Below are 144,179 nucleotides of genomic sequence, written 5' to 3' on the forward strand. Positions count from 1 at the left end.
GCCCTATCTCACATATGACATCATGGCAACAAAAAAATGGGCTGATTGTGTGTGTGTGTGTGTGTGTGTGTGTGTGTGTGTGTGTGTGTGTCAGCAGCTTACTAGGAAAAGGGTCTATGAAAAGGAAAAGCACTGCTAAGAGCCTGTCAGCTGTGCTCTCACTATAAAAATAGCCCAGAGAAGTTAAGCAGTTAGCCCAAGTACACACAGCAAACCAGATTTGGGGCCCTCTCTTCATTCGGAAGCAGCATACAGTCTAGATTCCTGTGCTGTCCTTCTTCATATTGTTCCTGGACATAGCCCCATGGTGCTGTGATCTCTGTGAAACCTGCAGAGGGAAGGGGAAAGGAAATCAATGAGAATGGCGGGAAAGGCCCTGTGGAGGAGGCCAGTGGAAGACCGAGACCCAGCAAAGACCAGGAGAGCAGGACTGGATGAACCAGGAGAGAGAAAGTATGCAGGTGCAGAAGTCAGAGTGGCCATGCACCTAGTCACTGTGCAATGAGAGTGAGCATGCACCTAGTCACCATGCAGTGAGAGTGAACATGCACCTAGTCACCGTGCAGTGAGAGTGAACATGCACCTAGTCACTGTGCAGTGAGAGTGAACATGCACCTAGTCACTGTGCAGTGAGAGTGAACATGCACCTAGTCACTGTGCAGTGAGAGTGAACATGCACCTAGTCACAGTGCAGTGAGAGTGAACATGCACCTAGTCACCATGCAGTGAGAGTGAACATGCACCTAGTCACCGTGCAGTGAGAGTGAACATGCACCTAGTCACCGTGCAGGGAGAGTGAACATGCACCTAGTCACCGTGCAGTGAGAGTGAACATGCACCTAGTCACTGTGCAGTGAGAGTGAACATGCACCTAGTCACTGTGCAGGGAGAGTGAACATGCACCTAGTCACCATGCAGTGAGAGTGAACATGCACCTAGTCACCATGCAGTGAGAGTGAACATGCACCTAGTCACTGTGCAGTGAGAGTGAACATGCACCTAGTCACTGCGCAGTGAGAGTAAACATGTACCTAGTCACTGTGCAGTGAGAGTAAACATGCACCTAGTCACTGTGCAGTGAGAGTGAACATGCACCTAGTCACTATGCAGTGAGAGTGAACATGCACCTAGTCACTGTGCAGTGAGAGTGAACATGCACCTAGTCACTGTGCAGTGAGAGTAAACATGCACCTAGTCACTGTGCAGTGAGAGTGAACATGCACCTAGTCACCATGCAGTGAGAGTGAACATGCACCTAGTCACTATGCAGTGAGAGTGAACATGCACCTAGTCACTATGCAGTGAGAGTGAACATGCACCTAGTCACCATGCAGTGAGAGTGAACATGCACCTAGTCACCGTGTAGTGAGAGTGAACATGCACCTAGTCACTGTGCAGTGAGAGTGAATATGCACCTAGTCACAGTGCAGTGTGAGTGAACATTCAGCCTAGTCACCGTGCAGTGAGAGTGAACATGAACCTAGTCACCATGCAGTGAGAGTGAACATGCACCTAGTCACTGTGCAGTAAGGAAAGGCCACAGCTGGGGACTCTACAACTACCCCTGAGGGACCCTGGAGGGCAGGAGGGAGGGAAGGTTTGTAACATCAAAGCACAGCCTAGATGTCAGCCAAGACAAGTCCGGAATGCACCCGTTATCTGCAGCCACGTGGAGAGACAGGAAATAGGGACAGCCATGCAGTTTTAGGGAAGGTGGGAGCAGAGTTTAAATGAAGAATATTGGGGAGCCAGCGTGGTTCAGGGAACAGCCATTCTCTTCAGGTACAAGGAGGGAAGGGAGGAAGAAAATAGGGGCAATAATTTTCCTTCCCCCACCCTCACCTCCTCTCTTCTCTTTCTTTTTCTTTCTGAGACAAGGTCTCACTGTGTAGCTGTGTATCTCAGGCTGTCCTGAAACTCATTATGTAGACTAGGCTGGCCCTGAACTCAAAAAGATATGCCTGCTTCTGCCTTCCAAGTCCTGGGATTGAAGCCATGCACCACCAAACCCCGCTTTCTTTTACACAATCCATTGTATATGATGTGAAAATGGATGTCTAAATGTGGCTATTTGTATGTTTTTATTTATTAAATTTATTGTCTATTTCCTCCCTCTACATTGAGCCCTTACATGAGATAACCCATAATAATGTACCATACATCTCTGCTATTTTCCCCTGTGTTCATAAAATTAAACCAAAAGACTGAGTAGAACTAGCATTTCACATCACAAGTGATGTTCATGGCTCATAAGGATAATGAAATACTGTGTTGTGGGTTGGTGAAAAAGTTCTTGCCTAGCAGGTGCAAGGTTCTGGGTTCTACTGCTAGCACCACTAAAAATAAATAGATAATGCATAGATAGATAGATAGATAGATAGATAGATAGATAGATAGATAGATAGATAGATGAGAGATCAATAATTGATATTTAAGTGGTAGATAAATTAATGTTGATGATAAACAAATGGATAACAGATGACACCTAGGTGGCTGATATACAATAGATAAATAGACAAATGATAAATAGGTAGAGAGAAGATAGGTAATAGATGATAGATTGGTAGATAGACAAGTGATTAATAGATAGATGGAAAGTGATAGATGATTGATAGATGGGTGATAAATAGATGTTATATTGTAGATAGATGATAGATAGATAGATAGATAGATAGATAGATAGATAGATAGATAGATAGATAGATAGATAGATAGATAGATAGATAGGATAGACAGATGATTGTTAAATAGATAGTAGAAGATATATAGACAGATAAATGATAGATAAAAGAATCCCACAACTGTTAGTAAGTTTACAGTTCCTCAGACCTGTCAGATCTTCCCTCTAATTGGTGCTAGCCTCATCCAGTTCTCACAGTCATGGTTGTCTTATACTGTGACAGTCACATGCACACATGGCTCCGGGGATAGTGCTTTATTAACCCTTATTAACAGAGAGTTGTACTATATGTATGTTTTTCTGACCCTGACTTTCCAACACTCAAACATGTCTCATGGGCATCCTTCCAAGACCCCAGCCATGGTATTTCCTCTTCTTCACAGCTACACACAAAGCCTTGGATGAACTGCCAAGTGTTCAGCCCCACCTGTGTTGAAGATTCTGTAGACTGACCAGCTAGAGCATTGTCACTATGAAGAGCTGGAATGCTGCAGGTTGAGAGATAGAATCACATTGGTCATTAGGTAGCATAAGACCTATAGCAGAGATCGCTCTGGTTAGCCATAGCCCATCTACTTGATGTTTCCACCACTGTGTTTGGGAAATGACATGATTTATGAGTTTCTCCCCTTCTGTTACTATAGAAAGTTCATGTAGCCACTTCCCTGGTGGAACCTGTCATGTCGAGCATCCCAAGTCTGTGTTCCCAGAGCCATGGTACCTGTATTTGGCTCAGAATAAACTCTAACACTATCTGAGGTGACCGCCATGCTTTGCACGGACACGCAGTCACTGGTTTTGCTCTCCTGAGTGACTTTGTAATGTGGAGGTGTGACCCCAGTGAGAAAGAAAGGAGCAAGTGAAGATGCAGAAGAGATAAAGCAGAAGCTGTTGGGACCCTTGCCATGACAGGAATGAAGGGAGAGAGAAGTGCTGTGGCCAGGAGGAAGGCAGCTTTCACAGTGCACCTGTGCAGCCGAGGGGACGATGCAGGGTGAATGCAGGCTGATACCCACTGGCACTCTCTCCTGCCCATAGCCTGGGTAAGCTCTCAACAGTGACAGGACTTGATTGGGACATGCTGCCCCCTTGCCCAATGCCAACACTGCACTCTCAACCCCAGCTATTCTGCTTCCTTTTATCTTAAATTCACCACATTCCTCCTGCATCCGGGGCCTTTGCACATGCTGCTCTTGCTATCGGGAATGCTTCAGCTGTTTCCTCTTCACCTAATTTCTTAGGAGAGTGTGGGGGAGGGAAAAAAAAAAGCTTAAAAATCTCTCTAGAGACTCCCTTAAGACCACACTGCAATGGTATTTACGTGCTACACGAGGTTGATAAATTCCAGCTCTGTGCTAAATAAAACAACTAAAACCTTTTGTCTGCTTCTAATAAGAAGGTTGCTGCTAAAGGCCACTGCAGTGACAGCTCCTGGCTTTTCTGACATGTGCATAACCAAAATGCCTCTACAAACAAATGAGAGAAGACCCTGCTGGGTCACAACACACACCGAGAAGAAAGGCTGAGGGGAGCAGTATGGGAGGAGGTCCGCTCCCCATGGCCTTTATACCTACATCATCCCTGGGCCCGATGGCAAGGTGTCTCGGTGTGGGACCCCATTTTAACACGGGCACCTTATAATGAATCTCATCACAGCCGAAAGAAAGGAAGAAAAATAAACGACAGGTTCTCTCAGTCATCTCTTCTGGTTGCTGATCGCCAGGAACTTACCAGGGGAAAAGCTTCTGCCCAGAGATGCTGCCAGCCACAGGCCTTGGCTCTGAACTGATTACTCCTGGAGCCCTCCCCAGATAGTCTACACCATCCCCACCCCTACTCCCTCATCTCACCCCATCCCCACCTCCACTCCTACCCCTATCCTCAGCTCACCTCACCCCACCCCATCTCTCCCCACCCTGATCCTTACTCAATGCAGGCTCCCTATCAGGCTCCCTGGCAGTTCCCACTGTCTCTCACAGTTCTTTGGAGGATTTAGTTTGTGTATTTCCAGAGAGAACAGGTAGCCCTCCACCTCCATGGGCTCTTCACTCATGTATTCAACCAACCGTAGATAGAAAATTTGGGTGAGTATTATACCTGTAGTGAGTGTGTACATTTTTTCTTGTCATTATGCTCCTCACAATGTAGTCTAGCAGCTACGTCCATTACTCACATTGCACTAAGTATTATGAAACCAGGTTTCAATAAAGAGTACGATGTGCAGGTTATATGCAATCACTATGGCATTTTATAGGAGGGACTTGGGCATCTGCAAACTGTGACACTGGGGATCCAGGAACTATGCTCCAAAGAACACAGAGCAAGCACCCAGCCTACCTCAATCTAAGACAGCCAAAGGACCACTGCTTGCTGCTGCTGCAGGGTCAAGGACTGTCTGTTACCCACAAAAGCAATCATAAAGAAATAGGCATAGCCCTGTTCAAATAAAACTTTATTAAAAAAAATAATAGCCACAGATTCCCTTGTTCTCCCTCCTCCCACTCCTCAGTCCCCCCTCCCCATTCACCCCCATTCCCACCTCCTTCAAGGCAAGGTCTCCCCTGGGAAGTCAGCCAAGCCTGGTAGACTCAGCCAAGGCAGGTCCAGTCCCTTCCTCCCTATACCAAGGCTTAGCAAAGTGTCCCAGCATAGGCCTCAGGCTCCAAAAAGCCAGCCCATGCACCAAGGACAGGTCCTGGCTCCACTGCATGGAGGCCTTCCAAACAGTTCAAGCTAATCAACTGTCTCACTTATCCAGAGGGCCTGGTCCAGTTCCATGGGGGCTCCTCAGCGACTGGTTCACAGTTCATGTGTTTCCACTAGTTTGGCTATTTGTCCCTGTGTTTTTCCCAATCATGGTCTCAATATCTCTCGCTCATACAATCCCTCCTCTCCTACCGATTGGGCTCCTGGAGCTCCACCTGGGGTTTGGCCATGGATCTCTGCATCTGCTTCCATCAGACACTGGATGAGAGTTCTATCATGACACCCAGAGTGTTTGGCTATCCAATCATCAGAGCAGGTCAGCTCAGGCACTCTCTCAACCATTGTTCTACAGTGGAGGTATCTTTGTGGATTTTGAGGAACCTCTCTAGCACTCCGCTTCTTCCTATTCCCCTAGGGTCTTCATTCATCATGGTATCTCCCTCCTCATTTTCCCACTCATGTGGAGATGGGAAACACACAGGAGTCTGGATCCTGTATGTTGCTGTATTGACCTTGAATTTTTTTTGATTGCTGATAAGCAAATGACAGCTCCTAAAAGACATGGGATTGAAAGAAGGAGTGCTGAAGCAAACTAGCCTAGATATTTTAAGAATTCCTTAACTTTAAAAAAGAAGTCGCGCACGCCTGTAATCCCAGCACTCGGGAGGCAGAGCCAGGCGGATCTCTGTGAGTTCGAGGCCAGCCTGGGCTACCAAGTGAGCTCCAGGAAAGGCGCAAAGCTATGCAGAGAAACCCTGTCTCGAAAAACCAAAAAAAAAAAAAAAGAAGTCAAAAATATGTTACTCCGGGGAAAAGGTTTTGCTTGTGTTTCCATAGGAAACAGGAGGCTCTGGATTCCTTCAAGGTTAAAATGGATCAGGTTTGATCAAAAGAGACTTCCTGAATCTTGGTAGGTGATATACACCAACAAAGGTTACTGTAATAGGACAGGCATAGGGTCAAGGAAATTGGCTCAGATTAGTAGCCAAGGCAAGCATATACTGTACTCTTTAAGAGCCAACCTGGAGTCTGCCTGAGAGCCTAGCAACAGGAGCTGTCAGAGTTCCTGATCATGCTGAGTCTTCCTGAGGACCTAGCAACAGTCATTGTCAGAGTTCCTGATCATGCCCAGCCAGTGAGGGATGACCACACAGACTAGGTGCTGGGAGGAGGATATATAAGGCCAACCCTACTATTGAATAAAGGAGTTTGTTATTTGCTTTCAATGGAATAAAATAAAAATTAAATTAAATTTAAAAAATAGACTCAGAGCCAGATATGGTCTGTGGGCCCTGGTTTGCTATACCCTGACCCTAGGTGAGCACCTTCTGGCTGTGTCTCCTGCAGATTGCATGTCACAGTGTGGGGACCAGCACTCGCAGCACGGCAGCCACTCAGCCCGGCCCTTGAAGTGGCCCAGTCAGCAAGACTCTGTAGTAATTACAGCAAAGGCACAGTCCATAAACTTTATTGTTCAGCAGTACTGTGGTCCCCAACCTTGCTTTCTGCTGATTTGTTGGAGAGTGGTAAGGTGGGCCCAGGTCCCTGATTGCTGATGCATTGGGGAAAGCAAAGTCTGCATGTTTAATTAAATATTATTCAAGAAATAAAATCCAGGTCCTCGGCTGACAATGCGGAATATTAAAGCATCAATTCCCTGAAGGAAACCTGCCTTAATGAGATTCTCCAAGTAACTGGGAGGAGGAAAATCCCATATTAATCCCAGATGTTAACATCTGCCCATCAGTCCAGAGATGTCTTGATCAACGAAGGCTGGTACTACTGGTTTCTGAGGGAAGTTGGCTGAGACACTGAACCCTATGTATTCCAGAGGCAGCCAGAGCCCATTCATGAAAACCTGAGAATGAAGGGGGGACATAATGATTTGCTCCTTCATGGCCAAAGAGGCTAATAACTGATTAGAACAAATAGTGTGGAGATCTACAGTGGAGAACTACAGTGCTCTACCCATGCTCCTGTCCCAGGCAAAAGTTCTTCCTGAATTATAGATACAAAGAACACAGGTAGTTAGTGGCCTCATTTGTTTGTAGAATTTACCTCACTGCATTCTACTAACTTATGCAAGATGACTGAAGCTCTTAGAAAGATATCTCAGGAATGGTTCCAGCCTATGTGGTTTGGTTTAGTTTGGTTAGGTTGGGTTTGATTGGGTTGGTTTGGTTGCGATTGGTTGAGTTTGGTTGGGTTAGGTTGGCTTTAATTGGGTTGGGTTGGGTTGGGTTAGGTTTTATGGTGCTGGAAACTGAACCCAAAGCTTCACCCATGCTCAGCAATGGCTCTACCGTTGAACTCTATCCTTAGACTTCTTTTTCCTATTTTTTTGTGGGGGGGATCTCACTAAGTTGCTCAGATGCACTTATCTATCAATCATCCTGCCTCGGTCTCCTGAAAATCTGAAATTGCAGGCCTGCTCCACCATGACCAACTGAACATGCTCTTTTCTTGTCTCCCTTGCCCACAAAGCAATGTAAGATCTGTTTACTCAACTAAATGCCATCTTTATGAATTTTGCTATTCATATATTTCCTTTCTGTATTATTGGGAGCCCACCAGAGAAGTCTAGTCAGAAACAGTCTATAGCCAATTGCAAGTCTTTATTCCAGCTGGCTGGGACTACAATCAGGTATTCAGGACCCAAGTGTAGCACTGAGCACTTATGGTAAAGGTCTTTTAAAAGCAAAATCCACATCCTATTATCTTGTTTGGCAGCTACAAGGGAAGGTTTGCACAAGCAGGCAGTTTAACAGGAGTCAAGATAAGTTAGCTATGACATCTTGACCTCAGGTTTCTAGAATAGAGTTGGATAGTTTTCCATTGAGGAGATCAAACTCTGGTCAAACCTCAACTGGCTTCAGGAAGACTACAAGCTGGAGGGACTTCTACACTGTCTTGCCCTACACACCAGTATTAATTTACTATTTTTAATTTAATTCTTTCTGTGAATGAAATTTTGTTGTTACTTGCCTCCAGTGAAAAGTAGCCATCAAAACAGATACAATGTGTGTGGATTCTAAATGCAAACATATATATACACCCACACATGCATATATGACATAAAAATAGAAGGGAGAGTGAGTATTTGGGGGAAGACTAGGAAGAGGAAGGGGGAACAAGTCAGGTAGACAGACAGTGCATGTTTCTCTAGTATTAGCAAGGGGAAATAAGTACAAGGAGAAAGGGACCAGTGGGGTAGGGGGAAGGGAGAACAAAAAGGGAGGAGAGGCAAAAATGAGCCAAGTTGAATTGTATATGTGTGAGAACGTCATAATGAGGCCATTCTTTCATATGATGATTCAAAATACATCTTAAGAAAATTAAAATGAAGTATTAGAAAAAAGACCAACAGGATGAAAACTACCTGAATATCACTGGGTAATCACTGAGAGTTCAGTGCATGGAATGCCACTGTGCAGCATGAGGACCTGAGATCAGATCCTGGCACAGCTGCATCTCTAACCCTTGTTTTAGGGAATAGAGACAGGAGAATTCACAGAGCTAGCTGGGCAGCCAACCTTGTCTAATTGGCAGCTCCATGTGCAATGAGAGACACTGTTTCAGAAAATAAGGTAGAGAACTCGAGAGGAGAACACCTGACTTAGGATCGCGACATGAGTGTGCACACACAGAGCCAAGGGGGCTGAGACTGGCATTCTCTCTGTTGGTGGAAATAGATACGCTAAAGTAAGATGATTAGCAATACAGAGGGGCCTGATGATGCTCCAGCATGCACTTCCATGCCCACTCCAGGTCAGGGATAAGGGGATCTGTGCTGAGTCCAGCCTGAGCCTGGCCTGCATAAGTTTCCATTTCCAGTGCTCCTGACACAGTCCTGGCTCAGGCTCAGCCCTGACCATCCCTAAGTCAGAGATGGCTAGACATCCAGGGTACCTCTGTCCCCCGCCCCCAGGCATGGGTTCTGGTCCTTGGTGGGCATCACATGAGATAATACAACACATGACAAGAGCTGGAGCCTTGAAGGACCCCTGGTGCTGGTCAAGAAAGTTTCAGCATATGTCTGCCCCCATCTGATTCAGCTCCAAGAGCCTAGAGCCAATTTCCCAGCATTATTGCAGAGAGTGTCAATCTTTATTACGAGTGGGATGTATCCAGTTTGGGTGATTTTGATTGAATGCCCAGTAGTCACGATTAGTCTTCATTGAATACTAAATATAAATATGAAAAATCAGAAAAGATAACCAGATTGTGAAAAATCTCCCAAATTTATTTTTGCAATTCTGTTAAATCCATTTCTGATTAAAATAATTCATCACTTATCTATAACAAGCAATGCTGGATGCTTATCCATATGTGAATCTATCTTGAAAATAGGCACCAACTTAAAATAGTTTTTAATAAAAGTACATTATTTTGAGGCAGCAATTTGGTTCTGAGGGCCGGCTGTCCCTGTTCTAAGTCACAGAATGTTTCCCAGAAAATAAATTAAGGAGAAAACAGCAGAAGCAGCTAGCCGGTCATGAGGCACAGAGATGCAGACTCGAAGCACCTCCCTCTGCTGGGAGTTCATCTTTCTTCATCGTTGGTGGGGCACAAAACTGGGGGCAGCTCTTGCTCTGTTTTTAGTGAGGCCAGTCACACAGCTCTGGGCGTGAAGTTCCCTTGGAAGTATAGTGACTTAGAGATGATTTGAGAAATGACTTAAAATATGCTCAGTTGTCAGGAGGTCCTAGGTGTGTCATCCAATGCCCCCCAAACGCCCCGCACGACCTAACCCCAGCCCTCTGCTTCCCCTATCCCTAGACCTCAGCTGCCCCTGCATCGAACTCTCAAGGTTTTTCAGAACAACGAACTTAGTGTGATGTTCATGTACACAGATGTTTGCACAAAGAATGTAAAGAACACCTGGAAGGGAGCTAGGAAGACTGAGGAAGAGTGTGGAAGGGGCCAGGACAAGGAAGGAGGGAGAAGGGGAGGGAGGAAAGGGGGGGCAGAAGGTACTATTCCTTATGCACTTCGTCTTGCCTCAGGAATTTCGAACTGTGTAAATGTATCACCCATTCAGTAAGGGAAACAGACACAAGAGGACCACAGAGAGGGGAGGAAAGGATGAGGGTGGGAGGGAAACCAGACTGTGAGAGGATTGAGCACCCAGTCACAATCCTGTGGAGAATGGCCATGCATATCAGAGGAAGACGATGGAGCAGGCAGAGAGACAGTGACTAAGACAGAAACATGGCCAAGGCTGACTTGCGTGGGGAGCCCCTGGCACTTCTGGGTGGCTGGTAGCAGAGAGCACCTCAGGCAGATACAACATCTCTGATCCACCCGGAGTTCGAACACAGCTGTGAAACCTGAGTTAGAACTTGGGCTAAGTGGTGTTTCGCACACAAGATGAGGAAAGGCAAGGGGTGCGCCCACATCCACTGGAGGACAGACTCCTCTCCTCTCTTCCTTCTACTCAGCTTGGTCCCCAGAGCTGCCTTTGTGACCTTGGCCGCTGTCTCCTCTGGGATGGAGACTGTCTGTGCCTCTGAAGTAGACAGGCATGTGCTAAGGTCCCCAGCATGCTCAAGCAGCTTGGCAGGTGATGCGCCCTTTCCTGACTCTGACAGATCCCTGGGCGGCTCATCGACCGGCTGGCTGGCCTACGCCCACACACTGTGGTTAGCCAGGGTGCGGTGACAGCAGAGTGACATTAATTATCTGTGAGTTAGATTATCTGAAAGCACAAACAGAGGGCTGTCAGCGCTGCAGAAAGTGATGTGCCTTACAGCCCAGACCAGGGCAGGGACAGGTCTCTGGGACCAAGGGGTGGTGGGTGAGGCCAGCAGCCCTTCCCCACCCTGCCCAAAAAAGAGTGTTCATAAACAGTGTTTGAGCCAGGCTCCCAGTGGTGAGAAATCCATTGCCCATGACCCATCCCAGGGCCCAGTTTATCCTCACAGATCGAAGGCTCAGCCTCCTGAATAGTTCACAGATGCATCCTATTCCCTGCACACACAACAGTGTGGCTGCACACACGCACCGTGGCAACCGCAAGAGCCCAAGGCTCAACCCTACTTCTGCCTTCTGTTCTCCTAGCGCATTCTCTTAATCCGTTTCCCAGCTGTGGCCTGCTGCCAGGTGGCTTTGCATTCCTGCCCACACACTGCAGAATTCCTCAAATGCCATGCTAGTGTTCCTACCCCCACCACAAAGCTTCCTAAACCCCACCAAGAGCAGCAAGGCTCACAGAGAGACGATATGGCCAAGTGGCCAAAGGATAAGTTCAAACAACCCCGGTTCAAATCCCTGTGCAGCCCCTTCCTAGCTGTGTGATTCTAAGCAAGGTATTTGCCCTCTCTGTGCCTCAGTTCCCTCCTGCCTAAGTGGATGCTGGCAACCCACAGGCTTGTTTAAAGGGCTGAGTTGGGAGAAGGAGCAGGCACTGCAAAGCCTGGCTGCTGCCTTGATTCATTTTCTTCTGCTTCTGGTAGCTCGTCCCCATTCACAACTTTAGCCCCTTGGCTAAAATGGGTGTGGCCATTGGATCAGTGGTGCGCAAGGCTGCTTGGCTTCAGTGCTGTTAGTGTTGGGAGATCATAGGGTGGTGTTCCGCTCACCACAGCACAACCCCACCCTAGTGCCAGAGTTCCCTGCCCCGCTGTGACAACCTCCTTGTGTTCTTTGCAGACTTTGCCCACCTCTTGACAAAGAACTCTGTTCTAGGCCCTGTGGCAGCCGAGCACATGCACAGCCCCAGGCACAAGCCCCAGGGGATGCTCACTGACTTATATACTGAATTAGTGAATGAATGAGTGAGTGGAGTGAGTGAGTGAGTGGAGTGAGTGAGTGAGTGACTGAGTGACTGAGTGAGTGAGTGAGTGAGTGAGTGAGTGAGTGAGTGAGTGAGTGAATGTGTGAATGCCCAGCAAACTCGACTGCAATATAGAGCTCTCAAAGGATTTGCAGTCAGAAGCTCTGAGTTCCAGTCCTGCCTCCACCAGCCCTGGAAGAAGGGCTGAGAGCAAGCATGGCCCTCCTCGATTTCCTTACCTGATGGGGGTGGTGACAGTGCCAGCCCCTCCCACCACAGAAGTGGTCTGGCTGGCAAGCAAACGCTGGGTGTTAAGCTGCTTTTCCTACCCTGTGCTAAACCGCCCTGTCAAAAGCAGCTTTGGGGGTCAGGGTTCATTCTGGCTCACAGCTCAATATCAAGGTATAGCCCAGATATGGGAAACCAAGGCAGCAGGAGCCTGAACTTCTGGTCACATTGCACCAACAACCAGAAAACAGAGCCCTGACTCGCTGGTACCCTGCTCCCTTTCTCCACTTATACAGTTCAAGTTCCCCTGCTTAGGAAATGGCTCCACCCACAATTAAAACAGGTCTTCCCACACAAATGGACATAATTAAGATAACACACACACACACACCCAACAGGCATGCCCAGAAGCTCACCTTCCTGGTGATTATAGATTCTGTCGAGTTGACAATCAACACCATTACGTGGACAAAGTGCTGTGTAAACTTGACATGCTGGACCTGGCTGGGCCCTGAAGCAGACTCACACCCCTTCCTCAACTGCTTTGCAACTAGGAGAGATGGCTTCTCTCTAGCCACTGCACCAGGATCGGCCATGTCTGGCATCATCAAGATGTGACAGGGCATGGGTGGATAATATACACTGAACGTAAGGAAGATAATATATCCCCACATCTCCCTTTTAATAACGTTGTAAATATGTCTTACGGGAGAGATAATAGAGATACAGCATGCATAATGGCAATGATGGATCAGACAGATAGGGTCTCATGCCCGTCACCAGGGTAGCCTGTCTGTCACTGCTCCTTTATGGATGGTGTCTTCCGTAGATTATGGTGTCAAGTGTGTCTTGAGTTATGGGAAGCTAGAGTCCTGACTTGCGCTGTGCTTCTAATAAGTAGAGGAATAGTGTGGGATTGGAAACAGTGCTGGTCACCAAAGTCTGGCCCACCCAGGTTCAAACTCAGGCCGGGGTGCTCCCGGCTGTGTGAGTTTGGGAGCATCGCCTCCCTTCTCTGGGTCCACTGCTAAGAGCCTGCTGGGAAAGATCTCCCTTCAGAGTAGAAGCCATGGTGGGTAAGTGGACTGGCTCTGTCCCTGGTAAATTCCAGCTCACTATCCAGTGTGCAAAGCAGCACTTCTTGTAGAAAATTACTCCATTTAGGGGATTTAGCTACTGTCCTCCTGAAATAGACCAAGGCATTCTTCAGCTGCCCTTGGGCACAGCTGGCAGGGGGTGGAGCCAAGATAACAAACTGACAGTGGCCTAAGAACCCTCATGAAAGCATGTCAGCATGGGAAGCTGACAATACAGCTGAGCTCGGACAGCTCACAGGGGCACCGTTGGGACATGGGCACGGAGGGCGCGGCATACCACATCAGACATGAAAACTGGATGTTCAGTACTCAGATCTGGCTCTCCTGCGTGTTTCATTCAGCCCATGGCATAAACTAAATTCTTTAAATTATCTAGTAGTATTTAAATGTTGTGTTTAAAGTAGAAGTATCCCATCAGCTACCTCCCATGAAAAAGTCTCAATATCACCAGGGCGTTGATTGGCTCAGGGTAATTATTTCCCAGGGTTGTTACCTACTATAGACTGACTCTATTTGTCCCTGTGGGGGCTTCTCTCTTGTTACATTACAGGCTATCCCAAGGTACTTTGCTCTTTTAGCTTTGCCATTTCTGTCAGAGACTATGAGTCTGGCCAGCTCTCTGATGTTAGACATTGCTGAGCAGCTCTCCTGTGCCTAGAGGTCTTAGATTGACATAGGGACTGTGCTATTCAGCTTTCTGTCACTGGGACAAAATGCCTGTGGTAAGGGATTTCAAAGAAGAAACAATTGATTTGGGTTACTACTGTGAGAGATTTCAGTTCATGGCCACTTGACCCTGTCACTTAGCACATCATGATGGAATATTGACCAGAGAGAAGCTGCTCACCTCACAGCAGCCAGGAAGCAGAGAGAAACTAGAGGAACTCTAGGGAAGTAGTGGAGTCTCATGTCCTTCAAGGGCACGATGCCAATGGCCTGACTTCCTCCCTCCAAGCTCCACCTCTTAAAGGTTCCAACTCTCCAAACAGCATGGCAGGCAGACAGGCAGGGCTTCAGCACCGAGCCTTGAGGGGTACTTACATCCAAACCACAGCAGGAACCTCCCTGGCCCGGCCTCTGTCTGGATGTCAGGAAGGGGTTGATGTGGGCTGGGCCTCATGGCTGCCCAGGCAGGCTACTGGCTCTGAAGCCACCATGCACTGCCCTTAAAAAGCATAACATGAGCTTAGATCAAAGGGTGAAATTAGTTTGGGAGGGGCAAGTTCTGCTGAGAGAAGCCAGTCTTCGTGGCACAAAGGTGATCAATGCGTGCTCAGTGAGTTTCCCTAGAAACTGTGAAATTGCATAAAAGATTTGATCAAGATCCCCTCGCCTGCCAAGCTGTAATGACGGCTGTGGTTTTTCTTAACTGGAATTTAATTTTTATGATTGTGATTTGGGGACTGGTGGAGCAGAGAAGATGCTCCAGCCTCAAGATCCCTCCTTCATTCCCTCGTGAGAAACCCTTGAAGAATCTGGAAAAATTCAATTGCGAGAGAAAAGTATTCAGCTCTCAGTGTTTCACATTCTCTTCCTGCTCCCCGACTTGGTGACAGCTCAGAAGCTGAGCCAGACTCAACGCAGAAAAAGAATGGAATAAACCGCAACATGAACATCTCTAAAAGTTGAAATCAGTGCAGAGGCAGAGAGGGAGAAAGGGGCAGGCTGCTCCCTGGCTCCCCTGGAAAGGGGGAGGAAAAATGCCTGGGTACACTTGATCTCCTCATCTGAAAGCAGGAGTATGAGGAAGAAGAGGAAAAAAGCCGAGGGAATATATCTGCTGCCTGTCCCTCTCTCACAGAGAAGCCCTTAGGAAGCCACTTCACTGCTGACGAGTACAGACCTCATGCCTAGAGTGTACAAGGCCAGGGCTTAGTGCTAAAAAAATGGAGTGAAAGGTCCTTTTTGGCTGCGTGTGGGGAGTTTGAGGCTAGCCTGAGCTATATAGTGAGACTCTGACAGGAAAGGAAGGACAAAGGGAAGGGAGGGGAGAAGAGAGGGGAGGAGAGGAGGGGAAGGGGGCCCACACCCTTTATTTCACACAGTCTCCCTCACTTTGTGCTGGAAAATGCTTAGCCCCACTTTGCAAAAGAGGTTAAGCAATCTCCCCCGTGTTCATCTGGGCTTCACCCGGCTTCTGATGTCCATCGTTCACCTTGCACTCTGCTAAATTCCCTATCTAGCAGAGGCCAGGGATTCCTTCTAGTGCTCGCAGACAAATTATTTCCAAGGCTCCGAATCACACTTAGAAAGAGGATTCCCCAGGGCCAGCAGCCCGACCCTGTGCCTCTCACCACAATTAGACTTAAATCACTCTGTCCCCAAGAGGATCAAGCTTGTCCCTTTATGGCTCCAGGGGAAGAAATTTCATTCCACCTTGAACACACCATAAGCTTTTAGCATCCCTCATTCTCCACAGAGTGGTACTGGCTGGAGTCTCACTGACTTCTTGTGCTGCAGGCTCGATTGGGCCCTTGGAAAAGCTGAGGCTGAATGATGGGTTTTCTCTTTCTCTCCTCCCTCTGTCTTTAGTCTCCAGACTTTTGCCCTCTTGATTTGCAACCTAGTACCTGATCAACCCAAAGCTGATGTTTGGCACATATTAATTCCCTCCTTTGCGAGGCCCTCTGTCATGCCAGAATACAGGGGCTGCAGAGACAACTGGCCATCACTGCCCTTCCCCTGGAGGAGGCGGGTCAGGAAAGAACCTCTTTAACACAAGACGGCAACACTGAGAGGTAAGGGCAAACACACATCTAGAACTCCACAGGCTCAGGAAAGGACCAGCACTGTCTCTAACACCTCACCATGCATCCCACAGAGGACGTGGTGCTTTGGTTCTGTCGTCAGGGAGAGGAGATGTCAGATGAAAGGGCAAACTTCTTCAGATTGTCCCCTGACCACATGCCATACAAACATACTCATGAGCATACAAATAGAAATAAATGTAAAATAAAATACAGTGAGCAGGATGTGAACAACTGCCAAAAGAATCCAACTGTCCCCAGAAGAGTAGGATGCAGAAGGGGGTAAAAAAGGGGAGACTCAGCATGTCTGTTTCATACTTGGAGAAAAACGGGGGAAGGAGAGCACCTTAAGGGAAGAGGAGTTCTAGGTGTGTGGTACCCACAGCACACCTTATACCAGGTTCTGGCCTCCACCTCCTCCAAGGAAACGTCTGATGTAAAATCTACAGCATCCATGCAAAAACAGCAGTCAGAGCAGAGAAGGAGAGTAAATGGCAGACATCATTGACTGGTGACACCTTCCTCGGCTCCTCTCAGCTAGGAAAGGCTGTGCAATCCAGTCTCTCTGTTGGGATTTTGAAAAGTTCTCACTTTATCAGTTGAAGGGAGATGATGGAAAGAGATGGTGATGTTCTCCATACCACTGTCCCCTCCAAATCTTAAATGCAACAATGCCCTGGCTAAAGTTTGTGGTTCTGGCTGTGTGGACACACAATGAGAGATTGAGGGGAAAGTGAAAAGAAAGTCCTAGTCTTTAATGGCATCCTTGGTGACCCTGTGGCCTCTGGAAAGTACTATAGAGAAGTAGTAGGATTTCTTATGGTTTAACTGCTCCTGGAGCAATCTATCATTCATGGTTAAATGTGTTTCTGCCCCAGATCAAGGGCAATACACTAACCTGGGGGAAATAACAGCAAGTATTTAAAGGGTATGTTGGTGCAGAGGGGGCCTGATAAGAGGCAGGAAAGGCAACAAAGAGATACTCTGCACATAGGGTACTGTCTTAGTCAGTGTTCTATTGCTATGAAGAAACACCATGACCATGGCAACTCTTATAAAGGAAAACATTTAATTGGAGCTGGCTTACAGTTTCAGAGATTTAATCCATTGTCATCATGGTGGGGAGCATGGTGGCACACAGGCAGACATGGTGCTGGAGAAGTTGCTGAGATCTCTACATTCAGATCTGCAGGCAGGAGAGAGAGGGGGAGAGGGAGAGAGAGAGAGAGAGAGAGAGAGAGAGAGAGAGAGAGAGAGTCAGACTGACAGAGACAGAGAGACAGAGAGACAGAGAGAGAGCACACCTCTGGGCCTGGCTTGGGCTTTTAAAACCCCAAAGTCTGCCCCAGTAACACACTTCCTATGACAAGGCCACACCTCCTAATCCCTCTCAAGTAGTGCCACTCCCTGATGACCAAGCATTCAAATATATGAGCCTATGGGGGCCATTCTTATTCAAACTACAATAGGTACTTAACACCATGGCTGACCACCTGAGCTTGTCCCCCAGACTTTGGTGATGAAAGGAGAGAACCATGTCTAATGACTTCCTCATGCTTCCACAATGTATGCAGGCTCCACCCCCACAATAAATAAATGTAAAAAGGGGACAGGAAAGTAGAGGCAAATATCTTGGAACATGAGAAAATACCACAATATAACCAGAGGCAACTTTGCAGATAATTTTGTTTATAGATGATGGATAAGCGGCACACCCTGCATTTTATAAGCAGGACGCTACCAATGTCTTTGTTGAGAGACAGTTGGAGGAAGAGGAAAGAAATAGGAAGAAAGACCACAGTGAAGGAGGAGTGGGCATTGGGACCTTGAGGCACATCAAGGCATGCTCCTCTTTCTCATTTTACTGGGGTCATTTTTTGACTCCAGGACACTGCCTGTGATTCTGAGCTATCTGGATAGCCTAAACAAATCCCCTTTTAAGAATAAGTGTTTGGCTCAGGTTTCATACATCAAGGCAGAACACAGGCATTGTGTGCAGCAATAGGAAGAGGTATCCCAGCTCTCTGTGAATTTGTTACATCTTTAATTTAGAGAAGTGTTGAGAATACGCAATAAGGAGATGAAAGAAATACATCGCCTCCATAAAAATGCTGACGATGAATAACAGCCAGCCAGTGAGGCTGCCACAGTCTGAGATGCAAATTTTGTACAGACTTGAACTTGGAAGGATGTGAGGATCCAGTCACATGGCCACTATGCATGTAGAGACTATGAAAATGGAGCCAATCTGGAAAAAGTAAGGACATCAAACACTATTTCCTGTGACACTATGTGGGCAACTGAATCCAGCGGTGCCTGAAGCCAGAGGTTGAGCAAGCCAAGACTCGGACGATGAAAAGAGAACCATTTCATCTAGGTTATCTTCTACTTGGATAGAAGGACTTCTGATTTAAAAAGAGAGACTGAGTGAAGGGAGCAGGCCCCATGACTGTCCTTCTGGCTTCCACATGCTAGCTCCAGCAGGCAGCCCGCTCACAGAATTGTCCTGTTAGCCACCGTGACTCAGTCAGCAACTTTAATTTCTACCTGACATAATGGGAGAGGCTGGTCTGTCATTTTAATTCCCTTCTGTGCACTAGGGTCTTGTGCTCTTTCCTTCGGCTGGAACAGAGGTGCCACCCATCCAACTTACCCCCTCCTCACGTCCATCAGGATACTGTGAGTGACTATCCCCCGGAGTGTATCCAAGATGAGGCCCAGATTTTAGAGCAGCCAGCTGGTTCTGCTGGGATGTGGCCCCTCCAGGCTTGTCTATATGGCCAGAGCTCTTTGCCAAGGGCTCCTAATGATTCTCAGAGCAAGGTTTGTTCAGAGCCCTGAACCACAGCAGGGCAGAGCTGCTGCTGAGGCTAAGTGGCCACAGCTGTGTGGGTTAATGGTCTGTGCTGGCAGAGAGCCAGCCAGTCACCCTGGGGCACTTCCAGTGAGAGCGAGAGGCAGCCAGAGGAAAGGAGCCAGGAGCCAGAAATGCTCTGGGGAGAGAGGCTTCTGATGTAGTCCTCCATCCCTGTTGATTTGGGCTGAGACTCAGCCACTGCGGCTCTAACTAACCTGCTTATAGGGGTGTCTCGGTTTCATTTCTGTTACTATGATAAAATACCATAACAAAAAGCAACTTAGGGGAGTTTACGACTCCAGTTACAGTGCATCAGTATAGGGACTCGAGAATGAATCATCTCACACCCTGAGCCAAGATCAGAGACAAAGACACACATGCATTCTGTGGCTGGTTGCTTCGGACTCCCTGTACTGTGATGTCCCCACCATGATGGAGTATAACCTGGAACTCAGAGATGCCCTAAACCCCTCCCTGTTCCCTCCTCCAGTTGTGTTTTATCACAGCCACAGAAATGGGACTGAAACAGGGAGATTTAGACACCAGTTAGATACCCACGCTAGGCAGTGTGCCGAATCTGCCATGATGGAAGAGTCAGCTCTGAACCCAAACAGAGCCTACTGCCAGGGAGATGCAAGGAGGACAGAGCTGGACACACACTACAGGCTAAAGTCAGTCTTAAATGGCTTCAGGACTGAGGCCAGATAAAAGGCTGGATGAACCACACTGGGAACAGTCCATGGAAACGAAGGAGCTCATCTGTCAGCAAAGCGACTCACATTTCACACAAGGGATTGGGGATGCTGTCAGTGGGTCCTGAAGAAGCCAGAATGGTTCAGAATTAAGTTTTAGGGGGGTTGTTATTTTGTTACTGTTGGGTTTTTTGTTTGTTTGTTTGTTTGTTGCTTTGTTTTACTTCATTTCGTTTGTTTGTTTGTTTGTTGTTCTGGTTTTTTGAGACATGATTTCTTCTCTGTGTAGACTTGGCTATCCTGGAACTCACTCTGTAGACCAGGCTAGCCTCAAACTCAAGAGATCCACCTGCCTCTGCTTTCCAGGTGCTGGGATCAAAGGCATGTACTGTTACCACCAGCTGGCCAGAATTAATTTTTTAATAGTTTTTTTTTTACATTTGAAAGTATAATTCTGTCATTTCCCACATCCCTTTCCTCCTTCCAACCATTCCCTTTCTCAACCCCTTGCTTTCTCTCAACTTCATCCTTCTTTTCCATATATATATATATATATATATATATATATATATATATATATATATATATACATATTTCTAAATACATAAATATAACCTACTCAGTCTAAACTATGCTACCTGTATGTACAGGATCTCAGGACTGACCACTTGGAATTGGATAACTAATTGGGGGACCCTTTCCCTGGGGAAGATGATTTCATCTGCTGTCAGCAGCCACCAGTTGCCCATCGTCCTTTGTCTAGGGTCGAGGTCTGGGTAGCTTCCCCCTCTCGTGTTAGCATGTTCCCTAGTGTTGCTGTTGTACAGTTCTTGTTTAGTCAGCCATGTTGTTGAGACCTTATTGGTGTAGCCTCTCTGGTCTTTCTAGGAGACAAAATCTCGCAGTAAACTTCCTGTTCCTCTAGCTCTTACAGTCTTCCCACTCCCTCTTCCATGAGGAAGTGAGCCTGAGGTGTGGGAATTGTGCTATAGATGTATCAGGTGGGACTTGGTACCACATGAGTTCTGTTCTCTGCATTTTGATCTGTCGTGGTTTTCTGTACTGGTCTCAGCTGCAGACAAGTTTCTTTGATGAGGGTGAGAACCACACTCACCTGTGGGTACAGAGATAAACATTTAGAATGTACTTAGAGAGTATTCTGGTTTTAGCGAAGTGCCAGCTCTCCCCATTGTGTTATGGTTTTCCAACTTAATGGTGTACAGGTTTTTAAAAAAAAAATCCCCTTGTAATAGTCTGAATTTTTTTGGTGTCTGAAGTGATGTTTCCTGTTCATTTCTGACTATTAATTTGGGTCCTCCCTCTCTTTCTTCTGATGAGTTGGGACAAGTTTATCTGTCAATCTTGTTTATCTTCTCAAAGAATCAACTCTTCAATTCACTCAGTCTTAGTATTGTTTTCTTTGTTTCTATTTCATTCATTTGGGCGCTGTTTTTTATTATTTCTTGCTATATGGTGGTTTGGGGTTTTGTTTGCTCTTGTTTTTCCAAATTTTTGAACTGCATCATTAAGCCATTTATTTTGTTCTTTCTGGTTTTTTAATGTAGGCACTTAGAACGATAAATGTCCTTCAAAGGATTGCTTTGAAGTGTTATGTTTTCATGCTCATTTGATTCTAGGCATCATTTGTTTGTTCTTGTTTTTCAAGACAGGGTTTCTTTGTTTAGTCCTTGCCATCCTGAAACTCACTTTGTAGACCAGGCTGGCCTCAAACTCAGAGATCTGCCTGCTTCTGCCTCTGCAGTGCTGGGATCAAAGGTATGCACCACCACGCCCAGAGAGTTCCAAGGGATTTTATATTTCCTCCTTTATTTCTTTTTTTTATCCATTCATCATTTAGTAAGGAACTATTTAATCTACATAAGTTTGTATACTTAGAAATTTGTTTGTTGTGGATTTTGAATTTTATTGCACATGGTCAAATAGGATACAGAATTATTTCAATCTTTCTGAATGTGTTAAGATTTGTTTTGTGAGCTGGGCGGTGGTGGCGCACGCCTTTAATCCCAGCACTTGGGAGGCAGAGCCAGGCGGATCTCTGTGAGTTCGAGGCCAGCCTGGGCTACCAAGTGAGTTCCAGGAAAGGCGCAAAGCTACACAGAGAAACCCTGTCTCGAAAAACCAAAAAAAAAAAAAAAAAGATTTGTTTTGTGTCCCAGTATGTAGTCTATTTTAGGGAAACTTTCAAGTGCTGCTGAGTAGACTGTATATTCTTTGGTGTTTGGGTGGGATATTCTATAGATATCTGTTAGTTGATTTGGTGTGTGATATCATCTAATTCTGATGTTTCTCTGTTTATCTTTTTCCAGATGACCTGTCCATTGGAGAAAGTTGGGTACTGAAATCACCTCTTCTTAATGAATTGATTTAATCCATGTCTTTAATTTCAGTAGTACACTTTTTATGAAACTGGGTGTCCCAAAGTTTGGTGCATGTATGTTTAGAATAGTAATGTCTTCTTGGTTAACTGTTCCCTTGATTAGAACGAAGTGTCTCTCTTTACCCCTTCTGAGAAGTTTTAGTTTGAGGAATAGTTAGATAATATAAGAGTGATGGTTTCTTGCTTCCTGGTTCCATTTGATTGGAGGACTTTTGTCCATTCTTGCACTCTAAGGCAATGCCTATCTTTAAAGCTAAGGTGTGTTTCTTGTAGACAACAGATAAATGGATTCCATCTCTTTATCCATCTAACCATCCTAAGTCTTTTGATTGGGGGATTTGGGCCATTAATATTTAAAGTTATGGTTGAAAGGTGTATCTTGATTGCAGTCACTGTGCTTTGAATGTTGGTGTTGTTTGTGATCTCAGTGGTACTTTGTGTTTCAGTAATTATAGCTTCCTTTTTCTTTCTGTAGTTTCTCAGCTATGTTCATTCTTCTCTTGAGCCCAAAATATTACATGATGCATTTCTTTAGGTGTCATCTGTTGGATATCATTGTTTAGGCTTTTTATAACATGAAAGGTTTTTCTTTCTCCTTCAAATATGGCAGATAGTTTTTCTGGGGACATTACTCTAGGTTGCCATCATAGTCTGTTAAGACTTGGAATGCATTGCTCCAGGCTCCTGTGGTTTTCAAATTTTCCATTGAGAATTTAGCTGTTATTTTATGTATGGCTTGCATTTTCTCTCATGAAACTTTCAATATAATTTCTTAGTTCTATATACTTAGTGTTTTAATTATGACATGCTGTGGAGGTTTTCTTTTTTGGTTTTGACTATTTGTTGTTCTCTGTGGTTCTTATATCTGTATGGCTTAGAATGAAGTCAGATTGGACATGGTGGGGAAGGGGTTGGGCTGGCATGCAGGAAGTGCATCCTGGCCTAAGCCTGGGATATGGTGGTAGATCTGCAGGTTGAAGAGGGTACATAGAGCGGAGGATCAGGCCAGCTAGACTCTAGCAAGGAATGTGCCGGATCTGGCTAGTATGGGAGGCTTCATGTGGTATGGGAGGGGTCTGTAGATAATAGAAAGGCAGGGGTGGACAGAAACAGTAAGTTCTGGCAGAAGCCTAGAGGTTTGGGCAGTGCAGGCAGGGATGGGAAGATTAGGCAGGCCAAAGCACTGGCTGTAGGTCAGATCTAGGGATTGGAGTAGGTATATGGAGGGGAAGATCAGGTACTCACCCAACTAGATCCTGGTTAAAGGTGTCAAAATTAACTCTTAAATGAAATAATTTCATTTTTTAATAATTCATAGTAATTTTGTGTGTTTTTCTTGTTCACAATGTTAGGAATAGATTTGGATTCCCATACTCTAAGAAAGCTCTCTACCACTGGCCTATGTCATCAGCCCTTGGTTTTCTGAGGTTCAGTCTTACTGTATAGCCCAGGCTGACCCTAAACCCTTGATCTTCCTGCCTCTACTATTGCATGCAGCAATTCTTCCTTCTTTCCCTAGGACAATATAGACCTGTGCTTTCCAACTCAGCTTATAAGGAATTAAGTTTCCACTTCATCCTAGACACATGCTTACATTTGAACAAATTGAGAAATCAACAACTCATCAAAGAAATGAAGTCACAGGGCAGCCTACTGCCCCCAAACTGGAAATTCAGACAGGCAAATACAGAAAGTGACAATATATCCGCACAGAAAGGCAAAAAACCTTTATGCGGACCAGTGACAGAGCATGAAAATCTACACTTAGTGGCTTGCCAGAGCTCAATGTGGACAAGTCTGAGAGTGAAATTCCCAAGACTCTATCACTGGAGGTCACCACAACTGGAGGATTTTAACCTCCATTACTCCAAGAAGGATATTTCGAGTAAGTTCAAGAAAAAGTTCCATTTGCTTTCAACAGGGAAAAGGCAAAGACTCCATTTTTAAAAACATTCCAGAACATTCTGTTCTTCCTCCAAAAGGACTGCTCCTAGGAAAAACTACTTCTGAAGAGTTTAGCTTCTTGGAATTTCATTGACTCTAACCCACTAAGGGAAGAGCAAATACTCAAATACCCACTCCAACAACCATCCTGTCCATTCAGGAACAGGAAGGAGTAACCATGAAGATCACAGCTAGGGATGCAGATTCACCAAGAGATTGGGGCCTGGTCATAGGACTGTCCACTGTGGCTCCTCCACCACCCCATCACTGTGTCACTGTTCTTCCCCACGGTGCCCATCCTGTCCACTCTTCAGCAAAGAGCGTCAAGGCATACTCAACAGCAGAGCACATGCATCCTGACTAAGCACAAACCAGACTGACACAGCAGGACTGCCGGAATGATCGGAAGAGGAATGCTTTTAAAACCACACTCAGCATGCTAAGAGCTTCATGAAAGGATGCGTCCATAAAAACAGACAGGTGACATCAGGAGAAAGATGGCAATTTCAAGAGAGAATGAAAAAAAGAAGAAATGCTGGTGATCAGATGAGTGCCAGCAGCACTGCCACAGGAATGAAGAGTGACGGGTCCATCCGTAAAGTGCCACTGCACGGGTACACGGACCTCTGCTGTAGAATAATCTTTTTGTTCACTGTGTCTTTGCCAAGGTGCTTTCTGATTGGTTTAATAAAGAGCTGAATGGGCCAGTAGCTAGGCAGAAAGTGGTTAGGCGGGACTTCTGGGCAGAGAGAGAAGAAGAGGAGATGAATCTAGGCAGGGGAGAGTCACCGGCCAGATTCAGAGGAAGCAGGACATACAGGTAAAAGCCACGAGCCACGTGGCAGCATACAGACTGATAGAAATGATAGTTAAGTTAGAAGAGCTAGTTAGAAACAAGCCTAAGCTAAGGCCAAGCTTTCATAACTAATAGTGAGTCTCCATTTTATTTTTTGTGAGCTGGTGGCCCAAGGAAAAAAAATCTGTCTACAGACCTGAGTTCCAATTCCTAACATCTGTGTAACAGCAGAGTCTGCCATGCATGCTTGAACCCTAGTGCTAGGGGCAAGATACATGAGATCCCTGGGGCTTGCTGGTCAGCCACTCTACCTGAAACAGGGAGCTTCAGGTCCAGGGGGAAACCATGTCTCATAAAACTAATAGGAAGATACCATGCCAATGGGTGGATACATCCTTCTTCTTCTATTCACTTTGGCCTGTACATGCACCCTCAAGAGAGCACACTTGCACACATGTTCACACAGAGGAAAAAAAATGCTGTTTAGCTCAGGTACTTGCCTAGCATTTGCAAGGCTCTGGGTTCTATCTCAAATGTGGAAATAAGAGGGCAGGGAGAGAAGAAGGAAGTGGGGAAGAAGGGAGAGCACAAAGCTCACTGACAAGCAGAACATGTCTGAGAAGAATCCCTGAGGTTGAGGACTTGATAATAGATCATTCCAAAACTGGACAGCAAAGAGGAAAAATACAGACAACGAAGCAGAGCACCCCAGGTCTGTGGGACAACAGAGTTATCTTCCTGTAATAGGAATAGAAGAAGAAGGATGCACCCATCCATTGTGCAGGAGAGAAACCTCACAGGGAGCACCAACATGCATACATATGGCTTTAAGGAAAGAAAACTTCTCTTGGAGTAGTTTGACCCAAACTGGGTCCAAATTTGAATTTTCTACTTCTTCTCCTGTGTCTCCCATCTGTTTCTAGTCTGTGGCTGTTGGCCTGTCTGTGCTGACTGTCTGTTGTGGGTGTTTGATCTGTCTGCCCCTGTTATCTGTCTCTGATGCCTGTGTGTGTTGTGCCTGTCCCTGACAAAGGGTTTTGCTCTGTGTTTATTGAACAGCACAGAAAACACAGCATGGGAAAGAACTAAGGAATCCCTTACAGAAATCTTTAACAGAGTTTTACAAGGTAAGGCATTACTTTACTGACCCCAGCTGACCCAGAACAACACTCAAAACTTCACAGAGAATCAACCTACATCCCACGATACTTCTGACATTTGCGGGATATTTGTTTTTTAAGGTTGCTTTCAACCTGTTGGCTGCACACCACACACACACACACACACACACACACACACACACACACACACCACGAGAGGGAGAGAGAGAGAGAAGAGTACATAACTCACGAGCGTAGGTTATAAAAAACCAATTGCATGGGAAATCCAAGGCAAAGTAATGTCAGCTACACTGTTCTCTTGAAAGCGGGATAAACTTAAAGAGGCTGACTGCACAGTAGGACAGCAAGTTAAGTGCTTAGGCTTAAATTATCTCAAGGCATATTTTTAACTTGGTTGCAAGGCCTGGAAAAATCTCATTCTTTGAAAACAAGAAATATTTTCAGAAAAGTGTTTCACAATGGGAGAGGACAAAGAAGAGTCCACAGAAGCAGTGTGAGACACAATAATGGCCAAGAGTTTTCCCCAAATTAGTGTTGTAGACGACACTATGGATCCCGTGAGCACAGAGGACACCCAGGATAAGTACACAAAATGACAATCACCTGCATCTTGATACTCAAACTTCCTAGAATGAAAGCTCAAGAAACACCATGAAAGAAGCTAGGGCAAGGGGAGCATCTTACCTCTGAAGGAGCAAAGGTAAGAACTATGTTGGACCATCCTCGGAATCCACATGAGGGAGAAGACAGGGGAGGGAAGTAGCCAGAGTGGAGGGAACCCTGCCAACCCCAAGCTTATACTCAACCATCTTCACATTAGCAATGGAGGCTCATTAAAGACCTTCTCAGACAAAACTGCAGAGAATGTGCTGCCACCAGACTCACCTTGCAAGAAATATTTAAAGTGGTCCTTCAAAGCACAGGAAAGCAAGGAAGAACATTTGAGCGTGGGGAACTGGAGAGCCACAGCTAAGATAAAACTTTCCTTGGTTTTTCGTTTCTTTGTTTCAACTTTGTCTTTTAGATTTGTTTATGTTATGTGTGTGAGTGCTTTGTAGCTAGAGTTTTCTTAGTCCTGCCTAGCCCACGGTCAGGACAAATCTCTCTTACCCGCCAGTCCTGCAGGCGATCAGACCCAACCAAGTAAACACACAGAGACTTATATTTCTTATAAACTGTATGGCCGTGGCAGGCTTCTTATTATCTAGTTCTTCTATTTTAAATGAACCCATTTCTATTAATCTATACCTTGCCACATGGCTTGTGGCTTACCAGTACTTTGCATCCTGCTCCTCATTGTGGCGGCTGGCAGCATCTCCTGACTCAGCCTTCCTGCTCCCAGAGTGCTTTGCCTGCATGTATGCATGTGGTTCACATGCATGCCTGATGCCCACAATAAAAGTCAGAAGAGGGAATCAGATCCCCCAGAAATGGAGTTACAGATGGTTGTGAGCCAATCATGTGGGTCTTGGGAACTGAACCCTGGTCCTCTGCAAGAGCAGTAAGTGCTTTTAATCACTGAGCAATCTCTCCAGCATTCATAACTTAGCTTATTAAGTAATCTAAAAAAAAAGAGATTCTGTCCAAAATAGTAATAGCTTGAAATATATTTAACTGCACATGTGTGAATATGTGTGTGCTGAACATGTGTATATACACATGTATTATAATTCCAGCATAATCATTTAAAGTGTGGGGGGGAGAAATAAATAGATGTTTATATGCTAAGAAAAAAAGAGAGAAAACAAAGGCATGTAAAATACTTGACTAGATCCTCCAGTGGCAGGACATGTGTGAAAGAAAGACAAAAATAGGAACAAAGAAAAGCATCAAGAAACAGACATCAGTGACAAATATGGTCACTATTAACCTAAGACTTTGCACCGTCACTTTAATCCCTCAGTGTTACACTGACACCAGTTCAAGTACCAGACAGAACCAAGAACACAAGACTCACCCAGCATAGCATGCTGTTTATATGAAACACTCATTAGAGCCTGGAGATGGTTCAGAGGCTTAGAGCACCAGCTGCCTTTCCAGAGAGTCCAAGTTCAGTTTCCAGCACCCATTCCAGGGGACCGAAAGCCCTCTCCTGGCCACTAAGGGCACTGTGCACACATGGTGCCTAGACGTACATACAGGGAAAACATCCATGCGCATACATACAGTAATTAAATAAAAATTTTAATATAAAGAAAAGAAACCCACTTTACCTATTACAACACGTATCAACTGAAGCCGAACAGGAGGAAATAGACCATTTTAAGTGGGGGTTGTAAGCGAGTGTTGCAACTCTGGGGGAAAGGTGTCCTGACTGGGGAGTCAGGTGACACCTTGAGCTGCTAGGACAGCTCTGACAGGTGGAGCTGCAACGGGACAGCTCAGCTCTGGAGGGAAAGGTGTCCTGACTGTTAGGAGTCAGGCTGTATCTGCAGTTGGGGTGTGGTGGGCGATGGTCTCCCTGCAGGATATAGCAATCCTGCTCCTCTTCTGGAGAGCTGCTACAGCTGAGCTTTGCTCAGCCCCCACTTAAGGGGGCTTCCCAGCAGAGCTCTGCTTCTCTGGCCTAAGACGTTGCTTTTTTTTTTTTTTTTTTTTTTTTTTTTTTTTTTTTTTTTGCTTCACTCTGCTAAAGGGAAAACCCCTGCAGAAATGTAGCAATTTCCTTCAGCTCCAGAGAAAAGTGTTACTTTCTCTGCTCCACCTTGCTCAGTCCCCTAAGGGACATCTTAGCAAGGTTCTTTTGTTCAGTTCTACCTCACTCAGCCCCTCTAAGGGAATGTCTCTGCAAAGTTTTTTCTGCTCAGTCCACTAAGGGATGTCTTAGCAAGATTCTTCTTCTCTGCACCAGCAAATGAAGATCTTCACACCCAAGACTCTTTTAAGAAAGAGATTTATTTGGGAAGGAGTCCAGGAGAATGGCTGCCTCTACCAGGGTGGGAAAGAATAGCTAACAACTGAACAGACAGGGTGGTTTATACAGGATTTCTTAAGGGAGGAGTTTATCCAGAGGGATGATTTTCTGTGCAGGGATTGGTTAGTTTTTCCTGCTCAGGGATTGGTTAGTTTTGTTGATCAGGGGCAGAAATGACCCTGATTTCAGAACCAAACTGTGTTTCTTTCACTGGCTTTTCTTTGTTTTTTGGCTCTAATTCTAAGGTCAGGGCATATTTCTTTCACTGGCTCTAATTCTAGGGACAAAGAGTGTTTCTTTGGCACTGGTTTCAGAGTTGGGATATGTTTCTTTGGTTCTGGGTTCAGGGATAAAGTGTTTCTTTCACTGGCTTGGGTCCCAGATCCAGGCTGTTTCTTTCACTGGTTCTGGGCTCCAGGGTCAGAGTGGGTTTATTTAGCTGGCCCCTTTTCCTTAGAGGGGTAACTGACTGTGGAGCAAGGGAAGTTAGATGGTATAAAGAGGTGCAATGTGTGATTGTAAATAATGACAATCCAAGAATACCTAATAGTCAATGTGTATGACCTCACAAGAGAACATAAGAATGTGCAAGGCAAGAAAAGGGAGGAATAAATACATCCACTAATAGTCGGAGACCCTGAAACCTATTCATCAAAACCACACAGATCTAGGAGAAAAGAAATAAGGACAGTATTGAGCTCGGGGGTTCCATCAAGCAACTGAATATAATGGATAGACCATGATAGACCACACCCTAGGCCTTAAATACACCTGTACCATCTTAAATCACACGCTGTCTGCTCTCTGACCATAGTGGAATTGTACTAGAACTGAGAGCAAATCACTGAACTGTAAGCAGATCACTTCTAGATGCACAGGAGTCAAAGAAAAAATCCAGAGGCAGTTTCTGAAATAGTTTAGTTTATATAAAATAAAAAAATTAGAAGTTAACAAAATTTGTGAGGCTCAAAGAAAGCCATGCTAAGGAAGGAATTTAGACCATCAGGTACAAATTTCAGAAGAGAATAAGCACTGAGAAGACCATATTCTGTGCATCTACCCCCAGGAAACTAGAAAAAGAGCACCACCTTTATCCCCACAAGATGCAATGAAATTAACCAAAATAGATCAGGAGTCAGCAAAACTGACTACAATGGAATCAATAGAGAAATCAGTGAGAATTAAAATTGTTTTTGTTTGTTTGTTTGTTTGTTTGTTTGAGTCAGAGTCTCACTCTGTACTGCTGAATATCCTGGAACTCACTGCATAGACCATGCTGGCCTCAAATTCAAAGAGATTTGCCTCCCTAGTACTGGGATTAAAGGCATGCTTCAGCACACCCAGCCCAAAATTGGTTATTCAAAAGATCAATAAAACCCATAATCCACGATCCTGCCTAAATTACAAAAAGGAAAAGAGAAAAAAAAAACAAATTACTTATACCAAGAATGTAAATAGGGTATCATCACAAATCCCACAGACAGTAAAATAATAATAGAATTTTATGAACAAATTCATGTCCACAGTCTTAATAACATAGAGGAAATGAACCAATTCTACGAAAGATAAAATGTTTCAAAAAAAAGGGTCCATCTGGAAAGGCTGGAATCTATTAAAGAAGTTGAATTAACAACTAGTTCCTTTCCAAAACCAAAGCGCTAAGCCTACATGGGTCCACTGATAATGTTATCAAGCATCTATTTAATCCGGTGTGGTGGTGTACACCTATAATCCCAATACTCAAGAGGCTGAGGCAGGAGCTTGTAAATTTCAGGCATGCCTGGGTTAAATGGTAGTTTAAATAGGACATCTCTATAACACTCCTAGCCTCAGGGACTATCTTGGGAGAGAATGGGGAAAGACTGAACTGGAGTGAAGCAGTCTTCTGGGCACGATTGCTGCACTTATGAAAGCACAGAGGCCATGGTCACCTGCACAATATGTTCACAAGGTCAAGCCAGTCAACCTTGTAGCATGAAGCAGGGAGAGACTAGACGAGCCACACCCCTAACTCAAGATCTACTGACAGCTGATGGCTTCTGGGAAAGGAAGAGTCTGGGTTATGTCCCCTTAGGTCGACTGTGCTCCTGTGGATGGACCATATCCATAAGCATGAGGGTGGCACAGTTTGGAATCTGTGGACTATTTAGAAAAGAAGGGAGGGCTGTGAGGTATGAAGTGGGTCTGGGAACAGTGGGGATGAAAACGATCAGAATGCATTCACTGTGTGCATGTATGGCGTTCTCAAAAATAACACTTGTACATTTTGAAAGCTTTCTCATAAAATTAGGGATAGATGGTTATCCATAAAGACAACCTACAAAGAAAACTACACCATACTTATTCTATGAGAAATTCGGTGGTTTTGTTTTCTTTTTCCATCATCATATAGAAATTCTAGCTAGTGCAGTAAGATAAGAAAAGAAAATAACAGGCACACAGTTTGAGAAGTAGAAACTAAAAGAGTCTTTCTTTATTCAGAGGTGTCAAAATCTAAAATAACTGACAGAGAAAGGGAAGGAGAGAGAGAGAGAAAGAGAGAGAGAGAAGGAGGAGGAGAAGGAGGAGGAGGAGAAGAAGAAGAAGAAGAAGAAGAAGAAGAAGAAGAAGAAGAAGAAGAAGAAGAAGAAGAAGAAGAAGTTGTCAGTTGTCATCCCAGGAAAATATAGACCGTTAATGTCCCAAAGTCAGTTATCATTCCACACATTTGCAATAAAAAATAAAACTTGGAATTTGAAATTAAGAACCATTATTTTCTACATTACCCTCACAGGCATCAACTACTGAGACGGTACCTTGTAGTCTGCTTTTAAGCCGACCTGGGCTGTGAAGGAGCCTCATCCTGACACCCCTCCCAGGAGTCTCTCTTCTTTGGTAGCATTTGAAAACTTTGTCCAAGCAATGCTGGTGCTGTGACAAAATGCCCCATGTGCTTGCGGCTTAATGAACTAGGTAATATTGTTGTTAATGGGACAGTTGTGGCAGGTGATGTTGTCATTGGAAAGCTCATCTCGCTTGTCTCTCTGATTATCCAGGAATCAAGCATCTCCCGTAATTTCCCTGCACATCCTAGAGGCTCAAACTTCCTCTGTAACAGAGGAAAGAGAAAGGGGAGCTGCATATGTGATTCCCAGCCCCCTAGCCTTTCATCATGACCCTGGAAAGGCCACTCAGTGACCCATCCACAAGGCATCTGGGGGAGGCTCCTACTAATGCCAAGAGGAGATCTAAAAAGCCAGGGGTTGCACCAGGGCCAATGGTGCTCCTAACAGTGGCCTAGGCTGAGTGTAGACAGATGGGTTAATGCCTTACATACTCTGTGCAGCACTGAGGATACCAGGCAGGACCTGAATTCCCCCACTTTTTTATTTTTTATTTTTTTTTTTTTGCTAGGCTTCATGGGCCAGTCCCCCTGCCTCTTTGCGCCTCTGCTTCCTTGTGCTGCAGGAAACACTCACTGCTTTGTCTGCACTGTCTCCCAAAGCTTCAGGCACCCTGGGTCAGAACTCCATCATGCCCCAGCTCCTACATCCATGAGGCCTGACCCTACTCTAGAGTGTTCTAGAATTACGAGACTTGGCTCTCTGCCACTCCGGAGGTTGTCTTAAGGACCCTCCTGCAGGAGCATCATGTTATGGCAAAGCAAATGATGTTGGGTCAGGAAGGAGCACAAGAAAGAACAGGTTTCCCAAGCTTGAAGCAAAGGATGCAGGGGCGGGTGTGTGCACAGCACTTGGAGGAAGGTAGGGATGGAAGAAGACGACTATGGCATAGAAAAGTAGAAACAGAGTGGATGAATAGGAAAGTGGAAAGGAGTAGAGGAGGGAGAGATGGGATGAAGAGTTTGAAAGGCAAATGAGGAGGAAGAGATGTGGCAAGAAAGAGGAGAGGAGAGGGAGAATGGAGGGAGGAAGGGAGGTCTGCAGGTACTGGAGCAGCCAGAAGACTCTTGTAGGATCCCCACTTCTAGGGACAGAGCCCACTGCTGACACAGTGATCTGGGGATGGTCCAGAAGCCGGGAGCCCAAAAGTCACCAACCTGCATTCAGCGCAGCAGCAGACGCCTGGAATCCACAGCTTAATAGGGAGTCATCATTTTATTGTCAAGAGCATGTGCCAGTCTCATCCAAATCAATTAATTCCTTAATCACCCTGAGTGGAGCAAGATGCCAAGCGGCCGTGCGGGAGCGATGAGCCTCGGTCGTATTTAACTGCCAGGCGCGTCTGACACCGTAAAGCATCCTGGAGGTTGCACAATAAAACCCAAAGTTTAATTGGTGGGTAACAAGGCCCCAGGCAATTGTACCTTATTAATGCTGACAACAGGAATATGTACATGAAGCTGCAACAGCCGGCTACTTAGAGCAAGCCCGGCAGACCGGCGCCGGGAACAGGAAGGAGTTAGTGTGTGGTCCAGAGAGACTTAGGATCCCCCTCCACCAAGGGATCGTCCACAAACATAAATCTGTAAATAAGTCATCGCCCCCACCTCCATTAACTCTTGCCCCAAGGGACCACCATACCAAAAGGATCGGAACAGAAAGGATAGGAACACAGAGAAGTGAGGTTCAGGGGGAGAGGTAGGTGAAAATTGGAGGAAAACCCCCTGCAAAATGGTTGTGGCTGCTATACACTGTGGTACAGGTTGGGTGCAGCACAACACTTCTTGCTAAAAGGGTGTGAGTAGAACCTGAATCTCTAGGCTGAGCTCTTCCCACTCAACTGTGGGTTTTGCTAGGGAACTGTAGCCAGCCTTAGCCCATTGTTCGCGGCTAACGGGACATTTTCTCATCTAATCACACAGAAGGTCCATCTTCTGCTCCTTTGTATGGGGATATCTGGGCCAGACATGGCCATGCCACAGACAGACACCAAGCCATCGAAGCTGGCTGTGTGGAGGAGCAGGAAACCCAGCCTCAGCCCCTAGCCCAGCTTGGCCCAGACAAACATGGCGGCTGTCACTGAGTATAGGTTTTCTTGCTGAAGCAAAGTGAGGAGGCTGCACCACCGGCTTCGTGCTTCCAAAGAGCCATCACTCTGGGCACAGATGTCACCTCCAGACGAGGCTGTGGCCAAAAAGATACCCTGGGTTGGAAGAAGCTTTTCATCTGCTTCCAGAACTGCCGTTTGAGTCTCTGGATCTGCCTGCCTTCAACTTTTATTTTATTTGTGTATTTATTTACTTATTTGCTTATTTATTTATTTGTTGTTTTTCTGGACAGGGTTTCTCTGTGAGGTCTTGGCATCCTGGAACTCATTCTGGAGACCAGGCTGGCCTTAAACTCAGAGATCCACCTGCTTCTGCCTCCCAAGTGCTAGAATTAAAGATGTGCACCACCACTGCCTGGATATGGCTTATTTTATATTTTTAAGACAAGGTCTCAGTAGCGTATTTTGTCCTCAAATTTACAATCCTCCTGCCTCAACCTTCCAAGTACTAAGATCACAGGCATGGTCCACTGTATCCATTATGCACACAGGCTTTAAATAACGCATGCAATTATCTTGTGGATTGCACAATTGTATTTTACTGGGCTTTTTTGCCTACTAAAAGCATTACCTCGTTAAATATAACATTTTAAATATAAAATGATTTTCATGACCTCACTCTAGAGCATTTCTTTACTTTAAAAAAAGGTCTTATAATCTTCAAAATGGCAAGCTCTGCCTATGCCTGAGAGATCCCAGACTCCAGAATGACAAGTGTCTAAAGCTTGCCCTGCTCAAGTCCCTGGCCGTGTGGCATGAGTGCTTGGAAACCCTAGTTGTCCATTTGAGGAGACAGGACCTAATGACAGGCTACCTTCTGATGGTGACTTTGCTTAATCCCATTCCACTCATTAAGTCATTCAACAAACACATGTTCATGCCTGCTGTCACTGATACAAAAATCAAAGTACTGGGGATATAGAGATGGCCTTACAGTTCACAGAATCTGAGGCAAATAATTCTATGACCAGTGTATTAGCGAACAGGGCTGGGACCACCTAAGCTCTAGTACAGGAAGTGCCTGGGGCCCATCTTCCCATGATATCACCAGTCCTGTAGCTTCCCACAGCAAGGACACACAGGTGATATGAATGATGCATCTGTCATGGTTTCTGGTTTTGTTTTCTCTTTCTTTCTCAGTCAGGAGGAGCTAAGTACAGCTTATTAAACCCCAACACCCTAAAATAAAGACCCACATAGACAGCAGTAGGGCTTCTCACTGCTCCCATCTGGAATGGGATGCCATGGCCCAGCCCAATTGTCCTCAATAGTTGACTCCTATGCTCATAGCTTCTCCTATCACCAGGCCCTAAAACACTCACATAAACATGTCACCCATTGTCTGTAAGACCAAGTGAGAAGGATCTGAGATTTTGCAGCCACTGAGGTCTCTGTTGAAAATGTCTGCTCCCACCCTTTCCTTGAACAACACAGAAGCAATGATAATGGCCAGAACTTCAGGACACTGAAATGTGGGTCCCACATAATTACACATGCCATAAAATATCATTCTTCTCATTTTTATTTAACCCAACAATTTAAATTTTGGAACCTAGTGTTAAATCCTAACACATGAGCAGGCAGGAAGTTCCGTTTGGCCTGTGGACCAAACCAAACCAATATGTATGTGCCACTACTTATTGCCTTCATTGATGCCACCAATGGGCAGAAACCAGTAAGTAGTAAAGTACCATGGGATTCTGGGAAATGTAGTTTACAAACATCCAGCCCCCTAATGCAGAGAGTGTCAGGAATTGGCTACTTTCCAGCTATTTGCCGTCCATGTCTCTCCAACTTTCCAAGAACAGCCCCCTGGGCTTCTTTCCCTGTTCCACTACCAGCCACCAAAGTTTCTGCAGATTTGTCAGTGCCAATTATATGGCATCTTTGTAAGACCTGAGGACAGACTGTAGGACTCCGCCCCTTGAGATCTAAGCACCTATTTATACAGGACCATGCCATAAACACCTACGTGTGATACGACTATCTCATCTCTATTTCTAACATAGGATCCTCCAAACTGCCTTGCTTGGTCTTTCATGGCCCTAGCACTGAATAATTAATTCCCTCTATTTAATCCTCTCCCTTTGAAGTGTCTAGAGTGTTGACAGGAAAGTTTAACTGGAGAGGAAAGATTCACTCTGAATGAGAATGGCGCCATCCCATGGGCTGGCATCCCACACATTGTATACATGTAAGAAATGATTAAAGAAAAATATTCTTAAGAAATTTAAAAACAATAAAGAAAGAAGAGGAAAACACTAAGGAAGCAAGCTGACCACCAGCATCCGCCTCTCTCTGCTTCCTGACTGTGGGCGCAATGTGAGCGGCTGCCTCACGCTCCACTCTGCCTGCCGTGGCTTCCCCGCCATGAACGAAGGTATCCCTTGTCAGCTGGGAGCAACACAAACCCCTCCTTCTTCAAGCTGTTTTCATCAGGTGTGTTGTCACAGCAAGGAGACAAATGACTAATAAAAACACTTTCTACCTTTCTACAATAGTCACCTATTGTATCTTACTCTGTGTCCAGGACAGTGGTAGGCTCAAAGATTTGAGAACTGCATCGTCATGAACTCAGGCAGCCATTGGAATGTGGTGCCTATGGGATGCCTGGACTGTGCTATGATTGTTTGGAGTTGAGGGAGCCATGACTCTCCCTTCTGTAGCACACACAAGCTCTGAGACTAACACTGCACAATGAGCATGCCCAGGTCCAGCGTGTCTATTTCTTTTGTTTCTGTAAACATGTCAAGAGGTGTGTCTCCGTTCTAGTTAGCTTTCTGTTGCTGTGATAAACACTATAACCAATAGCACCTTAAGGTAAGAAACATTTTATTTCAGATTATGCGTCCTGGTCGCAATCCATCACTGAAGGAAGTCAGGGAAGGAACTCAAGGCAAGGAACCTGGAGTAGAAGCCACAGAGGGATGGTACTTACTGGCTCACTAATGGCTCATGCTCAGTTAGCTTCTTATACAACCCAGGGCCATATGCCTAGTGTGGTGCCATCTACAGTGGGATGGGTCCTCCCATATCAGTCATCAATCAAGACAACCTCTCACAGATATAGTCACAGGCCAATATCGTTAAGGCAATTCTTCAGTTGAGGTTCCCCATTCCCAGGTATCTCTAGATTGTGTCAAGTTCACAATAAAAATTAACCAAGACAGTTTCCATATTGATCCTAAACCTATTCACATTAGTGATAAAGATTAACTATCACACAGTTTTAAATCGATAGTTTTATAAATTGACTGAATATTAAAATTTCCTTAGAACTTAAAGGGGAAGAAATGAATGGTCCACAGTAAAGTAAATGACCCAGAGAGTATTCTGCCTCACTAATAGTGAAATTCTCAAGGCATTGTGACCTCAAAGCAGGAACAGTGATTAGTAAATGTTTAGTCTGACCTCAGAGCTGTTTCCAATATAGATGAAGGCCTTTCCAGAAACTAATATACTACAAAATGATCATTCACAGTGACAAGAAAAATGAGAGAGAGAGAGAGAGAGAGAGAGAGAGAGAGAGAGAGAGAGAGAGAGACATCTATGAGTACAAGTCAAGGGTCTAGTAGGAACATTATTAAATCTATATTTGATGAGGGCTTTCAATAATAGGAAGTAATTTTTCTAATATTTTCTAGTATTTTCTTAAATTTATTTTCAAACATGTTTCCTCAATTGAGAAAGTTCAAAAAGGTTATCCATAAATATTAAGTCCCTCATAAAACTGAAACAAATAAATAAACAGCACCTGTGTCTACCACTTCCACTTACCACCATGTAAAGGTCCATAGAAAACATGAATACTAGAAAATAATGAGCTTCTCTTCCTCAAAATGACATGCTGACATGTACAGAAAGCCCAAAAGAATCCATCCTGAGCTACTACAACTCATATGGATATTTACTGAAATCATAAAATACAAATTAAAAACAAAATTCATTATTACCAACAAATAAGATCAAATAAAAGATTTATAATGGCATCAAAAACATAGTGTTAAAATAGACCAAATGAACGTCACATAAGAACTCTGTGTGAAAAGTGAAAAACATTGCAACATTGCTGAGTGATGTTAAATCCTAAATAAATGGAGAGGCATACTGTGCACATGGATTGTAGGACTCTAGTTTTGTTAGAATAAGTCCCCCTACATTTTTTATAACTTCAATTCAAAATCCCACCAACCATTTTGTAAACTAGAAAATAGAATTCCAAAATTTATGGATAAATGGAAGTACCTAGACTATCCAAAATAATCAAAGTTTGAAGACCTCCACAATTTGACTTTAAAACTTACAATAAAGCTACAACAATCAAGGCTAGAACAGATTGGTATATGTATAAAATATCAAGAGCCACACATATACAATTGACTGATTTTTTTCTAAAGTAGACTCAGGCATAGAATAAAATGCAAACCTTTTATTTTAATTATATTGTTAAGATGCCTGGGATTAACTCAGGACTTTGCACATGCTAATATTGTACCGCTAGTCCACATCCCCACCCCTGGCTGATAATATTTTACTAAGATATTCAAACAATTCCACGGAGGAAAGGCATTTCTTTTCAACAAATAAGATTGGAGGGTGAGCTATAAAGAAAAACTGAGCCCCGACCTCTACTCCACAGTATAAATAAAAATTAATTCAAAGCAGACACAAACTTAAAAGCTAAAAACATAAAAGGAGAATTTCACAACAGTGGGACAAAGGAGCACTAAAAACAAAGTAAAATATATTAAAATTCCATCAATATTTTAAAATGTTCCTCTACAAGTGGTTTCAGATTTTTAAAAAGGCAAACCACAGACTGAGAGGAAATACATGTCTGACAAAAGACTGGTGTCCACAATATAAAAAGCTCTCAGAATTAATAATTGAAGACACACAACCCAGTGAAAATTACCAAAGTTCTTGAACAAGCATTTTTTAAAAGCAGATAAAAGAATGGGCTGGGGAGATGGCTCAGTGAGCAAAACGTTTGCCTTGCAAGCATGAGAGCCCAAGTTCAAAACCTTGTGATGATAGTTTGTGTTTGTAATGCCAGGGAGGGTGTAGAGACAAGTAGATTCCTGAGACTCACTGGTCAGCTAACATAAGCCTAGAGGATAATTCCACCCAGGCTAGTGAAACACAAGGTGGAAGGCACCTGAGGAATGGCACTCAAGGATGTCCTCTGGCCTCAACACACCTGCCCACACATGTGCACCAGTACACACACAAGCATGTGCATGTATGTATTCATACACACACACACACACACACACACACACACACACACACAGCCACATTGGTAATTAAATAATGATATTAAATCTTTCACCACCACCCCCCAAAAATGATTAAAATTTAAAAGACTCCCTGATAAGCTCAAATAATTCTAAACAGAAACAGCAATGCTACAGGTATTATAATACCTGGCTTCAAATTATACTACAAAGCCATAGTGATGAAAACAGCATGGTATTTGAACAAAACCAGACAAGCCAAACAGTAGAATAGAATATAAGAGCCAGAAGTAAACCCACACAGCTATAAGTTTGAAAAAGTATCGAAAACATACATTAGGAAAAAAGACAACCTCCTCAACAAATAGTACTTGAAATATGAGACATCTATACGTATAAAGTAAAACTGGATCCAGGTTTCTTCATTCAAAACAGATCAAAGGATTTAATGTAAGACCTCAAGTCTGAAACTGCTAGAGGGAAACGTAAGATAAAGACCTCAAGATTCCCTGAAAAGGACTCCAATAACAGACAATCATTCCCAAAACTGACAAATGGGATTACATAAAACTACTTCTACACAGCATGGGAGACAAACACCGGAGTGACAAGAACCATGGAAATCAGAATGGAGGTCACGGAAACACTAAATAGAACTGCTAAGTGACTCCGGATTCTAAGTCACACACCAGAGACACTATATTTATTGCTGTGCTAGTCACAGTATCAAGGAAATAGAATCAGCTCACATGTCCATCAACTCCTGAATGGATAAAGACAGTGCGGGACATATACACATTAGGATTTTATTCAGTCATAAGAAAGATGAAATTGGGGTAATCTCAGAACAGTAGATGTACCTGGAAACTATTGTATTAAATCACAAAAACCATGTTCCTATGCATGGAATCTCTAGACGTGTCTGTGTGTGTGTGTGAGTGTGTGTGTGTGTGTGTGTGTGTGTGTGTGTGTGTGTGTGTTGACATAGAAAGGAGATCATAACGGAGGGGTGGAAACTGAGAAGGTAAATGGAATATAGAGACAGGAGAGCAGAAGAGTGAATGGTCTCCGAGGAAGAAGACCCACACAAAGAGTCAGGAGGGAAAGGGTGGTGGGAGAGAGACTGGATAAGAACCAGGTATATTGATACGTATGTGCAAAAATGCCACAATGAAACCCATTATTCTGCATGTTAACTTTAATGAATGAAATCTATTTTTTAAGATGTAAAAGTCGGGTTTGGGGATTTAACTCAGTGGTAGAGTGCTTGCCTAGCAAGTGCAAGGCCCTGGGTTCGGTCCTCAGCTCCGGGGGGGGGGGGGGGGTGAATGTAAAAGTCACTAATATCAAATATCAGTGAGTATGCTGCTCAGCTAGAACACTCCTAATTGTCACTGGGAGTGTAATATGGCACAACCACCATGAATCTGGCAGCAGCTTCTACAGTGTGATGTGCACAGTCACCAGGGTCCAGGAGTTCTACTCAGGTGTGGATTGAAGACAAAATGAAAGGAGACCCTGAGGTGATTGGTTCTGTCAACTTGGCATAATCTAGACTCACCTGAGAGTCTCAGCAAGGGGTTGTCTGGCTTAGGTTGGCCTCTGAGCCTATCTGTGCCCGCTTATCTTGATTCCACTCATTGATGTGGGAAGACCAGGCCCACTTTGGGTAACACTATTTCCTAGTGGCCTGAGAGTATGCATGAATGCATTTATTCTCTCTGTTCTTGGGTAGATTGACTAGCTACTTTAAGTTCCCAGCTTGGCTTCCCTGCTATAATGAAATTATGAGCCAAAATAAGTCCTTTGTCCCCTAAGTTGCTTTTGTTGGGGTATTTATCACAGCAACAGGGAATAAAACTGTCTACACAAAGAATTACACTAGAATGCTGGCATCTTTACTTCACTCTAAACAAATCAAATGTCTACCTCGAAAATAACAGAAAACAAAATACAGTACAGCCACTATACTCATAAAATGAAATAATACTTGTGATAGTTTGAATAGATATGGCCCCCATAAACCCGTGTGTTTGAGTGTTTGACCTATTGGGATTGGCACTCTTAGGAGGTTTGGCCTCACTGGAGGAGGTGTGGCCTTGTCTAAGGAAGTGTGTCACTGTGGGGGTGGACTTTGACGTTTCGTATGCTCAAGCTAGGCCTAGTGGGATGGTTTTTCCTTCCGCTGCCAGCAGATCAAGATCTAGAACTCCCAGCTCCTTCTCCACCACCATGTCTGCCTGCATGCTGCCTTGCTTCCCGCCATGATGATAATGGACTAAAACTCTGAACTCTAAGTGAGCCACCTCAATTAAATGTTTTCCTTTATAAGAGTTGTCATGGTCATAGTGTCTCTTCACAGAAATAGGAGTGCTTAGAATCGTGCTTATCTGCAGAAAGGGACTATGGTGACAATAGCATGTGTGACTCTGACAGACCTCAAGCAAACTAGTGAGGCTCATACAGTGCCTGCTGCATGATTTCAGCTACATCAAGTTCAAGTGCAGAATTGCAGTTGGGTTTTTCATTCTTACTCTTTTCTCTTTGGAGGCCAGCCACCCAGCTTCCATGTAAATATATGTTTTCTTATTATTACTTATGAATGCCTGGCCTTAATTTGGCTTGTTCTAGCCAGCCTTTTTAAAAATTATCCCATCTACCTTTTGTCTCTGGGCTTTTACCTTTCTCTATTTCTGTATCTCTTTTCTTTCCTTCTTATTCCGTGTCTGGCTGTGTGGCTAGGTGGGTAGCCCCTTTTTTTCTCACTCCTCAATCTTTCTCCTCCCAGATTTCTCCTCCCATTTATTCTCTCTGCCTGCCGGCCCCACCTATCCTTTCTCCTGCCTTGCTATTGGCCATTCAGCTCTTTATTAGACCAATCAGGTGTTTTAGACAGGCAAAGTAACAGCTTCACAGAATTAAACAAATGTAACATAAAAGAATGCAACATATCTTTGCATCATTAAACAAATGTTCCACAGCATAAACAAATGTAACACATCTTTAATATTCTACAACACAGAATCTATTGTGATTAAAAGATAGGACAGTGGTTGTTTCCTGGGGCCTGGGTAAAATGTAATTGGCAAGGGGTGAGAGAAACCCTTGGAAACTGATGGATTTGGCCTCTATTTTGACTGGGGTGTGGTTACATGAGTGTCTGTGATTTCTGAACCCCAAAGAACCCTACCTTTAAGGTCTATGCACCTTACCGCTTATAGATTATACTTTATTTTCTTTCGATGTCTTTGCAGTATTTGTCTATCTATGGTGAAGGAATGAGAGGGTTCTCCATGGCATGTTTCTGGTGAGAGTCTAAAGGTAACAGCAGTGCTCTGGGAGGATCTGAGGGAAGACCTGTCCCACTTGCACACTTGACCCTGTCATCTCTCTCGAGTCCTCTTGCAGGTCCAGGCATTTTTGTGTTGACACACCAGGAAAGATGTTCTCTGAAAAAACATTTGCAGTGTCAAAAGACCAGAAGTAACATAACATCACATTCATGAAGGAATGGTAAACGAATTACAGAACACACAGCAGCTGTTAAAACTGGTAAGGAAGACCATGGGCTGATGGGAAATGAGGCCACCACTGTGTCATCAAAGAAAGAGAGAGAGAGCCACACCAAATGAGAAAGGAGTGGAAGGAGAAGGGGGCATGATCAAGAAGCATATACATGTAGAAAAATGCCGTAATGAAACTCATTATAGGCAATTAGCCTACACCAGGAACAAACATCTAATGGAAGATTTGTGAGCTTCTGTGGCAGGTGTAGGCTGCTACTTTGGCCAGTCTGTCAGTGGAGAAATGAATGTGGCCATGTAATGACATTTGAAAGCACAGGGAAGATCAGGCCAGCTGTCATCTCTGAGAGCAGAGGCTGATAGGCTGCGTGGAGGAGACTTGGAAGAGGAGTGTATTTTCTCTATACTGCTTTCCTTTTTGAAAAACATTTTTATGTTTATGGGTATTTTGCTTGTACATACGTCTGTGCACTACTTGCATGCCTGGTGCCTGAGGAGGAGGGAAGTGGATGTCAGATCCCTTGAAACTGGAGTTACAGATGGTTGTGAGATGTCTTGTGGTTGCTAGAGATTAAACCCGGGCCCTCTGGAGGAGCAGCCAGTGCTCTTAACTGCTAAGTCATCTCTCCAGCCCCCTTATTTCTTCTTTTGTTGTATAAGAGGTTTCGTTTTGCTTTGTTGGTTTTCTTTTTTTAAGTATGTTTATTTTGTAAATCATGAACTCTTTTTAAATCGAAGACATCTGGTATTTTGGAGTGGGGAAATCCCTCTTCCCTGGGATCTGAGCCAGACCCAGGAGTCTCTGAGCCTGTCAGTCCTGGGTGCTGCTGGTTCTGCCTCAAACAGACCTCCCTCCTCACCTCTGTGTCACTACCCCAGCCTACCCTCAGGACTGCTCATGCCTATAATCTTCCAGCCAGCACAGTCCTTCACTTCTTAGCATGCAAATTATTGGTTTTTCTGGACTTTTGTTTAGACCTGGCTTTTCCCAAGCAGATCCAGAGAGCATACAGTTCGCCAAACTGAAGCCCCCAAGTGAGACTGTCATTTCCAGATGCCTCGAGACACATAGTCTTAAATATTTAGATTATAAATGTTTGCCCCCTCTAGGCTTCCAGCCCTTCTCAAATGTACTAGATCATCCTTAAGGCCTTCCAGCATCCTGGGACTTCCCCAGGACTCACCTTCAATTACAATCTTTTAAAATGGATTTCAAAGTAAAAGAAGAAATAAACAGCCAGAAAGGATTTACAAAAAAAAAAAAAAAAAAAAAAAAAAAAAAAAAAAAAAACATTAATTTAATTCTAAAGAAGATCCCACATTTCTTTTCGTCCTTGCCCACTGCATGGCATTAGCAGAGCTGGTCCTGTGCAGAGTGCAGAGGTTCAGGCTTTCATATCCCTGTTTAGACAGAATCAGAAGTGTAACAAGACCCCAGATAATGTGTTTGCTCTGAGCCCCCAAGAGACATGCTGGAGTCTTACCATCAGCTTTAGAAAAGGTTTTTGTGTCTTCATTCTGGCCACAGTGGGTGACAGATACCAAGGGGACTCTGTCACCCAGTAGAGACTGCCAAGCTCAGCATAGTGGCATGAGCTAACACAGGTGTAAAGGCTGCAGAGGGTGGAGACTGGGGCCAAGTGGAGAGTTGACTTATTGCTTCCAAATGGAAATGCAGGGTCTGCCTTGCTATGTCAAGTGATTTGTCATTTTAGAATCACCCTGTGGGGCCAGATACCTATGTCAACTCCCTCAATGACAAAAAGCATCATCGCATACTTTAAGGCAAGATGTGCCTGCATTTTCAAAAACCTAGAGGAAAAAATAAACTTGATGTGTTCCAAATACAAAGGGGAGAGAGGGTTTCATTAGCTGGTGAATCCTGGGAAAGGTGGGACAAAGCCTAGAAGGGGAGCTGGGGTGTTCACAGCTGGAGGGAGACATAGACCACCTGTCATTTATGGGTGAGCAAGAGAGAAACATGGGAAGCAGGGTGGAGCCTTGCCTCGCTCTTCTTCTGTGACCTATCTCATGCTTATGTACCCCTCTCTCTTCCTGTAAACTATAATGTGTTTTGTATCCTGGCGGCCAAATCTATGAGAAACATAGGCTGACACTTTGAGCAATGTCAAGTAAACAATCACAACTGGCCACCATTACTGCCTCTCGCTCCTGCTCAATTCCAGCCCACACTGAATTTTTGCCTTGAGTTTCCCAGATTTCCCCTCAACAAATTCTTCAAATGAATTGGCACATGAAGATCTGTGTGGTGGTTACTCTTCTGGGGCCTCTCCCTACAAGACGTTTGAGCCTGCCCCAACCCAGCTTCAGGTGTTGTACCTGAAACCTTGCTTTCTTCACGGCTTGCTTTCTCCAATCAGTTCTACACTGAGGGTCCTGTGCATGCTGCACAGTTGCACAGCCAAGCCCTTTATTTGGTCAACAGATCTCTATCAGGTAGCTGCAGTGTCCTGGGAATTGAGACTTTTGGGGTACAGGTATGGATAAGATGCCTGACCCTAACAACGTTTTTTGCAGGCTCCTGGAGGAGCTGGATGTGTCACACAAGTACATTAATAAACAGGACAATGTTGGAGCCCAGCAAAGTTCACCAAGTGATGGAGTCAAAATGGAAGTGGTCATTTCAAGAACCATTCCAGCCACATTTTTAGGAAGAAGGGTTTTAAGTAACTCGCTTTGTCTGAAGGTTGGCGCCCTGGATACTTTGAACATGTATTTTCTTTTTAAATTTGCTTTTTTGTCCATTTAACTATTTATCCCACAAGTATATGTTAAGGCCAAAGATTCTTCTGCCCAGCACCAGGGAATTAGAGCTGAATGGACTTGGTTCCCACCTACATGAGAGGAAACCCCCATTTGATAGCAGAGATATCAGAACCAGATCCATGGAGGATCAGCTGGGAAATCAAGTGCCCCGATGGTGTCAGCCAACATCTGAGCAATCTTGAAGGCTGAATAGAAAATATCTAGCCTCCACTTCTGAGACAGCATGAGCAAATACACAAAGATGGACACTTCCCTCCAGGAGCTGCAGGAAATGCAGTGTGGCTGCAGAGTGGGGTGTGAGGCAGGGGATGCAGTGTGGCTGCAGAGTGGGGTGTGAGGCAGGGGATGCAGTGTGGCTGCAGAGTGGGGTGTGAGGCAGGGGATGCAGTGTGGCTGCAGAGTGGACTGTGAGGCAGGGCATGCAGTGTGGCTGCAGAGTGGACTGTGAGGCAGGGGATACAGTGGGGCTGCAGAGTCCAGTGTGAGGCAGGGGATACAGTGGGGCTGCAGAGTCCAGTGTGAGGCTGGGATATGTAGTGGCTGGATCTAGGCTTGTGGAATAGTTGGGTCAGATATTCAGCCTGAACCTGTACAGAAGGAAGGAAGGGGTGGTATGGAGACAACTCTGGGTTCTGCCATCCTTGAGGGAAGCACCCACACATGTGCCAGAGCCATCCATTATCCACTCCTGGCCCCTGGTGGGCAGACATGCACATAACCAGCAGCACCAAACTGAAGGAACTGAGGGCACAACATGCTGAAATTGCACGTGTCTTCTGAAGGAGCTATTGGGTTGGTAAGGTCCTTTCTCAAGATTTAAAGGTCAAATCACAAGTTCAGGTCCGGGAAGAGTCTCCTCCACTCACCCTGCAGCAACACTGCCTCCCTCCCTGACTGTCCATCTGTCTGTGGACTATCTGCCCACTCTTCTCCTGTCTCTATCTATTGGTATTTTCCCATAAGCTGCCCAGCATCTCAACTGCACGTATTTTTAACATGTGTACTTTGGTGAGTCATTAAAAAGTGGGTTTTAGGGAAATAAAGTTGTGGTCAGCTTCGCATGATAAAGAGTTCCCTGCAGCCGCAACCTGGAGAAGGGCCTAAAGAAGGTGGTCCTAAGGTGCAACAAGAGATCACTAGGGGGAGGGGCAAATGAAGGGCTGAGCTGAGAAAGTGATGGGGAAGATGGGTGAAAACAAGTCCTGGCATCCAGAATGTTCACACTCAATGACTCACAGCATGTGAAGGAGAGACAGGGAGACACTCTCTGAGGGAGTCTCCAGGGAAGGACCAAGTGCCCCGATAGTATCCACTGGGGAGATGAAAGTGGGCACAGGAAACCAGGGTTAGGAAGGAGTACATGAACTGCTCAACACATCATAGAAGAGGAAGACTGGAGCTTTGGGTACGGAATCCAGGAAGCCATCATTGCTGAACCGGGAATCATAGATTAGCTCACCAGTCAGTAAGAGACTGAGATGCTGAGAACAGACATGAGCAGGGCGCTCTAGAAATGGGATCCTATGAAAGAGCTGGGAAGAGGCTGATCTGAGACTATATCGTGAGGTTCAGAGATCATCTGAGGAGCCCATTGGATCAGAAGAGCAGGAGGGTCAGCAAGGTACAGACATTTACTGGTGACATTTCCAAAGCAATTTCAGAGAACTGGTGGAATAGAGCTGGGTAGCAATGGACTTGGAAGATGAGGAGGCAGAGACAGTATCTGTGGCTAATTTTAAGCAGATTTTCTATTGGGAGGGGATCATGAAAGAAGAAAGTAGTTTTCTGCCCTGGCTGCTTATCTATCACCTGGGAGACATCTCAAAGCCCGCTGATGTCAGGGCTTAGCGGCAGCATACAGATTTTTTATTGCTTTGAGAGTCTGTCCAGGCATCTGATCTTAAAACCACTGGAGGTGGCACAGAGGTGGCTGCAGGAGCCGAGCATAACAAAGGCAAAGTGAGACATGGAGGGAGCATGGTGTTCAAACTGCTTTTCCTAAGTGCGAGAAATTCTCCAGCATTGGAGACCATAATGGCAGCAGTAACAGGGCAGACAAGATGTAAAAGACCCTGCATGGGAGGAGGGGGTGCATTCATGGTACAGCTGGGGAGGGGGGGTCTCGGCTGGCACTCTTCTCTGAGGGGATAAAAAACAAGGGAGGAGGAAGATGTGTGCCATAGTGATGGAGGAAAGGAAGATTATGGTGTTTTTACTCCTGATGACAACTTCCTTTATCACCAAACGGATGGTCAGTTTGTGTCTTAGTCCATTTTGTGTTGCTGTAACAATGTGTCTGAAGCTGCATAATTCGTAAACAGTTCATTTGTAGTTCCTGGGGTTCAAGAGCATGGCACTGACCTCTAGCAGATTCTGTTTGAGGGCCTCTTGGCCCAGTTGGGAAAAGAAAAGAAAGGTTGCATGTCAAGAAAGGGAGTAAGGGACCAGGGAAAGGACCAGTTGACTATAACAAACTACTCTCAAGAGACCTAACCCAGTCCTAAAAGAATTTTAATCTCATCTGAGAATGAGGCCTCCATCAATCTAGTGACCTTGCAATGGACTCCGCCTCTCAGAAGCTCCACTCCCTGTCTCCTAGCACATGAACCTTGTTCCCAAACCTGATATCACTGTGTAGGAGCTTACTAAGAGGCAGAGGAAGCAGAACAGCTAGTTTGGTTAGAAGAATAGTTTGACATCATAGTTACAATGACCCTCACCCGCCCCCCCCCCAAAAAAAAAACATTCTCAGCTGTGCGCAAACCAGAGCAGAAGACAAATTCCAGGAGGGCGGGGCCTCTCTCTCCCCTTGTCAATCACTGCCCTATCCAGGTCAACTCAGAACATTTGACAATGTCAAGAGGAATGATGCCCAGCCTTGGACACAAGCTACAGACAGCACTGTTTTTTCTCATTTGGAAAAGCCAGGGAGAAGTTCCTAGAAGCAACTGAGCAGAACTGGGGTTGAGGAATGGGGTTTAAGCCGGAAAGGCGTGGAAGATGACATCCTGACCACAGACCATCATCATCCAGGCCACCAAGAGCTGGAAGACTTCTCCTGGAGGCATGAGGCCCAAAATGTCCCTCTAGACTGCAAGGATATGGATTTGGGAAGAAATGAGAGCTTTCTCCATCTGGGTGGTAGTAGAGAGATTAAATTATTTGTTTGGCGGGGGAAGAGTTGTAATTCCCAGTTGTTGGAGCGACTCTTCTTTATAACAGACTCACCCAACCAGGACCAAGCTGCTTCAAGGGGTAGATAGCTCCCATCATTCCAGGAGATCCTGTGTTGAGAGGGAAGAGGGGCTGAGGTACCCAGGAATCTGGAAGACTCAAAGCACTCACCTTCATTTGCCCACCTCTGAGGGAGGCCACGCGGTGTCCGCTACATGGGCACTACCTCTCCACCAGCTTACCAAATTGCCTTGTTTTATTTAAAAGCCAAAGAGGAAAAACCAACCCCAGCCCAAGGAAGAAGCAATTTTGGCATTAAATAAAAGGAATGTTTTTATCCTGCAATGAAAGCGCTGTGATCTTGGAACACAATTTGCATAAACAGACAGTTTGGCTGTAAACAACCTCACCAGTAACTGGTATTTACATATAGAACAACTCAGTCAAAACCCAATTAAAGGCTCTGATGGATTGGGGACTGTCAAAACATTTAAAAGGCTTTACGGCAGCCTGGCGATTTATACGCCTCAGTTGGACCAGGAGCTCCTGCTTGTTCCTCCCAGCTGCTCTTTTCCTTGCCTCAGCCTCCTACAGAGCCAGTGGTCCCCAGCACACCCCCAAGTCAGCAGCCTGGCCACCATGTAGGGGAAAGAGTTCTTAGCTAGCTGCTGGCCTTGGGGACTTGGGAATGACCCAAGGACAAGCGAATACAGACCCGACTGTGGTATCTGGCTTGTCATAGAGAAAGCAGGGATGAAAGTCCCGTGTGAAATTTGGGCACCAAAAGCTATCCAAGGGAAGCTTGGGAGATGACTCATTCTGTAAAGTTCTTACAAACATGGGGACCTGAGTTCAGCTCAGCAGTCCGCACATAAAAAGCCAAGTGTAATCCCAGCACTGGGAATGCAGAGACAGGAAGATCCATGGGACTAGACAGGCCAGCCACATCAGTGAGCCCCAGGTTCAGTGAGAGACTGTCTCGAAACAATAAGGGGAAAAGCAATCAAGCAAGACACCCAGCACTAATGCCTGGCCTTCACACGTAGGCAAAAATACACATACACTTGCGCGCGCACACTTGCGCGCGCGCACACACACACACACACACACACACACACACACACACACACACACACACAGAGTCATGGATGGAGAGGACATGTCTGATGAGGATGCAGGCCATCACATTGGCTGAGGTTGGACTCAGTGGTCCCAGATGCTGATTCTCCTATGCTAATGGCTGGAGAGCAGGACAGGAGGGCAGGACTCATTGCTCATAATCAAGAGCCAAAGACTGAACCTAGCACAAAAGCTAAGCCAATGTGCTGAGAAATCGGAGATAGCCTTGATGGGAGGAGATGACTTCTGAGACTCAAGGTTCATAGAGCCCAGTGGAAGTGGCCACCTAGAACAATGGGATCATTGGGACAAGGGCTTCTAAAGTGCTTGTGCTTCGGTGTACCTGGGGCTAGGTAAGCCTGTAGGAAATTCAGGCTCACAGGAGTCAGGAGTCAGGAGTTCAAGGGTAGAGGCCTGCTTCCTGGTGCTAGAATGGCTGCAGAAGCTCTCCCCCCCCCACCCACATCCCCACCATTAATGGTGTCTAAGGGAAGAAATTCTATGGGTTTTTATGTTGAGAACTGCATCTGGCACCCTTGTGGCCAAGCAACACGAAGCAAGCTTTGATGTACAGGTAGAAGACTATGAAAGTGGGAAAAGAAAATAAAAACATGAAAAGCAACAGAGGAAAAAAGAGAGGAAACAAGGAGAGAATGACGGGGGAAAAAGTGAGTTCCAGAACCTTCCAAGAGCTATATCCTTAGACCCCAGTGAGGTGCCACTGACTCCCCAGTTACTGGTGATACGCTTCTGACTTCTAGTCTAGGAACACTGAAAGGCAAGGGTCTGCTCTCCACACCCGACTCTTCCCAGCAATTCCATCTGTCTAGTCACTGTCTAGAACAGCGGTTCTCAACCTTCCTAATGCTGCGACCCTTTAGTACAGTTCCTCATGTTGTGGTGACCCCCCCCCCCAATAAGGTTATTTCATTGCTACTTCATAACTGTAATTTTTCTACTGTTATGGATCATAATGTAAATATCTGATGAAAAGGATATCTGATATGTAACCCCTATGAAAGGATTGTCCAACCCCCAGTGACCCACAGGTTGAGAACTACTGGTCTAGTTTCACTCCTGTGGACTTTGAGACCTTTCACCCCCTCCCCCAGATGTTTAGAAATGGAGTGTCTACTGTGTCCCAGGTGTTATGCTGAGCAGTCTCCTGCTGATCTCTCTTGCAGACGACACAATCACCATAACCTCACATTCCACTTGTTGATAGGAAGGGGGGTGGGGGCTGATGTGAGAACACTAATTTCAGGACCTCACGGTCATCAGTGAACAGACATCACTTTCACATCATGACAAAAAGTCCCTAACCATTGAGCGCTGGCCATGTGCCCAGCACAGGACTCACAACCTTTTAATTCTGTTATCTCCACTTCACAATAAAGAAACTAAGGCTCAGAGGATCGAGGGAAGTAGTAGAAGCAGGAGTCTGTTGGAACCCCAGGCCCGAGACACCAGAGCAGGGTCTTTCACTTCTCATCATGAGTCACTGAGTCAGAAAGGGTCAGGCTCCTGGGGCTGGGGATGCCGCACGGTGGTGGAATGCGTGTCTGTGCTGTACAAGCGAAGCGTGGAGATGCAGGTTTATAATTACAGGTTTATCATAATAACTGGGGAGGGCAGGAGGATCAGCAGTTCAAAATCACCCTTGGTTACACAGTGACTTCAAGGCCATCCTGGGAGGGGTCATACCCTGTCCCACAAATAAATAATAATAAAGCATCTCGCTTCCACCGGTGGCATCTCAGTCTAAAGGGATACAGGAAAAACATGTTACCTCTGAATGTCACTGCCAAACCGCAGCTTCCTTTCCTCCCCAACTTGCATCCCTGCCAAGTTCACTATGGGTCTGACCTCCAAGTCACCCAGTAAGACAAAGTGGGACCTAAAAGAACGGAGGCTCCTAAAGAATGCAGAGGAGGTCCTTATTCATCCGCCTTCATACACATCCAACTAATCATTCTCCCTTAGGATGCCTTTGTCAGAGTGTTTTATCACGGCGGCAGGAATGAAGAGAAGACGGTCGCTAATCATGACAGTAGCAATGACAGTTGTTACAACAGCCACACAGGCTCTCTGTTTCATGGACCTGAAAGGCACAGCTATTGGCTAGAGACTAGCCCATGTCTCGTGCTTACTGCTGGATCGCAGCCTCCCCTTGATTCTCTGCCCTCTCCATTGCCTTCAGCTCTTCAGGAGGCCTCCACCAGCCCTGGACTTGCACTTACGCCCTCATTATTTCAAGCCCAGATGAAGTGGCTTTGCATTGGCCTGATCAGGAGGACACTCATTCAGTATACCACACATCTGCATTGCATTCCTGAAACTAGGGAGGGACACGGGCACCCCTGCCTCGACTTTACCAGTTGAGAATTGAGATGGGGTGATTTTCTCAAAGAAAAACATTGTCCTGAATGAATACTTGAATAAAGCACATAAGGATGGAAAGGGTCTGGGGGAACGGTCTGTTGTAGCAGAAAAGGGGTGGGGACAGGAGCATGAGGCAACTGGTCTCACTGCATCCACAGTGGGCCAGCAGGAGAAAAGGCTGGTGCTCTGCTCACTTCCTCCTTTTGATTCAGTGCGACACTCCAGCCTATGGATTGGTGCTGCCCTCATTCAAGCAGCATCTTCTCCGCTCAACTAAACCTTTCTGGAAACACCCCTCATAGTGATACCCACAGGCGTGTTTCCATGGTGATTCCAAATCCTGTCAAGTTAACAATGAAGATTAACAATCACAAACAATATGGTATTGAACACACCAAGGGCTGAAGGTCATATCAAACTGGAATCAAACAAAAAGGTCTGGACATCTCACATCCCTGAACCTGATCAGTCCTGTGGTTTTGGCCCTATAAAGAACTTGACCCCGAATCCCACCCCACCCCCTAAATGCATCTGTTGCAAGGAGCTCTGCACTGCTCACCTGGCCTGCTGCAGCTCAAACCTTGCTGGGCTTCATGCCTTCCCACCTTCCCCTGTCCTGTAGTGTTATGCCCAGATTTTGGGGACCCCCAAAAGATCACCACGGGGACCAAATCCCATATGTACAAGCAAAGAGCCTTTATTTTCAAGCTCAGAGCTTGGACTTAGCACAGAGAGCCCAGAGCCTAGGCAGGGTGTTTTTTGTTTTGTTTTGTTTTGTTTTTTTATCACAGCAGAGGTTGGGGTGAGGGGATTTCCAGTGTTCAGGACCCTGATGGGCTAACATTTGTCTAGGATATAGGGAATGTTTGGAACATCAGGTAGGTATTTCCTCTTAGATGCAGGTCCCACTGGATGGGTCAGCTTATGGCTTTTCCTGGGTCCAGGTGTTGCCTGCCAGAAGCTGTGTCTGGTCCTCTAAGCCTGTCATGGCACCTGTGTGGTCAAGCTGTTTTGGGGAACCCCTTTCCTTGCCCCACCTCCAGATTAATCTTGCATTCCAGTGTATTCAGAAAGCCACACGGTCCAGTGGTGTTGAACTTGGCTGGCATTCCGCCTCACGAATCTGAAGGCCAAGTGCAGGAACTGTTCCTCTGTCTGCTCTGGATTCCCTCGTGGTGAGCACGCTTCCACACCCCCTCTACAGTACCAGGCCATCAGGGCTGTTCACATATTTCTTTCTCAGGAAAACTCAAAAGAAATAAAAGAATATATCCCAGCCTCGAGTGTGGAATCTTCATTCTACCAGGCCATAAAACATCATGTTCATATTATAATTTCAATCCAGGGAGAGGATTTGCCGTGAGAGCACCGAGATGCATACAAATTGCCTTTCTAAACCTCTGGCTACAATAAGCAAACTTCAGAAGCTGACAGTTTACTTGACAAATACCTAATAAAGCTTAAATAATTATTGAAAGCAGACAAATGGGAGAGTAGAATGGGAAGAGATGCCATGGGGATAAATCACAGGGAAGGAGGCAGAGCCCCAGCAATGCACAGAAGGCAGGCCCGGGAAACAGAAGTCAGAGGCCAGATGTGGATGGTAGAGTTGTCAGTAACCCGGGCGGGTGGCTGGTGTGGAGCGGCTTTCCTGTGGGACCATTCACTAATTACCATGTGAGCTTCCTGGGCTTTTTAAAAAGAGCCCATAGAAACTGTATTCTCCAGGGAGAACACCATCCGCCACGCCCCCACCTGACGAGGACCTCCCACAATAGCACCACCATCTACGGACAGAGCATGAGCTGTGGAAATATTTCTTTTTATTTTTATTTTGCTCTGTTACTCTCTCTCATCTGCCTCCGACTCCCACTGATCCACAACCTCCTCCAAACTTGATACCTAGTGCTTTCATATCTTTTTTTTTTTAAACGATCCAGTGAATTACATTGGGGTTGCTTGCGGGAGGATGGGTGAGGAATTGCTTACAGGAGAATGAATGCTGTGGGGGTCCCTGCAAGTTGGCAGGGAACTGATCCTCAAGAGGCTAAGAATGACACTAGGTCCAGCGTGACTTAGCCGGTGCCGGGTCAAAAACTTCTGGAGTCTGACCAAGCAGTTTGTTTTTCTTAGACATTTGAATGCAATAAAACTTTGGGGGAAAGTTTCCACTGGACAATTATGACAGCAAAGCTTTAGGCATGGCTACATCACCTCCACCCCCAACCCCCACCCCCACCCCTCACCCCCCCGAGCAAAGTACATCTCTATAGCAAAGCACCTGTGACTTTGCCATGAGAATGGGTTCTTATTGACAGAGAAACAGTGTTCAGGGTAAGAGCCTGGGGAGGAAGGGTTTGTAATAAGCATAAAGATGGATTCTGCTGACTGATAGACAAAGCTCAGAGTAGGGCCTAAACAACGCTCAGGATTTGGGGAGGGAGATATATATATGCATCCCCCAGCCTCTTTAAGCAAATGCTGAACCTTCATTTCTTGGAAAGGTTAGACCCCTTGCTGTTCTAACAAAGTGGTTTCAGCCTGTTGAGATAGAATCTGTCTGCTTCTCTGCCTCATTTTTCTTACACCATCCTCATGACAAGTCCAGACCCCTCCCAAACCAAATAAAACCCCTGCTGTCCTCTATGAGGGCAGCCTGACTCTGCCACAGGTCACCCCACTCCTGGTGAAGTGTCTGCCTCAGACTCCACATGCAGTTTTCTTTTTCTAACTCTATGATAACTAGAACAATGTCCCCTCATGTCCTGTATCAGAATGACAGTGGCAGAGGCCTGGGTTTGATGTTTTTAAAGTCACCCGATCAAATATGGCTTTGTTATTACACCAAATAAATGTTCATAAAAGAGGCCTCTGTGTCCACTTTGCATCATTCTTCCCTTCGGGCCATGCTTCTGATGTTTCACTCACCCTATTATCTTTATCTACCAGGAGAACAATCTGTCTCCAGAGCAGCCTGTGAGTTACAGATGCACAGAGCTCACCTGATGAACACGGTCTAGGATGCGTTGGCCTACGATTTGTTGGCAGCAGCACGTGAGCCCCACAGTCAATGAGGGAATTAGCTTCTCTGAACGACTGGCACAAAAGAAAGAAATTTCCAGTGTCCCTCCAACCAAGCCTGGCTATTGTCACCTCTGGCACTGGAAGTGATTAATGCACGTGTGAATTGATTCCTGCGATTATGCACGAGACCATTTTTCCCCTTTATGGATCCCTGACACTGAACTCACTCAATGGGTTTTATTTGCATCGATCACATTTTATGGTATGATTAAATTTGTATGGGAGAGAACCAATTAGTTTTGTTTTACACTTATTGAATGCATTTTAGAGTCAGACAGATTAACTCTCCACACTTAGGGTGATTTATCCAGTGGCTACTCAGGGTCTCATCCCCAGCCAGCATGGGTGCTCCTGGATGATAGGAGCTGGAACCTCCAAGAAATGGAGCATGTGCAGAGAAAGAACTATGATACCCAGGGTCCTGTGGAGCTGGCAAGGCTTCTCTCAAGAATGTAAATAGAAAAGTTTTAGCACCAAGTGAATTTTGGGAGCTGATATAGCTTAATTTGAAGATGAAATGCATTCTAGGCTATGCAGAGAACAATGGAGTAGCACTCAGCTCTAAACCCCACAGCCAGCTCTTTTCCTCTCCTGACTGACACCCATTCATTTTCTTTGAGCCTTAACAGAGATGATAATATGAGAGCTGAGGAGGAGGAGGAGGAGGAGGAGGAGGAGGAGGAGGAGGAGGAGGAGGAGGAGGAGGAGAAGGGTACAGTGAGAAGAAGGGGTAGGAAGGAGAGGGAGGGGGAGGAGGAAAAGTGAAGGGGGACAGGGGTAGGGGTGCAGGAGGGAGGGAGAGGGGCAGATCTTCCACCTAGATGCTTTGTTCTCAGGATAATTTGTGAACTATAAAGTACCACCAGTAATAGTTTTCCTCTACAATCCAAACAGAAGCTGCCTAGTACTGTGTAACCAAGAGTCACTGTAAATCCAAAGTCCTGGATGGGAATCTATGTTGTTTCCGGCTGGGTGGCATTGTGGGTCTCACCAAAGCTCTCAGAACCTAAGGTGCTTCACTGCAAAGTGAGGAGGGTTGCTGTAGATCCTCTGTGTGCCTCAGACAGCCCTGTCACCCTCACAAATCAAGAGCTCCCCTCTTCTTCATCCCGTGCAGTGTCCCTGATCAATCTTCCAGGCCAAAAGACCGCAGGCAGGGCTGCATAAACAACACGCACCGATAAGCTGCCAGCCTGAGGTCAAGGCTTTGGCATGAAGCACTTAGAAGCTGCTTTTGCTCTGGTCAGTCCTTACCTGGGCCCACGAGAAAGACTGAACACAGGACAGAGGCTGTTATCTCTGCCTTCTGTCTCAGTCTGTGCTCACAGCACAGAAATAAGTCATTGTCCCTAACCTTTCCTCATGAGACACGCTGAATTCCAAGAAAAGTAAAATTTCAGGTCAGACCCCCCTGCCCCCACAGAAAGGACAATTTCCATGAGGGTAAGGTGGACCCCTCCACTGAGACAGATCCACAACTGCCTTATGACTTATACAACTTAACGATTTAGCAGACTCAGCAGGAGAGGCTGGTCTGAGACAAAGATGGATCCATGATGGACAGGGCCACATCTGGACCAGGACTGCTTAGTTATACATACCTTCTGCTGTCTGTTTAAATCTAGACCTCATGTCAGAACCCCAAAGGTAGATTAAGGACCAATGGCCCCTTTCATCTGTCCCTTTTCTTCAAAGATGTCACACAGAATAATTGTTCCCCTGCCCTCCATCATCACTTCTTCCTTTCACTGGCATGCTGAGGTCGGCTGAGCCAATCTCATTTGGGGCTACAGGAGTCCAGGCTTAGACAGGAACATCCCTGGTGACAAGCAGGATGGGCTTCTTCTGAGGTGGCCTGCAGGTGGCCACCTTATCAATGGGTTCTGCAATGGTTCTGTTCCCACTAGACTTTCAAAATCCCTCCTTTAAAGTACCAGAGCCATATTAGATTGGCCGCTGTAGGGGCCTTGTCTTAATTCAGTTCTTTATGGCCCTATCTGTAAATGCATCTAAGTTGCACCAGGCACTGAAGGTTTCCTCCTTAGTGAATATTGGGATGCTAGACCTCATCTAACACATCACATTTTATTACATATTTATTTTCAGTCATGAACTCCATAGTTTGAGTTTTCTTTTACAATTCAAACTTTATTTTCCTGTCTTAGATTAACATTCTTGTTTCATCTCTTTGTCTTTAAGTTATTTGACCACAGTTATGGTTATTCTTTTGGATTCTTCATTAGAGAGTTCTTCCAAAGTCATTTCCAATATAGTGTATTACTATGGGATTTGCTTCTTTCAACAGAGGTGTTTATGGTGTTCGGGAGGAAGCAGGGTTGGGATACCAATTTTCTGTCTTTGCCTGGTGTGCAGGGCTGCAGCCTCTACCCCGGGTCTTTAGCTTGTCAGTTACAGTGTGTTAGGTGCCCTCAGTATCTTGGTCAAGAAAGTTAGAACCAGTTCCTGATGGCAGTGTAGACTGGCCCTTGGTCTTGAGACTAGATAAACAATGGGAGGGACCTAATTGGCAGGGCTGTGGTTAGTCTTCAAGGGAAGGAGGCCCCCATGTCCAAACCATGTGTGCTGACTGGAGAGTTTCTTGTGGAGAGTGGACTGAGAGCTGACAAGTCCCAAAGGGAGCAAGACAGGCTAGGAGGAGGCAGCAGTCACTGGCTAGTAGGTGACTGAGATAGGTAAGTTGTGCAGGTAGATTAGCTGTGTCTCCATGCCATGTGGGAGGCAAGAGCTAGACATGAATTATTTTAGCATGTTTATATCATGGAACATTATTTTTTAATGATTTATTTTTATTGATGAAATTATTAAGGCCACTCCACATAGTTAAAAGGGAAGTTTATTTGGTGGCGTAACTTACAAGTGAAGGGATAGGTAGGTTTCAGGGTATGGGAAAGGTGTATCGCAGTCCGGCAGTGTTCTCTGCTCAGTCTACCTCCAGATCCAGGGTCCAGGAACCAAGAGAGCCCCTGCATCTGGAACTCGGGTCTTCAGCGTCCTCTCTCAGCCCCACCTTGTAGGCATGACCATTATCCAAGCCTCAATGGGGGTTGGAACTTCCAGGTCAAAGCTGGAATGGCTACCCACTACATATTTTTATTATATATACGTTAGTGTTCTGCCTGTATGTATATCTATACGAGGGTGTTAGATCCCCTGGAACTAGAATTATAGTTATGAGCTGCCATAACTGAGCTGGGAATTGAACTTGGGTCCTTCAGAAGAGCAGTCAGTGCTATTAACCACTGAGTCATCTCTCCAGCTCCTGGAATGTTATTCTTTCTTCAACTGTGACAGATAGTTTTCTGGGTAGAGTAGTCTAGGTTGGCATCTGTGGTCTTTTAGAAACTGAAGTACTTTGCTACTGGCTCTTCTGGTTTGATGGCTAATCATCATTGTCAACTTGACCACATCTGGAATCAACCAAACCCAACCAACTTGGCACATCTTTGAGGGATTTTTTCTTGATTGGATCATTTGAGATAGGAAGACCCACCCTAAATCTGGATATTTTGAGGTCAGAAAGACCCACCTAAACCCAGGCAAAACCTTCTGGTGGTAGTCTATTTAAAAGGACACAGAAGAAGGAAGATTTTGCTTTTTCCCTGCTCACCTGACAAGTTCTATCCTGAAGCTAAGGCATTCCTTCACTGGTATTAGAACCTATGTACTATAGACCAACATATTTTGAAGACCAGCTGGGACATCCAGCCCCATGGACTGAACAACAACTAGATTTTTAGACTTTCCATCAGGAGACAGCCTTTGTTGGACTATCTGAACCACAACCTGTATGCTACTCTAACAAAATTCTCCATATATATAAAATATATATGCCTATATATTATATAATATTATATAAAATTATATATATATATATTATATAAAGGAACACAGTGCCTATGTGTTCCTTTCATGGGTTTTCCTTTTTTACAGTCTTCATATCCTTTGCTCGTCTGATCCAACAGTTCTACTTTACTTTCAAATTCTGATGGTCTATCTTCTACTTGATGCTCTCCCCTGAGTCTTCTTATTTAGCTATTTAGTTTTTCGGGTCTATCTTAATTTCAACTTGATTCCTCTTCAATATTTCTGTGTCTTTACTGAACTCAGTTTTCAAATCTTGAATGGTCTTCATTTTATTCACCCTTATGTTCGTATTTCCTTAGTTGTCACTCATTGATATCCCTTTAAGTTCATTGAACTGTTTGTTTGTGTCTCCTTTAAATTTCTTGAATTACTTAATGAAGTACATGATTGTTCTTTTAAATTCTGTGTCTTGGGGTTCATCTAGGTCATTCTTATTGGAGAATATTGCTATAGAATAATCGATTTAGATGGGGAGACATATACTGACTTTCGGATTGTTTGTGGTTTCACAGTGGCACAGGGCATGGGACATCTTTTGTTGTTTGTGTGTCTGATGTGAAATTCTGGACTGTCTTGTTAAGTAGAAGTTTGGGGAGATTGTTGTTGTTGTCCCAGCTTGATTGATTTCAAGTCAGGCATGAGGACTTAATAGGTCAATCCACCAGACAGTCAGTGTTGATTCTGGATTGGACAACAGGGTTGACTTCAATTCAGTGGTAAGAAAAAGAAAAAAGTATGTGAATGGGGGAAAAAACGGCTTGATCTTCTTAGGCTAGTGTGTAGGTTGCATTACTCAATGCCTGGGAATGTGAGGATGGGGTGGTTAGGTCAGGGTCCTGAGTACTCACCAGGTTAAGCAAGCCTACAGGTTGTGTCACCAGGCGAGGATCAGAGATTGGATATGTCATGAGTGGGCTGCCATCAGGCAGACTCGCCAGACTGTCCCACTATACTGAATGTGCAACACAGGCTAGGTCTGAGGATTGGAAAAGGTAGAGGAGAGCTAGCATCCACAGAACTCACTAAAATGGCATAGAGCATAGAATGTATGACTCAGGCTAGGCCTAGAGGTCAGATGTTTTGGAACTGGTTTGTTCTAATATAGAATGGAAACATATCCTGAGGTCTCAAAGTATACAAATGGGTAATAAGCTGAATATCCTTGTGGCAGAGTAGCTTCCATCACTTAAATGAATTCATTAGCTCAGCATGCAACTAAATGAATATCTCAAAAACGTGTGTGTGTGTGTGTGTGTGTGTGTGTGTGTGTGTGGTGTGTGTGTGTGTGTGTGTGTGTGTGTGTGTGTGTGTGCTATGCAGCTATAGCACAAATACATGTTATATATCCACTTATGTGTTTCATATACAGTTATACATCACTTAATGGTGGGGACATGTTCTGAGGAATGTGTCATTAGGCAATTTTTCCCACTTACTATAGAGTGTACTTACATAAACTAAGATAGCTACAGCATCTCTAGGCAATGAAATATTGTGAACAGTGTCATATATGTGAGAATAACTCACCAAAACATCCTGCGAAGCCCATGACTATTTATATATACATACACGTATTGTCTTAAAATACCATGATTGCTATAATGAATGTACACAAAGATGCATAAGAAGGATACCTACCCTAAGAGAGTGGAGAGTAAACAAGGGGCACATGACAGTTATCAGTGCTACCTGGAAAAAGGACAGAAAAAGGTTGTCATGGTTTGGGTAGCCAGCATCTCCCACAAGCTCACATGCTGGGGGTTTGGTCCGGGTTCCAGGTGCCGCTGAGAAGTAATGAGCTCATGAGGCACAAACTGTGTTAGTGCCTCTCAGCCTGTTGGTGGAGCCGTGCCATAGTCCGGTGTCGGGGTGTAGCTGGAGGGAGCAGTTACTGAGGATGTGCCTTGAGAGTGTATTTTGCTCCAAGTCTCCTGTATACCTTGCCTTCCACAGCTCTGACCCACCACATGCCTCCTGCTGTGATGTCCTGTGCCTCACCTTGGGCACCAAAGCAATGGAGCCAGCCTGCCATGGACTAGACCTAAGAGTCCAAATGAACTTTTCCCTCTTTCAAGCTATTTCTCTCTGGTATCTTGTCACAACAGGAAAGTGACTAATCCAAAGCATGAAGTAAATAGGACAGATGTCAGCATCTATAGCATCTTTACAGAAAGCGCATAGTTGAGTGTTACATTTTCTGACCCTCTCTAATCTTTGAAATATATGTTCATTTTTTGTGTTTAAGTGAACAGGGCAGAATTATTATCTTTAACTAAAGTGACATTAGTCTCCCTATATTTGTCCTAGCTGGGACCAGCTGGAATAAATTCTCTTCCCCTTCGACACCACGCTTTCTTAGACAGTGGAAATGTGCCCAATGGCCTCCCTGTCACTTTGTGGCTGTCACCATCCAAGGGACTGCATTCTGGCTGACTTGCACTCAGACATACAGCCCCCGTTCTCTGACCCTCCTATCACTGAGTTATTCAATATTTGCAGAATGCCTGCTGTGGAAATACCAGTATTCTTGTCCTCTGATCTCATTGTCTAGGGAGAGAAACAGATCCATAAGTAGATACAGCACACTGTCTTCAATGAAGAGTGTGCACAAGAACCATAAACCCAAGAGAATGTGGTGAAGAGAGGCTGGGCGTTGAAAATCATCACCTGGAAAGATGAACCCTCAGCTGCCTTTGTTTTTGTGAGACACAGTCTCATTATGTAGCTCTGGCTGTCCTGGAATGCACGTAGAACAGGGTTGTATTAAAAGTATGTACCACTATGCCCAGTATCCTCAGCTACCTTTAAATGAGGATTAGGGCAATTCCTGGAGGAGAAAGCAGGACAAGGAACCAAGTAGAGGAACCACAGCCTGGAAATGAATGAGTCATTGATGAATAGGGGATCATGTATGGGATAACAATAGAGGAGGACAAGCCATGGGACATTATAGGAGGATGCCTAAAGATGTTACCCATGCTGCTGTCTTTACCCTTGTGACTCTGGTCCAGACTTATTAATAGCAACTGCTGTAGATCTGTGAGTATGAGGGCAGCCATAGCATCTCTAGGCACTATGATGACTGTTTTGAAAGCTGCATAGAATGGTCTCCAGGAGACAACTGTTAAAAGAGGCTGATGACGATAGAGATAATTACTGCAATACAGTACAGGTGCATTACTTTCAATAAGAAAATTAATCTAACAAGCAATGCCTTAACATTCAGTAACTTAATACTTTGGTGGCTTGCTCAGCCCACCAAAGCATATCTGGCTGTCCATCGATCTTCCCTGAGTGTCTAGGAACCCACGTTCCTTTATGATGTGGCATCTCCATGTTAGATTCTCATCTTCCAATCTTACTATACTCACCTGAAATAAGCTAATCATAACCAGCAGAGCTGGATACACAGGCATGGATTATTGTTGAGGTCTAGAAGAGGCTCATCTCACTTCTGCTCACATATTACTACAGCAGCGGTTCTCAACCCTTAGGGGTCACCTAAGACCATCAGAAAACACAGATGTTTACATTACAATTCGTAACAGTAGAAAAATCACAATATGAAGTAGCAACAAAAATAATTTTATGGCTGAGGGTCACCATGACATGAGGAACTGTATTAAAGGGTCACAGCATTAGGAAGGTTGAGAACCACTGCACTAGATGGAACACAACCCACACAGCCACATGCAAAGGAGGTCAGTAAATGTTACGTACCTATATTCCCAAACCATTCTCAGTGTGTGCCACAAGGTCTGAACAGCAGGGGCTGGGTGGGAATGTGTTTTCTCAAACTGCCAAGCGCACCCACAGGTCACTTTGAGTGACACTGTCTCTTTGTGGCTAAGACTCCCAACAGATAAGCTCAGACTTCTAGGAATCAATTCAGAGGCTGCAGCTAAGGACTGTGTAAATGGTATCTGCTCACTCAGAAGAGGAGGAAAGGAGCCCCAGGAACGTGGAAGGTGGGACAGGCTAATCACTGGGCTATCAGGACCCTTTTGTAAGTTCACAGTCTTGGAGATGAATGAATCTAGAAGGGGACCCCAAGGGAAACTTGTGGAAAAGTTTTCCAGAGTCTGAGAGAAAGCAGAAGTGCAGACAAGCTGGAGTTTTCACCAACTATTAGGGAGAGATGGGCAAGAGGAAGACAGAAAGGTGCATGTTCTGAGTTCGAGAAGAAAGCAAGGAGGATCAGAATGAACATCTGGATGGAAGGGGAGAGGGGAGGTGGGGGAAGAGCACACGGACATCAAGACAAGCAGGCTCAGACTTCCCATCAGGATTTGAAAAGGGGAAACAGAAAGAGGGACAGGGAAGAGTTTTATCTTCTGAGGTAGACCAGAAGGTGAGCAGGCTTAGCAGTAAGGGGCTGTAAGCAAGGGCCTGCAGGGAGGGCTGTGAGGCACATCACAAGGAGATAACCGATCCTCCCTTCCTAACAACTCCTCCTGGGTGTCAAGCTTCTCTTCACCTTCTGGCTTCAGAATGTTCTCTCAGTGTTGGAAAGCAGTATTTTCTTCTCATCCTAGAGGTGAGCAGCTACACAGACGTTAGCCAGCTCAGAGGCTATTGAGGATTGCCAACATTGGACCTTGCCTTCTATCCTAGTTAGGGTTTCTATTTATGTGAAAAGACACCATGACCGTGGCAACTCTTACAAAGGAAACATTTAATTGAGGTGGCTCATTTACAGTTTCAGAGGTTCAATCAATTATCATCATAGTGGGGAGCCGGGCGCATTCAGACAGATGTGGGCTAAAAGTCTTTATGTCTTGACTCAGAGGCAACAGGAAGTTGACTGGCACACTGGGTGGTATCCTGAGTATATGAAATCTCAAAGCCCGCCCCCACAGTGACACACTTCCTCCAACAAGGCCATACCCACTCCAACAAAGCCACACCTCCTATTAGTGCCACTCCCTATGAGCTTATGAGATTATGGGGGCCAATTACATTCAAACTACCATACCTTCCTATGAAAAGGTGGGGGTAGGGGGCCTTGCTGCAGCCCATTGAAAGAATACTACTTTCTCCCAGTTCTATCTCTGGCCTTGGATAGGGACATGACATCTAATCTCTCCCCAATATTAAAATATCACATACTTATGTTTTTTTTCCCTTAAAGGTTGAGGCAACAGAGTCTGTCTATCACCTGGCAAGGAAGCCAGTCCTTGAGAAAACTGATTCGCCTGAGAACATGCTGAAATAGGTTTGCAGCAAAAGAGTATTTTGACAATTGGGGCCAAGGAATACCACAAAAATCACACCATGCAATAAACCTCACACAAGTGATTTACTGGGGAGAGGGAGATGCAAAATGGCTGCCCCTGAGCAGGGATGGAGACAGTGACAGGCTGGGCTGTGGATGCAGGTTTTATAGGAGGTATGGAGCACGCACATAGGGAAAATACACAACAGTGTTGCATTGATCATTAGCCATGGTGGGGCATTGGCGCCAAGACACTGAAGGCAAGGTGGGAGATGGGGAGCTCCAAGGAACCTGGCTCTGGAATGTGGGCAAAGGACTTTGGGTTGTTCTTAGTATGCCTAACACATAATTAGATAACGTGCTTATCCTTCCCAGGAGCATCTACCTCCCTTGAGGCAGGTGATTACAGATCTCCACAACTAAGCCCTTCCTACTTTCCAAGTTCTAACTCAAAAGCACATTTCCTTTCCCCATTTTTATCTTTTCTTTGGTCCTAAGGACACTTGCCTTAGTACCCAGGGGTTTTCCATTTCCTCTGAAAACTTCTAACCTCATTTTACAGCTGCCTGTAAACCTCTGTTGACTCTAATTCAAAAGGAATGATTTTCTTTTCACCATCCCCCTTCACCTGGCAGCTGCTGGCATACACAGCTTGCCTGGCTTTTGGCTTTTCTCTCAAACACCAATGAAATGGTCATAGAGCTTCCTTCTGAGTCTATTTTTTTTTTAATTTTTAATCAATGAAACTAAGAACAAGCAGGAGAGAACCCGGATTCACCAGTAACATGGCTTTTGCTAGATTCTTTGTTTGAGGCACGAAGGATCCAGACGCATCACAGGACACCCTGAGACACCCCTTCAATAACAGCTAAAGGTCTTGGCATCATCCGGGCTTCCCTTTCTAAAGGAATAGTGAATTAATTTTCCCTTTAATTAATTAATGTGTTTTTCCTTACCAGAATCACCCCCCACCACTCCCCCAGCACAGTCCCTTTGAACCACCATCACCATGAGACTCAGCTTGTCCGCCCACCTTTCTGAGGCCATAATCAGAAAGGTGCAAGTTTTGTTTGTCCTTTCCTGAGGACACTAAGAGCCCCAAGGGACTCTGGTTTCCCTGGTGTCTTCTGGTGACATCAGAAGGACTCCTCCAATCCAGGGAACACTTGCCTTCTCGGATTTTGTCAGCTGGTGGTTGTTACTAAAACTCCTTCCCTGGGAGAATGAGCAATGGTCACCCCTCCTCCTGATGTTCCAGTGCCAAACCGAGGCATGATTCCGCCAAAATTCACCCCCGGGAACTAATGAGTTTATTAGGCTTCCTTACAGAGCAGTGGGTGAGGGGTTAGGAACAGAAGCATGGGTGGCCTTAAAGCAGCCACCCTGAAGGTCTCTACCCAGCAGCTATCATGGCCTCCCCATGGCTGTGTACAGTAGACCTGCTCTCTTCTTTCTTCTCCACGTATAGCCCCTAGCCTCTCCCTGACAACCACATGCCAGTAGGGCAGAATTGCATACAACTGGTTGGAAGGGGTAGGTGGCTTCTCAGATGAGGATTCCATGGCTCCTCCCTACACCCCCGCCGCCGCCACTTCTATGAGCAGAGGTTACATAGTCAACAGTCCCAGCTGTGGTGATCTTTTTTTATTATTATTATTACTATTAAGAATAAAATTTTTATTCATTTTACATACCAATTAAAGATCCCCCTCTTCCCTCCTCTCTCCTCTCCAGCCTCTCCCTCCCAACCCACTCCCATTCCCTCCTACAAGAAGGTAAGGCTTCCCATGGGGAGGTACATTTAGCAGAGACAGGTCCAAGCCCTTCCCCTGCCTCAAGGCCGTGCGAGGTGTCCCATCATAGGTAGTGGGCTCCAAAAAGCCTGCTCATGCATGCACTGTGGTGATCTTTTGCAAGCAGAGCCATGAGAACTCCTCCCTGGAGATGGTGTCAATCTAACTTGGAGGACAGTGCTAGTCAACAGTGGTACTTCCACACGTTTTGTGGTAGCACTCACAAAATCCTATGACTCTAAGGAGTGATTGCTGTGCATCTCCTGACATGTGACATTTCTTTCCTGTGTAAAGGTCATGAGGTCCAGAGACCGTATCTCTGTGATGCATCTCCTACACACCCAATTATTAACACAGAGACCGTGTGTGATGCATCTCCTACACACCCGATTATTAACACACCTCGAGCCTGAGCCTCCCATTTCTAGCCGCAATGGAGTCTCTGCCACAGCTATGTTTCAAAAAATGTGTTTATCACCCTACAGGCATGTAAGGAGCAGGAGATGACTCAGGGTATAGGATGAAAAGGGCCAGACTGTTCCATCATTGGAGACCAATCCACTCCTTCTCCCAGAAAACCAAGCTGAGGTCCAGGCCTGGGTTTTAAGAAAGAAAATAATAATAATAACAACAACAACTTGCTAGAATCTGGGTTTTCCCTATGTGGTACCAGGCCTTTGCCAGGTGCTGGGGGTGGGCAGGATGCTCTGATATGCTAATCATGGTTCCTTCTTTCTCTTTTCATGCCCAGAAATTCCTGTTGCCCCAAAATTCTTCCCTGAGTCACCAAGGGGCTGGGGGGTGGGGTCACCATGCTGACTCAGAGAAACAGTGTCTCATTTCTGAACCCCCAAACCCAAAAGAATCCCAGTACTCTAGGTGAAGGCAAGATGAGGTGAGCCTTTCCCAGAATTCCTGCTTCAAAGCACATGAAGACACATTCGCCCCACAAGGCTTTGGGGAGGGCAATGAAAAGGCAAGGAAGTTTCCTTTGTTGAGTCAATAGGAAGGGTCTGTGTGCCCTTCTCCCAAGGCCAAGGACAGGGTAGGGATTGGAGAAAATGAGTTCTGGAACATATGTGAAACTCAATAATAGAGTCTTCCATCTTGGGACTTCAGTCTCCAAATATGTCAGGACCCCAAAATCTCCCACTACAAGCAAGAGTTGGGACAGAAAAGTGGCCTGTGTGCAGTCTGTGGAGGGGGGCCTGAGATGGACTCACAGAGTGGGTCCGGATGGAGGAGGCAGGAAGGCCATGTAAACTAAAAAAAAAAAGCCTAGTTGTTGTGCAGGGAGAAAAAGCAGCAGTCCAGATGGATTGAGAGCTAGAGAGGGATCCTGAGTATTTGGCAGGGCAACCAAGGGAGACAGACATCAATACCATGACCAATACCATGCCTGGATTAGGGTAACAGCCTGTGCCCCACAAGCCAGGCGAGGAAACCCATCCTCAATAAGCTGATTAAAACAAATTAATAGTAAAAAGCAGATAAAGGAGATTATTCAACATGGCCACATGAGGAAGAGGGAGAAAGATGTACAGTCACCTCTCCAAATCCATTTACAGGTTCTTAACTAGGCAGTCAGAAAGCAAGATGTGGTACTACTCACCAGTGTCTCAGCTCCAAGTCGCTCTTGCAAGGAAGTCTGAGAAGCTATAAAGGTCTGGGAGGCAAGCTCCTCCTCCTCTAAAGTCCTCCAGGACTTCAACCTTTTCAGTAACAACCTGATAAATCCACTCAGCAGCTAGAGGGAGGCCAAGCCACCAAAAGGAGAGATGATCTTCCTTCTCACACACCCTTTTTTATCTGGTCTCCTCCCAGAAGGCACCGCCCACCCCGCCCTCTACATGTCAATCAAGGACATCATCAGGACAGTCCTTCAGGCAAAGGTCCCTACTCAGGTGGTTCTACTTTGTAGCAAGTTGACATTAAAACCAACCATCATAGTCTGCAAAGGGAGACCTGTATCTACCCTATAACCAGGGCCACCCTTTCTGCTACTCCCACCCTTGGGACCTCAAATCCCACTTTTCCAGCATACATATGAAATGGATAGCCATACTTAGTGGCAGCTGGATTTCCGGGTAGATGGATATTCTCACAGCCTCCAGGGGCTGGGCTCTCTTGTCTGCCTGTGACAATGACAAATGGTACCAACACAGCAGGCATCAGAAGTATAGGACCCAGGAGGGTCCTAGAAGAGGGTCCTCTGTAGCTGTAGGGCCACTGGCTGCCCCAGCTTGCTGTAGATTGAATGCACCTGTCATGGGTAGAGCTGATGCAGATGTGAACTCCTTTGTTATAGGTAGATCTGAGTCCAGAGGGCAGGTGCCTGCTGAGCTTTCCAGGTTCTTGTGTCCCAGAACAAAGAACTGGACCAGGGACAGAGATAATTACACAAACAGAAGCAGTTTATTAAAGAAGAGGAAGGTGTCCCTGAGAATGGATGTGGTGTAGGGAGCTGGAACAGGTCTGAGACTCAGGGGCCCCAGACCAGTGCCATGACTCCATATAGGTCATTTACACAGCATCTTTCTTCTCCCACATTTGGAGATCTGGGGCTCTTTTCCAGAACATTCTTTTTTGTTTCATGTAGCCCTGCTGGGGAAGGTCTTCCAGTCTTTCTGTCAACTTGTCTCTTTGCTTTTAATTTTTGTTTTTTATTAACATATGAAGAATTGAGTTCCATTGTGGCATTTTTTTTTCAAACATATTGTTTGGGTTGCTTCTCTTCCCCTTCCTCCTGACTACTTCCAGAGACAAACCCACTAGCTCCTTCCCTCACTAAGGCTTCTATTTGTGTGCCTTGGGGACACAGTGGATACAGAGTACCATACCCCACACGACTTGGTCCTGAAAAGCTGGCTTGAACAAAGAAAGAATGAAAAGGGACAGATATAGGGACACATGCACAGGAAAGCTGGGACTGCATGGGCCATGTGGGCTGACGGAGATGTACCACCCACAGCAGCTTGGGCCTCCCCAAGTTGATTTTACACAAGTGAATGAAGTAGGTGTGTTTGGTGTATATGGCTGAAAAAGAGGGCAGGTTAGCTAACCAAGGTAGACGGTCTCCCTATGGGAGCAGTCTTGGGCTGAGGTCATCTGGGAGGAGAAGGCTGCGGCTGATACTTTCTGAGCACTCTCTTAGCATCCACACACAGACCAAGCGAAGGCTTTACTGCTCCCCATGGATCTGAAGGACTGGGGTCCTTGACATGGCAATAACACACATTCACTCAGGACTACCTCTGCTCTCCACTACATGCAGTCACACATAAAACGGGGAAGCACTCACCATCATGACTATGGTCAACATTTTCAGCATTCAGGGCACCACGGGCCATGTTCCAAGTGCCCCCGACCTGTGTGGTTTCCTATGAGCCCTGGTCACAGCTCAGAGAAGCAGGCATTCTTGTTGGCCCAACTTTGTGTGTGAAGAGAGGGAGACTTAGAGAGGTGGGATTATGTTGTTTGTCTGGGGTTAGAAATAATATTGTGGGTACCCGTCATCTCTGACTGGAACCCCATAGTCTCAACCACTTTATGACATAAACAGGCGGGAGTTGAAGGTCTCCAGGACACTGATGAGCAGTTCCCATCTGGTCACTAGTTGATAGGCTACTTCTTGATGGACAAGATGGACATGGGTGGGAGGAAGCCAGCCCTGAAGCCTGGGAATCGGCACCTGAAAGAACGTGTATGAAAGCATTCGTAGCAGGTGCGTTTGGCAGGTCCCTCTCCACCTGCATGCCCAGCTGCCAAAGCACTGAGATGAATGCCTGGGGCCCAGCTATCCATCAGATTGCCCCACCGCAGCTGCAGAAGACAGTCCAGATGTTCATTTATGCTGGAGGTTAATGGCAAGAGCATTACTCACTTGACTTTCAGATACCACACAATTGTAGAACACAGTACATTCTCATTCTCTCTCTCTCTCTCTCTCTCTCTCTCTCTCTCTCTCTCTCTCTCTCTCTCTCTCTCTCTCCCCTTTGCATGCCTGAGACTTGATGTCACAGCAGGAGAATTGGGAGCTGACCCCCAGGACAGATGGCTTGCAGCAGTTTCCAAGGATTGGGTTTAAAGTTAGAACACTGTTCTATGGGGACCACTCAAGTGGGTGATGCTGTTTACCAAGGAAAACAATGGAACAGGTTGTAGTAGTATTTAATGTCCCACCTGTCATTTTAAAGTTAATGACAAAAACTTTGAGGATGAAAGGATTTTAACTCTTTCATGTACGTTTAGAAACCTGAACCAAAATGTCTAAAACAGACTAACAAAGCCAAAAGAAGGAAGAGAGGAGGGAAAGGTGGACTTAGCTCTTCAGACAGATGGTCCGTGTGAGTTCCTGATGGGCCTGGGCCCAAGGCCTTCAACAGAATCAGGAGTCCATTTCCCCATCTCTAGCATTGTTTCTTCTTACACTGTCTCTACACTCTAGATGACAAGACATAAAGAAAGTCACTAGTTAATGCCCTGCTGGCTCTGAAACACCAACGGAAAGAAATTTGCTCTTCCAGTATAGCTCCTGCAAGAGTCCCAAGGTCCATTTATTGGTAGTTTGGAGCCTGTGCTCAGCCTTGAAGCTACCGATGCCTGTGACTCAAACTATCCAGCCCTGGGCCTTGAGTTCAATTCTGGAGACACAATGAGGTATGCTCAACTAGATGACAGATCTCCCTCAGTGAATCCCATCATCTAAGAAGCTTCTTTTTACAGATGGAGCCCATCACAGAAATTCTAGGCAAAATGACTCTAACGTGCCCAGCTCCAACGGATGCATTTACAACACAAACCTTGTACCTAAAGCCCAGAGACTGTCACAGAAGTTGGGCCAGAAAGGTTTCAAGATGTGTCTTCTATATATAATAGGAAGCCACACCCATGAATCTTAACAACATGGTTATCTAAATAAGGCCAGCACAATGACAATGAGTTGGCATACCAGTGTAGATGAAGGAATTCTCACAAGGCCACACCCTGAGATATAGATCTATAAGCAATTAATAGCTGCTAAGAAAGGGAGAATAGTCTTCTCCAGGAATAAGCCCCTATTAGGTTATCCAATCTCAAGTGGTCAGCCCCCAAACCATATATATATATGAATGAAATGGATTCATCGGGCTATAACAACAGTAATTTTAAAATGAGAGGTCATAAATTTTAGAGGGAATGGATAGGGATATGGGAGGAGCTGGTCAGAGGGAGGGATAGAAATGATGTAAATATAGCAATCGTGTGTTAAATTCTCAAAAGCAAAGGTTTAAAAAGTAAAGTGAGTGAGAAATGTAGAGTTCTGGTGAAGGGCAGGGGCAAATATTCTGTTTAGGGGTCCACACACTGAAGATGTGTCACTGTCCTTTGGGGACTGGGATTCAGGGCCAGTAGCTCTATCTCTAGTCAGCTCCAACCTCCTCCCTGGGCCCACAGCTTTCACTGTGAGTTGAGGCACTCCCACGCCCATGTGGCTTCTCATGAGTCCACTTCTGCTCCTTCCCTGGGTCTGCAGGTTCTGCCATGTGTAGTGGGGCTCCCTACATCTGGATGCCCAGCTGCAAGTCCCCTCCTTGAGCCTTCAGCTTCTGCCATGTATCATGGGACCTTCTCACACCTGTCTGCAGTCTTCTTTCAAAACTGGTGGGGGAGACAGCTCAGTGTTTAAAATTCTTACCTTGCAAGCACAAAGCCCAGAGTTCAAATCCCCAGAACCCATAAATTCGGACATGGTGGTGCATGTATCTATAATCCCAGAGCTCCTACAGGGAGACAGGAGACAGAGATAGGAGAAGCCCCAGAAGCTCAGAGCCAGCTCACTCAGCAGTGGGAAAAAAAAACAACAAAGACCCTGTTTCAAACAAAGTAAGGGCTGACACTCTGAACTCCTGTGAACCTGTGAACATACAGCTGTGCTCACAGGTGCTAATGCACTCCCTCGCCTCCCTCCCCTCTATCTTTCCCTACCCCCCCCCTTCTGAGAAGGAGAGATTTAAAAAAAGAAACTTACTCTTCTCTCAATCATTTTATGTTTATCTGCGACTCATGTGGATCTGATTTGCTCCTTTAAACTACAACATCATATCCTGTTGTGAATAAACCACAATTAGCCATTTCCCAAATAAGCAACTCTTGGTTGTTTTTCATTCTTGTGATTACAAGCTACAACAATAAGCATTCTTGTATCGTTCTCCTTGGGCCCATAAGGGAGTTCCTTTAGCACAAACATCCATAAGTGGAATTGAAAGGCAAACAGTATGGGCATGTTCAGCGTCACTAGGTAATGCCAAATTGCCATCCAAAGTGGTTTAGCACCTAATATTCACAGCAGAGAAATGATTTTCTGTCTTCCATCTCCTCAGTAACATGTGCAATAGAAGATTTCATGATCCCGCCTGGCCTGAAAAACACAACTTAGTATTTTGCTGTTATATTCTGGATGGAGCCACCAGTGGCATTGAGAATATTGCTACAGTCTGTTGGATATTGGGTTTTCTTTTAATTACTTACTTTATGAATTTTGTCATTATTGGATTCTTCATTTCTTAATGATTTTGTGAGAATTCTTAATTCAGTCTAAGTATGAATCCCTTACTAATTACATGGTCTAAAAGTGTTCTCCCTCAGACATTCTGTTCCCTAGATATAAGATGTGTCTTGTCATAAAGAAGTTTTAATTCAATGCCGTGATACATATCCATATTCTCCTTAGTGGCTTCGGTTTGTTTTGTCATAGTTAGCATCCCTTTTCCCATCACAATCTCATGAAAAAGGTTCTTCAGGGCTTTTCTTCTGGAAGAGTAAATCCTCTGGTTTCCATATGTGTAATCTGACTCTAGCTGGAATATATTTTCTCACAAGGCATAAAGTTAAGCATATGGCTTTAATCTCTTTCTATGTAGATAGTCAGAACCTTCACAGTAATAAATAATTCCCTCACTTGAGGTATTTTCAAACCCAGGTGTCTGCTCCAGGAAGTGGTGGTCTAGTGGGGGGCAGGGGTGGTCCTGATGCTCAACTCTGTCCATTCCCATGACAGTCACAGGGTTTATGTATAGCATTCCGAGACATTAAGTTACTGTGTCTCAAAAGCAAATCTACCTTTACCATACCCTACAACACTGCCAATCTCAGTTCTACTTTTCAAGTGGTGACTCTAGAAGGAGCCTAGAGACAAAGCAAGTCCTCTCACTGCGGTCTGCCAGTGACTCTGCCCTCACCCACTTCCATTCTCCATCTGGGCACTTCCCCTTCCCTGGAGCGGTAGCTCAACACATGGCAGTTTTCCCAGCACCTGCTAAGCCACCTTTATTCTGTCTGCTTCAGAGACAGACACCAGCCCCAGAGGGGCAGTGCCAGGGGCTCAGCCCAGTTTTTGCCTTCCTCCAAGGCCAGGCTCCTCAGCAGCCTTTTCTAAGCATTGACTCCTCACAATTCCAGCCATCTCCCCTTGTGCCGGAGCAAGCAGGTGGTTGCCACACTACCAGTACCATATCTTTGTTTCCCTCTTAGTCCTTTAGTTACAATCTCGCTGATTTTGTAGCCCAGTTCACTTTCTTTATGTTAAGTGTTCTATTGAAACAACCATGGAGTCTCTGTCTCTGTCTCTGTCTCTGTCTCTGTCTCTCTCTCTCTCTCTCTCTCTCTCTCTCTCTCTCTCTCTCTCTCTCTTTCTCTCTCTCTCTCTGTGTTTCTCCTCCACCTTGACTGATAACTGATATCAGTAATCCTAACCCCTAAGATGGCCATGTTGACTCTTTTTTTCCTTTAAAAATTGACTTGGATCTTCTTGGATCTTTACTTCCCATGTGACTGACTGTAACAGACCTTTTGTGACATTCAACAAAAATGATAATAATGTTGTCATAGTGTACAGTAGCTGTGCAAACCTGTGAAAGAGTGCCATCTTCACAGGGACTTTCCCACCACACAGGTGACTTTCCCATCCCTTTAGATCTTGTGGGTTTTTTAATGCGATGTTTCCTTTTTTTCCATGAAATCCACCTAAGTCTCCTGCTAGATATATTACCGATTGAGTCATAATTTTTGTTGTGATGGTACATTAAGTCTTTGTAATTACTCTTTTTAATTGTCTCTGGCTGATGTTTAAGAGCACAATTAACTTTTTCCTGCGTATTGATCATGTATCTAGTAACTTGCTAAACCCCAGCATCTGTTTTAATACATCTGTGTGTTCTCTAGCTTTTCTTTTTGATCATTCCACACGTGTGGGGTGCCAGCTCTGCTTCTCCCTTTACTGCTGATCTATCATCCTATGTGCAGGGCAGCACATGTGTGTGCAGGTGTGTCATATTCATGACATCTCCAGCTCAATGTAAAATAAAAGTTCTTTCTTTTCTAACAAAAACAGAGACACAGAAACTAAATTTGCCTTCTCAGCTTTAACACCGTAAAAAAATCATTTTAAAATTTTGAGTCAGTGGTTCATAAGATCTTGAACATCAGGACCGGAGATCAATGGTCTCCAAGATACAGAAAACGGTGAGTTGATCCTTATATTCCCCAGGAAAGTTTTTATGTAGAAGCACAAGATGGCAGACCCTGAGCAGAATGGAGCAGGGAGGTGGAGTTGGGGGTTCAGGAAGGGACAAGTCTTGCAGGAAGGACCCCAGAGAGCAGAAGCCTGTCAGAAAGGGTCTTGTGGGGATAGCCCACAGGCAAGCAAATCTCAGATCAATTATTGATCAGCTTTTGGATATAAGAAAACTTCCAGCAGCTAGGTAAAGAAGGGCTGTGATGGATTAGAGGGTCCAACGCTCAGGAAGCACACAAGGCCACATACAGCACACTGGGAAAGTCTCAGTACTCAGAACATGGGTAGTGGATGGAAAGGGTTTTGCCTTCTTAGTAAAGTAATGTGAGTCTTCAACTAAACATTGCTCTGGCCCCAGCTAAGAAAGCCTCAATGTAAGGTCCTAATCATCAGACAAGAGTCAAATAATGTAGTCACATCCAAGAACTAGCTCAAAGGAAGCTGTAGGAAGTCTATGTGGATGGAAAGGAAAAGGGGGAAGGGAAAAAAAAATAACCAAAGTGGACCCTCACTAAGTTATTACCAAGCCTACAAATGCACAAGAAAATGAGTGGAAAAACCAGTCAAAGGGACACAGGATAGATGCACTGGAAAATTAGCAAATAGAGGCTAGAGCAAACTCTGAAGTTGTTGCTTAGAGACCCTGAACATGAAAACAACATAGTCAACTTCTAGAGACAAAAACTAAAATGCAATAAAGAGCAAACCAGAGCAGATTGACCACAGAAGACAAGAGGAGATTCGTGAAATTAGAGATGAAGCCCTGGAAACTACCCAGATTAAACACAAAGGGTCAGACAGTGAACAGATCAACGGTCAGCTGAACAGCTTCAAGTTCCCTAGTATACACACCAGAGTCCCTGGAAGACACAATGACCAAAATTTTAAAATATAAAAATGCTTTAATGAAAATTTTATTAAAGAGATACAACCAATGAACACACAGTCAACATCATCAACAAAAGAAATCAGGTTCAAACCTCCATGAGACATCTTTATATGACCTATAAGGGAAACAATAAAAAACATAAACTCTATCAGAATGCTTTGCCATTGTGGTGGGAATGTGAAGATATGTAGCTGTTTTCGGATGGCAGATACTCAGAAACATATGCACAAAGTTTCTGTAAGACCCCTATGATTCTAGGTATCTCCTCAAGAGAAAAAAAAAACAATACCAGGATTGAGAGCTGGCATAGGCTTTAGGAGAATTTTGCTGTACAGTTATGAGGATCAGAGTTCAGATCCCAGCACCCATACAAGAAGCCCGACATCCTATGTACTCCTGTAACTCTAGCTCCCTAGGGAGGCAGAGGATCACAGGAGGATCACTGGTTTGCTGACTTCTAACCTAGCCACAAAAACATGAGCTGCAGATTTAAGGTGAGACCCTGCATCAAAAAGAATAGATGGAAAGTGACAGAGGACGACACCTGATACCATTTTCTGGTCTCTGTGCACAGACACACAGATACATGTCTCTACAAAAATGCCCAAACACTTAACAGCACACAAAAAGAAATCAAACTTTTTTAAATAAAAATATATGAAAGAATACATCTGTATGTTCATAGTAGCATTGTTTATAGTAGCCAAAGGCTTAAAGCAACCAAAATGCCCAAAACTGAAAGGTGAAGGCTGTTCAGAAATTAAAAGCTGTGAATAGATGTACAAAAGCATGAATGGACTTCAAAAATGTCCATACACTGTGACTCCATCTGCACTACAGGTCTGAAAAGGACAAACCCTCCCAGCCAGACTAGGTAGTCTACTAGTTCAGTGACAGTGACTTCCAGGACTGGAGGCAAGAAGAGGCAATGGCTGACTGGGGCTGAGGGTAAAAAGAGGCAGTGACTGTGCAGAGATGGGGAGAGAAGCAATCACTGTGCAGAGATGAGATGAGAAGAGGCAGTCACTGTGCAGGGAAGGGGTGAGGAGAGGCAGTCACTGTGCAGGGAAGGGGTGAGAAGAGGCAGTCACTGCAGGGATGGAGTAAGGAGAGGTAGTCACTGTGCAGAGATGGGGTGAGGAGAGGCAGTCACTGTGCAGGGATGGAGTGAGGAGAGGTAGTCACTGTGCAGAGATGGGGTGAGGAGAGGCAGTCACTGTGCAGGGAAGGGATGAGAAGGGGCAGTCACTGTGCAGGGATTGGGTGAGAAGAGGCAGTCACTGTGCAGGGATTGGGTGAGAAGGGGCAGTCACTGTGCAGGGATAAGGTGAGAAGAGGCAGTCACTGTACAGGGATGGAGTAAGAAGAAGCAGTGACTGTACAGGGATGGAGTGAGGAGAGGCCGTAGCTGCAGATGAAATCAAGGCTTTGGTCCGTGGGTTGGTTGGTTTTGTTTTTATGTGCCCAGGTCTCACTAACGTATTTCAGTTTGGCTTGAAACTGATGATCCTCCTGCCTCATGATCTCAAGTGCTGGCCTTAAATGGCTCATCATGTTATGTTCTAAGTACAAAGTGCCTGTACAGAGTTATTGAATGTCCTAAAATCTGGACTATGGAGATTATTGCACAGTTCTGTGTATGTATAAGAAATCCATTTACTCAGAATGGGTGAATTTTGTGTTACATATGTATGTAAGTATAAATTATATATGAGTAAATGGTTTAATATACATGATTCAAAAAAGTTGAGTAAGAAGAGAAAATATTTGCAAATCGCATATAAGGCTTTAAGACTTTGACACAGAGTAAAGAATAAGAAAACAAACAAAGCATTACTGAGCAGATTTGAACACACTATACACTTTGCAGGCTCCTCCCTGAGAGGTGGTTTTAAGGATTTGGGAAATCTTCTGCCAGTTCCAATAGTTTAAACATGCACCTATATTAAGATCACACCTTCCTCTTAATAAGCGTTTACATAAGTGTAATTAAAGGTCTAGACAAGAAGTCATGTGCCACTCCAATGTGTTAGTTTTTTCTTTTATCTTACTATATTTTATTTTATTATTATTCCTTAGAAGCCTGTTCTTTTCTAATGAGAGACAGATATGGAGTGGATCTGGATGGGAGGGGGGATAGGGAGAAACTGGGAGGAGTAGAGGGAAGGAAAACTCTAATCAGGATATATTGTGTGAAAAAAAAACTATTTTCAATAGAAGGATGAAAATTAAAAATTAACAAACAAAAAAGATTGTGCATTTTTAGAAATATCCAGCAAATCCTCCAAAGAAAACATCCAGCAATGTTTGGTAACCTGCTACACATTTTTCCACCCTTTTTTTGGGTGAGTAGATGTGTCTCCCCAAGAAAAGTCTTGAAGCTTCTTCAGTCATCTTTGGGGGTATATAAGAAGTTCAAAAACTACAACACAGACGTGAGCATCATCCTAATCCGTTACCGCAGACACAATATAGCTAATGGAACTGATTTATTCCATTATATTCCAGATAGGAAGCTCAGATGAGAAAAACATTGAAATTGCCATCTTAAACCTCCCACTAAAACAAAACAAAACAAAAATAAGCAAACAACTCTGAGCAGTGTCCAAGCCATGACACTCCCATGCAGTGATACACACAGCATATTGACCTATCAGCAGTCTCTCTGCCTACTGGAGTGGAGCAAACAGATAGATATACAACTCACCTCTGCCTCATGGTACCCAGCTTAGAGCCCTCACATGAAGGAGTGGGGCGCTGAGACCCTGATCTGGAATACGACCCACAACCCTAAGGGAACCGCGTGCCTAAGCAACTCTTCCTACCTCGAAATTTTGGCACTTGCAGTAAAATTTAAATTGACATCACTGTTTTCTCAAGGGTGCAAATCTCAGGAAGTTTCCATGTGAAGCAAAAGGCAGGCTTTGGGGATTTCCATCTCCTAGCCTGGAAGCATCAGAGGATAAAAGCTACCTCATGCCACTGTTATTCCCTTCCTCAGCGCCATGGGGAGTCCCCTCCCAGAGCTAAGCTATTCCAACTTCTGAAAAGGTTTGGTTTTTTCTTAATCATGAATATATCTTTTATTAAGTAAATCAACTGAACTTACTGGAAGAATCATACATATAGTTTTGTGCAATTAATCCCTTAGTATAGTGGGGTGTGTGTCTGCTTGGGTGTATGTGTAGAGAGAGCTGTATAGGGGATTGAACCTAGGGCCTTGCACACACTAGTCAAGCTGTGTACCACTGAGCAGTTTTTTGGAGCACAGTCTCACTAAGTCACCCAGGCTGACCTAGGATTTGCTCTATAGCCCAAACAGGCCTAGAACTTGGAATCTTCTGCCTCAGCCTCTACTGTAGCTGGGTTATTGACCTGCACCACCAGGCTGGGTAAGTGAACTTTATTAAGTAGATATTTTAATTTTTTTCCTTTCCTGGTTATATTTATTTAATATGCACAATTTGGTGCTTTGATATATTTTGTATTGTATGCACGATTGTAAAATGGTTACACAGACAGCAAATTAATGTAACAACTATCTCAGTTCTGTTGTGTGAGAGACTTTTCTTGGGGAGACACATCTACTCACCCAAAAAAGGAACCCACGACAGACCAAAGTGATGATTGCACCCAAGTCCATCCTGGTAAACCAATGAGTTTTTATCAGAGTTACTAACAGGAGTTTAGATGATGGGCATGGGGGCAAGCACTTGTAATCCCAGCACTAGGGAGGCCGAGACAGGAGGATTCTGCTACATAGGGTAGCAGAGATGACTCAAAAAGCAGCTGCATCACCTAAAAGTTCACTCCAGTACAGGTGAGGGCCCCAGAAGTCCGCAACCCCAGACTTCTCCACACAGCCTGGACAGACAGCTAATCAAGTGGCAGAAAGCTCTCTGCCTCTGGGCTGCTCAGAGTCCCCTCCCCAAGCAGTTCTTTATTCCTCCTATAAAGCTGAGAGGGGCATTCAAGAATCTTTCAAGATCCCCTTTCACAGACTGGTGAAGCTTTGCTTACCTCCAGCGGCTTGGGAGCCTGTCTCCTGGAGGGAGTGTTTCAGTTTAAAGGAAACTGCCATGTGGGCATCAGGGACGCACATACCTAAAATCTATTGTCTCAACAAACTAGCGGGATATAATTCACGATTATTAACCATCTTTTCACATCTTGTGTGAGTTCTCTACACTCCTGTCCATTCCACTTAGGACTGTAAGCAATTCTTAGGTTCCTGGAAAGACCCAGACTTGGGTATAACACATCTTTATTATAAGTGGCCAAGTCTTAAGTGTTATAGTTCCCTTAAGAGGGAATTTGATCACTTGATCATAATTATACTTTGAACACTTTATCTATCTGCTATTCTCTCTCCCCCCCTCTCTCCTTTTTGAATAATGAGGATTTATCTTGTCCCTAAACATTTGGTTAAAGGCCTTTATATTGTGGGTCTTATTCTCTAGGGGATGAAATCAAGAGACAATTCTGTCCGTACACCTAGGCCATGGATTATGAGAAGGAAACACAACACAGTGCTGTCATTCAGATCCGTGTTTTCTGATTCCATTGTGTCCTCTTTTCTTCATACATGAATGATCTTCTACTGTGTTGTTAAATTCTAGAATTTTTTTTGGTTTGTAATTGTATGACACTGATATGAAGGACATGGTATCTGTTGGTATTTAGTCGTAGTTGATTATTATTCATGGCTTTAGAAAATAATTTTTATATTCTTTAATGTTTTTACTTGTAACATTACGTATTGTGTCCATTAATACAAAACTTGTACATTTTATTATTCAGATTCTCTACAGCTTCATAATTTTCATCTGTTTCAACTACTGGTTCCTGAGAGAGGTGTGTTAGTTCTTCCCATCATGGCTATAGAGATTTATACTCCCTTCCCCCCTTTTTTGAAATATAGCCCAGGCTAGCCTCAAACTCAAGACCTTCCTTGGAAGCCTGAAGAGTGCTGGGATCTCAGGACCACACTATGCATCCCCCTGTAATTTCATCATGTTCTATATATTTCTTCTTTGTCCTGAGTGATTCAGGTCTCCCTGTGGTACATTATGCTGAGGAATCACTCCTGGGGCCATGACCAAGAGGTTGTTTCTAATCATTCATGATGCTTCTCCTTGAAAATACTGTGCATATTAGTACAGATCCCACCCTTCTCTTCTGGTTGGTGTGCACTGGAACACATGTCTTTTGCGTTTGTTTTTCAGGTAGTGCACAAACCAACCGGCCCCGTGGTGGCTTTTTCACGCACTGTGTTGGTCTTCTCCTGCTCTCTTCCACACCCTCTCGCTCATTCTCGCCTGTGCCGTTTCTACTCCCCACTGGCTCCCTCGCCACATTTGTGTCTCATGTTTCCTAAATTCCTCCCCCCTTTAAGTCCTCTCTCCCCCTCTCAAGCTCCCCCCTTCTTCTTTCACAAACACACATATATAAAAATGAGAATCTGGGCCCACACATGAGAGAGAAATATGCAGCATTTTTTTCCTTCTGGGTCTGGGTTACCTGACTTAACCATTTCCAGATCTATCCAGTGTCTTGAAAACGAGGACATCTCATTTTTCTTGATGGCAGCATGGAATTCCATTGGCTATATGTGTCAGATTTTCTGTTGGTGGACGTCTAGGCTGGGCCCATTTCCTGGCTATTATGAACAGTGCAGCTATGAACGTAGATGTGCAAGTGTCTCTGGGGTAGGATCGAGTCTTTGGGTGTATGCCTAGCTGCTGTCAAGCTAGACACGGTAGCTCTCTATTCTTTTTTTTTTTTTTTTTTTTTTTTTTTTTTGAGAAGCCTCCATACTGATTTTTAGAGTGGCTATACAAGTTTGCATACTTGCCAGCAGTGGATAAGGGGTCCTTTATCTCATATCCTCACAGCTATTTGTTGTCCTTTGTTTTCTTGATGACAGCCATTCTGATTGGAGTGAGATGTAGTCTGGAAGCAGTTTTGATTTTCATTTCTCCAGGAGCTAAGGATATTGAACATCTTTTGAATATTTATTAGTTATTTGTATTTCATCTCTCTTTATCATTATAATTTATCAATTATGTGTATGGGGGTATAGATGTCAATGTAGTTATCCATAGAGGCCAGAGGTATAGGATTCCCCAGGATCCAAAGTTACAAGTAGTTGTGAGCTGCCCAGTATGAATGCTGGGAATCAAATGTGTATCCTCTGCGAGAGCAACATGCACTCTTAACTGTTGAGCAATCTCTCCAGCCCCTTGTGATTCTTCTTAGATAACTATCTAGTCAGCTCATCAGCCCATTGACTGACATAATGATTTGTTTGGTGGCATGTTTAATTTTTGCAGTTTTTATGTACCTTAGATGTTAATCCCCAGTCTTATATATACTTGGCAGAGAATTCTTTCCCAATTGTAGTGATCATTCCCTTTGTTGTATAGAATCATTTTTATTTCATGTAATCCCATTTGTTTTTATTTTCATGTAATCAAATTTTTCATTTTCCCTTTTGATGTATTTTTTTAAAATCCTGCTTTCTGATGGAGAATCACATGGCTGTTCTCCAATATCATCTTCTACAGGATCGTACGTTTCTGTGTAATAGCTACCTTGTCCAAGGTTGCTTTTGTGTACAGCGTGAGGCAGGCATCCTCAGGCTATGCTGCCTTAACTAACGTGGGTTTAACCAAAGCAGCTATTACCCATGTTGAACAAGGTAAGGCATTTCCCTCCTTTTTTCTTTTTTATTGGCCTCCTAAATGTTCTTAACCTTTACTCTTTCATAAAATTTAGTATAAGCATTGAAAGCGTCAAATTCCACACACACACAAACCATGCTGGGCTCTTAAGAGGAGCAGCCTTGAGTCTGGAGTAACTTGCAAGGAGGCAGCAGCTTTATGAAATGGAGCCTTCTAACCCACGAGCATAAAATATCCCTTCATGATTCCATTAACTTCTTCCAATATCATTCTATCATTTTTTCTGTAAAGGTCTTACAAACCGTTAGATTTAGATTTCCTTATATGCGCTATTACAAATGGTGTCTATTTATTGCACATTCTGCCCATTGGTGGCTGGTTACTATAAACACAATTTACCTTCCTGTATTACACTGTGTGAAAGAGCAGAGCTGGCCACTATTACTGCCAATAACTTATCTGTGGGTTCTATCGCATTTTCTATGTAAATAATCATATCACCTGGGAGTTCCAATGGCTTTCTTCTTCTCAAACATTATGGCTTCTATTTATTTCCTTACTTTACTGCGCTGTCTGGGACTGCCAGCATAATGCTGAATAAAAGCAGCAATTGTAAATAGCATTTCCTCGATTTTGATCTTAAAAGAGACGCTTTCCTCAATTTCCTGTTAGATGTGATGTTTCCTAGAAGAGCTTTAGATCAAGCAGACGGGGATTTCCTCATTCTTCTCTCACTAATATGTTTTAGCAGCCTTTTCTAGGTACATGGAAATTACTTCAAGCTATTTCTCCTTTAATCTTCTACTGGAGCGAATTCTATTAATTGATTCTCTAACAGGATCCAGACTCACATCCTGAAATGAGCCCCGCCTGGGCATGACATGTGATCTGCTGAACGTACTCCCCGACTCCTTTTCAGTAACAACTCGTTGGGGCCTTTCCCACTGGTGCTAATAAATGAGAGCAGTCTGAAAGCCTCCTGCCTTCCTTCTTCATGAGCACTGGTGCAAACATCCTGTCTCATCAGATATGCGCCTTCTCCTCTAAAGACTCGGTAAAAAATTCCAGGAAAAAGAAATAGCTGAGACTGGTGCATAACTTTCTCAGTTTGATGATTGCTGGTGTCGGCCAGTCTCAAATGTATCGCTTGTGCTTTATCATTGTGTTTTATTTAGACTGTACACTTTTCTGTATTAAAAAACAACAACAACAAGTTTTCTTGAAGAACAAAGGACTGCCTTATGAGCAGGAGTGTTCTCTCTCCAAAGATGAAGTAGAAATGATTGACACTGTGGCACCCTGTGCTAGAGGTTGGGTTTCTTTGTTGGGTTTTGCATGCCTAATACAGCTCAGAAGACACAAGGCATCTCTTTAAAGGCACTGTTCCTCAGAGTGGGTCTCAGCTCCAGGACCACCGTGTGCTAAAGGCCTTGCCTCCATCTTCAGTTCCCAGCACAACCCTTCCTGGGCTGCAGAATAGACATGGTCTCACACCAGGTTGCCCTTGCTGGTATGCCATTGTCTGAGATATCAGTCAATCAAATACCCTTCTTTTTTTTTTTATAGGCACGCATGTCAAGTGACAACTGTGTGCTCCCAGATTTTCTAGAAGGAATGGCTTTAATTTATTAATTAGTTGTGTCAAGGTTTGAATGTGACCCCTCAGTTCCTCTGTTCAAAACTTAATCCAGACATCCATGCATTAATGTTACATAGAGTGGAGGCTAGGTGGGACCTTGAGGATGCCCCCCATGAGTTCACCCATAACTTTACAAGAAAAGGAAGAGAATTCTGAGATGGCATGCTTAGTCTGTCTCAGCAAGCAATACCTCTGCTACATAGTCTGCTATGTTACAGTGAAGCAAGAGGCCCTCCCTAGACACAAGGAGTTCTGGCACCCAGAACTATGAATCAAATATACCTTTATTCTATACAAATTACCTAATCTCAGGTGTGTTAGTTAGAGTTTCTATTGCTGTGAAGAGACACCATGACCATGGCAACTCTTATTAAGTAAAACATTTAATTGGGGCCGGCTTACAGTTTCAGAGGTTTAATTCATTATCATCATGGTGGGATGTGGAGGCATGCAGGCAGACATGGTGCTGGAGAAGGAGCTGGTAGTTCTACATCTTGATCTGCAGGCAGCAGAAGGAGACTGTGTGCCACGCTGGGTATAGCTTGAGCACATCACACCTCAAAGTCTGCCTCCACAGTGACACACTTCCTCCAACAAGACCACACCTACTCCAACAAGGCCACACCTCTTAATAGTGCCACTCTCTATGAGACAAGTATTCAAGCATATGAACCTATGGGGGCTATTCCTATTCAAATCGCCACATAGGGTATTTTGTTATAGTAACAGAAAACAGACTACAGCTACATTTTCAGTGCCACAGGCCTCCTGTGAGTCATTACAGTGACTTTGTGAGACAGAAATTATCATACTAAATTCACATAGGAGAGAATGGAAGTGAGCAAAGGTCACTGGGCTGACAAATATCACAAGCAGGAATCTGAACCAAAGGATGCCTGATGCCAAACTCTGTTCCTAACCACAGCTTCAAACGCCCATCCTTCCCCACTTCTTCTTCTTCACTCATTTTCCAGGAAATCCTAATTAGGCACACTCCATTGCACAGCCACAAAGCCAGCCAGAGACGCCACCCGACAGGAACGCCCTGTGCCAAGGACCCAAGTCCCTGCTTGCCAGCTACAATCAAGTTGTCAAATGTAACTTTTACAATAAGCAAAACCATTAGGCAAAATCTAAGCCAGAAAACTAAATTTCAGCAAATGAAACAAAGTACAAGCACTTCTCATATTGATTATTTAGAAAAATCAATAAAGAAAATGAAAAACAGCCTAGGATGAAAATGAGCCAAGCAGATGAGAGTCAGATTCACAAGAGGGGCCATGTGAATGTACAGCCTTGGTCCGCTCGTTGAAGTCAGCCCACCTCGTGTGGGAGCTGACCGCATCAAACTGCTGGAAGAAAACAAGCCAACCTGCCAGATTCGGGCTGGGTTGTGTGGCAGTTTCCTCAAGATTAACCTCCATCTTGGGAGGAAACTCACAAACTCAAGAAGTAAACAATCCAAAATAGCTTCAAGGAAGTTCCTGAAGCTGACCAGATTCCCTAGGTCCCGCCCTCCCCAATCAACATAAGCAGTAAGGACTGCTGGGAGTCACTCACAGACCAGCCAACCTGCCTAGAAGACTCTCTAACAAGCCGAGTTGCCTAAAAAAGAAATTCAGACCAGCTGAGTCAACAGGAAGGAACAGAGAACAGCCAAGCTGCCTGGATGAGGGTCAAACCTATAGAGCTACAGGCAAAGGATGCTTTCCAACCAGTTGAGCTGCCTGCAGGATGTGCAACGAGCTCCAGATTTCTGGTTTTTGTGACCTGTCACCCATGCTGGGTGGGCTTTGGTGATACAGCTGTCTTTGAGTCCTCTTTGCTCTTCTAAGTAACCCCTTGCCAGTATTCCTGTAAGTAAACCCAATAAAACCCATTGTTACACCAAGTTGGCCTTTGGTGATATCCTAACTTCAAGCTGTCTTTGGTTCCTTATCTGGAAAAAATAGACATCTGTGCTCCTCTTCCCCAGAATAGTGTCTGTCTTAGCATTTCTATTGCTGTGCTGTGAAGAAACACCATGGCCATGGCAACTCTCATAAGGAAAATATTTAATGGCTTATAGTTTCTGAGGTTTAGTCTGTTATCATCATGTTGGGACACGCAGCATACATGCAGACATGGTGCTAGAGAAGTAGCTGAGAGTTCTACATCTTTCTGAGAGTTCTACACCTTGATTCTCAGGCAACAGGAAATGAACTGCCACACACTTCCTCCAATGAGGCCACACCTCCTAATAGTGCCACTCCCTGTGAGCCTACAGGGGCCATACATTCAAACTACCACTGTGTCAATCAACAGGATGAGGCAATAGTTTTTTCTATTGCCTTCTAGTCTCTCCAGCATCTTGTTCATATGGCTGCAAACCTAGAAAATGCACAATGCGCTGATATTATTGGTCTCCTTGTATTTGAATTTTAGGAAACTCTAGCTGTGCTGTCAGCTTTAGAAAAGGTACCCCAGTTTGCCATGCTGAGTTAGTATTTACAGGAATGAATGATCATACTGTTCTACAAACTTTAAATGTATTTGCTCTCATGTGTTCAGGATAACTCACTGTATTAAATATGTAAAGTCTTATTAAGTGGGTTTGGTTACAGAAGCCAATAAAACATTCTCTAAGTAGTGGGGGGATGAGAAAAAGAATGAACAAACTGGGCTTCATCAAACTTTAAATTTTCTGTTACAAAGAATTAGATTTGGTGACTCACACCAATAATCCCAGCACTTGGGAAGCTGAGGCAGGAGGATTGGCATGAGTTTGAAGTGAGAATGGATCAAATAGTCACTTCCAGGACAGTCTGGGCTACTGAGATTCTGTTTCAAATAAACAAACATGCAACAAAGTTATGCTTCAAAGGCTGACATCAGAAAACACCAGGGACACATCTCTGTTTTTAAGGGACTCGCCTCACAATCATGATGACCTGAGTGTGGCTCCCTGGCACACAGGAAAAACGTCATACATGGCTGAACACACCTGTTATCCAAGTACTGGGAGGCAGAGACAGGAGCGTCCAGTTGAACTGGCAAATTCCAGGTTCATCAAGAAACCCTCATCTCAAAAGGAAGACACCTGATTCAACTTATCACACAAATCACATGTGCACCCAGAAGCATGTGTGCACGTGCACACACACACACACACACACACACTCACACTCACACAAAATAATACCATCAGGAAAATAAAAAATAATAATAATAACTCTCAATCTGAGAGAAAACATCATTTGCAAATAACTGGTAGGCTAAGGAATTTACATGTAAGCTTTTTACCCACAAGTGAACAGACAATCCAATATTTTAGTGGGGAAGGGTCTGAATACAGTTGGTCTGGAGAAGGGGACAGGGAACTGAGAGTCTCCTCATGGTGCTGGGGGTGAGTCATACAGTGCTGGAATAGGAAGGCATGGTGCTGGAAGGTGAGTGGTAGAGTGGTGGGATCAGATGGCATGGTGCTGGGGGTGAGTGGTACAGAGCTGGGATTGAATGGTGTGGTGCTGGGATCAGCTGGTATGGTGCTGGGGGTGAGTGGTAGAGTGCTGGGATCGGATGCCATGGTGCTGGGGTGAGTGGTACAGAGCTGGAATCGGCTGGCATGGTGCTGGGGTAACTGGTATAGTGCTGGGGTGAATGACGTCGTGGTTTTGCAGAACAGCTGAGCGGTTTAGTTAAATCCATGAAGTCATCCTGTGACATTTCAATTAAGCATTTATAAAGAGAAGCAAGGAAAACAATAAGACATTTTCTTGAACTTTAAAGTTCACTTTTTAAATGATTCTATCCCTGCACATTGGTAAGGGAACAAGGAAGTCAGATCTCGTGGAAGAGCAAACGAATGCATACCTGTCGGATGCAGTCTTTATGAATATATCAAAATCTTGAAGAATACAAATAGTCTTTGTTCAAGCAATTCCTCCCTAGGAAATACATATAGCCTTTGAGAGTAGCTATAGAAATCCTCAGAACTTCATATACAATAATGTGGATATTTTAATAGCAAAACAAGATAACTATAAATACCCTAATTATTCAACAACAGGGAAACACTTGAAGACATTATCATACAAACACATAGCAAAATATTAGCCACCTATTTTAAAACATGTCTCAGGATTAGAAACCCTGCCAGTGAGATGGCTTGGTGTGTAAAGGCACTTGCCACCAAGTCTGATGACATGAATTCTTCAATCCCCAGAGCTCACATAGTAGAAGGAGAAAACCAGCACTCATAATTCGTCCTCTGACCTCCACACAGGAGCAGCCAGGACTTGTACACACACACACACACACACACACACACACACACACACACACACACTTGCATACACACACAAATAAGTAAATAAAATGCAATAACAATTAAAAGGTAATATGAAGAAATTATAAAACCTTCACAGTGAGTGAAAGGGCAGGCTGTGAAGCAGGGAGCAGAGTGAGTCTGATATTGGAAAGTATTGGAAACACATACTTCAAAACATTAATTAACAGTGGCTTCTTAATGGGATGCGGTAATAGAAAATCATTTTTATTTTGTGAGTGTGTGTGTGTGTGTGTGTGTGTGTGTGTGTGTGTGTGTGTGTGTGTGTGTGTGTTCTAATGTGCTTCTAACCCTCAGAGCAGATACTGAGCATTTAGTCACTGGAAAAGCGGTGTTCAATGTGCTTCCCAGCGTTCTCTCAAAAAATGCGATGGCTGATGGTTTGTAAGACATGACTTCTAGGTTGGATGATCCCTACGTTTTCGTTTCTAAGAACCTCGTGTTGCTGTTCCACACTTAGGCTGTGGCTTTTCCCACTTCCCTGAGTTCTCAGAGACAGATTTGTCTCATCTTCTTTTAAACTCCACCCCCCTCCAGAGAGGGAGGAGTTGCGGTCGTGAAAAATAAGGTATCAATAGTTGGGGGAACAGGACATTGTGAGATGAGGCAAGGCAGACCCTGCAGAGACCTGGAAACGATTTTTCTCTCACAAAATATAATTAATCAATTATGTCCAAAGAAGTGGGATCAATATTTTTATAAATGAGAAGTTCATGCAGCAAGAAGGAATTGTTGCGGCGGCCGCTTCATCTTTCACCTGCTAATCCAATGTAAATCATGGGCTTTTAGGCCAAGGTCCTCTGCCTTTGCCAACAGAACTTTTTCCCACTTTGACATTCTCATCACATTCTCATCCCAACTTTCTGATTCTCCTGTCCAGCCCTTGGCAGATGCTGCATGCCAGTGGCCCCTAGCCAGCAACACACCTTCAATAACCAAACCCCATGTCCGCCAGCAATCTTCTATCCCAGACCTTTGCAATACTGTTGCATTGAGCTACCCAGCATCCTCTGGTATACAAAAAAAAAAAAAAAAAAAAAAAAACATGCATTTGGAGACAGTGGCAAAGCTTAGACCAACTGCAGCTTGGTGGAGACTATTTAATGCCATATTTATTAAGTGCCTACTGTGTGCCTCCACTAATGCATTATGAAAGCTGCAAAGATAAACCTCATAGAACTGCTTTTGGGGACTCACAGTCTAGTGATGAAAACAGGCACGGGATGAAGAAGTCAGTTGTACGGTAGAGGGTTCTTCACTGCAGGTGGAGGTAGTTTTAGGGAAATGCAGAGGAAGGAACCTCTCACTGTGGGAGGTAAAGAATTGGTCCCACAATTCCTGAAGGGTAGGGAACTATTCAGTAATCAGCTAAGAGTAAAAAGTACCATGGAAAATAAGGGAAACTGATAAAGGAAAAGAATGGCAGGTTTCAGGATAGGATGAGGGAAAGTTCCAGAAAGGATGATGAGAGCCAGCTCAGGGCAGGCTTCATCAACAGGATGTTTCTGTGGACATCTGATGTCTGGCTTCTCCTGCAGCACCTCAGTCCACCCATGGTGATTCCGACCCCATCTCCCATCCAATGAGGGTTGGTGACACCTGCCCCTTCGCCATTTGTTGGGGTTGGTGACGACATGGGCCATCCTTCTGCAGTTCACAGTGATGGCTCAGGGATGAGCACATGATCCACTCAGTCCTCGAGACGGAGTTAGGAGATTCTGATGAATGACTGGAACAAAGGTGTACTCTCCACTGTGGTGCACAGGCTGGTCTGTTGAATGCCCAGTGCATGCCAGCACCTGGAGGAAAGCCTACCCAAGCAGGAAGCAGGAACAGGAAAAGTTGAACTGAGAAGGGATAGGAGGGTCACCCCCATGACTTCATTTTGTGAGTCAAAGAAATTCCCTTTTGGTTTCAATTTATTTGACAGTTTTCTAATGACCTGATGCTGTGAGCAGACTGACTTCTGTCTGCAGTGCTTGGAGGAATTAAGACTGCACGCAGGGAAGCAAACTAGTTAAAGGGGGACTTTGAGATGGATTCCAGTAGAGAAACTGGGATCAGAGGTGTTAAGAGGCTTATTCTGAATGACCCTTGAATTAGTTGTTGGGTCCAGAAAGATCTAGGTCATGTGACTGTGGACAAGAGCTCTTTGCGCTCTCTCTCTCTCTCTCTCTCTCTCTCTCTCTCTCTCTCTCTCTCTCTCTCTCTCTCTCTGTGTGTGTGTGTGTGTGTGTGTGTGTGTGTGTGTGTGTGTGGTTTTTTTCAAGACAGGGTTTCTCTGTGTAGCTTTGGAACCTGTCCTGGAACTCATTCTGTAGACCAGGCTGGCCTCAAACTCACAGAATCCACCTGCCTCTGCCTCCCGAGTGCTGGGATTAAAGGCGTGCGCCACCACCGCCCGACATTCTTTGCTTTCTTGTACTCTGTTCTGGGAGATCAGTGACAGCAACAGCAATAATCAGACACAGGACTGAGAAGCTGGCTGAGTCAGTGAGTAGTTGGCCGGTAAGGACCCAAGTTCAGATCTGCATCACCCATATATAAAGCACTCAGTGGTGTAGTCCTAAAATCCCAATGGCAAGGGGTGGGGACGGTGGGGCAGCCAGACTCCTGAAACTCATTAGTTAGCCAGCCTGGACAAGTCACTGAGATTTCAGTGTCAGTGAGAGATCCTGCCTCAAAAAGTAAAGTGGGGAGTGGTGACGAAAGACATGGATGTCTACCGTGTGTATGGGGGTCTGTGGGGGGGAGGGGTGCAGAGACACACACCAATCATTATCACTAACTGCCACATGTAAGGAAGGCATTGGGACAAATCTTTGTCCATGTTCACTCCTTTTTCCATGCTCACTCCTGAACTTCTCTGCTCCATTAGGTAGGGGTTATACAGTGAAGTAAATAAATTTTGAACTGCTTCCAACCATTTGATTTTACTGTCTAAAAGCAAGCTGGAGCAGAGCATAGTAACTGAGTCCCTATTAAGTCCAGGATGGGCTGGGTGTCATCCACACAGCTAGAAGACCTAAGAGTAAAACTGCATCCCTGGTAGGCAGAGTTTCTTAACTCCATTAGGGATGACATCATCTTCTGAGAGAAGGATCACGCTGTGGTTTGAAAGGAAAATGTTCCCCATGGGCTTATATGTTTAAATGCATGGTCTCTAACTATTGATGCTGTTTTGTAAGGTTGTGAGCCTTTGAGGTAGGAGGCATAGAGAATGTGGTGATAATTTAGCTGTGTACCCCAATAAAGTTTATCTGAGGATCAGAGGAAAAAGCCAATCACTATAGTAAACATAGAGGCCAGGCAACGGTAGCACATTTCTTTTATCCTAGCGTTTGGGAGACAGAGAGTCATCCAGATCTCTGAGAGTTCAAGACCACACTGGAAACAGAGCCCGGTGTAGTGGCAGAGGCCTTAAATTCCAACACTAGTTAACAATAAAGGTCTGGAGGTCTGTACAGACAGACAGGAAGTGACAAGGCTGGGCAGGAAGAGGAAGTAATGTACCTAGGCAGAGAGGAAATGAGATGGCAGAACAGCAAGGTATATAGGCATGGGTATACAGAAAGTAGGTCTCTTTGGAAACTGAGAGTCGGTAAAGTGAGGTTGGCTTTGGCTTGTCCTATTCCTCTGATCTTTCAGAATTTACCCCAATATCTGGCTCCAGGTTTTTTACTAATAAGACTATTTAGCAATTTGTGTTACAGGAAAGTCACTGGGAATGAGCTCCTGAGGGTTACATCCTAGCCAAGCTTCTAACCAACTCTCTGTCTGCTGGCATACAATGTCACCAGCACCCAAAAGTTCTTGCTGTCAAGAAAAATCTTTCTTCCCTTCAGTTGACTCTGGCAGGCATTTTATCAGTCTGATGAGGATGTCACCTGTACAGACCCCTGCAAAGAGTTTAGGAATACAGGGGAGGAGGTCCATGGAAGAGATCAAAGAGCCAACTGAAATGATTGGGCTTACTTCCTTGCTATAAAAACAAAGGCAGAAATGTAGTCAAGGGCTTCAGACCCCCATAGGCACCATAGCTTCTGTCAGCCGGTAGCCATTTGAGAAGTCAAGTGCTGATGTCCTGTTCTGGGATATAAAGTGCACAACTCACTCACTATGGTGCATCTCAGAAGCTAGAAGCTTTGCACACTTCTCAGCTCTCATGTCCATCAGACTTTCTACCATCCACCAATAGCATCCCCCCAGTTGAGTCTCCACAGGTCACCATGGATAGTCCACTACCCTGCTCCATCTCTTGATTGAAAACACCAGCTAAATTAGTGGTTTTGACACTTCAATATTCTCCTCAGATAAGACCCATGTCTTCCTATTTGTCCCTGCTGTAATGTAGCAAATAAGTGTACCTCAATATATTTTACAGAAATGGCATAATCAATGAATGTCCACAGGGCCAATTCATGCCGGTTCTTCACAGTATTTGTCATGTGAGTGATACATATGAATGCATGGATGCATAGCTGGAGGGATACATGGATATAGGGGTGTTTGGAACTGGATAGTGTATGAATGAATGAAAATTAAGAGTCATTGTCCTTTGATTCACTTATTAAGCATAGTACATCTTTTTCTCTAAGAAATAGTCTGCCCATCCATGTAAAGTTTGCAAACCAGCAAGAAAGAAATTTAAAAATCACCCTAATCAGTAATTTTAACTAGTCAGGTACTATGAAAAATGCCAAGGTGATAAGGGTTGGCAAAAGTCCTTGATACAGGAAGTATTTCAAATTTCTGACTTTTTCAGATATTAGGAGATTTGCACAGAAATAAGGGGACTTTGGGTGGGATTCAAGTATGAATATGAAACTCACTGTTGTCTCCCATATCCCTTATATACACGGCATGGTGGTTATGATATATGGCATCTTAGTGAACTGGAATTTTCACTGTGGCTCATTCTGTGAAATCAGGAATTTTCAATCTGTATCTTCATGCTGCTACCTAAAAAACATTTTGGACTTTGGAACATTTCAGGTTTTTACTTTTTAAGTAGAGGATGTCCTGACCCGAGTAGTATGGGAGTTGAGTAGGATCTCTCCAAGCAAAAGCTGGTACCAGGACCTAAGTTCATACCTAAAGGGTTGCCTGAGGACAAACAGAGAAGGCTGGATGTCATAAGGTTTCAGGCAAGAGTCGCTTTAAGTTGATGTGTTGCCAAGTACAAACATCTAGAAGTGTGAAGAAGTCTGGCTTGGTAGACTAAATGAAAGAACAGCATAGAAAGAGCCAAGTATATGAACCTTAAAATTTCTAGTAGGAACTGTAAGGAGAATTCCAGGGCATGAAGAGATCTTAAAGTCAGATGAAGGATTGGAAACTTGTTCCTGTCGCAAGAGTGAGTAATTGCGGGTGTGAGCAGACCATGACTGTGCACCCGGAATAGCAATGGGCCCAGGAGAACTGGGTAGAATATGCTGTGGCTCGCTGGCGATGATGAAGTGCACAAAGAAAGCAGAGTTCCTCAACCATTGTTATGCTCTCTTTCCATTATCCCCACGGTGTGGAGATTTAAGCAGTGTATTGATGTTGGTGTCATCTCAGTCCTTCCCTTGAACAAGGTAAGTGACTGCCCTTGCATTTAGAAGAGGTTCATTCCCTTTCTTCTTAGCTTCTGCTGAGCCACAGGGATTTATTCAGGAATTATCAGTAGTATCATGCAACAGTGACGTCATTCTTGTCCTACCCATCAAATCTCTCCAAAGACCCTTGAATAAGTTGCAAATGCACTTAAAGCTTAAGGATCAACTGTCCCTCCTGAAAGAACAGCTACAGATTTAAGTGCCTAAAGCTTTCCATGCACGGTCTCATTTAACCCTCCTAAGATCTCCATGACGTTTGACATGTTAACCACTTCCCAGATGAGGATCTTGTGGATGCAATTTTCTACATCCCTTAGCAGTAACCACATAGCTAGTAAGTGATAGGCCCAGGATCTAAACCCATTTTAGGCTTAAACTTATGCTTTATCCAGTAGACTGCATTGGCTATGAGCATATTTCCTACTGTGATTTATACACTGGTCAGAAGGAGATATTTCAGCTGGGTATGTTGGCATATGCTTATAATACCACTTAGGAGGTAGAGGCCAGGCGATCATGTCAAGTTCAAGGCCAGGCTGGACTACATAGTGAGTTCCAGGCCAGCCAGGTCTATATATAGCAAGGTCCTATCTAAATAAGAGAAGAGACATTTTAGTAGCAACTGATTATGCTAGAAACTGGCCTCACAGAACTGCTCAATAAATGAAAGACAAGTGTCTGTGTATTCATTTGACCTTAACATGGCTGTTCTGCATTGCTTTTCTGTGTTCCATAATTTATTTGCATATGATATTAAATGAAGCCATCTATACCAGTTATTTTTGATGTGGCTATGACAAAATGCCTGGCAGAAACAAATTAAGAGAGGATGGATTTATTTTGGCTCATGGTTTCAAAAGGATTTCAGTTTATCCTAGAATAGAGAAGTCTTGGTATGGCTCCATCCACAACAGTGGAAGCATATGCAGAGACACCTCTAGCTAGGCCCCACCTCTTAAAAGTTCTTCAGTCTCCCAAATAGTGGCACAAGCATTTAAAATGTGAGCCTACATAGTATATTTTGGGTTTAAACTGTAAATGCCATAGACTCCCCATATGTACTTGCTCCTACTCAGAATCCAGATTAATTCAGGCTAGGTCTGCTGCAGAGATATCTGTGCAATTAATGCCCAATGTGAGACACCAGCATTCATCTTCAAGATTAGTCACTCACAGATGAAAGTTATGGTCTTTTTAGTCCATTCCTTTCATTTTCATGTCAATTGATAGGAGATGTTCTGTCCCAAAGGGCCATCAGAGGAGCTGAGCTGACCTGGAATCTTTCAGAACTTACTAGAATCTAGTAACTAGACCACACCAGAGTATTCCCTGCTCATATGCCAATCTGATGAGATCTCCAGACACCTGCTCCTGACAGTCTCCAATGGAAAGGATGTTGAACAGAAAGGACCGGCATCTTATTCTCCTTGAACTCAAACACCAGCTTTGCCCCTCATGTCTAAAGAGGTCTGCCCCTTCCTTCTCTAAACATCTTGGCTGAGGAAGCAATGTCAAACTTTCCTGTGTTACTTCATCAGTACTTCACAACCTAGGCAGAGAAGGTACCATAGCCCTACTTCCAATATCAGTAACAATTGGACTGAAAATAAGAAAACAAAAATCAACTTTCCCTCTCAACTCTTGAGATTTCCTGAGCCCCTACTCACTCTCTGAGAGTGTTCATTGCTCTTTGTGTTCTGGTGTCACCTACATATAAAACTGATGTCTGCCTCTCCAACACCCATACAACATCTTCCCTCTTGCGTTCCCAACAGATAGTATTTAAAAACCCATATTTCCCACATGAATTTCTGTGAGAATCATGGGAGGCTAACTTCATCTCCAGCTTCAAAAGTTAAATTCAATTTATCAGCCAACCAATCTGCATAGCCCAACACTGACCGTGGCACATGACTAAAGCTGGTCAGCCAGACAGAGGGGAAGAGCTTTAGTGTCCAATGGGGGAAAGGTTTGCTCTATTCTGCTTTATGTGGATAGGGAAGTATGTGACCCTGTGGCCACTGTCAACCCTAAGATGAAGCCTAAACAACAGAGAACAGAGAGACGGATGAAGGTGCATCTCAAGTGATGCCACTGAGCTGCTGGAACAAGCAACCCTAGAGCTACCAACCTTTGACATCCCTACTTTGTAAGAAGTCTCCCTCTTGTTTGGGTCAGCTTGGGATATTAAAATCGACTGCTTGGAGTTACAGGCATTCTCAGACTTTTGTCTCTAGCCTAGAATCACTTCCTGATTGTCAGGCTCTGCATGTAGCCGTCTAAATATTTATGTTCGTACCCATAGATCTGGACTGCTCTCGCTCTTGATCAGAGGCTTCTTTTTGTGTGGATAACAGGTAAAGTACTGAGAAGAAGAGACTGAATGCTCAGCCCCAAATGGGACATTTCTATTAAGCCCACCACCACCAAGGCTCAGGGAACATCTCAGAAGAGTAGAGAAGAGAATGTAAGAGTCAGAGGACAAAGTGCTGTGAAATACTGTCCTCTGGGCATGACATGGCTCTTGTATTCATCAACTCACAGCAGCTGGGGTCACCTGCGCAAGATCTAGGCAAGATCAAGCCAATCAAAATCCCAGAGTAGATGGAGCAGATTATTTCTACATCCCTTGCCTTACTGGGGAGCTGTTGGCTGTTGGTAGTTGATGGCAGCTAGGAAATGGAGAAACATTCTTCTTTGAGGGCATGCCCACTGGGAAGTTCCTAATGCTCCAGTGGATAGTACCACATGCATGTGCATATGGGAAGGGAAAAAAAGGAAGAAAGGAATGAAGGAACGAAGGGAGAAAGGAAAGAGGAAGACTTGAAGTTGGGAGCAGGCATGTTGGGAAGGGTATGGGGGAGAGTTGAAGGGAGAAATGGGGACAGATGTGACCATAGTTCCCCGTATATGTGTAGAATCATCTGGACTTTGGTTCTAAGTTCCTCTCACAGAAAGAATCTTGCGTGTGTCATCACCCTGCCTCCCTTCCAAGCTCACTCCATCTGTACCCTCTCCAACCAAGTATCTAGAGCATCCCTCAGTACTGGCCACCACCTCCCTCCTGCCCCTCTGCCTGACTCTCCTGCTCAGCAAGTTTCAACATGTGCCCCTGCTGGGACATCCTCCTCCTGTCTAAAGTGTCTTCATCTTTGTCGTCTTCATTGGCTTTACCTCTTGCTTCCAGCCATTGTACCTCTGAAGTCCCAGGGAATTTTCCTCAGACCTCTTCTCTATCTGCACTCCCTTGGGCATCTCAACACACCCTGTCTTTAATCACTGTCTATAAAAAAAAAAAAAAAAAAAAAAAGATGTGCAAACATCTCAGAGTGACTGAAGAACAGCAGGAAGGCAACGTGTAGAAAGGGCACTGAGGGCAGGACACCAAGAAAGCACTTTGCCCATGAATTTTTTTTTTTTTTTGGAGCATGATGGGCAGCCACAGAAGAAACATGTGCATACGGCTAGAGACTGTTTACATATGAAATATATGCACTTGAGGCATGGAGTGTTGATGTGTGCTTACACTGTGGAATGATTATATGCTAATTAGCATATCCTTTACCTCACACTTTTTTTATAGTGAAAACATTTAAAATCCACTCTTTTAGTGATTTGAAATACATAATCCATTGTCATTCATTGCAATTACCATCCTGTGCAGGACTCTCAATGCAGTGCTGTTCATAGCAGCTAAGATATGGAAGCAACTCAAGTGCCATCCAGTCTGGAATGAATACACAAAATTTGGAACATGTGCGGATTGGGATAATGTCTTAGTTATGGTGTCTATTGCTGTGAAGAGACATCATGACCCTGGCAACTCTTTTGTTTTTTAATTTTATTTATTTTATTTTACAATACCATTCAGTTCTACATATCAGCCATGGGTTCCCCTATTCTCCCTCCTCCCACCCCCTCCCCTTACCCCCAGCCGACCCCCCATTCCCACCTCCTCCAGGGCAAATCCTCCCCCCCCCAGGACTGCGATCAACCTGGTAGACTCAGTCCAGGCAGGTCCAATCCCTTCCTCCCAGACTGAGCCAAGTGTCCTTGCATAAGCTCCAGGTTTCAAACAGCCAACTCATGCAATGAGCACAGGACTTGGTCCCACTGCCTAGTTGCCTCCCAAACTGATCAAGCCAATCAACTGTCACAGAGGGCCTGTTCCAGCTAGGGGCCCCTCAGCCTTTGGTTCATAGTTCATGTGTTTCAATTCATTTGGCTATGTTTTTTTTTTTTTCAACAAACTGAAAGAAAAAAACCACATGATCATCTCCTTAGATGCTGAAAAAGCCTTTGACAAAATCCAACACCCCTTCATGATAAAGGTCTTAGAAAGTTCAGGAATACAAGGAACATTTCTAAACATAATAAAAGCAATTTATAGCAAGCCAACAGCAAACATCAAATTAAATGGAGAGAAACTCAAAGCGATACCACTAAATTCAGGAACAAGACAAGGCTGTCCACTCTCCCCATATTTATTCAATATAGTACTAGAAGTTTTAGCTAGAGCAATAAGACAACAAAAGGAGATCAAAGGCAACTCTTATAGAGAAAAACATTCAATTGAAGTGGCAGCTTACAGTTCAGAGGTTCAGTCCATTATCATCATGACAGGGAGCATGGTGGTGTGCAGGCAGAGGTGGTGCTGGTTACATCTTGGTCAGAAGGCAAAAGGAAGTGTATTGGAGCACTGGGCAGTATCTTGAGCAAAAGGGACCTCAAAGCCTGCCCCCACAGTGACACACTTCCTCCAACAAAGCCACACCTCCTAATAGTGCCACTCCCTATGAGCTTACGGGGGCCAATTACATTCAAACTACCACGGATAGTATTCAACCTTAAAAAGAAAAGAAAACTATATCATTTGTGACAATAAGGATGAATTTGGAGAACATCATGTTAAGTGAAATAAGCAAGGCACAGAAATACAAACCCACATGACCTCATTTATATGTGCAACCATAACAGGTCAGGCCCTTGGAAGCAGAAAGCAGAACAGCAGTTGCCCAGACTGGACGAAGGGAGATAAAGGGAAACACTGATCACTGAGTGTAGATACTGGGGTATATGCTTAGTATATTTTTTTTAACTTTTCAGGTTAGTCTATTGACTGCAGGACTCACTACATAGGAGAAAAAAATGGAGACAGGAAATCTCAGGAAGCTGTTACAGGGGCACACAGACATGAAAATGCTTTCAGCACAATGTTCAATGCAATAGTCAAAGTACCCCAGCACACTGTGGTGTCTCCATCCGTGTGTGTGTGTGTGTGTGTGTGTGCGCGCGCGCGCGTGTGTGTGCATGTGTGTGTGCATCTGTGTAGCTAAAACTGACCTTGGACTCCCTAGGTATCACAGACTGGCCTCGAACTTATGATCCTCCAGTGTCAGCCTCCTGAGTACTAGGATTACTGGTGTGTTCTGCTGTGCCTGGACAAGCTGGTCATTCTTCAGTGTCAGGGCCGGGAGAACAGAAAATGAAGACAGCAGAGTTTGGAATCAGGAGGTCTTGTGCAAGCTGATGGCTTATGTAAGCTCATTTATTAAGAAGTACAGCATCTTATATACAGTTTGGAGGGGACAATGGGACAGAGTCAGCAGGAAGCTAATCAAGCAGTGTTTCACAAAGGAAACAGGGTATCTCGAGTGTGTCACAGACCAACACACAGCACAAGCACAAGCACAACACACCAAACACAGCAGCCTTGGGACTGGGAACCCTAGTCTTTTCAGGGAAAAAAGCCAAGTTCCCAGGAATCAAAACCTTAACTCCTTCAAGGCCCAGGGCCCAGCCCCAGCCCAGCCTAGACCTTGCCAAGTATGCCCCTGGGCAAGGATGCAGAACTAGCTTCCCTTTGTCCTTTTATCAGGACACTGTGAAAGCCTTGGATTGGCCTGGCTCTCAGTACAACTCCAAGTCCAGTTGGGTATCCCAACAGTGATCTTCTGGGTCTTCCTGCTTCCAGTTACCTCCACTGTTGGCATCTGGAGGATATGGGAGGTGGAGGGAACGCACATGACTTAACAGTTAAGAGCAATGACTGCTCTTCCAGAGGAGCCAGGTTCAAATCCCAGTACCCACATGATAGCGTACAGTCTATAACTCTAGTTCCAAGGAGCTAATGCCCTCTTCTGGCCTCTCTGGATATTGCATCCATGTAGTGCATAGATATACATGTAGGCAAAATACCCATACACATAAAATGTAAATAAATACAATTTTAAGGGCAGGTGGAGGCCATGTGGGCTAATTCCTTTAACCTAAATGTCTGCATCTCTGGCTAACAGAGCCAACTCTGATATACTAAAAAACCCATCCCATGGAGCTATCAACAAGGTTTGGTATTGCTAAGTAAAGTCGTATGTCCAACTCTGTACTTGATAGACACCAATGACTTCTACTCTCAGGTCAGATCAAACTACCACACCTCACTGGGGGATGGGGGAGGGTTCATATGTGGGTGCTTGTGTATCAATGCATGTTTGTCCATGAACAGGAATATGTGTACGTGTATGTTTGTGCTGGTATAGATATCAACGGGTAGAGGGGTAATGGGTGCACATATCTCCACACAGAACACACCCCCATCTTCTGCCTGGTACAGTGTGTGATGCCTGGGCTTGCTTATGCAGAGCCGGTGTGGTCCTTCCTGCTGCATCGCTTGCCATCACTCATTAACGCAGTCTACACAGGCTGTGCCGGCGGCAACCGGCCTCTGTAGAAAGTGTTAAATATCGCGACTGTTTATTGCTTAATATTTTTCATGCTAACGGCAGGCTAATTTGCAGGGATTTGAGGCAGTGTATAAAACACCTTCTGCTGACTGCTCATTCCGTGCCAAGGAAGGGCTTGGCAACAGCAGCCTTACCCAGGGCATCTTGGACACTGTGTGTGGTATCCCACTGCCCCCCATTTGGTCTTCCCTGAGTAAGTCCAGTGGCAGGCAGACAGCAGGGCGTCTCCATGCAAGCACGTGGGAGAAGGGGAGCTGCAGAACTGCCTGCCTGCTGCTGGGGTCAGCCCCAGAGAAGCCGAAGTGAGAAAGGGAAACAACACCTGGAAGTAACCAAGGTGAGTCCTGTCCTCATTTTAATGGGTCACAACTCACTGCTCTGGCTGTGGGGACAAGCCAGTGTGAGAGTAACAACCAAAAGAAGACAGGAGTCTTCCCCCACCCAGGGACTCCAGACAGTGACTGCTTCTGTTTTGGTTGTTTACAGCCTGCTAGCAGCATGTGGGTTCTCTCATCTCACAGCACTCTTGCAGCAGGGAGTCACGTGGGCATCCAGTGAGGGGCAAACCAAAGCAGAGACCACTGAAGGACTCCTAAGTGACAACACCTGGTGGCAAGCCCTCATCCCCAGTCCCCCAGACCCCCAGTCCCCCAAGCCCCCAGTCCCCCGTTCCCCAGTATGCAGCTGAGCTCAGCACATGCTGCAGAGTCTGCTCTATATGGAGCCCAAGCTGATTCTGTTGATGTGTTTTCTTTGCTCACAGATTGTTTTTTTTTAAACTGTGAAATAGTTGCCAACATTTAAAACTTAGAAGATTTCTGATTTAAAATTTAAAAAAAGAAGAAGAATCAAGAATTCTGGCTTCCTTTATAAACTAGACTATCTAGTGATACAGAGCCCCTGTTGCTACTTGGAGACTGTTAGCCAGACCTCAGTTCCCGCTGTCTCCCCTGAGGTCACGTGCCCTGCTTACTATGAGCCTCATCACCCATTTCCACAAGCCCAACACTTTGAACTATTTGTATGGCTGACCTGGTACCTGCTGCATCTTCCAGTCTTTTCAGGATCTCTCCCGCCCATCCCCTCCCTCCCTTCCTTCTTCCCCTTCTCCCTCTGTCTTTCAAGAAAGAAAACTTCTGCAGGCTCCAATTGCTGACATTGGTTCATAGCCTATTGCACAGCCAGACTGCTGTTTCCAATAAGACAGCACAAAACAGAAGATGAGGCCTATAGAAATGGCTTGGGGGTCAAGATCACTGACTCTTAAAGAGGACCCAGGTTCAGTTCCCAGCACTCACATGGTGGCTCACAACTGTCTGTAACTGCAGTTCTAGAGGATCTGACACCTCTTCTGACCCCTGTAGGCATACACACACACACACACACATAGTGCACATACATACATGCAGGCATAACACTCACATACATAAAAATAATAAAATAAGTCAATCTAATTTTTTAAATAGGTGAATAACTTTGGGGGATACAGATAGGAGCATGTGGGAGGTATGTTTACACACACACATGCACATTTGTTTATGGGTTACCATATTTCCTATATTCAAAATAAAAAGCACGTCATACCCCATGATGTCCAGTAACTGTATTTGAAAGGCAGCAACCAGCTAGGCATATAGCTTAGGAGAAGAGCATTTACCCAGCATGCACGGGGCCTGGGTCCTATCTCCTGCAACACGGAAATTCTTTGGGATTTTTTTTCCTTGACATTCCACAGAGAGAATCTTAAGGAGATATAGCATTGTTATCTAAGTGTTGTCTAAGAGTAATGGAGCTACTCAGAAACTGAAGCCAGGGCATGGTCATATCTAAAAATCAGAAACGCATTCACAGCAAAAAGGTGCATCTCAGGACGTCAGCATTGGGTGAGCACCTTAGGAGAGATGAGTGTTCTGGCCACAGCTCCAGCAGTACCCTTGAGAGCATCCACGGCTTTCCTGTGGAGCAAATGGCCGCAGGCTTGAGGGGACGGCAGAAGCGCTGCTCAGCGGAATCGTCCAGTACTGCCTCAGCTCTGTCCAGTTCCTCAAGAAAAGCCAGAAATCTGCGTCTTATGTGAAATGCACAAGTTTTATTATTTGTTATTTGAGACAGTGTCTCACTTGGTAGCCAAGGCTAGCCTCAAACTCCTGACCTCCCTGCCTCTGCCTCAGAGAGCTGGGACTACAGATATGGGCCTCTGCTCCTGGCTCCAAATTATTAAACATAAATAAACAAAGCATTCCTTAAGGAATCACTGGGCAGATAATATCAGCTGCCCTCCTTGGTGTGTGAGATCCCAGCTCAATGTGATGCCCATGCTCATTTAAACAGCTGTCATGTAGTAGCCCTGATCACTCGCCAGGTTCTGCTCTAAATATACACGTATTAATTCATGGAATCCATCTTACAGCCCCCTGTGGCAGGATCTCTCAGCACTGTCCTTATTTGACAGAGAAGGAAACTGAGGCAGAAAGAGGTTAAACCCCATAGCTTAGTGAGAGGCAGAGCTAGGACTGGAGCCCAGAATCCCCAATGCCAACGCTGTCACAGAAGCCTTCTGGGGTAAGACTATTAGCACCCCCACTTCATAGGAGAATAAACGGAGGCCAGAGAGGAATGGGTGCTGGCCTGTGGTCCTGCGGCTTCATCAAACTCCACTGCAGAGGTCTTCCCAGACAAGCCTCCCACACGGGGGAAGCAGGTGGGCTATTCAGTAGGTGTGAGGGAACCGTTTCTAAGAGCCCAAATGTCATTTTTTTTTTCTGATAAGGGAAAGGCTGCTCTGGCTGTCAGACCATAAGCTGCAACCTTTATGTTTGCAAAGCAAAAAGGGCAATTAAGTGAGACAAAATAAATCTTCTTGGGCCTCTGTCAATGGGCCTGGCAGGTCTGCGGGCAGCCGCTGATTGACAGGGCGCATTACATTCTGGAGCCAACTCAGCCTCTGACATTTCTCTGATGCGGCACTGAAGCGGGAGACTGGCTTCTTAAAGGGCCCCCGTCTGCTTCAGAGCTGCAGGGATTCCCAAGCAGAAGGGTAGGTGCATCGCTTGGCTGAGCTGGGAAAGTGCTGGCACATAGGCTGGAGAGATAACAACTATGGTCTCCATGGTGCCTTGACAAGTGGCCCAGGGCTCTTTCTGTGACTGGCACTATTCATGTCACTGTCAGGTGGTGTTGGGAATTGTGATGAGCCCCAAAGCCTCCATAGATGGTTTTTCTGGTGGTGGAGTCTCACAGTCAGCAGGTGAGAACAAGATGCCCCGTGGTCTTCTCATTCCTGTGAGACATGTGCCAAGGCTAACATACATGGCTGGACCCTCTATAGAGAGATTTGGAGGATGGGCTAATAATTTCTTTCCCATCTCAGAGGGTAAGTGTGTGGCTAGCCATTCTGATGATAGAGATCATAGAGTAAGTGTGTGGGCAGTCCTGATGGTAGACATCATTTAGTAAGTATGTAAACAGCTCTGATGGTGGAGATCATAGAGTAAGCGTGTAAGCAGCCCTGATGGTGAAGATCATAGAATAAGTTTGTGAGCAGCCCTGTTGATGAAGAAGAATAGATAGGCACCAGGAGTTCTGAAGGTGTCTGAGAAAAGTTCAGGGAAAGATAGGTTTGTACAGAGCACTTCCTTCTGGGAAGAGAAAGCCACATGCCTCCAGAAAGGGAGCTTGAGCCTGTCTCCCTCTGAAAGGAGAGCCCTGGTCCTCCTTGTCTCATTGTCCAGATCTGTTTGGAGAGTGCCCCCTGAATTTTCATTTATCCTGTTTAAACCCACAGCAGTTCCTGATCCCATAGCAGTTCCTGTCCCCACAGCAGCTCCTGTCCCTACAGCAGTTCCTATCCCCCATACTGTCCTTCACGAAAGCTTTTTCCTCCTTCAACATCCTTAACCCTTGGCTTAAGAATGTGAGATGGGGTTGCACAGGGTTTGGAATTTGATCCTGATGATCAACTCACCACCCGATCTCAATGATGATGAATGAATGAATAGTTCTGCTTATGTCTAGAAGAGCAGTATAAGATGGGCTCATGGTCTGTCTTAGTTTAGTTTCCTGTTGCTATGATAAAAGCACCTTCAAGGAGAAAGGGCTTATTTTAGGTCACAGTTCCAGGTTATAGTCTGTTATGATGGGAAAGCCAAGGTATCAGGAGCTTGAAGCAACTGGTCACATTATGTCCTCAGTCAAAAAAAAGAGTAGTGAATGAATGCATACATGCTAATCCTCAGCTCCCTTTCTCCACTTTCATATAGTCCATAATCCTCTGCCTAGGGAATGGCATCACCCACAGTCGGCAGGTCTTCCCACTTCAATTAACACAATCAAGAAAACGTCCCACAGACATGCCCAGAGTGCCATCTCCAAAGCGATTCTAGATTCTGTCCAGTTAAAAATTACCACTAATCACTAGGGGGAGGTGAAGGGGCTTGAGAGACTGAGGATCAAGGCCCAGTTTCTGCACGCATGTGTGTGTAACTCTAGATAGACCATATCTGAATCTAGGTCATGGGGCTGTTGTGAAACTTAAATGAGATGACATACAGAAAGAGCCTGGGGCACACCTAACGCTGCTCAATAAATGCCAGTTCTTACAGCCTTGCACGCTGCTTATGATGCTGGTAGAGATCATGCTGGTGGCAACGCTGATGAAGATGAAAACCTGCTGACATCCCATGCTCTGAGAAAGGTCTTGGACTGGGATCGGGCCTGATGTCCGGTATCTTACGTATTTGTCCAGTAGGGTAGGCACACGGCCATCTTTGGTTAATGGCAGCATAAGGGGGGTAAAGATAAGGCTGGAAGACAGTTGAGCTGAGAGAACGCTTCTGGCTTCATTTCTCAGTCAACTGATGTGAGAGGCAGACTGGAGAGGCCCCTTCTTCTGAGAGACTGCTCCTCACTTGCGGCTGGGTCCACGAGGACTCTCGAGCCACCTAATTTGATCCAATTCTCAGATTTCTGTCAAATATTCAGGGCTGCACCAAAATACGTCAGGGCACCACATAATCTCAGATTTAGAGTCTGCCAGGCAATATTTCTATAACCCACTGTGAAAACTTGGGTCTCTAAGCAAACTCTCTCACATGTGAGCATCCAGGTGTGCTCTGCCAGGCTGTGCCCTAAGGCAAGTCCTCACGGGCATGGAATTGTTGACAGCCAAGAGAGAAGTTAAGGAAGCCAACAGTCTTCCCTCTGACCCATGACCCCTCCCAGGAACACAGAGAAATGAATGAACTTTGGTACCGCCACTCAGCTCTGCACTGAAGGAGCTGCTCCATCTGAGCATGGTGACACACACTTGTAATCCCAGAACTCAAGAGGCAAAGCCAGGAAGATCAAAAGCTCAAGGACAACTTGGGCTACAAAGAAGGAGGAGCCATTGTGCTTAGCACCACTAAACTAAGGGTCTAAAGGTCTGGGTCTGTGAGCCAGGCTCTTCCTGATCTCCTGGATGACCAGGGTGCATCACTTTCATCTAGTCCTTCCTTCCTTCGTTGCAGGAGGTTGCAATGATATCACAGGAGAAGAATCCTTTGGTAGAGTACAGAGAGATATGAATCCTGACTGCTATTTGTTAATAGACCATATTTTCCCTCCAGCACTTAGTCAAGGAGAAAGAAATCCATTAGAAACAAATTCTTCCCCACCACAGGTCTTGAAAAAAATCCTCTTTATATTAAAGTTCTGATTACATTTAAATTTGGGGTCCTAGGAAGCACCAGAGAAAATATAATGGAGATGAAGAAGAGGAGAGGAGAAGGTAAGCAAGAGCCTGGGGATGGGACACAGATGTGGTTGCATCAAGTAAGATGCTTCAACCGTGAAATGTCTGATGATAGATGGCAAGTGGGCACTGTCTGCGAGACTCTGCAAGAAATGAAGTGGGCCAAGCAAGATAATAGCTATCAGAAGAGGTGGGTGATGGTCAAAAAACCTCTAGTCTAACAGCAAAATAAAACAGAAGATTTAAAAAGCAGAACAACAAAAAAAAATATGAGAACAGGGGAGGGGAGAAGGAAGGGAGAGAAAAGCTGTTCATGGCAGCCGCAGAAGGGGGAGAAGAGACTCTAGGGAAACCCTCTCCTCCCATCACTTGGCAGGAACCGTGATGGAGGAGAAAAGTAACCATCAGTCTCACTCAAGTATGAACCCCAAAAGCTACACTAGCAGTCTGCCTGCAAGGTGTGCCACGGTGAACTGGTGGCCTGAGTGTCACAGGAGTAACCAACCACTTTGTACTGGATTGAAGGATCGTTTCTGAGATGGAACTTGTACCTGGCACTGCCAATGAGTCCAGGAACCTGAGATTTAAATAAGCCAGGGACCCAGGGAGAAAGCTACTATTACTGTTCAGCTAAATGAACTTAGAAATAAAATGATTCCTAATGGCATATTGCTCTATCTCTAGATTGTGCCTTGCTCAGCCCTCATCAGAGAAGCTTCTTCCTGCAGTGTTAACACGAAGATCCACAATTTGGCAATGTGTAGAGAATGAGGAACTTTGGAGTGTTCAACATTCATAGGACATCTGTATCACACCCCCTCCCCTCGAGGCTCAGGGATATACCCATAAGAGGGGCCAGAAAGATTTTAAGAGGCAAGGGTGCCAGATGCTTTCAAAGAAACAATGTTTTCCAGACACAGCCAGACTGATGCACATACGGACTGACAGAGACTGTGACAGCTTGCACAAGACCTGCGCAAGCTCAAGCCAGACAAAATCTGAGCACAGAGAGGGGAAGTGGTCACAAGACTCCACCTCTAGGCGAGAAGCCACTCACAGTTGATAGTTGCCAGGAGAGGGAAAAAACTCCGTTTTCTTCAATGTAGTAGCACTGGATATGTCAACCACTCCAGGGCAGGCCCTGTGCTCAGGAGTAGCTGGATAACACAAAACAAACTCCATATTTTCACGGGTGTTTTTTGTTGTTTTATTTTAAGAAAGAAAGAACACAAAGTTGGTAAGTAGGGAGGTGGGAGAGGATTTGGAAGGAATTAAGGGAAGGGAAAGAATATTATCAAAATGCATTATATGAAAGTTTCAAAAATAAATACAATATTAAAAATCTTTGTTCAAAAAAAGAATCCTAATGAGTAAGCAGCTTAATGTCTGTCATGGGACCAAACACGAAAACACCTCTGGACTTCAGGGAAGAAACTTCAGACCAGAACTAGGCAGCATTCGGTGCGATGTCAGAGGCAGAGTCTACAGGGGAACTTGGACACAAGATTCAAGTGGGCAGCCCAATATTAGGAAGAATATTCAGACACAGGGCTAGCACTTGCAGCCTGAAAGATGGTCCAGAGGTTCTCATAGCAACTGTGACCCAGCTCATGAAGAACTCTGTACAACAGGATCAGCATCTGTGACCTGATCTTCAAAGACCTGCCCAGGGATATGAAAGGCATCTTGGAGCCTGGGAAAGAATGCCAAGAGAGTAGAAGCTGTAACCAGCAGCAGACAATCCTGCATTCAGACTCTACACCTCCACCCAGCTCCCTCCCCATCCTGTTTATTCCTCTTTTAATTAATATCCAATGTCAACTTAGCAGGCCAGCCCCATCCCCGATCTCCTGTCTTTCTCTTTCTTCCTCTCTCTCTTCTTCCCTCCATCCTTCCTTCTCTGCCTCTCTTCCACTTTATACCTCTCTCTCACCTTCTTCTCTATTCTTGACTTTTTCGTTTTGATAATCTTTCACAAATGCCATAGGCTGGCTGGGTTGTGTGGTCAGTGTCTCAGCTTCCTGGCACTTGGGATTCTTCTAGATCACCTTTACTTTCCCTTTCTCATTCCACGTTTAGTCAAAGATGCTTTGTCCATTTTATCCATCTGTCCTTGTCTCTGTTGTTCTCCCTTCACTTTTCTCCCATCTTTTCTTAATAACAAGCTATTGATCGTGAGTCCTCCTCTCATTTTTTTCCTTCCCCCTTGTAGCCATAGAAACAAATATTTTGGTTCACACTCTGCTTTCAGTGCTCCTTTACTCCTCCAAATGACTAGCACCAAAAGGGTTATTGTTATTTATCTATTACTATATTTCATAGTGGGCCTATCTTTGACAATGAGTGATTTTTGAGGACAGTATATTCCAATTTCAGGGAATACCAAGGACTGGGCCCAAGCACCAGTCTTGCAGAGAAATAGGACATTTCAACTCTGCAGCACCCTAGTCCCTCTGGAACATTTCAAGCACTTCCATTGAAAGAACAGGGTGACAAAGTGAGTCCAACCAACAACCAAGTCCCGCATGTGCAAGCTACAACACAGAACACACAAAAACAGGATAGTGCAAGGCAGCATGACTCCTCCAAAAAACTATTAACCCCACAGTAGTGTCCTCAGATAAGAGTGAATTGGATGGAATCCCAAACAAAGAATTCATGGGAATAAGAAAAAAAATGTACGGGGAGGGGGGAGGAAGAGAAAGTGGTGAGGGACAGCTGGATCAATTCCAAGAGAACAAAAACAAACATGATTGAAAAAAGGCATCAATACTGGTGTGAAAGTGGAGGTAGAAAGAATGTAAGAGCTAGAAGATGGGAAGAACACTGTGAAACACAGTCCTTGGGACAAGACATGACTGTCACATACATGAACTCCCAGCAGCTGTGATTACCTGCACAAGACCTGTACAAGACCAAGCCAGTTAAAGGTTCCCTTGCAGGGGTAGGATCTCCCAAGGCTCCACCACTGGCTGAGGAGCTACTGGCAATTGATGGCTGCTTTTTCTTTTCTTATTTATTTACTTTTTAACTTATTTTTGAGAGTCACTTTTCTTTGGAGGATGTGGCCCCTAGTGAGTGTCCCATGGTCCAGTGGATGTTCCCATACCCATGCATGTTCTGGAGGCACTAATTGAACTCAGTAGGTCAAAAAAAAAAAAAAAGAACAAAAGTTGGGAGACAAATGTGAAGGGGGTCCTGAGGACAGGTGTAAGGAAGAAGTGGAGAAGGATGTGGTCAAGATATATTGTATATTGCATATAATTTTCAAAGAATAGATAAAAGTTTTTACAAAAGAAAGTGGAATTCAATAAATGATTGCAATACTATCTAAAAACTGAAATACTGGCAATGAACTTTTCAGTAAGTCAAATAAAAGGCTCCATGGACAGCCTCAACAGCAGAATGGTTCAGAGGACAGAACAGCAGGACCTGAAGACAATGTGGAGGCATCAGCACTGACAGTGACAGACAAATGAACACAAAGGTGCAGTCAGAGCATCCCAGACTTCGGGGACACTAGGAAATGACCAAATCTATGAATCCTGAAAATTAAAGGAAGAGAATCACTTTGTGATAAAAGTGTAGAAAGTACTTTCAGTAAAATTATAGCTGAAAATTTCTAACATCTATGGAAAGAGAGACCACTTTAGGAACAGGAGACATTTAGAACACCAAAGAGACAAGACAAGAAATAACCTTCCCACGCCATATTGTAGTTAAAACCATATTGCCACAGTCCAGTTAACTATGCAGAACAAAGAATGTGTACTGAAAAGAGCAAGAAACACTGGGTCACACACAAAGGCCAGCCTGTCAGAATAAAAGCAGATTTCTGAACAAAAAATTTAAAGACCTGAAAGGCTTGGTACAACATTCTTCAAACTCTGAAAGACAGTGGCTGACAGCCCAGACTACCATACCCAACAAAACTACGTGTCACAAAATTTCCTACAATTAAAAGCAACCTAAGAGAATTTATAACGAATGTGAGCAAGATGGTTCAATGGGTAAAAACACTTGGTGCCAAGCGTCACCACCGGCAAGTGACCCGCAAGCCCCCGTGGTAGGAGGGGAGAACAGACTCCTGCAAGTTGTCCTCTGCTGCCACAGGCACGCTAAGGCATGGTGCTCCATGGTGCCCTGTGCGCTAAGCTGTGCATTCTCTGTGTTAGTTGCATTAGGTGCACTTTGGTCTTATGCCTGGTAACTGGGGTGTAACTGCATTGTAGGTCAAGAAGGACTATGCATGACTGCTGTAATGAATATGCAATAGACTCGAGGATGCACATGGCAAAAAAACAAAGGAACAGAGAACATAGACACAGCAAAAGGTACAGGACACAGCAAAAGCAGTGTGGGGTGAGGGGTGGGACATGGGTGACAGCAGGTCACATTTACATTTAAGAGAGAACAGTCTCAGATTACCAACTTAATTTCATACCTCAAGGAACTAGAAAAATAAGGTCAGCCTGGGGTACAAAGTTAGAGTTATCCTGGGATACAGAATGGGACCCTACCTCAAATCAAAACAAAACACCACTAAGATAAAATTAGACCTAACACTAACAAAATGAAAAATAGTAACAAACATTAAAGCAGAAACAAAATAGAGGATTTTATTTAATTTTCACTTTTATTTTATGTTATGTGTGTGGGCATTTTCTCCACATGTATGTCAGTGAACCACATGTGTTGTTGGTGCCCACAGAGGCCAGAAGGGGACACTGGATCCCCAGGAACTGAAGTTGCAGATGGTTGTGAGCAACCATATGAGTGCTGGGAACTGAACCTGGGTCCTCTGCAGCCAGTGCTCTTAACCAGGGAGCCCCTAAACAGAAGATTTTTCAAGAAAAACAAAGTCAACTAAACTAGGAGTCAAACTTCAAATTTTTTTTAACTTGACAAAATTTTGCTGGCTTGGCTAAAGAAAGAAAAAAGAGATGGCATAATAAAAAAAAAAGAAGACTCACTGATAATAATCTTATAGAAATAAAGTGAATTGTAAGAAAATGTAATGAACATTTGTATGCCAGCCATTTGGATAACTCAGATGAAATTTCTGGAAATGCACAACCTACCAAGACCGAATTATAAAGAAAGAGAAAATCTGAATCAGTGAGTTAGTCAATGGGTTAAGGCACTTGCCGCCAAGCAAGATTACCAGAGTCCAATACCCAATTACCACAAGGTAGAAAGAGAGATCCAAGAGATCCAACTCCTGCAAGTTGTTCTCTGACCTCTATACATGCACTGTGGCATTCATGCATACACACATGAGTGTACACACACACACACGCACACACACACACACACACACACACACACTAATTAATTAATTATAATAGTTTAAAGAGATAGAAAATCTGAAGAGAGCTAGTTGCCAGTAAATAGACTAAACCAGTAATTTAATATCTCCAAACAAAAAAGGTAAGGACTGATGGTCCTGATGAATTCTACCAGAAATGAAGTAAGCAAGTCCTTCTCAAACTAGTTTTAAAAACAAGAAGGGAGCCCTATTTAATCTATCCTGTGGAACCAGCCCTACCTCAATACCTCAACCACACAAAGGCACCACAAGAAAACAAAATGCATACCGATATCCCTTCTGAATATCAGCATAAAAAGTCTCAACAAAATGCTAGTAAATTAGATGAATAATATATTAAACTGATTATGCAAAGGGAATATGATGTAATTGTAATCTCAAAAAAAATTTTAAAGGATTATGTAGCATAACCAAGTGGAGTTTGTTAGTAGAATGCAAGAATAGTTAAATATACAAAAACTAGTCGACGTGACCACATTAATAAAATGAAGGGGAGACACATGATTAATTCAACTGAAGAAAAAAGGGCATCCAACAAAATTCAATGCCTTTTCATGATAAAAAAAAAATGTTTTTTAACTCAGAAAATTTCACATAGAGGGAAATGAGAGCCATGATCCACATAAATGCCGGTAAGCTTGGTACCCACCAGAAATCCTAGTGCTCAGCATACAGAGATGGAATCCACTGGACAAGCTGGCTAGCTAGAATAGCTGGAACTGACGAGCTCTGAGTTCAGAGAACAAAGTGGAGAACAATCACCCTGACATCAGCTTGAGACTTCCACATGCACTTATGTGCACACACATACAAGTGCAAAATTAATCTTTAAAAAGGAGAAAACTGGATACACACTATGTCCTGGCTAGTTTTATGTCAACTTGACACAAGCTAGAGTTATCTGAAAGGGGGGAACCTCAATTGAAAAAAAAATGGCCCTTAAGCTCTGGCTGTAGGGCATTTCCTTAATTAATGATTGATAGGGAAGGACCCAGCCCATTGTGGGTGGTGCCATTCCCGCCTGATTGCCCTGGGTTCTATAAGAAAGCAGGCTAAGCTGGGTGGTGGTGGTGCACACCTTTAATCCCAGCACTCGGGAGGCAGAGCCAGGCGTATCTCTGTGAGTTCAAGGCCATCCTGGGCTACCAAGTGAGTTCCAGGAAAGGTGCAAAGCTACACAGAGAAACCCTGTTTCAAAAAACCAAAAAAAAAAAAAAGAAAAAAGAAAAGAAAGAGAGAGAGAGAGAGAGAGAGAGAGAGAGAGAGAGAGAGAGAGAGAGAGAAGAAAGCAGGCTGAGCAAGCCATGTGTAGCAAGCCAGTAAGCAACAGCCCTCCATGACCTCTGCATCAGCTCCTGCCTCCAGGCTCCTTGAGTTCCTGTCCTGACTTCCTTCAATGATGGATTATGATCCAGACATATAAGCCAAATAAACCCTTTCCTCCCCAACTTGCTTTTGGTCGTGGTATTTCGTGGCAGCAATGTGACCCTAACTAAGACACACTACAACAGGAAAGAGAGGATGCAGGATGGCAGTGGCCTGGGACAGGAGAAGGGAGGGGGTGTCCAAGCTCTGACTTGCCTGCTCCATTTGGGAAGAACAAAGCTCTGCAGAGGGTGAGTGTGGCTCCCCAATGAAACAAAAAGACAAGAGACCACACATGGGGATGTCACCACACAGAACTGTCTCAATGAAAATGATTGTGCTGGCAAGTTCTATTTTACATATCTTCAGCCAGAATTGGAAAAAAAAAAAAAAAGGAAAAGAAAAAGGAAAAAAAAAAAGACCTGAGCATGTTTGCATTCACTTTGGCATTTTAAAGAAAAATAAAATCATCATGACAAAAAAAAAAGAAATAACTAAAAATAGGAAGAAGAAAATGTAACCTACAAAGGTTCAAAAGAATTCAGCTTTTATTTTTTTGGGGGGGGGGCTTTTTTATTTTTTTATTAAGAAATTTTTTCATTCATTTTACACACCAATCAAAGATCCCCCCTCTTCCTTCCTCCCACCCCTCCAGCCAAGAAAAACTACTCAGCTGATGAAGGATGTACAGAGACATGTTGGTTTTAACTATTTTTAATGTATTAAAAAATGGCACAGAGGACACAGGGTAGATGTATGCTCTGTCTCCGGTCAGCAGACTGTGAGGTGAATCACAGAAGCACTGATGGCCTGTGAATGACCTACCACATCCTCTCCTGAGGATGCTCTGCCCAAAGAAGGCTCTGCTGGGAGAGTCAGGGCAGGTGTGCTACAGCCAGGTGTCATGGGAACAGCACAGAAGAAACACACTGAGCATGGATGTCAGACTGACTTGAAGGATGACTCTTGAAGTATGTTTACTCTCTGCTGATCTAGGCACACACACACACACACACACACACACACACACACACACACACACACACACACCCTGCACCCGTTCCCTTCTGGTTCTCAGAGGAGAAATCTCTGGTAAGAGGACCAGCAGAGAAGTGGGATGCCTGGAACTCACCAGGCTTCGGAAACCAGAACAGAGAAAGGCAACTCATTCAACACTTTCCACAGCATGGTGGGAAAGGCTTCCTCCCAAAAGTAACATCTGGAATAAAGACATGAAAGGCATCAAAAACAAATCCCATGGCTACCTAGAGTGAGGACATTTGTGGGACAGAAGCGGCAGCAAGGACAGAGCCAGACAGGAGAGCTGGGAGCATGTCTGAGGAGGAGCATGGGTAATTGGAGACTGGCTGGAGTGAGAGATAGTAGGAGGCTGAGCAGGGTCACATGGGGTCAGACAATGGGTAGCAGCTGAGAACGCTTGAGCAGAGGGTGGATGAGAGCTGACTCGTGTCCCTGGTATTGCTCGACCTACTTTGTTGAGACTAGACCAGGCTACATCCAAGTAATTGGAGAAGCAGCGAGAAGTGCCTTGCTGGAAATCACCTAAGATGCCAGGCACATTTGGGGAAAGCCACAGGAAGGCAGACCCCAGCAGAGCAAGTCTCTCCCATTCTAGCCCAGAGAGAACTCTCCAGGATCCCAGAATCTCCCAGTGTGGTCCTTAGTACCTGGAGACAGCTGTCCTTGGTACCTCCCCTTCAGAGAGCACACAGCAACCGCATCTTGAGAACACAACCGCCTCTATCTATAACGGTTCTTAACAAATAATTTTGAATTCACTAGGGACAAAATTCAAGTGGGGAACAGGTGTTGACATCATCATCACTTAACACAGAAAGAAAAGTTTGTGTTGGTGAGTACACACACACACACACCAGTGTACAGGCCCAAACTAGGTCACCATGCCACCTTCTATGAGCTTAGGCAAGCCTTCAGTCCCTAGGAGGGAGACACAAGGTTTATCATGAACCAAGCCTTTGCTGTTGTGTTCAGTCTTGATTCTGCCTCCTGCTTGCTGCTGACATCGGTCACATTGTCTCATGCCTTGGTCCTAACAATGCTTTGGTCCCAATAATGCCCTTGAGCTGAGGGGCTCATAAATGGTAGAGATTTCTTCAGGATGCTAGGAAGAACATGAGCATGGGATGAGTATCTGCTGAGGGCCATCATGCTGGGCCAGCTTGGGGAGGAGCCTGGAAGAGTAAGAGAAGCAAGAGAGGGTAATCTCCACCAGTGCTTGCCATGACTCATGACAACGTTCACGCATCCCTAAAGGTCTGTCATTAGGCCCCACCCTAGCACTGTGTCATTGGTGATTAAGCCTCCAGAACATGAACTTCAGGTGGCCCATCAACCCTCAGCACCCAGTCTCTCTATTAATCTATCTCCTCATCTATGAGGTACACATTAAAAACACCAGCCTCCTACGACAGCTCTGGCCCTTTAGTGAGATATGAGTGAAGACTCTGGAAGCAATGCCTGATGGGTAACAGCTGCCCTTGGCCAAGATCAGAGCCCCTTTCTCGGGTCTTCCATGTGAATCTCCACCTCCAAGTCACATAAGAGCTCTGAGAAGTTTGAGATCTCATGGCCAACACCTAAACCTTCTTCCACACTTCTTGGTGCTCAAATCCAAGAATTGAGAGGGGAGTTCTAGGCCTACCTGTCTGCTACCCCTTCACAGTAACATAACTGATGGTGTTGCCTCCAGCCCACTCAGGGATCACTTCCCAAATTTCTCCCCATACCCAGGCTGGCTGATTTCCAGGCATTGTGTGATGAATGATGACTACATCCTCAAAAACAGTCAAAAAGTAGGCTCTAGTGTCCCAGATAAACTCTGCCCATTCTCAACACCGCTTTCTTTTGCCTAACCTGGTTCCTAGCCTCTAACAGTATAAAAAGCTCATGGCTCATGAGGATAGCTTCTTGTTTTTCTACATAGCAGACACCAGTAGATACCTATCTAATACCCTACTCATATCCTCCCCTACTAATAAAAAGCCCAATTTTCAAGAGAGTTGTATCACGTCCAACTAAAAAACAATTACAGTTTCTCATCTCATTTGATGCCTGATGTGAGCACACCCAAGAATCCAGCCTTAAGATGAAAACTCAAGCTTGCTAGAGATCACAATGTTACTTTCCTTACCCAGCCAGAGCTCTCACCATCTTTGTTGATGTTTTATTTTATTGAGTCCCATCTGAAACTTGGATGAGAAACAGAAGGAGGGGCAGCTGTGTTGAAACAGGGAGAAGGCTAGAAAAATAAAAATAAAGAATAAAGCATGTGACAGCTCCTGATCCAATAGTATTCCTCTGATTTGCTTTGACACTTCTTCAACAAACACACTCCATGTGCCCACGGCTGGACTCAGGACTCAAGAGTCAACGGGAAGCAAGAGAGATCCAGTCTCAGCTCCCTAACAAGCTCTCAGGCTAGAAAATAGAGCAGATACCCACCCCTTACACAAATGGCGGATTAATTCAACCAAGGCTCGCCCTGGGAAAGCACGGTGCAGGCTGCAACCCAGACAGTGAAACCCCATCTGGAAGCCGAACTTCAGCTGAAGCTAGAACTGGGAGCGAAGCAAGGCTTGGCCAGGCGGAAGGGGCAAGTCAGGGGAAGCAGTGTGTGCAAAGGCCCTGGGGCTGGGAAGCAGCCAACAATCCTAGGTCCCCTGAGCTAACGGGAGAGGCCCAGGCTGGGAGGTACTTAAGTCAGTATCTTCCATATATGAAATTTTAAAATTCTACATTTCATTTATTACGAATGGGAAGGGGAAAAAAAAGTCTCTATAAGGCAGCTGAGACTGAACTTTTTTTCTGGCCCCTTCTTCCCTATTCTCATATGATTCTGACTTCAAACAATCATTTCCTACACTGCCTCAGGCACCTAACCTGAAGCGTCCCTGAAGCTCAGCCAATTACAGCAGTCACTTATTAATTCTCCACTGACAGCTTTCCCTAAGAAGTGGGCCTGAGTGCCTAAGGGACCCAGTATGAAGTGGCGTTGGTACAGCACACACACACACACACACACCCAGACCCTGCCGGAGTAGAGCGCTGGAGAGCAGGGTCCATGGATGAGCTCTCGCTGCCCCCATGCGGTCCAACTACAATAGCCTTGCTCCTTAAAGGGTGGGGGCAGAAGAACCCTGTCAGTCACTCTCTGGAGCGGCTGTCACAGTGGGCTCCGTCCCTCTCTCTGTTGATGCTGTTTGAATACTGTCAACAGTGCCAGCCGATCCCCCGCCCTGCCTGACTGCCTCTGCGACCTCTATTATTTATGACAGAGTGTGAAATTGATTGCGGTTGAAAGATCCACACTGGAGTCAAATGAACTCTTCAATTATTGCCACCCGAATAAACCTCCCTTTCCAGAGGCTCCCCAGGGAGTGGGCATCTCACCCCAGGTTCAAGGTAATAGATATTTCTAGATGGAAAGTGCAGGTGGCTCCATTGTAATGATTGTCAAGTTATAAGATTCTCCAGGTTAAATGACAACCCCCCCCCCCACTCCAACCTTTAACAATTCTGAAGGAAGTATGTACCAGCCTCCTTTCCCAATGTGCCCACACGGCCATCCCCCGGCTGCCTCATACATGACAGATATTTCCATTCTGCAGGCTCTGGTCATTTCCAATCCTTTTTCACAGGAAATATGCAGTAAGTGTTAATGGGGTTACAGAAAGATTAATAGAGCTCTCAGGGTATCCAGGCCTGGCTGGTATTTCTCTAGAAAGCCCTATCCACTCAAGAAAATTTAATGGTGAGACTTAACCCATTAAGACAACAAGCGGACAGCTCCCACCTATCTCGGGCTTCCAGGCTTTTCCATCTGGTGACGCCAAGGTTCCAGTAGGAAGAGAGAGACAGAGTACAGCCACTGAAGCAGGGGGATAGTGGGTTTGACACCAGCCTAGACTACATAATGAGACTATTGTCTGGAAGGAAGAGGAGGAGAGAGGAGGAAAGAAAAAGAGAAGGGAGAGGAGGAGGGGGAAGGGGGGAAGGGAAGGGAGAAGAAGGAGGGGGGAGAGAAGGGGAGGGAAGGAGGGGGAGGGGAAGGAGGGACAAAGAAATAAGGAAACTTCAGGCCTCATTTGACCCACAGCTTCATTCTGCTTAGTACCCAGTGGTTTGGGGAATAAACTTTACCTGGTTTTCCTTGAAATACCTGAAAAACATACAGGATTATACCTGCATTTCTGGTTTAGTGAGATGCTCAGAGGTGCTGCCCCCTTTAGGTGGCAAAAGTTAAGTGCACCCTCAGACACATTCCTGGCTGCTAGCCCAGCTGGTTCCTCTCACTGTCCCTTCCTGGGAACATTTCAATGTGTTTGCCCTAACACTTCCAGGTCACTTCTACGGGACCTGATTAGGAGTCAGGTGATCTGAGAATGAAGGCCTGAGCCTGCATGTTGATCCTCATCCATAAGTTCAGAGGGGTAGTTCCCATACCCGTGTCCAGAAGTCTCAGCACGGGCTTGCTGAGTCCCAGCGCTGTGTGTGGTGCCTGGTACCCACGCAGGAGATGGAAAGCTGCTGGTTGTCTCCTGGAGTTCTTAGTGTCTCCTGCCTGGAGGGTTCACTCACATCTCCTGTTTGTCATTGGTAGTGTCAATGGCCACATTCCAGAGCAGGTAATGCTGATGCAGACCATCTGACCTGCCATCATCAGTTTCTGGAGCAATGGCTTGAGGAGATCAGCTCGGTTCAAACCCTCGAAGAAGTCTTACACTACACACACCACAGAGACACACATGCAACACACACACACAACACACACACACACACACACACACATATCATACCCACATATGCCACACACACACACATACTCAATACACGCCACAGAGACATATGTCACACACAAACATACTACATGCACACACCACACATGCATATATTCAACATACGCATACATATACCACACATGCCGCAGACATAGGCATACAACACTCACACAATGTACTGCAAGTACACACCACACTCACACTCTGATCTCTACCTATCTCTATAATAGGTAAGCCTGACTGACGGGACACACATCTTGAGCTTCTTCACGGTCTGATTTCTGAACGCCCTTCACAGCCTTCTGGGGAAACGCTAGAGCCAACACTTGCCACTGTGTGCCCCGAGTACGCAGGGGAAGGAGACTCCAGATGTGCACAGCTGGGGAAGCTGGCAGGGACCACAGGTCAGTCCTCAGTGCAGATGCCTTCCTTTTAGAAAGCTAGAACAGGGGCTTGGAGGTGTCTCAGCAGTGAAGAGCACTAGGTCTTCAGGAGGGGACTCAGGTTTCATCCTCAGCACCCACATGCTGGCTCAGGAGATCCAGTGCCCTTTGCTGACTTCCATGGGTGCCCAGCATACATATGGTGGGCCCACACACACATGCAGCCAAATGCTCATACACAAATAAATCCCAAAAGAAAGCAAGCTGGACCACCAGAGTCCAAAGTGTATATGCTACATGGGGTTGAATTTAACTCTCACAGCATTTGCTGTGTGGCCTCAGGCAAGTGGCTTACCCTCTCAAACCATGATTTCCTCCTGAAGGTTTCTTGAGAGCCCTATAGAAGCTTTGCTGGGGCTGTGTGATTTCCATCTTTGGGAAGCACATGTGATGTGGTCTGACACTCCCAAAAGACTCTGACATGGAGTGTGGAGTTCTATCACATCTCCTTCCCTCTCTGACGATGGACAATAGCCAGACACTGATAGGGCCATCAATCAGCTCAGGTACCTGAGTGAGGGTATCACATCAGACCCATCCCTACCTGAACCCAGGATGGAGACATCGTGGCAGAAAGCAGTGAACCCTTGTCACTTATAAGGAAGTATATATTGATTCAATCTAACAAATATGAGGTGGCTTGAGAAACAGGAGATGGCCCAGCCCAAAATACAACCACCATCTAGGTAGAAACCCCCCACATAAATAACAACATCCCAGTGACTTCCAAGGAGCTGGCTCAGCAACCAAGCATCACCTTGCATACACACAATCACTCAGGCCACCCATGCACCTTAGGGAACCAGCTGGGGGAGAGGACAACAGTATTAAATGAATGTCTCAGGAGCTGAACTGGCTCCTGAAAGGCCCATGGAAAGAATGTGTGGCCCATCTGGAAAATTCATTGTTCTGTAGCCGACCTATATGGCCCTATTTATCCTCCAGTCAGGAGTCGCCCTGTGGGCAGCTGTGTAAACTCCAAGGGAAATGGGATATCGATTTGCAATCTCTTAGACACACACATACACACACACACACACACACACACACACACACACACACACACACACACACATGCACACACAGGGAACCACATTCAAAACAGTGGCTTCCGACATCTTTGCCACCGATTCCTTCTTACTCATCTTTTCCTTTGGCTTTATGTTTGGAAAATGACTCTGTCACTGGTACATATTAAGTAATAGTTTCATTCTTGCAGCAAGGCAAGGCTCCCTTTCTTTCAATGTCATCCCACATTTCTAAGACCCAGCCAGTAGTCACCAGGTGATCCACAAACTCAACTACACTGTATTGGTGTTCCCAAAGACTTACCGGCTGGGTCCCACAGAGCCTGCACGTAGCAAAACCATGGTGGTCTCCCACATGGGCAGTTTGAGGTCCAGCTGAAGAAATGCTGCTTTTCTCCTCCATCAGAGAGTCAGTGTGCATTCCTAACTCCAGTGACACCACTGGCTCATCTCGGCCCATCACCTGGGTACCTCAAGTCCCCATCAAATGTCTATCGAGAGTTTCTAGCTCTTAACTGGCCTTCCTCCGGTTCTCTGCCTCCAGCCCTTCATCTACTCTAATCCCAGCCCCCAAAACCTTCATGCTACCCCATCTGAAAAGCCTCCTTGGGAACATTCTGCCTGAAGCAAGTCTTTATTGAGTACCCATTAAATGGTAGTGAACCATTACGTTGAACACTTTATATCAGATCTACTATTTAGTCCCCACCAAATCCTAATGCTACAAGGTCTATTTTGAGCTCTACCTTAGAAGAGGAAATGAAGACACAGAAACTCAAAGAATAGGCTTCCTTAGGCAGAGGAGGCCATGAGCTCCCAACCCCTCCCCTTCCATTTTGGCTCTATTTCCCACTGAAAGGCGTCATTACAGTGTATGCATCCTCAGCTTGTACATAAAGCCTTTGGATTTAACTCCTGTAGTCAGTCACCTTGCCCTGCCCAGAGGCAGAAGGTATGCTTCAAAAGAGGCTCAGGGGCATGAACACAGAGGAGGTTCATGCAGGCTCTGGAAGATGTCTGGAAATGTCTAAACAAGAGCCACAGAATGTTGGGTCTGGAAGAAGGGAACTTGGCCCCTTAGTTTCTTTCCCAGATGACATGATAAAATGCTCTGACAAACACAACTTACAGGAGAAAAAGCTTGTTTGAGTTCAGTTTAAAATTATAGTTCATCACAGCAGGAAAAGTTAAAGGCGCAGAAGGTTGGAGCAGCTGGTCACATCACATCCACAGGCAGAAAGCAGAGAGCAATGAATGCTCAGTCCACTTTCTCCATCTACGCAGGATCCCAGCCCAAGGAATGGGAATGTCCACAGTGCCTGGGTCTTCCCACCTCCACTAAGCTAATCACTGTTCCCCTCCCAAACACACCCAGAGGCCCAGCTCCCAGCTGACCCTAAATCTCCACAAGCTGACAACTGGGATTAGCCATCACACTGAGATTCCAGGTAGCCATGTCTCGGTGACCCCACTGACTCCTCCCCCAATCCTACCTGGAAAGTGAAGGCTAGAGCCGGCTTGACTCCAGAGCCAGGGACCTCATCTGATATCCTGCTCCTCTCCCGTCCTTGATGCTCTCGTCTCTCACTGGCTCACTGGCTATGTTTGCCATGCCCCTTCCCTTTCCTCTTATCAAGAATAGGAATTGAAGTTCAAACCCACTATTCCCACAAAACCTTCCCTAATTCCTTGCCCACTGCCTCTCTCTTATGGCCATTATTACATAAAAGTCGCACCACAGAGGCCAGTTGGTGACTTGAATTCCCTTTCTATCCATAGAACCCAGTACAGGTTCTGGAACATTCAGTGCTGAAGAAGTATCTCTTACAGAAGAAGTGACAGACAGACCTAGCTATTTACAAACTCCAGATATTTTTCAGATGAAGAAAAAAATTCTGTGTTGCACAGGATATTTGAAACATCTAGATCATAAGCAGACAAAAATGTGCATTACTAGTATATAACTGAAAATAACCAAAATGACCACCAAAACATTTAATCAAGTTAAGGACGTGGGATATAATGGAATACTGCACAGATGTTAAAAAGGAGTATAGTTCATTTCTTCTGACATTAAATACCAAAAGCATTTTAAAGATAGAGAATGGTCACATGAGACAGAAATCAAACACAAATGCACCCATAGGCAATACTCACCATTACTTGTACCGCAATATTAAGACCCGTGTGTCCAGCCTTTAGGATTGGGAGATGTTATCAGTGACGTTGATGTTGATGAATTTCTGGATTCTTTTGCATTGTGACTATACTTATTTTGCATGCATGTTTTTAGAAGATGGTTATGGTTTCAAAGTGGAGTGAACCTGGAAAGCTCTTAGAGGGAGCAAGCTTTGTTGGAGGATGTGGTCAGGCTCTAGGGCAGGTGCCCACCAAGTGGGTCAGCTCCAAAGTATATTCCCAAGCCCTGCCTGTGAGGTCTGCTCTCTTCTTGCGAATAGCCTCGAGGGGGAAAAAGTCGGATTCTGCCCCCACTGATAGTCTCTTCTTACAAGATGAAGTCTTCCCGGCTGAGTAAGTCAGCAGCCACAGCACTTGCTATGACAGCCATGAGAACCCTGAGTCCCAACAACATTCACATAATTTGCTTTGTGTAACCTGTAACCCCAGCACCTAGAGGGCAGAGGCAGGCTGTCCAGCCAATAGCCAGTAACTAACAGATGAGCACCAGAGATCCTGTCTCAAAAGATGTAGTGGAGAGCAATGGACCCAACATTAACCTCTGACCTCCACACATGCATGCACACACACACACACACACACACACACACACACACACACACACGCACGCACGCACGCACGCATGCACGCACACCTCACACACCAGCACATGCACAAAGAGAGAGAGACCAGAGGATTAAGTCTCCCAAAATACAACTCCAGTCTCAGAATCAACACTGGCCTTAGGAACTCCGGCAAGAGTTGGGCTTCAGGACATTAGAAGAGGAGGTTAAAGATTCTACTTCCCTAATGGATTTAGGATAAAGCCGAGATTTATTAAGTACCTCACTTGTGGCTCTGTCCTTTAAATACAGCACTGGCTTCCTCCACCAACACTGGAGATATGCACCTCCCCATTCCAAAGAGGAGACTGAGGCTTGGAGGTTAGGCGGTTTCCCAGGAGGCCCTTAGCATAAAAGTGAGGAGATACTGAGCCTCTTGACTGAGGAATCCCAGTGCACTCTGGAGAACCATGGGCAGCAGGTTCCCACTCATGCTGAACTCATGTTCTCTCTAATCCTAAAGTTGGCCTTTATTCCATAGTGCTGCTGGGTAAAGGTCCCATGGTGGCAGAAAGACATAAAGCCTTAAGATATTGGCCTCTCCACCCTGGGACATCTTGACTGTCTGAAATAATCCCAAGAAGAATGGCACAGTGTCAGGATTTTTGTGTGTGTACACCTGTACATATATGTATCTATACATGCCTGACACAGGTCAGAAAACATAGCTCTCCAAGGCAAAGGGTCTTGGAAATTTGAGAATATGTTCTGGTAAATGTAAGGGGGAATCTCATTGTCTGCCAGGTTTTTCACACAGTGGACTTCAAGACAATAAAAAAAAGGATTAGTGGGGTGTTACCCTGGTGCTGTACAAGGTAGCACCTCCCACCCAGACTCACCCTTGTCCTTAACCTCCAGCTGTGACTCCTGGCTGTGGTACAGAGTTCCCCGGCTCACACCCTCCTCCTGACCTACACATTACTCTGATGGGTAGTGACCAGCGCCCAAGGGAACTACCTACATTAACCATTGCCTGTACTGTCACACACTGTCCCTGGCAACCTGCCCAGAGCAGGCAGAGCATGATCCTCAGACCTAGTAAGTGGTGACCTACAGATAGTTCTAGTCCCCTACAAAGTAGTACTGAAATAAAGGAAAAGGAAATCATGGCATTTGCAGACAAATAAATGCAACTGGATGTCATCATATTAAGTGAAATAAGCCAGACAGAGAAAGACAGGTTTCAAGGAGTGTACATGCTTGTGCAGCCATCATGGATGTCAGGGTTGATGTGCCTCCGAAAACTGAAAACAGAGTTTCCATATGATCCCACCACACCACTCATGGGTGTGTACTGGACGAATTCTAAGTCAGTATATACAGACACACGTGCACATCCGTGTTTATTGCAGTACGTGCACAGAACCAGCCTAGGTATCTGTCAATGGAATGGGTGAAGAACTGTATTCTTCTCTAGAGAATGGTGGGAGAGGGGCATCTCAGAGAAGTGGATGAACTTGAAATCGTCGTTAAGAGTTTTCCCTTACCATAGAATCTAGATCTAAATGTATGTGTGTCCATATATGTGGGAGAGTCATGAAACTAGAGTGGGGATCATGAAAGGGGAGGAAGAACTCTTGATGGATGTGGAAGGTAGAGAGAGCAACAAAACACATGTGCTAAGAAGAAAGCATGGCTAACTGGTAAAAAGGGAAACCAGCTGGGCGGGGGGGGGGGGGGGGGGGGGCGGCTGTAACTCCAGAGCTGGGGAAGCAGAGACGGGGGGATCTCTGGAGCTCATTGGCCAGGCTAGTGAACTGGAATGCTTCAGGGTTAGTGAGAGACCATATCTCAAAAAATAAAGTAAAGAGAAATAAAGGAAGACGGCCCATGTCAGCCTGTGGCTTCTACACACATGCGTACACATACGCCATGGACACATATACATCAAAAATGCTAAAGAAAGACAAAGTCGTCGTGGTTTCTCGCATACACAAAATCTATTGAAAAAATTTAAATGTAGAAGTGGAGCGGAGATATTTAGGAAGAGTGTAGGAAGGAGGCATTGCTCTGCCTTCCTATTCTCCCATTTCCTAGTCACCCTCCAGGACACACTTTGTGTTACTCTGTTCCTCATGCAGTCAGAAGCTCAAAGGGACACATGAACTGTATGTGAGTGTTTAAGTCAAATTTTAAATCTACAACTTACAGTAAGACACTCATTTTACATCTCAACCTCATAGGTGCCTACCTAGCAGGACCTACCCAGCATGCACCACGACAGCCATCATTTCACAAGCTAACCTTTACTACTCACAGTGAATGCTGATGGTTCCTGTTATCTGACCCCAAATCATAGACTTGATTTCCTGATGCACTGTGTGCATGTTCACAATGGAACATTCTGTCAATGGTAAGGACTAACTCGCTGGCTGTGGGTGCAGTGTGAGTGGCTTTTCTAAGCTCTGATTTCATCATCCGAGGGTGAAAATGTTCATTCTTGCAGTAGGTGAGGCAGTGAGAATTGAAGACATGTCCCTGCAAGATGCCATGCATGAGATCAGTGAATGGCTGGGGCATCACTCCTGGTTTTCCTTCCAGCTTCAGCCTCCAAGGTGTGGGGAGCAGGGCAGGATGGCTCAGCGTATTCTCTACAAAGGAGAGCAGAGCGCGCGCTCCTTTGTGTACACTAGCATCATCACTATCGGCAGATGCTTTCCTTGCTGCCCATCAAGATCCTTCCGTCTTGTCTTCTTTTATGTATGACTTGTCCCCCCACCCACCTCCTCACATCCAGTCTGTGTGCCATGAGCGTCTGAACCCTAGTCGGGTTTGTTCTTGTTGGTCTTGGTGCAACAGAGGCCCTCAGGACACACTTTAGAATGAGTTGTACAAGGGTCAGGCCCAGTCCTCACTCAGCTGTCCCAACAATCCAAGTCTTTCCCTTGCAGAGAGCAACTTGTACTCTTTCAAGGGCTTGCAATGGTTTCAGAGAGACCAGGAAGGAAATCCTTTTCCCCGCCTCCCAGATGAGAAGACGGTTTCATTTCACCTGCTCTGCAAGCTTGCAGGAGACTCTGCTAGTTGCTGATAGCACCCGGAGAAATAAGCACGGCTCCTAAATCTGAGGCTAGCTTCTTTCTGCACAGAGGCATCTGAGTGGGAGCCTAGAGCAGGTGGTGCTGCCTGTGAGTGGTGTGCAAATCCTGGAGACAGCCGAACAGCAAATCTAGTAGGAGTGAGTTTGGATTTTCCCAGATTACCTACTTACATCAGCCATAGTTCTTTGACACATCTCCGTGATTGGGTAGCCTTCTTTCTTTCCTTCCCCAAGCATCCAGACACCTATAACCCTCTGCCCACAGTCTCCACCAGTGGCTGGTTCCCGCTCCAGAAATCCACATTTGCCCCCGGAGAAGAGAAAAGAAGCAACATTTGAGGTTGAAAAGATCTGAGCCCCTCCTCCCCTTGTGGACAGGCAAGGTTCCACTATCAGAAGAATGAGCTTTGTAGAAATGCCAGCCTCCACTCCTGGCTCTTACTCCTGCCTAGTAAGTGACCCTGGCTAGCTGCTCATCAAGACTGTGTCCACATCTACAAAGAACAAAGAGCATCATTGCTATGGTTTTTATTACTATTATTCTGTAGCAGAGGATTCTGTAATATCAAAACATATCACACTTAAGCCCAGTTCCATGGAAAAGGGCTGATGTGTGACTCTGGAATGAAGGAAGCTCTCAGGAAGATGGGGCAAGGAGATGACAGAACAGAATGAAAGGGATGACAGCAAGGACAGGTGAGTCCTCTGTCCAGAAAGGTGAGTCCTTTGTTCAGACAGGTGAGTCCTTTGTTCAGATAGGTGAGTCCTTTGTTCAGACAGGTGAGTCCTTTGTTCAGACAGGTGAGTCCTTTGTTCAGACAAGTGAGTCCCCTGTTCAGACAGGTGAGTCCCCTGTTCAGACAGGTGAATCCCCTGTTCAGACAGGTGAGTCCTCTGTCCAGACAGGTGATTACCCTGTCCAGACAGGTGAGTCTCCTGTTCAGACAGGTGAGTCCCCTGTTCAGACAGGTGAGCCCTCTGTCTAGACAGGTGAGTCCTCTGTCTAGACAGGTGAGCCCTCTGTCTAGACAGGTGAGTCCTCTGTTCATACAGGTGAGTCCCCTGTCCAGACAGGTGAGTCTCCTATTCAGACAGATGAGTCCTCTGTTCAGACAGGTGAGTCCCCTGTCCAGACAGGTGAGTCCTCTGTCTAGACAGGTGAGCCCTCTGTCCAGACAGATGAGTCCTCTGTTCATACAGGTGAGTCCCCTGTCCAGACAGGTGAGTCTCCTGTTCAGACAGATGAGTCCTCTGTTCAGACAGGTGAGTCTCCTGCTCAGACAGGTGAGTCCTCTGTTCAGACAGATGCAGCCTCAATTCAGACAAATGTGTTCCTTATTCAGGGACATGAGCCTTGATTCCTCCTAGAGTCAGCTGATGCTGGCTGGAGCCCTCACTCACAGAGGCTGCAGGTGGGTAAGCATACAGCAAAGACTTTCCTGACACATGCTACAGAACAGAATCTGGCAAATGTCCATGAGGCTTTGGCTATTCTTATTTAATCTGTCTTCCTCCCTATCCTCAGGCTGAGCAAAAACTACCACACATCTCAGGCATCTGCTTTTGGCCCCAAGACCTGAAGCAGTTATGACCTGAACTGCGGCAGAAACATAATGACAGGAAGAAATTTTCCTCCTGTGATGTGGAAACGAAATGCCCCAAATCGCCCAACATCAGAACCCTCAGGAAACCCTAGCAGGGTGTTTTGACACATAGAGTGCAGGCTTCAGATGAGCCCTTCCCAGTGGAAATGCGAGCCGCACAAAGAAAAGCAAGGTTTAAGCAGTCAGAGTGACAGCGGGGATTGGTTTGGAAAGCTGAACGTGTAAAGATGGGCACACGCGATTAGGCTGAAAGGGCAGGTTTTCAAAGCAAATCGTTTTTGTCTTCTGCAGCAACACCAAACTGAGGTGTTTTCCCAGAGTCACCAGGAAGATGGCTTTGTGTCAACCGCACTGTCATTTAGCTTCTAACCAACCGAAGAGCTGAGAACGTAAGGCCACCGAAGAAGAGACTGAGCCCTCTCTACTGCCTGGCATTGGCTCGCCCAGCAGCTTCATGTCACTAATGGACCTCTACCCCGAACTCAAATACCCAAACCCTACTTAACATGCTCACTGGAATGCCCGAGTGTTTCAAGGTCAAGGAGACCCAGGGGATTCCTCCCATCTCCCCTGCCTGCTATGCGCCTGTCCTGAGGAATCTGTATGTATCAATTCAATGGACTTAGTCGCTCAGGTCATAAAGGCATCAGGGTCACCCTCGTTCACTTCCACAGCTCATGCTCAGTTTCAACAAACTGGACTTGCCCACCTTCAAAACAGATCCAGAACCTGGCCATCTGCCCTACCATCATCATTCAAACCCAAGATGTCATGGCTCAAGCCTGGATTTCTGCAGCATCCTTCCCTGGGTATTTCTGTTTCCTGTCTCAGCTCCACAAGTGTGTTTCAGATCCAGCTACAGGGATGATTTGAGGGTAAATGTCAGATCATGTCACTTCTCTGCTCAAAATTCCCCAAAGGCTCCCTGTGTCACTCAAGTTATGTTTCTAGTGGAGTCCCACAGGGCCCTACAGGCTCTTCTACCTACAGCCTCCTTGAGGTTAGCTCTCCCACCCCCTCCCTTGTTTCTACTCTGATACACAAGTTCCTTGTCCCCCACTCATTCCCACTATGCTCTAACCTCAGAGGTTTTGTTGTTGTGCTTCTTAGTTAGTATGCAAAATTCTGGGTCTTATTATGGCATCTGCATATATGTGTCTGTTTCCTGTATCCCTAGCATCCTATAGGGTGCCTGATACCCAATCCTCAGCACTGAATCTATGGACAAATATATTTATTTAAATGTTTCTTTGCAAATTGATTGCCTTTTTAACATAAATAAATTCATCTTAAGGGAAATCATAAAGCTGGACTATAAGTGAACCAATATTCAAAATCATAAGAAGAACTCCCCCCAAAAGAAAACATACACACACACACACACACACACACACACACACACACACACACACACACAATGAATAGGAAGAGAAAATGCTGTTATTAAACTGAGCTGGACAATGTTGGCAGTCATATCCTTGTGCCTGGAAAAAGAGAAATTGGCAAACATTTAAAGACATACTCCCAACCACACTGAGACTGCTCTTAACTAATCAAAGAAGCCGATAAAGAACTGAAAGATAAATAGCTTCTAACTTTCGGACTCCACGTTAGCTGATCTTGGGCCAGAATATCACCGTCTAAATATTCTCTCTACCACTCATAAATATTGAGCATCCCACGCTGCCGTAAGCAATAAAATAGATATTAATGACCTTCCATTCTCCGAGTATCAGTTCCTCCCACCATTTCTCTGGTATCTGTATAGGGCAACTCAATTTTCTCAGTTGCTCAGGTCAAAGCCAACCTCGCCATCTGCCTTGTTCTCTTACATTACGCATACCCAATCTGTCAGCGTGTTCTTCTTACCCAGCCTTCAAAACACATCCAGCATCCGACCCCATGTGACTGTGTGCAATATCCCTCTCCTAAGTTAATTGGTAGGGAGGTGCTGAGAGAGGTTGGACATGGATTCTACCCTGAAGACATGCACAGTGTGGTTTGGAGATAAAGTGCATGTGTAATTGACAAGCACATAATGGAGGGGAGCACGTTGTAAATTCCACAAGGAGAGCATAGATAGCATGGTGTGCATTGGGACCTGATACGAGGCGAAAGCTTAACAAGCATGCTTCCAGGTGCATGAGCTCATTTCTGATGAGGGATACGTGCTTCCTTGCGTGCAGGTCTCAGGGGACTTGACACAGGACTTGCTTTATCCAAAAAGGTAGGCAGGTTTGTGAAATCAGAGTCAAGGCACACTGCACATGTCTGCTCACACACACCCCATGGGACTGTTCAGTTTTCTTCTCAAAAAGAACACGGGCAGGAGGAGGGTGGTAACATTCAGTGGTATAGGATTTTGTGTAGCGTGTGTGAGATCCTAGGTTTGATATGCAGCGCTGAAGAATAGGAGGAGGAAGAGGGGGGGAAGAAGGAGGGGGTGTCACCATGTTATCCACTGTCCCTCCAGTTGATCACTGGAAATGCATAGAAAATCATCACCCACACCAACCTGCCAACCCACAGACAAGATGTGGACGCTTGTGTGGAGGTGCCAGGAACAAGAGATGACTCTGGGAATCCATCAGGGCTACTTCCTCCTCAGGGGTGGTATGAGGATGAATTCCACCCCTACGCGTGCGCTTGCGCGGGCGCTTGCGCGCGCGCGCACACACACACACACACACACACACACCACTTCAATCTTACTCAATTGCAAACGAGCAAAGTCTTGGGAAAAAAACAAGCCACCAAGACTGTAGTAGGATGTGAAAGCTGTTGGGAAAATGGCTGTGATCTCAGTCCATGCAGGGAACAGAACAAGAGAAGGGCAGCAGGGGAGTTTTTCCCTAGCATTTGTGAGTGTTACCTCCCAGCGGTTTATTTGTGTGTGCTGAGGAGAACTCACTCATCTCCTCTGCACCCGCATGCCACCGGGTTCCTGCACCCCTCCATTCCCACCCCACACCCCTTCTTTCCAGGAAGTCTGCCCTTCCGGTCAGCACTGTGATGAGCAGTCTCACGTGTCCCCTCCGGCAGCCGGCAAATGTCGATTCCCACTTCAGTACACCACAAAACAGAGCCTGAGACAGATTGAAGCCCAGGAAGTTTGAGGGTGAAGAGAGTGAGTCAAGGGAGGAGGAGAGTGAGGAAGAAAGCCTGGAGAAGTACCCAGTGACAGACAAGTGGGTTCCATGGGCAGGTGGGCTCAGTCCTGGGAAGCTAGCCCCAGAGAGGACAGGTATTTACCCAGCACCTCCAGCAGTGCTCACACACACACACACACACACACACACACACACACACACACACACACACACCTTGCACCTGCTCAAGTCAATCCTGCTCCAGTAGAGACAGCAAAGCAAAGAAACACTTGTGCGCATGCCCAGGGAACTGTCCACCCCTGCACACACACAGCTCGGAGTGCCGGAAGGAGCAGCTCAGTGCATGTCCTCCTGGTGGCCCTGCTCCTGAGCAGCAGGCCCAGCTGCCTGCAGCACTGTTAGCATGTTCTATGCTCTCCCCCTCCTTCCTAAACACCAGAACACAGGAAATGGCACACCATATACTCCATTTCTGCAACTTCAAAGATATCATCAGTTTCTCCCACTCCCTCCTCTCTAGGATCAAAATTGGATTCTGAGTTCAAATCCAGCTTTTTCCTAGCCACCATCTCCTCTACTCTGCCCAAGTTTGCCCCCTGTGATCCTCGGCATCTGCTCTGCAAACACGCTTACTAACTAGCTGGTCAATGTGGTTGCTGTCTACCTCCCACACCTAATAGGTAGGTTCCTTAGACAGGCTGTATTTGTCATGGTTCACCAGTCCCTCCAAATCCAGAACAGCACCTGGACTATAACAGATGCTCAGCAGATGTTTGTTCACTGAGCAAATAGCTCATGGGGAGAAGGCCCCACAAAGCGCATGGGCTGGTCCCCCAAAGCAGAGGCTGATAGGATATTTCTCAATGAAACTGCATCTATTCCTTTCTGACTGCTCCCACCAGAAAAAGGCATGTAGGAAGTGTCAGGCAGGTGGGCTGCATGGAGCGGGCAACAACCCTGTAGCCAGCTTCCCCACTGGACACGTCTATGGTGACCACTGATGTCCCAAACATGCATTATACCATCTTCAGCTTCACGAGTTTGCATTTACATTAAGTGACAAGGAAGGAACACACCTGTCTTGGTCACTCCACCCACTCCCGGCCCCTCTCCAGAGATGTGGCTGCCCCTCCTCACTCACAAGTTTCTCAAGAACAGTAGCCATCCGTACTGGCCCCAGGGGACCATTTCTCATGCTGGTGCAGCTGGGATTTCCTTGCAGAGAGAACATAAAGATTAACTAGGTGGGGAAATTTTTCCCTGGGCTCTGAATCTTGAAACGTTTGTCTGATGTGGTGCATATTCTCCAGGAGACAGGCTGAATTACTAATGGAATGCTGCATTTAAAACATATTTACCAGTTATTAACAGCACAGTGGGTGATGCATGTTTCAAGCATTTCTTATTCAACACAGGGGAACTTCAACATATAAATATTTCAGGGTAATTAGTAAGCGTTTATTTAACATTTGGTTGTGTTTTCCTGCATGCCCAGAATGGTGTCACCAGTAGGAGCTGGGCCCCTCCTGTGAGCAGAGAAGGACCCAGCCCTGGGGAAGGCAGGGGACCCAGCTTCTCAGCAGGGAAGCAGCCCACCTGCATAGTGTTCCATTCATGACACAAGATTGTTGAGTATGTTTTAGGAGATTTGTTAGTGCCATTAAATGAGGTGATTTGGGGCTCGGGGTAGGTCTCAGCAGGTAAGAATGCCTGGCCTGCAAATGTGAGGACCTAAGTTTAAATTCTTGTCATCTGTGTGGAAATCTGGACATAGCTGTGTGTGTGCCTGTAATCCCAGCACTGAGGGGAGTGGAGACAGGAAGATTGCTGGGGTTTGCTGGATGTGAGCCTAGTATATGCCTCCATGTCGACATAAATGTACACATGCATGCACACACACACGAACACACACACACAATATGACACATGCACAAAAAATAAACTGACAAAGCATGAGACTACACATGAAGTTTGAACTTGAAGGCTTCTCTTGATATTTTTTTTTTTCTGGAGCCGAGGACCGAACCCAGGGCCTTGCGCTTGCTAGGCAAGCACTCTACCACTGAGCTAAATCCCCAACCCCTATTCTCTTGATATTTTTGAAAGATGGGTGATGCCTGCTGCATCCCAGAGCATCTCCCATTAGGACGTGGGTGGTCAGGACTCTGCAGGCCCTAAAAACCATCATAAGCAGCCTGGGCTTCTTAGATCTATCAGTTTGTAACATGACATACCCTACCAGCCCTGTATGAGGCAGCCTAAGGTATTTACCCAAATGCAGATGCTGCTTCCAGAGAATAGGGCGGTGGCCGACCTCAGAGGTGACTGAAGATAAGACTCCTGAGATGGAGGCAAGCTTGACCAGGCCACCCAAGTCACTCACTATCTTCCCAGATGCATCCTGGGGCCTCCCTTCCCTTGACTGTCAAAATCAGGAAGTGTAAAGAACATCAATCAGTGCACAGCCTAGACTCAAAGACGAGTGAGTATCTGGCTCCTGATCCAGTGTCCTCTATTTTATAGGGAAGCTTGGGGCTATGGGGAGTATGATGTCCTGCTTTCCATAGTCACTGTATTAGGCACATACATTTGCATAGCATGAACAAGAATACTGGGCAGAAGCTGCTTCAGGGAGAGCATATCTATTTGGACTCACAGTTTTGGAGAGCTCTGTGCACGGTTGTGTGGCCCTGTGTGCTTGAGTAGAACCTCATGGCAATGGAGAGAGTGTATGTGACTAAAGCTGTTTACCTCTTGGCAGATGGGACTCACAGAGCACAGCAGGAGGCCAAGAGTGAGACCAGAAGGAGCAAGGAAGGAACAGAATCCCTTGAGGACCCACCTACTTCCTCCAGCAGGCTCCCACCTCCTAACAGTTCCAGAAAGTGGATAAGGCTTGTTTTTTTTTGGGGGGGGGGGAAGGGGACTTTGTTTCCAAAACATAACACAGTCCCTCTGTGTGTGTGTGCGTGTGTGCGTGTGTGTGCGTGTGTGTGCGTGTGTGTGTGTGTGTGTGTGTGTGTGTCTGTGTGTGTGTGTGTGTGTGTCTGTGTGTGTCTCTCTGTGTGTAATGCCTTCATCAATCACACCTCCGTCCCCATATCTCTTTGCTTCTCTGTGTCCCCACCCCACCCCGCCTGCTCCATTCCTCCCTACATCACTCAAAGTCTCATCTCAGAGAGACTGTGGGAGGAGCCAAGCAGGATGCGAAGCCTCAAGTCAACAGCAATATTTCACCGCTCTGCAGAAAGGCTGTAAATTCCTCCTGATGTCTCTCCAGGAAGGGAGCTGCCACACTCTCTCTTAGTAGCTAGAGATGAGAATTACAGGCCCAGAGAGCACAGAAAATGGCAGGCAGTGCCCCAAGCCTGAGCTGAGGCTGGGGGAAAGGGGTGGGATACCCAGGGCTCTCCCCAGGTGTTCATGTCAAAACCACGTGTCTCTGCTTCTCAGCACGTGGTACTTAACTGACTCAGCTACCAACGCGCAGTGGCAGGGTCTGTGGGGACACTAAGGCATATACAGATCAGGTGACTGGCCCCAGAGGACAGCAGAGTTCATCAAACCTCCAACTGCTGCCCAGGTTGCCTCTGGCTCTGTGTTCTCAATCTTTCATTAGCATTGTTAGCCACAGGCCTAAAGCTTAGTCCCACCTGGCTCATGGACCCTTTGATGGATGCCTTTCCCTTCCACATCCCCCTTCTGGCCCTATTTCCCGGTTGCCCTTCCCCTACCACAAAACATCAGACAACATCTCTGACCTCAACCTCTTTTTCCCTAGAGGGCAGAGCTGTCTTGCACAGGTTGTCTTGGGGGGGGGGGGGTCACAGAGGGCCAAGTGTGCCAGTTGACTAAAGCACCCTTTTCTCCATCCTGGCTCTCTGTGTCACGCACAGTGCACACCTGGGAAAAGGGCTGACCACCCACCAAAGGGGGTTTCTAGTCAGCCGGAAAGACAGAAGAGCCACAGGCATGGAGCAATCCACGCTCGCTGCCTACGGGCCAGTCGGCCACCAGACCCACTCCATTCAGCCTGTTTCCAGAGCTTGTTAATGAACTGCCAACTTTTATTTTACTTTTTGTTACAACCAATAAACATTGTTGAACAGATATACATTGGATTTACCTCTTCCTAAGGAAGAATCTTTTTCACGTAACTACCAAGTTACATGTGTGTGTGTGTGTGTGTGTGTGTGTGTGTGTGTGTGTGTGTGTGTAGGCAGAGGTCTACATGAAGGGCTTTCCTCATTCACTCTCCCCCTTAATTTTTTAGGAGAGAGCACAAACACAATCCCCCAACTACCACACATTATGCAGTCCCGTTTCCCATACTCACGGGGTTTGGCACATCCAGAGAGTACATCGGATAAGCCACACCTTGGGAAACCCATATTCTTGATCATGGCCTCTCCCCAGCCAGGTCAGTAGCCACCTTTTTTTTTTTTTTTTTAATACCTATGTATTTATCCCCACCCCAGTGTGGGAGTGTAGGTCTGCTGCAGCATACACGTGATGGTCAGAGGGCAACTTGCAGGAGTTAGTTCTCATCTTCCACAACGTGGGTCTTGGGGATTGAACCCAGGGCATGAGCTTGGCAGAAAATGCCTTCAGCCACCGAGCCATTTCACTCCCACATTCGTAGAATGTGTTTTAAGTCTACCTCCCACTCCTCCCTTCCAATTCTTCCTCTGCCTCGCCATTGCTATGCCCTCCCAATTTCCTGTGTCCCTTTCTCTTGTTTTTTTTAAACCCACAGAGTCCACTTAGTGCTCCCTGTACGCACATGAGTGTGGGGCCATCTACTAGAGCATGGGCAGCCTTTGGGAGCTCAAATCCCTGAAGAAAATGGACTCCCCCTCTTCTGGTAGCCACTCCTCAGCTAGGAGTGGAGCCTCAGGACCTCCTCTCCGCCTCCATGCTGGGACCTGTCTGCCTTGATCTTAGGAGTCTTGTCCATGCAGTCACGGCTTCTGTCATCTCCTAGCACCCAACTGCCTGCTGCGTTGGGTGTCAGGAAGCACTGGTTGCTTGTAGTCGTCCACTGTTGTGGGCTTTCACAGTCTTTCATCCTCCTCCTTCCCAATGATCCCTGAACCTTGGGAGGAAGCGGTATAACATAGGGAAGATTTTTTTTCACCACCACCACCCAAAAAAAAACTATAAAATACCAGATAATCTGCAAAATCATAATTTATTTTGAGCCTATCTGAGATGGAGGTTGCCTGGCATCCAAGCTTCTTAAACTAGGAAGAGAGACTGCTTTGAGGAGACCCAGCACAGGAATTTGAGAAATGGGAAATCCATCCAAGAAGTTGAGGCAGGAAATAAAGATAGGAAGTTGGAACAGGAAATTCAAGGAGGAAGTCCAGCTGAAGAAGACTTGCCGTCACCATCCCGATTGTTCTAGGTAGGGTTTCTACTGCTGTGGGAAAACACCATGACCAAAGGCAGCTTGAGGAAGAGAGGGTTTCTTTGGCTTACACTTCCACATGGCTGTTCAACATTGAAGGAAGTCAAAGCAAGAACTCAAACAGGGCAGGAACCTGGAGGCAGGAGCTGATGCAGAGGTCATGGAGGGGTGCTGCTTACTGGCTTGCTCCTCATGGCTTGCTCAGCCTGCTCTTATAGAACCCAGGACCACCAGCCCATGGGTAGCCCCATCCACAATGGCCTGGGCCCTCCCCCATCAATCACTAATTAAGAAAATGCCTTACAGGCTTGCCTACAGCCTGATCTTATGGAGGCATTTTCTCAATTGAGGTCCCCCCTTTTCAGATAACTCTAACTTCTCTCATGTTGACATAAAACTAGCCAGCACACCATGGGTAAGACTCATCTCCACTTGAACAGTAGTCCAACTAAGTGTGGGCTATGACCCTGAGGCCTCCCTGGGAGTCCCAGACACAGGCAACACTCCTCACCCATTAACCTCTGACTCACAAGAAAGAAGAAAGTTTCAGAGACCCCATGGACCTGGGGTGACTTGAGGACCCTGTGGGAAAGGCTTCCAGCCCACACTCCAGCTCTGCTTGGATTCTCTCCTCAGAAGCCTTAAAGTAGGGGCAGAAGGCCTTGCTAATACCTGAGCGCCACTAAGGACAACTGTCACCAAGGATGGTGGAACAGGAAACTCCCTCTGCCATGAGGAGCAGACAGGAAGTGATGCACAGCCAGAGCCCAGGGCAGAACTGGAGAAGGGGGAGACACCTCTCCTTGCAGAATTCCTCTGCAGATGTGAAGTCACCATCACCAAGACACCCCATCACTCCCTCTCCTTGTATGTAAAAGGGGGTGCAGCAGCACACACTTCATGCAGGCCACACTGTGAGGGGAGCTAATATCAAATACCAGCTAAATGCTAGAGCTGTGAGAGGTCTGCATGTCTCGGCAGAAGTGGTTGCTGCTTGTCATTGACTACGCATCTTGCGGGAGGCACACACATGCTACTTCAAGCCACGCCTCTCAGAAACCCAGTCTTCCCTCTGCTCACTGACAATCTAGGAGCTCAGTGGAGTTCCGACCTCAGAAAGCTACATGAGGACGGAGGCTTTTTTTCTGGTTGGCAATGAGGTAACGCACATCTAAAACAACGGGATGTTCCAGGCGTTAGGTCTCAAAACGGATCTGGCCCCCATGTTCTCCCAGCATCCCTCAGTCCCAACTTGTTACAGGATATGGCTGGCAAACTCTATTCCCTACCCTGAACTCTCCAGCCCAGGGGCTGGGCTGCCCTTCCCCCAGAGGCTCTTCCCTATATTATCCAGCCATTTGGCTACATGGTCCACTTTACCTTTTCTCCTTCTTCCCTTTTGGCCTCCTGGTCTCCTGGCTCTCTCCTCTCCCCTTTTCTCACATATACCAGCTCAGGGTCATGCCCACTCTGAACTCTCCAAGATGTCTCTGCCTCTGGCTATGCTCTCTCTCCTATCTACAATTAACATTTCCCTCCACCTGCCTAGGAGCAGTCATGTCCCCCTTTTTATTTCTTACTTCCATTCACCAGCTTCTGCCACATTCTTTGCTCTGGGGTGGGGGAAGGGGAGCAGGGGGGAGGGGGCCGAGTGTGCAGTGAATCGAGAGACAGTACAGGAAAGGACACTGAGATGCCCGCTAAGTCACAACAACCTTCAGGTCATCTAGATGAGCATCTCAGCCTCACGTTCCCTGGAACCTGCGTCTCCATCTTCATCACCATCCAGAGTGAAGGGCTGGCCTTGGTCCCCCTTCAGGCACCCTTGCGAAACAGTTTCGTGTCACAGGGCCTCAGAGAAAACTTCCTTTAAAACACGAAGTTCCGAGACAGTGCCTTTTGAACTCTCTAGAGTTCTGGGGTTTGCAGGAGGCCACTGTCGCTTTCCCACCCACTACAGTGAACCACGCCGTGCCCTCCCCCTTAAGCAAGAGCCTTGAGTTGTGCAAACGGCTGTGGCTGTTTAAACAATTGTGGCTGTATGAGTCTGCCTCAGAGGCCACTTGTCCAGCTGCCCGGGACTGAGAGCCCAAGAGAAACAAATGCCAGGCGAGATCAATAGAGCTTTGAGCAGACTGCCCAGGTGGGATTCGCAATGCTTGCTTAGCCAAAGCACCGGAGACCATGACAGGCAACGGGGGACAAATCCAACAGCTGGCAAACATGGCAGGCCCAGGCCAAGCAGGGAAGCCAAGCGACCTGGAAAGGTACAGACCCACGGCAAGAAGCCCGGACGGATAAACGCAGCGCCACTCTCCAGCTGGTAGCACTACTCAAGATGGCCGGCTCGTGGGGCCGCCAGCAGCTCAGATTGCGAACCCGAAGTTCTAGACTCAAATCCTGACTACCACTAACAAGCAGCGTGGAACAGGAAATTGACTCGCCCTACCTGATCTTATTTTGGTTCTTCACATCTGGAAAGAGCAACGGCTGTCCCATAAAGTGTCATCACAAGGATGAGGTAATCACCCAAGGGGCTGTAATGAGCCTCTGGAAATGCATCGGATGTGTGGTAGGCAACCCACAAATGTTAGCTCACGCTATTGAGAGCAGAAAGGGGTGCAGAGAGGAGGAATGTTCCGGAAGAGAGATGGCAGGGACGGTTGAGAAGTGTCCCTGGGTTTTACTTATATTCAAGGTAAATCCAAAATGGCTCCTAATTGCATGTCATTTCTTTCAGCCAGCATTCAATCATCTAAAACGAATTTCAGGGAAGAACTGACTAAGTTGGACTCACAGAGGAAAAAAGCACAATTTACACCAAATAACAGACTTTGTGATTCTTCATGAGTAATTTGACACACTTTTCTGAAATTCTGGCTCTCCGTTTTTTTCCTCTTTACACATTGTCTTTGATATCTTATCTCATACAGAAAGCTATCACCTGGGCTTCCCTTGCCTGCCAACTCTGGAGCTACCTGGAATGCTAGGTGGAAGGTGACCTTAAGGTTCTCTCTGCAAGGAGTTCTGAGACCCAACTAGCATGGTCAGCCATGGTTGAGGGGTCGAGACAGCCATGCCGTGCCAGCCTTGGTCTCACTAGCCTCCAAGCCACTTCCGTAGGTAAAGTCGGAGCTTCTGAAACTGACCTGTGAGTGGAGGGTGAAGCAACAGAGGCAGGAATCACCAAGGCCGCAGGAGCCTGGTGTGGGTAGTGTATGCACATATGTATTGTTGTTTTTTGTATGTCCGTGTATGTTTGGGGGAAGGTTGTGTGCACATGCATGTGTACACATTCATGTGTGTGCATATGGAAGGCAGAGGTCAATGGGTACTGTCCTCTATCACTAACAAGCAGTGTGGAACAGGAAAATGACTCACCCTATCTGATTTTATTTTTGTGGTTTTTTTTCTTATCTGAAAAGAATGGCAGCCAACAATAAACCTCTCTTGTTTTTAAGTTGATTATCTCAGATACTTGTCATAGTAACAAAAGGATTATTAGCAGATCATATTGGGCAGCAACTGGAAAACACTCGAGCAGAGTCTTCTTGGATGTCCCAGCCATGTCCAAGCCCTGGGTAAATGCAGCTCTGTGAGTCCCTGAAGACATCCTTACATGGATAGAATAGCCCAGCCAACTTGCCTGAAGTAATGATCTACAGAAGCATAAGAAATAAGAACTTGTTTCAAGTCGTTAGACTTGGGGATAACTTGTTACACAGCCTAGACCAACCTAGGTGGTGTGCCAGGTCTTAATGCCTGCTGTTTATTTTGCCTGGACTAGCCTGCCCATTGTTGCTTCCTAGTTTATTCCTCATGACAATAGTTCCACTGCAAGTGTCACCTTCTCTGAGAAGCCTTCCCTAGCCACACTGCATAAGGCACCACCTCATGCAAGGCCTCACAGCATTCTGATTAATATCTTCCAAATACGGATCACAGTCTAAAACAATCTTGGTCACCAACTGTCTCCTGACCCATAAGCCCATAGTGGAAATATTTGAGCATGTCCAGAGCTACAATCACAAAGGACACAATAGATATGTTGAACCAAGATATGTCATAGATCCTAGAGCACCCACTTGAAGTCAGAAAATATCTTCTTTGTGATCTCAAGAGAAGAGGATTCTGTCCACTGGGGCTACAGTTGAGGCTACTCTCATTGGTATCCTTAACTTGGGAGCCAGCAAAACCTTTGTGTTCTATTAGGGCTGATTAGCTATTAGCTAGCAGCAGATGCAGTCTGACCCAATGCTGCCAGAGGTGTGTGGGAACATATGATCACAGTCTGGAAATCTAACAGGAAATGCTCTGGTGCCAGAAGGCACTTTCTCAGCTCCAGTCTTCATAAAACCTTCAGCCTGGGGTAGCTAGCTTTTCTCCTCATCTTCAACAGAACATCTACTCAGCCTGTTGTGAGCCAAAAAAAAAAAAAAATGTCTCCTCCTCTAGGGAAAAGCCAACATGCCCATATAGTGGCAATATGCCCCAAAGTGCAGCCCCAGAGTAGGATCAGCATCCTCCAGGAAGCTAATAGGAATGGGCTTTCAGGGCCCACAAACCTCCATGAAACTCCAGGAAGGCCCAGCAACCAGAGTCTTAAAAAGCATTTTAGGAAATTCTCAGGCATGGTGAAAAGATTGAGAATTGTCCAGGCACATATACATGCACATACACACACACACACACACACACACACACACACACACGGGCACACATGCAAACCTACACACGTATGTGCACACATAAACACAAACCCAAAAAACACAGGCACATACACACACAGGCACACATGCAAACTTACACATGTATGTGCCCACATAAATAAATACAGGCACACAGATGCGCGCGCGCACACGTGTACACACACACACACACACACACACACACACACACACACACACACACTTAAACTTGAATTACCCAGCTCCAATTCTAACTTGATCTTACTGCCAACCTTGGACATATGAGCTCATCTCTTCAGTCTCAGCTTCATTTGTATGTGAGTGAGAACCGTATTCACATCCTGGAATTCAGCTGTCTTTGACTTCTCTATGACAAAGGCTTCAGTGTCACCAGCTGCCACTTTCCCAAAGCCATGGCAATTTTACAGTCATTTCTGTGGCTAGTTCCTCGACCCCACTGTTGGTGAGTCTTTGCCCACCAACAGCCTTCTCAATGTCCAGCTGGTACCTGGAACAGAGCAGGTGCTTAACTAATGCTGGCTGGCTGGCTGGCTGGCTGGCTGGATGGATGGATGGATGGATGGATGGATGGATGGACAGATGGATAGATGCACAGATGCACAGAAAGATGGATATGTGCTTTCTATTATTGCTCTATATTCGTTGCATTAATCTCCCTTCAGTTCCAGCAGAGTCTAATTAACCCCACCACCAGGAACATGTCCATGCTTCCACGGGCTTCTGACTAATTCTTCCTCAGCCCCTTAGGAGAAGCATCATGGAGCAGTGATTACAAATGTGGGTTCTAGGTTCTAACTTTATTGTCATGTCCCAGCTCTGACCACAAGTAAGTGTCTGTCTCCACTGAACCCATCTATAAACTGGAGATGGCCACACCCACAACACTTCCGGTCTCCACAGAAAATCCCATAAGTAAATAGGAGAACAGTCCAAGAGTCACACTTTGTGTGTGTCAGAAACAGCAGGAGGTTTCCTAAGTATGTTGATGGCTCCAGTCTCCTGCCAGGAAATTTGAGGTTCTGGGGTCAGGCCCTGGAACTGGGTTTCTTGTTTGGTTGGTTGGTTGGTTTAGTTTTTGGGGTTTTTTTTGTTTGTTTGTTTGTTTGTTTGTTTTTCTTTCCAGGAGACAGACATGGGCAGTAAAAACTGAGAATCACTAATGTTAAGTGCTTGAAACTGTAGTTGGCCTACTTAGAAAGTTCTAGATAAATAGTAGTGACTATCTGTACCATTTTAGGTATATTTATTGCCATTTCCTCGGAGAAGCCTTCCTGAGGCCCGGGCCTTTCAGCTGCCTCCCCTGTAGGAGTTTGTCATTTATGAGTTTACTCCATAGAAAACTATCACACTGGGCGGATGTCACCCAGCTATACATCTGCCTGCTGACTAGACCATGGGCTGGGTCCTCGTGTGCATGAGGAGAGCTTGATGAAATGGAGTGAGCAAGTCTCCCTGCCCTGGACTTCCTCTTGTGTACTTGACATCTCCAGCCCTTCCACTAGGCTCAGCTCCCTCCACTAGGACCCAGCTGCCCACTCTGCTCACCGCTGTCTGTTCTGAAGGATGGACAGAGACATTGCATGTGGAAGCAGGGCATTGGCAGAGTCTTCCTGAAGGAACCCATCCCAGACACCTCCATGGTACTAGGCTCTGGGAAGTCTGTCCCCACCTGCCTTGATTTCTCTTTCAGCCAGGCTGTACTTGTTGAATCAATAGCTATCCACAACTTATAAATGATGTCACCTTGTCCCCAGGGAGCTGAAGTGAGGAGGTGGGACGAGTGCTGGATTCATAGAGTACATCTGGATAGTGTTCATCCCCTGGAAGGGGTAGTGGCTGGCATCAGGTCACCTGACATGGGTGTGTGACCAGGTCAGTCAGCAGCGCCTGAATTACTGATGGTGACATTTCAGCATCTTCAGGATATCTGAGGTATAGATAGATGGCCCTCTCAGCCTGCACCTCTGTGAAGTGGCGTCATTATGGCTGTGCTTAAGTAGGCACTGAAATGTGGGCCCATCTAGGGAACAGTGGACCACTGTCAGGAGGTCTGGAACATGTTCTGTTTGTCCCTCCACAATTACTCCATCTTTTCGACCTACTATCCACTACAGCGTGAACATCTCCAGTTTCGTCTATCCACAGCCTCTTATCCACTTCCTATTGGGTTTGGCTGGAAAATGTAGACAGATCAGAGAACCTGAGGAAAGAGGTGTTGTCCAGTCTCCTGTTGGGTCACATGTTGGAATGAGTGGCTACACACCTACTCTTGCAAACCATAGGTCCTCCTGGATGACCTTTCCTTCCCTCCTGCTTCTTCTGGGTTCCGGTAAACCTTTCCTCCCATTCTTGGTGTACCCTGTCTTAGTTGGATTTTATTGCTGTGAAGACACCATGACCACAGTAACTCTTATCAATGAAAACATTTAATTGGGGTGGCTCACTTACAGTCTCAGAGATTCAAGGCATTATCATCATGACAGGGAACATGGCAGCGTGCAGGCAGACATGGTACTGGAGAAGTAACTGAGAGTCCTACATCTTGCAGGCAACGGGAAGTGAATTGAAAATCATACTGAGGGAAGTTTTAGCAAAAGAGATCTCAAAGGCTTCCCTCACAGTGACACACTTCCTCTGATAAGGCCACACCTACTTCAACAAGGCCACACCTCCTAATAGTGCCATTCTCTATGAGCTTATGGGGACCAATTACATTCAAACCACCACCTATCCTAAGGTGGTTCCCCCATCATTGCCAGTTCCAGGGAACATTGCTGTTTCTCTCTGGTTGCCCTCATCCCCACATGGGGCCTTTGCATGTAGTCCCTTCCACAAACTGTCTTTCAGAGTGTGTGGTCCTAGGATCTACCTCTAGTATCTATGGAAGCTGTGCACAAGGCCGCAGGGTACTCAGAGCAGAGCAGGTCACTTAGCCAGTGAGTGTTTCCAGAGTCATGCAAAGTGCCCATTGCTACACCCATCCAAGCAACTGTAGTGTTCACTACAAAACTACCTTCAGGAACAGACACATGCAGCTTTTCAGTAAAATTGTTCGCGATCTATCATCCTTCCTCACTCGCATTCACCTCTCCCCCTCTCTTCCTCTCTTCCTCTCTTCCTCTCCTTCTCCCCACCCCCAAGATTAAATATGGACACCCCACCCCAACCCCTCTGACCTGTCTTCGTGTTTGGGTCTTGACTGATTCTGAAC

The 144,179-nt window shown here is 45.5% G+C and overlaps 1 non-coding gene across 1 annotated transcript; it reads right to left on the minus strand.

Moving 5' to 3' along the window:
* Positions 1-135,119: 135,119 nt before the first annotated feature.
* On the minus strand, positions 135,120-135,277 carry LOC121827042 (U1 spliceosomal RNA). Its single transcript, XR_006069186.1, has one exon. It is a non-coding gene; the product is annotated as a U1 spliceosomal RNA (small nuclear RNA).
* Positions 135,278-144,179: the final 8,902 nt, after the last annotated feature.

Source organism: Peromyscus maniculatus, chromosome 1 (assembly GCF_049852395.1).
Source record: "Peromyscus maniculatus bairdii isolate BWxNUB_F1_BW_parent chromosome 1, HU_Pman_BW_mat_3.1, whole genome shotgun sequence".
NCBI lineage: Eukaryota > Metazoa > Chordata > Mammalia > Rodentia > Cricetidae > Peromyscus > Peromyscus maniculatus.